A 142,743-nucleotide genomic window follows, 5' to 3' on the forward strand; every position below is an offset into this window, starting at 1 on the left:
ATGTGGCTAGGCTTGCCTGCATCTTTCAGCCCCTTCTTAGTTGTCACACAACCACTTGTTCACACATTCAGAATGAGATTTAACTTCTAAATGGTTCCTCCAGACCCACAGGCCTATGCTTCCATATATCTATCAGCTCTTCCTCTCCTCACCCCACTGTCATTTCCCCTGATCTCTCCTGGCCTGCTCTGGCTCTTGTGACAACTCTTTCCATCCCATAGGTCACTGAAGCCTCAAGATCCTTTTCCCAATCTGAGTACTTAGTATCCAGGTAGAATGGAGGAAAACCTAGGTGTGTGTGTGGGGGGGGGGTTCTGAGTTTGAACTCGGGGCTTCACACTTGCTAGGCAGGTATTCTACCACTTGAGCCACTCCACCAGCCCCAAAACTTAGAATTTATTTTTGTAACCCATCAGCTAAAAATAAAAGTTCTTAACAAGCCTCCTGATATGTCATGCTTTTATGTGAGCTGAATCAAAACCTGACCTAGAGCCAGGCACAGAATAAGCCACAGAGTGTTCTGTTCTCCAGAATTCCATGACAGTACAAAATCAGCAGCAAAATATCAGCTCACTGGAAAAATGAAGGAAAGCAGGAAGAGAACATGAGATTTTATGGAGGATACTCAGCCCCCAGAGGCAAGGAGCCAGTTTTCTGTGAGAGAGGCATCATCTCTAAAGCTAAGTCCCCTCTTCCCAAGCTTGATGGAAATTTCAGGGGGAGATTGAGGAGTATGGATACTTCCTTGCCAGCGTCTCTGTTCTGCAGGACAGAGTGTCACCAAACCCATTCCCCAACCTTCTTACGTCTTCTTACCTCTACTGCTGAGACAGGTGCAAACTCTGTCCACAGGGAACACTGACTGCATCCACCTCACCTGACCTGGAAGGCAACTGGCTGCAGGGTAGGCGCTGTCCATGGTTCTGGAGATTAGCTGGGTTGAGGTCTGGAAATTCCCAGTTCTTTGCCATGGAGCCAAATTTGCAGACACATAAAAAAGGGCATCAAGTCAGCCGGCCAGGGGGTTCTTTTGAAAGACTGGGTCTGTCTTGAAAAGGAGAAACCAGGTAGGCAAAGGCTGAGTTCATCTCTGTAACTTCTCTGGTTGCCCTAAATTCATTCTTTTGAACTGTGCCAGCCTGATTAAGGGACAGGGAAGAAGGTCTTTTTTCTGAAGTTCTGTATTATGCTGATGTTGTTGGTTCTTGGACCACCCTTTAAATAGGAAGTCTATGCCTGGATCTCCTCTCAGATAAGGGATTAGGAAAGAGATGAATATTCAGTGATGCTCTCTGAGTGCCAGACCTCGGGCTATGCCTTTCTATATACTGTTCTGTCTCATCTTGACAATCAATCTGAGATGGGTTTGCTAATAACCCTCATTTGGCAGAGTGGGAAGCCAAGACTTGACCTGGTAAGTGGCCTTCGTAAGGTGTCACATTGGTGTACATTTGGAGGCTGGGATTGCAACTCACATTTACCTGGCTACTGAATCACCCCACTAATAGATTCCAAAAGAAAACAAGGAGGGTAGAAGATACACACTGGAAAGGTTTTCCGTTTAAAATAGATGGACCAGCTGGGCATGGTGATGCAGACCTGTAATTCCATCACTCAGGAGGCTGAGGAAGGAAGATCACAAGTTCAAGGTTACACAGCAAGTTCCCAACGAGCTTGAGCTACATACTGGGACCCTGTCTCAAAATAAATATAAAAGGAATAGACTGTCAGACCACAGTCTGGGATTGGTGATGGCAGTATAGAGTGGGAGAGCCAACCAAATGCAGGGTGAGTATATAGGGTTTAAAGTCATGTCTTCAGAAATGAGCCCCAACCCCATCTTTCAGCTACTTCAGGACACTCTGTTTCATGGACAGTCAGCCTGCGTACAACTGGTAAGGAGTGAGTCCATTTAGCATTTTCTGCTGGAAGGTCCTACAGAGGGAAGTGAATTTCTTAGTGTTCTAGGGGAGTGACTGAGCTAGTCAGGCCACAACTGAAAATTAAGTTCTCTCTTCAAAGAGAGAATAGCTTTTGGAGAATGTTAGGTCAGCTATGGAGAAGCTGAGTTTAAGAGTAGTGAATATGCAGAGCTTGGTAATAATAATTAGAAGTATTGGTAAAATGGTGTTAGTACTGGCATTAGAAGTATTGGTAAAATGTCTGTAATCCCAGCATTCAAGAGACCAAATCAGGGAGTTCATGAGTTCTAGGCCAACCTGGGTTATGTAGGGAGACCCTGTTTCAAAAAAAAAAAAAAAAGTTAGCATGTTTCATGTTTCCTCCTTGCAACCAGCAATGTTGAAGTTTGTTTTATGATACAAACTATCTTTTGGGAGAAACACGGAACATTCACAAATAAATGCTGACACGTGCCTTCAATACACACTGGGGCAAGTGCTGGAGATTCCGAATGGAGCAATGCTGAGTTGGCAGTAGCTGCAGACAGAAGCTGGCATTGTGTGGGGCTTGGGTTTCCTCATCTGTAAAATGAGGTGGGGCCCTAGTGCCCTCAGGAGCCCTTGGGGCTTTTGTGAGGTGGGGAGGGACTTTGGGGACCTGGGCCATCCCATTTCTGTTGGAACTAACTTCCTTTTGTCATCCACTCCACTCTGACTCTATCTCTCCTCACTACTTCAGGATTTGGCCTTGCTGGTGTCCTGGCCCTGCATCAGACAGGTCCTTCTGACCAGTGGGTCCTTTCCCTGCATGCCACCAACCCAACAATCTCTCATTGGTTTTATACTTTGTAATTACTGACTTTGAAGTGTCCTTTAGATGCACAGATGACACGTGCAGGAATTTCAAGTACTCAGGGTTCTTGAGTCTGCTCTCAGAATGAAAGCACAGGTGGTCTCCAGCAGCAGAGCTTGGAAAGATTTTATTTGTAGAGAAGAGAAGAGAAAGACTGCATAGTGGGGAATACAAGGGGACCCAGAAACCAGTGGTCCTGTGGGTCAGGATAGGAATTGGGTTTTTATAGCCTTTTTGTATTGCCTGAGAGCTGAGATGTCTCTCAGGTGCAAACAGAAGTTTCCTGGGAAGGAGAGGTGTCTCCTTGACAACTTACCACCTTTTTAGACCTCCTGCAGTCCATCCTTCGATTCCTCCTCTCAGTGGTTGCCCTAACTGCTATTAGGAATAGGGACAATGAAGTCTGTTCAGTAACTGCTTCCTGCTGACAGAGGGTGATGAAGGGGCCTGCAGAATCAGAGCTGACCATGAGAGGGGTTGTTGAGGGGACCACAATAGTAGGCCATTTTCATCTCCATCAGAGGCATTTGTAGTTTGATGGATTCTAGGTGAGAAGAAACAAACTTGACAAGTAAGTTTAAAATGCAAGGCCCAAACACAAGCAAGAGAATAATGGCAACTATAGGTCCCAGAAAGGATAGGAACCAAGTCCTGGAGGGGAGCCGGATTTTATTTGGTCCCATACCTGTTTAGAAACCTGGGTTTCAAGAGATTGCTCCCGGAGCCACTTAGCCTGTTGGAGAATGTAATCTGCACATTTGTCTACAATGCCTGAAGTGTTTATATATGTGCAACAGGAAGTACTGGCCATGGCACATATCCCCACTTGTTTAGCCAAAAGAAAATCTAGGGCCAGGCAGTGGTCCATTACCATACAGGCAAGAGACGACAAAGACCTTTGCATGTCCTTAATGGCAAGGCCTACTTGGTCTGAGGTGTCCTCTACTACTTTGGTTAGGTTTTTTGCAGTTACATGATTGGCAATTACCTCATAGCTGATTCCAGCAAGGGCTGCAACTAATACTGTTATCCCTAAAACTATTACAGTAACCTCTCTTTTATCCCTATGGGAAGTTGTTCCTGTTGTCGTTAACATTCCCTTTTCCTTCCAGATGGCTGCATGAGCATGCAGGATCAGGAAGGCATACTTAGACTCTGTATAGATGTTGACTCTCTGTTCTTTTGACAGTCTTAGGGCTTCTGTTAGGGCCACTAATTCTGCCAAATGAGCACTTGTATTAGGAGGAAGAGGACCTGATTTGAGGATGCCAAATTCTGTCACAACTGCAAACCCTGCGTGTCTGACACCATTCTTGACAAAGGAACTGCCATCAGTGTATAATTCTAGATCTGGGCTTTTTAAGGGCTGATCAGTTAGGTCAGGTCAGGCAGCATAATTTTCCATAAGTACCTCTTCACATGAGTGCTCAGGATTTCCCTCTGCCTCTGGTAGAAGGGATGCAGGATTTAGGCTCTGACAGGTCCTTAAAGTTATTTCTGTCCCCCCAGAAGCTGGGCCTGGTATTTAAATAAATGGCTGTCAGCTAGCCAAAGTGCTCCTTTTGAGTTTAAAATTCCCCCTCGGTCCTGTGGGGTATAAACAGTTAGTGGGCAGTTTAGGATAAGTTTGTGAGCTTCAGGCACTAGAAGGCTTACTGAAGTGACTGCTTGAAGACATCCTGGCCCTCCCTGGTAACCTGATCTAATTCTTTGATTAAGTATCCTATTGGCTGGGAAGCGATGCCAGTAGGCTACTTTTCATAGACATATAATTGAAACTTGTCCTGAACCAGGAGACCCAGGGCTGGAGCTGTCATAAGGGCCTTTTTTAACTGGTGGAATGCATTTTCTGACTTGTCATCCCATTCAATAAAGGGCAGGGGATCTTTCTGTGCTTCCTTATGGATCTGATATAAAGGCCTGGCTAGGTCTGCATATCCCAGGATCCAAATTCTACAGTATCCTGTCACCCCCAAAAAGGCCCTCAATTGCTTTAGAGTTTTAGGTAGAGGAAATGTCAGGATTGGATGGATTTTTATCTTCTCCTAGAGCCCTCATTTCTTTCTCCAGGACAAGACCTAAATATGTAACCCTAGACTAACACAATTGAGTTTTTTCTTTAGAGATTTTATATCCTCTGTGTGCTAAGAAGTTTAGTAAGGACTCAGTGGCTCGTGAAATGACAGGCTCACTCGGTCCACAGAGCAGGAGGTCATCTACATATTGTAGCAGAGTAGCTTGTGGATTTTACCACTCTGCCAAGTCTCAGGTGAGAGCCAACCCAAAGAGATGAGGGCTGCCTCTGAATCCCTGGGGGAGGACAGTTCAGGTGACCTGTCCAGACTTTCTTGTGGGGTCCTCAAAGGCAAAGATAGTTGACTTTTAGGATGTAAGGAAATACAAAAGAAGGCATCCTTTAAGTCCAGGTGTCGAGTAGTAAGAGTAACCTGGAGCTAAAAGTGTGTAGGGATTTGGAACTACAGGGTGGAGAGGCACTACTGCTTTATTGATCAGGTGGAGATCCTGGACTAGCTTCCATTTGTTAGGTCCCTTCCTGACACCGAGAATAGGAGTATTATATGGGCTGGAACATTCTATTAGCAGTCCCTGTCTCTTTAAGTCTTTGATTATGGGAATTAGCCCCTCCTTAACTTCTGGCTTTAAAGGATATTGTTTTTGATGGGGAAACCAGGAGGGATCCTTGAGATGAATTAGGACTAGGACCTCTGTTCGTGCCCAGCCCACAGTATGTCCATCTGTCCACACCATGGGATCTACTTGTTCCTCTATTAGGGGCAAGCAAAAGTACTCTCCTGGGGGTAAAAGGAGCTGTATCCCCAGTTTAGATAGAAGGTTTTTCCCTAGCAGAGGAGTGGGGTTTCTGGGACAATTAAAATGGAGTGACAAAAATGGAAATCTCCTCAGGAGCAGGCTAAAGGCTGAGTGAAATAACGTTCCAGATGCTGGCCTGATATGCCCCAGACAGTAATTTTCTTTTAGGACCTGGGTTCAGGTGAGAAAGGAATAGCTGAAATGCTGACTCCAGTATTGATAAAGAGGCTGACCTTGTACTTTTCAATAATAAGTATCGCCCAGGGCTCCTCTGCTTTTATGGTGGTTACAGGAGCCTGGATGGGAGGCCCTGGAACCTGTCATTAGGTGAGAAGCTCTGGGCTTGGTTCCCCTGGGAACTGAAGACAGTGTGCCTTCCAATGTTTTCCCCTACAAATGGGGCAGGGTCCTGCAGGTAGCTTTTTCTTGGAGTACTCCCTCCTAAAATGGCCTGCCTGTCCACATTGAAAGCATGTCCTTAGATTTGGACTTCACTCCACGGAAGCCTCTCTGAGTACTGTTATCAGAGCCTCCTGTCGTTTATCCTTTCTCTTTTCCTTCTCCAGTTCCTTCTTTTCTTTTTCTAAGTCCCTATTGTAGTATACGGACATGGCTACATGGTCCAACTGATCTCTGCTCCCTTCAGCCACCAGTTTTTGAAGTTTTTTACAGGTATCTGGTGTTGACTGTGTTAGAAATTAATCTTTTAGGATGATTTCCTCTTCCTGTGGCTCTGGTATGCTTTTGTAAAGCATCCTTGAATCTCTGTAGGAAAGCTACTAGGGTTTCTAAGGGTCCTTGCTGTACAGCCATGACTTGGGAGTAATTAAAAAGTTTTACCTTGGCTCCCCTTAGACCCTCAAGAATTCAGTGGATGAAATGATTACGACTCCATTCATCCTTGTCATTTTCAGGGTCCCACTTAGGATCATACCTAGGCACTGCCTAATCTTCTGTTGGAATCAGGAGTGGAGGTTCCCTTTTAGGTATCCAGTGTCTTTGTCTTTTTTCTCCCTCCCCCTCCTCCTCCTGTGAGGGCCCAGTCTGAGACAGGCCTGTAGGGCCACATTTATCTAAGTGGTAATCGTCTCCAGCTTTGACTGCCTGATCTAGCACCCGCTGTTTCTCCAGAGCAGTAAAGGTCTGAGATAGCAGTAGCATTATATCTTTCCAGCTCCGTTCAAAGTTTTGGCTGACTGCTCTGAATGCCTGGATGTACTTATCTGGGTTTTCTGTGTAATTTCCTAAATCCTTTTTTATGTTTTTAATTTCACTTATTCTAAAAAGAATGTGAGCCCTATCCCCTCCAGGAATTAACTGGAGGGATAGAGTCCTGTGGGATGATGTTGGGTGTGTGAGGCAGCTGGGTAAGGGAAGGGGGGGAGCTGATGGAGCATCAGATGGATTTTTTTGTTGTTGTTGTTCTGGTTCCTCAAGGGAGTTTGGGAGCTTTTTGCAAAGGGCCACCATAGTCTGGGTATCTAGCCTACATTTGTTCAGCCACTCTGGGTGGTCTCTTAGGAAAAAGTTGAATATATGGGACTTCAGTCCACTTTTCCCCTTTTTTTACAGAACCTGTCTAATTGAAGAATGGTATTATAATTAATGCTCCCTCCCTCTGGCCATCTTTCCTCATCTCCCAGAGGATACAGTGGCCAGGCCTGGGTGCAGTAAAACTTGAGTTGCTTTCATTAAAAGTAATATTTTAGTAAGCAGGAAAGAGGGATCCTTCCAGGATCCTTAAGGCTTGATTTTCCATCTAAAAAGGAAAACAAGGGAAAATTGGTCACCTTAACAGAGGTTTTCTCCTCTTACCTAGATGTCCCCAGGTGAGGAGAAACTCTACTTGGGAGAGGGCATCCCTCTCTCCCTTGCTGTCCTGCCGCTGCCACCTGTGGCTAAGGTCGCTGAAGACATTTAGGTTTTCTGGTTGTAGCCACCCCCCCTCCCCTGGAAATCCCCTGACCAATTTCTTATCTATTTATTTTGACTTGCCTGTTTGCCCTGTGACCCAGGTGCCTGGTTCTCCTCTACCAGCTGAAAGCTTGCAATTTAAAAATAACTCTATCAAAGTAACCAAAAGGGCTTGCATGGCCAGAAGGAGGACCCCTGTAGAGGCATGGACAGAGACTCCTGATGAGGTAGACTTCTGTCCCTCTATGTAGCCTGTGAGGCATAAATGTTTTCTATGAAAAGAAGAGGGTGCATCTGAAGGCATTTGCTGCAGTAAGGGGCAAAAACAGTAAGGTCTCTGCCCTTTAACTGTTTTTTTTTTCTTTTTCCTGAGGGCAGGCTGTGGAACCTATTTAACCAGTTGACCTGATGCTTGACAAAGACAGTTAAGCCCAAGTTAGAGACTAGCACTTTCTAGTGCCTGCAGGGGTTTTTCCCAAACTCTCTGAAGAAGTAAGCCCACTGCTATTTAGAGCGAAGGGGGAGAGGGGGACATTTATCCTGAGCTACTTGGGAAAGGGGAAGGAGAGGCTGAGAATTGGGGGAAAAGAGAATTTCCAGGCTCAACGCATGAGGGATTATTGGTCACACTGATGCCCAGGTCGGTCAGGACTGGAGCACTGGAAGAGAGGGGTGACCTCCACTCTCAGGTCACAGGGACCGTGAAAGAAGCATAAGAGATCTGATTGTCTGTTTGCCTTGGACATGGCTGGAGGAGTCCAAGACTTAGCTGCCTTTGGGGCCTCAGGGCGGGTCAGGAAGTTGCATCTCCAGCCCTCGGTGACACCAGGGAGTGCCCCAGCCAGAACACCCTTATAGCTTGAAGAGAAACTTTCCTTTCCACCAGCTGTTTTTGGACCTCCTCCTAAGTGGGTCAGATCTTTAAGGGAGAGAGTTTAAGAAGAGGGGAAAAAAAAAAAGCCTCATTGCCTGGAAGTTCAGCTCTGCCCAGGTAGCATTGGCAGTCGGGTATAAGCCCCCAGCTGGCTCCCAAGTTCTCGGGTTGCCTGCCTTACAGCTGTAGTGTGTTCAGAGCTTTTTCTCAGGTTCCCAAGGGAGAAACCCTCCTTAATGAGAGAGAGAGAAAGAGAGAGAGAGAGAGAGAGAGTCAGCATGAGAGGTCCACCATAGCTAGGCCATGGTGGGAAGGCTTTCCTGGAGAACAGACTCCATCAAGTGCCAGATGGTCACGGTCACATTCCTAGGCAAACTTTCCCAGTTTGGCACAACCTATACCAACCTCAGGTGAAGGCTGTCCCTTCATGTGTCACCAAATATGATGCACAGATGACACGCACAGGAATTTCAGGTGCTCAAGGTTCTTGAGTCTGCTCTGAGAATGAAAACACAGGTGGACTCCAGCAGCAAGGTCAGAAAGATCTTATTTGTAGAGAAGAGAGGAGGAAAACTGCACGAGGACATGCAGGGGGACCCGGAAACTGGTGGTCCTGTGGGTCAGGTTGGAGATTGGGTTTTATAGCCTTTTTTGTATTACCTGAGGGCAGAGATGTCTCTCAGGTGCAAACAGAAGTTTCCTGAGAAAGAGAGATGTTTCCTTGACCACTTATCACCTGCAGTCCGTCCTTTACTTTGACAAACCTTTTTTTTCTTTTGGTGGTACTGGGGTTTGAACTCAGGGCCTTGAGCTTGCTAGGCAGGTGTTCTACCATGTGAGCCACACCTCCAGCATCAAACATTTTCACTTTCAATGTTGTCAAATCTATCAAGATTTTGAGTAAGAAGGATGTGTTGTTATTTGATTTCGGCTATAGTCTCTGTGAAGAAAATGATTTGTTGAAGGACAGGAAGGTAAAACAGGTTCTGTCTGGGGGTGAGTTCCAGTGGTGCTGTAGTCTGTAATAACCTCTGAAAGCACTGATCCCAAGACTCCTAAATTCTTGCATCGTGCATGGAAGAATCCAGGCAGGACATGTAATTGTAGTAAGGGAGATAATAAAGTTTACTGTAGGTGAGGATTGTGGTGGGGGTGGGAGAGGGTGAGGGGGAGGGGAGATGGAGAGGCTTTTTGTTTCAAGGTATTTTTAAATTGCCAATAACTTGCTGGTGTGGAAAGATTTGGGCAGTTCCAGTGGATGGGGCTTGGGTGATTGGCAGTTACTCTGCTTATGCACTTAAGCTAGCTCATTGGGATTTTAATCATAGGCATAGAATGTGATCAATATTCATGTTTTAAGCAAAGAGTTTGCACTGGAAAAGATCTCTGCCACTCAGAAAGCTCACATGGTGCCTGAGTCCCAGTGACTTCCTTTTTTTTTGCTTTTTAACATAGCTCAGTGAGATTAGGTAGGGTATAAGGAAAGGGGAAGGAGGGCAAATTTGGCAGTTGTATTTTGTACTTATGTATGAAAATAGAACAATGAGACAGCTTCTTAACATCTCAAAGAGGAAAGCAGTAGCAGGTAGCTCCTTTTTGTCTCCCTGTTCCTGCAATTTAGCATCTAAAAGGAGATGAGAGGGGGCTAGCTGTTTTGGCTCTCCTTTTTCCAATATCGGAGCCTAACCCTTTAAATATTTATTAAAATAATATAATTTCCTTGTCTTCTCATCTATCTTTCCTGCCTCACTGCTACCTGCTGGTAAAGGATTCTCAGAAAGCAGAATGTTTATAAAATCTATCAGGTAGGAACTCTCCAGTTTAAAGACCAACAAAGCTGATCTGGTGCTCCATGGATGGGGGCCATGTTGCCTGAACCATCTTCCTGCTGCTCTCTGGGGCCCTAGCCTTGACCCAGACCTGGGTGGCCACAAAGCATACTGGAGGATGGGGCCATGGATGGAGCAGGAGGGGCCTCAGTATTGGGAGAAGGACACGTAATGCTCCAAGGTCACTATACAGACCTCCCAAATGAACCTGTGGATCCTGCTGGGTTACCACAACTAGAGCGAGGACAGTGAGTGACCCCAGGCCAGATCGGAGATCACAACCCCTTCACTTAATCCTGATGGGCCTGAGGAGTACCGGGGTCCTAGATCCAAGATTCACCTTGGACCATGTGCAGAGACTTTGGACCTGGGAGGGACGACTGTGACTCTGACCTGATTTCACTTTTCATTCTTGGTTGAAATCCCCAGGGTCGGTGTGGGGTATGGGGTGTGGGGGCCGGTGGGACCAGGACCAGGTTCTCACACCGTACAGATGATGTATGGCTGTGAGATGGGGATCCACTGGCGCCCCTGTGAAGGTAATGATTAAAGTCTTTGATCCATTTTGAATAGATTTTTGCACAGGGTGAGAGTTAGTAATCTAATTTCTTCTACGTGTGGATATCCAATTTTCCAAAAAACATTTGTTGAAAAGGCTGTGACTGTACATACATGGTTTTATTTCTGGGCCCTTTATTCTGTCCCATTGGGTACCTGTCTGTTTTTATGCCATTTCCATACTGTTTGTGTTACTGTGTTACTACAGTATGCTGAAATCAGATATTGTTACACGTCCAGCATTGCTCTTCTGCTCAGGATTCCTATTCAGGATTTCCTATGCTTTCATATGAATTTTAGAAATTTTTTTCTAGTCCTGTGAAGAATGACATTGCTGTTTTGATGGAGATTGTATTGAATTTGTCAATCATTTAGCATGGTATGGCCATTTTAACAATATTAATTCTCCAAGAGCAAGAAGATGGGAGGCATTTCTTTACCTTTAAAAAAGAAAGTAGAACAATGAAACCTGTTGAAATTGTTCTAAGAAAAGGGAGAGGGGATGAATCTAGTTAAGACACATTGTAAGCACATATGTAAATGTCACAATGAATGCATCCCCCTATACAACAATTATATGCTAATAAAATATTTTTAAATTATTTGTTCAATTTTTTAAAAATTATTTGTTCATTTTTTTTATTTTTTATTTTTTTATTAAATTATAAATTTAACAAAGGATGTGAATGACCTCTACAAGGAGAACTACAAACATCTGAAAAAAGAGATTGAGGAAGACTACAGAAGGTAGAAAGATCTGTGCTCTTGGTATTTTTAGAATTAACATACTAAAAATGGCTATACTACCAAAAGCAATCTACATGTTTACTGCAATTCCCATCAAAATCCCAATGACATTCATCACAGAGATTGAAAAATCTACCCTAAAGTTCATTTGGAAACACAAAAGACCACGAATAACCAAGGCAATACTCAGCAAAAAGAGCAATGCTGGAGATATTGCAATACCCAACTTCAAACTATATTACAAACCAATATCAATAAAAACAGCATGGTACTGGAACAAAAACAGACATGAAGACCAGTGGAACAGAATAGAGGACCCAGATATAAATTAAAAAAAAAGAAAGAGAAAGTCTTTCTGTGTGGTCCAAGTTACAATTTTGTTTTCTCTATGGGCCACCAATTCTATGTTGCATTAGCTCTCCATTCTTGCTTTCTTTTGGTTTATGACATTTTTATAGTAAATGACTGATAGGGCATAAATGATATATTATGATTCTATTCTTTTAGTCATTACCATAAAATTACAGCATGAAAAATTCAGTTAGGAAAGTCTTTAGTAAGTGAAAAGATCTCACTCCTCCTGGATAATGTATTGATATTAGGAAATGTAAAATCTACTTTGTATGAAACTGTTACTATCATCTAGAATTCTGAAACTATCTTTTGTTTTTATTAGTGGATAATAAGTTCCCCCACATATTTGCTTCAAAAGGTCCTTGCTCCTTTCTCCTTTCATTTATTTTTACTGAATAGAGATTATAAATTACGTTAAAGATAATATTTGCTTTCTTTTGATCTCCATGGTTACTACTGATAATTCAGTTGCCAATTAAACTGCTCTTCCTTTGAAAGTAATCTGTCTTTCTCTCCTCTTGTATCTGCTGAGATTTTCTCCTTATCTTTGGTTTCCTTTGACTCAAACCTGCCCTAGTCATGTGAGAATGTCCTCCAGTGAAACCTTCTGCCTTGGGCAGGGCCAGAGTCTGTACTTTCATTTGTAGGGCCACTTGCAAGAACACAGAACCAAAACTTGCACTTGGAAATGATGTCATTTTTTCTTAGATATTGTGCTTAATTCCCTGGGTTCAGACTTCCCCCCAAATTTTGGCCATGGTAAGTTTCCATTTTCCTTCTAGGTGTTCTATACTTAATAAGTGAAAGAGTTTTTTTCTTATTTTTTTCCAAAGGGTTTTATTAATTTCAACATCAGGCTTAATCAGAATGATCTAGCTTGTGTTTATCAAAATGATAGTCACAGCTCTACTTATGGTGTTGAAAATGGAGTTTGGGTAGTAGATATTTGGAATCAGTGTCTTCCCAGTACCAAATAGAACCTGTCTACTTCTTTCCTCGTGGCCACTTTAAAGTTTAGGAAATGGCTTTGTCATTTATCTAGTTTGGGTGCTGTGGGAGAATCTTTTACTATTTTCATTTTAGCACTTGAAGAACGTTAAACTAATTCAACTTTCGAGAAGGGGATGTATTAGTTCTACTTCCAGCCCACCCTCTCAACTCAAGTCCCCCATGAACCCATGTTTTATAAACAATATCGTGTAAGCCAGATGAAACAAGGTGGTGTGGCTTCCTGGAGGAGGGATTGCAATTGCAAAGACAGTGTGGTATAAGCCAGCATGAAAGGTTTAGGGAAATGTGATCAAAGAGGAGAGGATGGGTCAGTAGGTGCATAGAGAGACTTCAGTGCACTTCAAATGCCAGAGGAAGGAGTTGATCTTTCCAGGGTACCATGAGCGGGTCTTGGCAGAGAAGTGATAGAGTCTACTCTATGACTTCATCCAGAGGGATCTCTGGGTCCCCGGATGAGATAAGGAAGGGACTGGAGATGAAGTGATATGTAGAAAAGACTGGCAAGTAAAATGGGGTGAGGAGAGGACAAAGGATGTCACATCATGAAGTGAATGCCCAACTGGGGATCTTGTCTTTCCTGGAGGGGTTGTGAATAGTTAAAGAAAGGGATTGATGCCACCATGCTGCTGTCCAGTTCTCTGCACCTGGGCACCTCCTGGCCTCAGGAGAACATGCCATTAGAAGCTTTCTATCCAAGGAAGCACTAATCACATGCCCCACGACAGGACCTCTATTGGTTTACTTCTTTATATTGGTCTCTTTAATGCTCATAACAACTTTAAGGTAGGACATGGACTGTTTGATTTACAGTGAGAGAAACCTAGGCAGAGAGCGATGACGTGAACTGCTTGTTAACAGTGCTGGAGCCTGGGTTTGAGTTCAAGTTTCTCTAATCCATCAGTTCCCTTCTTTCTGCTCCACCTGGAGACACTCTCACAGCAGTTGTCACAAGGGCTCATCGTGCTCCCATGATTAATCCACCTCCTTTCCCTCAGACAGGATGTGAAGCTTCCTACCAAGACTGAGCATGGGGTGAGTCCTCATTTGTTTATCTTGATCTCTGAGTACTCGGTGGTGCTGGTGGCCTTCATGTCCTGAAGCTCTTGAGGCTTTATCCCATGAAAACTGAGAGAGGCATAGTGGAGATCCTGTTGTTCCCCTAGAGGAAGGGCATCCCCGGTAGAGGATGCTTGGTCTCCCTGACTATCTGGCCAGGACTCCTGCCTGGAACCCTGAAGAGGAAAGAAGGAATCATAGCAGGAGTAAAGAGTCAGGCATAGCGTGAGTTCTTGTAATCTAATGTTAACTCGGTATCCGTTTTGAGTACATAAGCTGGACTTTCGCATGCAAGAAGCAGGACTCAGTCACCCATTACACGGTTTCTGGCTGTTCCTTTCAGTTCCTCAAGGCAGTCAGTCTAGATAACTGCCTGTACAGTCACCTCCTGGTGACCACTTCCCTATGGAACAGCTAAATACAACTTACTTGATGTGACCTTTCGGTCCACCACACCCCACATAGGTTTTGTCCTAACCACTTCTCAGTCACAGTGCAATTTCACAGAGCTTGTACCTGTTCCTTCTAAACACATTAGAGTTCCTGAGGGAAACCTGATTGTGTAACACCCTGGGCCCCACTAAAGGTTTCAGCCTACAGGTCTTGCACTCCCACCTCTTTCTCTTTCCTTTCCCATTGACCTGGTGAGGCATGCTGGCCTCTTTTTTTCTGGGATCTGTTAGTGTGATAGCTAATCTTTATTAGTATATATTAAATTATACAAAGTGTGGAGTTTCATTATGACACTTCCATACACACATATAAGGTAGTTTGATCATATTCACCTCCTCTATTTACTCTAGTACTCTTTCTTATCCGCACCTCACCAGTAGATCCCCTTTTACTTTTTTTTTAACCTTTAGTCCAGCTACTATGGAAATTAATATGGAGGTTTCTCAAAAAATTAAAAATAGAACTTCTGTATGATCGAGCCATACCACTTCTGGGTACAGACCCAAAAGAATCAGAGTTAGCTTATTGAAGCAATACCTGTGTATTCATGTTTATCACAGCATTCTTCACAATTATAGAACCAACCTTGGTGCTCATCAACAGATGAATGGATTGAGAAAATGTAATACATCACAATCATTAGGAATAATAAAATTATGTCACTTGCTGGGAAATAGATGAAACTGGAGATTATTGTTGTGATGGTTACTTTTGACTGTCAACTTGATTGGGTTGAGGGACACTTAGGTACACCTCTGGTTGTGCCTGTGAGGACATTTCCAGTGACAATTGTCATGAAGGACAGAAACTGAGGGGGAAGATCTGCTGTGAGGTGAGTGGCACCGTCCAATAGAACAGAAGGGGATCCAGGTGGAACAACAGCAGAAGATGAAGCCCAACAGTGCAGACGCTGTCTGCTTCCTGGCCACCATGAGGGAAGCCAGCTGTGCTCTACTACATCCTCTCTGCCATGTTCTTCTTCCTCAACACAGTCCCATAACAGGGGCTCAAGTAACCATGGATTGAAACTGCTGAAACCATGAACTCAAATAAATCCTGTGATTTATTTGATAGCACAGGATAGCACAGTAAAATTTGAAGCTGCATATTTAACTAAAAGGATAGAGAAATCTTTCATATGTTCGTGATAATCCAGAATGAAAACTGCAGTTCTGTAGAAGATGTGAATATTTTAGAAGGTAGAAGAAGAGACCAAGAGATATAAAAGTACACTAAAGTTCTTTTTGTTAGACAAAAAAAAGGCAGAGATATTCATTTTTGCATAAGAAAGAAGGAAAATGAATTTTTAAATTAAAGAAGCAGAAAAAACTGAAAGTGATAAGTAAAATAGTAGAAAGAAATCCACATAGATCAATAACTGTAATAAACACCAGTAGCCCAAACTCAACAGAGGATATCAAATTGCATTCATTTTTTGGAGGTTCCGGAGTACCTCCATTTTTTTGGAGGCAGGTGCTCTAACACTTGAGCTATGTGCCCAGCCCTCAAATTTCATCTTAAAAACCTGTTATATACTGTTTAGAAAAAACTAACTGCTAAATAATAAATACACAAAATGTTGGGGGAAGGTTTGAAAACTATCAGCCTCTAGCCAATCACAAATAGGCATATCTATATTAAGATTCAACTAAGCAAAATTTCAAACAAAAGTATCAATGTGGATAGAGAGGATCACTAAGTATGACAAATTGTTCGGTTCACTAAGAGATCTAATATTTCTAAAATATAATTTAAAAACACATCAGATATAACACATATTTGATAGAGTTACAGAGAAAAATTGACAAAACATGTTACCATAATGTAACATTTCAACACACTCAAGTGTTGTTAGGTCTGGAAAATCTATTGGGTAAAGATTTGGACTTAAACATTACTATTAACATGCTGGCCTGGTAATTTTATGTAGAATTTAAGAAATAAAAAAATGCATTATTCTTAAGCACATGGGAAACATTACAAAAATTCATTATGTGAAGACCACATAGCAAGTCTCAACAAATCTTAAAAATAGATGTCATGAAAGCCATATATTTTGACCCAAATGCATTTAGTTAGAATATTTTGCAGAAATGTTTTTAAATCCCCCTGAATTTGGATTTTTTCAATACTAAACAATTTAAGATTCCAAGAAGGAATCACAGTGGGGTTTTAAAAAATATCCAGAAGTGAATATTAAAATAACACTTATCAAAAACATGGAATGGAGGGCTGGTGGAGTAGCTCAAGTAGTAAAGCACCTGCCTATCAAGCATTGAAACCTTAAGTTCAAACCCCAGTACCACCAACCCCCCCCCCAAAAAAAACCCATGGAACGATGCAAGAGTAGTGTTTTGAGAGAAATGCATCCATAACTACTTTCATAAAGAAGAAAGAGCTATAAATTAATAAACTAAGTATCCAGCTTAAACATTAGAAAAATAACATCAGAATAAAGCAAAGACAGTAGAGGGAAGGTACTGAGAAAAGGAGAGTAAAAACAAATAAAATAGAAACCAAAGACACAGTGAGGAGATCAACAATCCCACAAGTTGGTTCTCTGAAACTGATAATAAATAGACAAATTTACAAAATTTAGCTAGAAAAAAGAGAGAAATCACTAGTAATTTATGTCAGGAATATAAAGAGAGCGTAACCTCAACTATAATAGTATAAAACAGGACAGCACTATCCATAATTGTCTGTCAAAGTATCATAAAACTTGGGTGAAATGAATAAGTCTCTAGGAAGACTGCAGAGCACATAAAATGACTGAATTACAAAAATTGCATATAGAGACACCACCAGGCCCTGTTGGTTTTACAAGTGGCATCTGTCAATCATTCAAGAAATGAGCCACTTCAATTTTATACACTGTCCTCCAGATAATAGGAAAAGAGTCGATAGGTACAATTCCTCAATGTAGCATTTTTATTAAATGTTTATTAAAACATTTTTATTAGCATGCATTAATTGTATGGGGGGGTTAATGTGTATTTGCATATGTGCTTACAATGTATCTTAATTTCAATATGCTCTTGATACCCAAAGTCAACAGGAGAAGCAAGGGAAAATGGCAAGGTCCATTCAACTCTGGATATAGATTCACAGAGCTAAGCAAAAGATTATCAAATGGTATCTAATAGAGCATTAAAAAGTATATACCATGAACAATTTGGTTTTTCCAGGAAAGTTAGAACAATTTCATATTACACTATCTTTGTCATTTGATAGTAACAGTTTAAGGACTAAAAAAAACTTATCAGTAGATGATTTTGAAAAGTTCAACAGTAATTTATGATAAAACCTTAACTATAATCCAAGCACTGGGGAGGCTGAGGCAGGAGGATTGTGAATTTGAAGTCAGCCTGGGCTACATAGAGAGAAATTGTCTCAAAAAAACTTGAAGTGATTTAGTAATAGGAACTTCCTTAGCCTGATGAACTTTAACTAAAAGCAACTCATATGGCAGGATATTGTGTGTATTTCCTTCAAAATCAGGAGTAAGAAAAGATGCCTATGACCACACTTCTACTTGACTTTGAGTCTTCGGATATAAAGACAAGAAAACAGAATGGTGTGCTTAGGCTATAAAGGGTAAGAAATAATTTTGTAGTAATTCTGCAGGTAAATGTGATTTTTTAAAACAAAAATTACTTTAAAAACTTCAATTTCAATCTATCTTCCACATATGAAAAAGCTTTCATGCAACCTTTGTCTTTCGAGCATTATCTATATACAAATATATACAGAACATGTTTCCAAAAGTGGGATGTTAGAGGAGACTCAGGGAGGAGGGAAAGAAGAGAATGATAGAATGAATAATATTGTAATATATCACGTCTGTGCAGGAACAAAACACAACAAAATGCACTGAAAACTTTTAAACAATATAGGGTAGGAGAAAAAGGGTAAGGAAGAGTAATGGAGGGGATTAGACTGATTACAGTTCAGTGTATTTACAGGTAAAATGCCAAAGCAAAACCCCACAAAACAATGAAGGACAGGAACGTGGAACGGATCATGGTAAGGGGTGAGTACTAGTGGGAGGTGGAGGGTAAATGAAGGGAGTAAAGGAGGGTGAATATGGTTGATGTCATTTCTACACGTGTATGAATATGGAACATTGAAACATGTTGAAGTCATTTAAAGGGAAGGGGAAAGAGGGAGAATAATGGAGGGGATGGACCAAACCTGAGTACGTTGTATGCATATATGGAAAGTCACAAGGAAACCCCCTGTACAACTATGGTGTGCTAATAAAAACGTTAAAAATACTTCAGTTTCTATATACAAAGTATTTCAACTAATAGGAGAGCTTAGCAAGTTGGAAGGATATAAGATCAATGAAAATGTAATTTGGGTTTCACTTTCTGCATTTATTGAGGTAATGAAGACAGTCCTCAGCACCAGGACAGCTGGTACCCTGGCAGAGGTGGGCATCACTGTGAAGAGATGTATGGCTACGGTGAAGGCCCCAAAGGAACCCAACATGGAGTTCAACCACATCAGCACTGGAAAAGAGAAGGGGAAGCAGTGTGTTGACAGATGGTGGGGAAAGGAGAAGCAACTGCCCACTGTTGACACACCCACAGCCACACACCATCCACAGTCTGAGGTGCTGCATGGACTTCCATTGCTATGTGAGATTTGGTCTGTGTGCCCTACTTTCCTATCAAAGTGAGTATCCATATATGCTTATATATATTTTCATATGTGTATATGTATGTGTGTGTGTATATATATATATATATATATATATATATATATATATATATATATATATATAGTGGTACTGGGGCTTGAATTTAGGACCTTGCACTTGCTAGGCAGGTGCTCTACCATGTAAGCCATACCCCCAGTCCTTTTTTCTTTTCGTTATTTTTGAATAGGGCCTCATGTTTATACCCAGGCATAACTCTTCTCATGTAGCTGGGAAGACAGGAATGTACCACCACACCCATCTTCTATTAGTTGAGATGGGATCTTGTGAACTATTTGCCTGGTCTGACCTAGAATCACAATCTTCCTTCCCAATCTCCACATCCCAAGTAGCTAAGATTACAGGCATGAGCCACCATACCTGGCTGTGATATTTTTTAATTGCAAAAAAACCTCACACACATTTAAAAAAAGATTTTCATTCTGCATTTTAGTAATAAGCAATAAAAATGCACTTTAAAAACAGAATTTACAATAGCAACAAAAAAACAGAACATAGGAAAGAAAATAACAAAAAAGTGCAAGACCTGCATGAAGATATCCTATAAATCTTCTAAATGAAGATTTAAATAAATAGATACCTATTTTGTGGATAGGAGGACTTAAATTCATAAACAAGCAAATTCTTCCCAAATTGAGATATAGATTCAATGTAATTCCAATGAAAATGCCAGCAGCAGTGTTTTTTGGAACCTGAAATACTGATTCAAATATTTAAATGGAAAAACAAGGGACCAGGAATAACCAAGACACTCCTGAGCAAGAGGCTGAGGAAGGCTTCTTGCTCTCTCAGATGTCAGGACGTTTTGAATTTACAAACTCTGTTGATTGTGTAGAGAGTTCTGACTAGAGACAGTGAAATTAGCCACTGAACTAGCATAGTGGCCACAGAAACAGGCCCAGCCATACAGAATGTTGACATGTGACAGAAATAGCATGGTGGATCAACAGAGGAGGAAGGGAAGGCCAATTCCAAAAAACAAAGAAGGAATCATACTGCACACCACACACGAAAACTAAGACTAACTATTTAAATGTGAACAAGGAAATATAAAATTTTAGTAGCAACTATACCTGAATATTCTAATCCTGAATGAGAAACATTTTCTTAAATAAGCCCCAAAGGTAATTAATAGAAAAAGGGTTGGGAGAATATGGTTATATTGCAGTCAAGGACTTATATCGAAATCTGGGCATGGTGGGACACAGCTATAATCCCAACTACTCTGGAGGCAACGATGAGAGTATCAAAGTTTGAGGGGAAGCCCAAGCAAATAGTTAATGAGAACCTGTCTCAGCTAACAAACTATAGATTGCAGATTGCATCTATAATCCCAGCTACGTGACAGATGTAGGTAAGAGGATCACAGACCAATGCTGGCCCTGAGCCAAAACACAAGCCCCTATCTGAAAAATAACTAAAGCAAAAAGGGCTGGCAATGAGGCTCAAGTTGTAGAGTGCCTGCCTAGCAAGCATACAGCTCTAAGTTTAAATCCCCTCCCAAAATTTATGTTCATCCAAGGTCAACTTAGAAAGAGTGAAGTCAAGCTGGGAAAAGAGTTATCTCTAGAAAAAAATAGCATAAATATATAAAGCCCTCCAATAAATTCAATACAAAAAAGATCCAACATCCAATAGGAAATTGGGGTCCAGTTATGGCTATGCATTTTACAAAGAAAGTGCACATATGCCAGTGTAAACAGAGAGGATTTTTTTATCCTCATGGTAACCAGGGAACTGCAAGTCAACACCATAGTGAAATAGTGAGATGACAAAAAATTGAGATAACTGATAAAAGCCAAGTGCTGGAAAGATTGTGGATCAATGGGATCACATAGGCATAGATGATGTAAATGGATGTGACTACTTTGGAAAAGTATTTGTCATGACCTTGTTTTTTTTGTTCTTTTGGGCAGTATTGGGCCTTGAACTCAGAGCCTGTGCCCTTGCTAGGCAGGTGCTCTACCACTTGATCCACAACCCCAGCACAGTGATGTGTTACTGCTAAAGTGGAATGTCCACAATCTCAAAACAACTTAAATGTCTATTGGTATTAGCTTAGATAATAGACAAAGTCAAAAATAAAATGTTATGCAGTGGGGAAAAGGAGTAAGTTACAATCAGTACCGTCATAAAACTTCATCATATAGCTTGAGTTAAAAAGCAAGTCCAAAGGGAATGCACGGATCAGGATACCCTTTATAGGTTCAGAAGCAAGTAAAACTAAATAGAGTATAGTTCATATATGCTACCTCTAGGAAGACAAAATTCAGAACAATGGTCACTAAGGATGGACCAAAGAATGACGCAGGTAGATGTAACATGTAAGTAATCTCAGGTTGGACGATGAGTTCACAGGCATTTTTAATCATAACATGAATGAAAGTGGTAAGTAAAGGTGAAAAAAGTATGTGTTTCAGGGCTAAAGGTCTGATTAGGAACCAAGCACCATGGATAATCCTATTCAAGTTATCATGAGCCCAACTTTATAAAAGGGGAAAAAGGACATGCTGCCAGAAACAGAGTGAAAGAGACAACAGTGGCTGAAGAAGAGCCAGGTACAGTCCACAAGAACTTTACAAATGCAATGCAGGGGGCTGGTGGAGTTGCTCAAGTGGTAGAGCACTTGCCTAGAAAGTGCAAAGCCCTGAGTTCAAATGTCAATATATCCAAAAATAGCTCAAACACAGTGAGGGGTTTGAGGTAGACAAATGCAGTGATGATATGTAGTGAGCCCTCAAGACAGGGATGCATGTGGGGCTGTGGGAACGTGGAGGAAGGAGGGATAAATGCCAATCGGGATGGGAATGACTGTTTTCCCAGGGGAGCTCATGAAATTACATCTAGAAACATTAGACAAAGGCATTCTGGTAGAAAAGGGGGGAAAGGGCATTTCATGTGGAAGGAACTGTGCATGCAAAGGCTGAAGCTACAAGAGGGTAGGTCTGTATAAAAATGGTGAGACCAGTGTGTCTGGACTACAACACAAGACCAGAGGGTGGGAAACAGGCTGGGATGGCCATTGGATGGCGGGTCAAGGACAGTTACCAGATTCCCTAAGCAGTGGGATCAAACAACATTTCTAGGTTGGCTGGAAAGTAATCATTTTGGGAAGATGGTTCTGATGATAGCCTGGGTCCAGGGTGAAAGGTGAAAGGAAGGCGGTGAAGTCAAGTCAGTGACAAGCTGAAGCAGGGCAGGAAGATGAACCAAGGGACAGTGAGCTTTACTAAGAAAGAAGGTAGAACTGGGCACAGTGATCTACTGACTCTCAGAGATGAAGGTGGAAGGAGGGGGCGTGGAGAAGGCAACTCACAGGTGTTGACCAAGTGATTAGGGAGATGCTTAGGATTTCAGTCTGTACCCACCAAATTGACATGTGTGCCGCGCCCCCCCCGCCCCCAACCGCTCCATACATGGCAAGATGCCAACATCACTCACCCAGGGGACTGAATCCATGACAGGGTCTTCATCATCCATACCCTTTGATCTCACAGCTGCTTGATGCCGATGGACCTTCACTCTAATGGAAAGGAATAGCACATGGCAGCCAGGAGGGCTCAGGCACAAGACAGCAAGCTGCCTCTGCCCCTGTTAAGGTGGTAAAGCTGATGGTTGAGGTCTCCAGGCCTTGGAACTTGACACAGAGGCCTGCTTGGCATGTGGGCAGTGACTCCATCCTCCTGAATAGCCAGGGCTTTGGCCAAGGTGGCCTAAGATTGAATTTCCATCACTAAAGACCCTTCTTAAACACCAATGCTTGTACACAGATGATCACTATAATGTTATTCACAGTATCCAAAAAGGGCACACAACACACATAGGTGAATGGAAAAATAAAATACACTTCATCCACACAATGGAATAGAAAAAAACCCAGAATAAAGCACTAATATGTGCTACCATGTGGATGAGCCTTGAAAACATGATGGAAAGTGACAGACCTCAGATGCAAAGGACCACAAATTGCGTGATTTCATTTACATGCAATGTCTAGAATAAGCAAATCTAGAAAAGACAGATAATAGATTAGGGCTGAAGGATAATAGGGAACATGGCAGCTAAAAGACATGTGGTTTTTTTTTTTCCATTTTGAGCTAATGAAAGAGTTCTGAAATTGGTTATTGTGATACATGCATGACATTCAATGACTGTTCAAGTCTTTGAGTTATGCACTTTCTGTTAATAAAAAGCTATTTGTTTCCTATAGAAAACATCAAAAGAGAAGATAGAGGTATATAGGAAGATGAGTAGATAGATAATAGATGATAGATAGATAGATAGGGATAGATATAGATGGAGATAGAGAGATTGAGATAAATAGGAAGATGAATAGATAAAGAGAGAGAGAGACCGCTGTATGGTTTGTGCAGCATTTCTCAATAAAGCTGTTAGGAAAATGAAAGAAAAAACCACTCTGGATCTATTTAGCTCTTCATTTCTGGGATTCACTACTTCTCTCCTCCCTTCTGCACACACCTCCCTGTACTTTCCACAGCGAATTCCTACCCTTTCACATGGCCTGGGCATCTATGTTGAACCTACTGGACTCTCCCATATCAGAAGCATGGCTTGCCTTCTCCCCCTCCAGACCCAGTTTCCAGTTCTTCACTTCCTCCCAGTTCCTCACTGTGTTCCATCTATATATCCACCTCATATGACTTCTTCCTGGTCACCACTTCGCAATGGAACAGCTACATATGGCCTAAGTGACCCTGCTGACCCCAGACCTTGCATGGATTGTGCAGATCATCCACACTGACCACTTCTTGAAGATTGTGCCTGTTTTAAACCCATTGACCAAAACTCCCTGCTGTAAAACTGTTTGGATAACACCATGGACTCTAATATAGGCATTGGCCCATAGAGCATTGCCCCCGCCATGTTTTCCCTGACATTGCATGTGTGGTCTCTGGGTATGCTGTGCTCTCCCTGACCTTTAAGTAACAAAATTACTTCTCTCTTGTGTTTCCCCTAATGGTGGGAAGGAGAGCTCTTCATCTGAAAGATCTGACTGTATTAACACTTCCCCTGGGACCAAGACTTACATGCAAATGAAGATGAGGCACATACATAGACAGAGCAGGGCCATGGTGCCGGCACCTCCGAGGGCTGAAAGAACCTGCAAGGATCCTGGCCTGGAAACTGATTTCCCTGCAGAGAAGAAAGGGATGATGAGAGTACTCAGTCTGAGCACTCCATCTCTTCTCTTCCTTGGGAACTTACTCTAGCCAGGAAACAGAGGACCCTGTCCTTCCAAGCCAGCTCCTCTCTGGACCTCAGCTCCTCTCTCCCCGCATTCATCCATTTGAGATCCATGTGCCTCCCCAGGCCTGCCCTGTCTTCTTCCACAACAGGCCCTCTGACCTGGCAGCAGGAGAACGGTGACACTGTGGGCCCTTCGGACATTCTGAGCCTCACAGTGGAGCTTCATGCCAGGGCTGAGCTCCCTGTGCAATCTCAAAGAGCTGTTGGCCCAGGGGCCAGCTGAATTGGAGGTGACTGTGAAGGAGGCATTGCTACTGTTCCCCTCCAGCAATACTTCCCCAAGACGCCAGTGCAGGGAGGGGGGTGGCCAGGCTCTGGAGGAGCAGTTGCAGTGCAGATCCTCAGCATCCCAGGAGCAGGAAGGGCCCAGGAGCTGGAGGTCATCTGTTGGGAGGGAGGAAAATGGTCAGTAGGTTTCTCTCTCCAAGACACTGGTTTCTGTCTCTAGGATCCCCACACTCACAGAGCACAGAGAGATTCAAAGACACAGTTTGGTTGCCCAGTGCATTCTGAGCGTGGCAGGTGATTTTTCCTTCATCTTCAATCCGTGAAGGAGACAGCTTCAGGATCCCAGAATTGGAGATGGAGGAGTTCAGGGTGGAAGAACCCCGGAACCAGCTCAGTTTTGCAGGGGGGTTGCTGTCCACAACACATTGCAGCTGCAGAGCATGGCCTTCCTGGATGGTCAGTAGTGATGTATTTTGAAGCATCTTGGGACCTTTGGGAAAGAGTGGCAAAGAGAGATTTTAGGGGGAAAGAGTAAGAGGGGGACAGTGAGAGGACCGAGGTGGAGAAGAAGGAGGAAGAGGAGGAGGAAGAAGAAGGAGAAGAAGGACAAGGAGAAAGAAGAAGGAGGAGGAAGAGGAGGACAGGAGAAGGGGAAGGGGGAGGGGAGGAAGAGCAGTAGGTGGTCCTCATTTCCCCAACTCCTCCTCCCAGGGTCTGATTGACCCACCCTGTCTACTTCTCCCTTGGCCCAACCTTTCTTGGTTCCCCTTAGTTCTCAAAGTCTGGCCATTTATACTCTCAGGACATTAACTGAAAACCTCTGGACACCATAGCTTCAGAGGAGGCTCAATATCTCACTGAGACATGGCTAGGCTGGGTGGCAGAAAGAAAACTGCCTTTGATAGCTTTGGAAAATAGGTTCAGTCAATGAAGGAGAAAATGAGACTAAGGAGGCTGCAGCAGAAAGACAGGGGGACCACAGAGCTGAGCTGTGGACAGGTGAGAAGGGCAGGAATTTGGTCTTGATGACTGTGGTAAGGACTGGTACAAGGGAAGGATGGGGGATGGGATGGTGCAAAGTTTGCTCACAGCTTTAGCAGCAACGAGTGTCTGTGTGAGCATACATTTGTGTCTGTGTGCACAGGAGTGTGTATATGGAGCCCACAGAAGGTTAGGACAAGAAAGGATAATTGTCATTCTTTATCTTGTATGTGATTAATTCACATTCTGATTTCCCACGTCTAATCACAAGTGGTTCCAACCACGGAAAGTGCAGGTGTTTTGCTTACCTGTGCCATTTCTAAGGTGACTGATGCTGAGGTTCTGTGGAGCATCTGCATAGAGAGACATGGCCCTATTCAGAGAAGAGCAGTGAGGTGGGCATTGTCTGGGGAGGTACCGAGTGTCATGGAATCCAGGAAGGAGGGCAAGCTGTCTTCTAACTCACTCCTCCACCAGATTCCAAATGCTCAGCTCCTTACATGGATTTTCTCACATTCTCATTCTTGAACTCTGTCGGGCACACACACACACACACACACACACACACACACACACGCACACACACATGCATGCACATAGACACATACATTCACACGACTCCCAGCCACCCCTCCGGCACTCACAGGAGACATTGAGCCAGATGGTTCTCTCCGTGGTCACATCATGGAGATTCACCTGACAGGTGAGGCTGGTGTTGTGGTCCTGGGGACGTGGACTGAGGGAGAGCTCTGAGGTCTGAAGAGTGCTGGGATCCATCATTTTGATGACATTCCCTCTCCAGGAGAAGGTGAGAGATGTGCTCCCTTGGCAGGACCCTGGCACGCTGCACCTCAGCTGGCTGAGGCGGCCAGATTGAAGGGGCTCCAGAAAGTGGATGACGGGTTTCTCAGTCAGGGCTGAAGAGGAAACAGGGAGATGCCTCAGACAAAGAGAGTGGGGACTCACAGTGTGACCCTGAGAGTGGGTAGTGGCTCAGACACCAGCTTTGCCCAGGTTCCACATCCCTTCTGATCACCCAACCCCAAGACCAGTGCAGGGAATGGTCTGCAGGAGTCTGCACAATCCAGCATCCTCTACTGTGCTCCCTGCCTACCTGTCACCCTCAAAGTCAGCTTCTTGTCCCGGTAAGTATATTTTACATCGGATCCTCTTTCCACTCGGAAGACGTAGTGTCCTGAGTCCCCCTTCCTGGCGTCTGTGATGTGCAGAGAACAGTTGTTGTTCCTGATGTCCTGAACGAGATGGAATCGGTCCCTGGTCTCAGTCTTCACTTCTCTGTTTTGGTTGTTTGTGGCCACAGGTTCATCATAGATTGTGTCCCCATCCAAGAACCAGTAGATGTAGGGTGGGGATGATGTGTAGTAATTTCTCCTAGGCCAGGGGTAGGAGAAGTGGCAGTGCACCAGGATGCACAGGCCTTCCTGCACCGTCACCGACTCTGCCACTTTCAGCTCATACCCTGGATTCACCTGCAGGGACCCTGTGGGGACACAGAGGCTCAGCTGCAGCCACCACCTCTGCCCACCCTTTCACCCTCAGCCCACTCACCTGCCCACAGCAGGGGCAGCAGCAGCAGGGCCAGCATCCCACACCTGCCACAGCCAGAGTCCATCTAGCAGTGAAGGAGTGCCCTGACTGTGGGTGGGGCCGAGGAGGCCTGACAGGAAGCTGGTGTGCTGTGAGAAGTGTGGGTAGCCACCAAAGGAGAAGCTGGCTGTCAGTGAACTTTGGAGGCTGAAGTAGAGTTGGGAAATCTTGTCTCCCAACTTCATCAGAGGCTGCAGGCGACAAGACTGAAACCCACAGTGAGCAATTTCTCTCCACACCATCTGTCTTATATTCTGTGTTTCATTATCTATTTCTTGTTCAAAGGGGTTTTGCCATGGTATTTCATCAGTAAATGTATTTTACTTTATTCAGTTAACCCCCTCTAGTACTCTTCCTTACCCTTTCACCTTTCCCCCATCCCCTATCATTCAATAGCCTCATTGGATCTTATGCCTTCTGTCTACACAGATACAATGTATTTCAATATTATTCAGTGTCTATCATTCTCTTCCTTCCCCCTCCTTTCCCTAGTCTCCTCAAACAGTCCCACTATTGAAAACATGTATATAAAAATATTATATATATAGTATATATACAATCATGTTTGTATTTGCGTATACACTCTTATTTTGAATCTGTCGTCCACATGTGAGAGAAAATGAGTGACCTTTGTCTTTCTGAACCTGGCTTACTTGGCTTAACAAGATGATCTCCATTTCCATCCATTTTACCTGCAAAACACACAATTTCATTCTTCTTTATGACTGAATAATATTCAATTGAATAGTAATACATACATATATCACTTGTAAGGAATCTGGGGTCTTTCCATAGCTTGGCTATTGTGAATAGTGCTGCAATAAACGGGGGTATGCAAATGTCTTTATTGCATCTTGATTTATATTCCTTCAGGTATAGATCTAGGAGTGATATTTCTGGATCATATGATAGTTCTATTTTTGAGGAGCCTCCATACTGTTTTCCATAGTAGGTGTACTAATTTACATTCCCCACAACAGTGTATGAGGGTTCCTTTCACCCTGCATCATGGCCAATCATTTGTGTTGTTTGTGTCCCTGCTGATGGCTACTCTGACTAGAGTGAGGTGGAATCTCATCACAATGCTGCTTTGATTTGCATTTTCTTTATGGTCAGGGACTTTGAGCCTTTCTTCATGTGTTGTTTGGCCATCTGCACTTCTCCCTTTAAAAAACTTCTCTTCAGTTCACTTGCACATTCCTTCATTGCTTTGTTGATTCTTTGGGGTTTAGCTTTCTCAGCTGCCTGTAAATTCTGGTTGTTAATCCCTTATCTGAAGGACAACTGGCAAAGACTTTCTCCATTCTGTAGGCTGCCTCTTCAGTCTGATGACCATCTCCTTTGCTGTGCAGCTCTTAGTTTCATGTAGTTGTGTTTATCAATCCTTTCTCTTAATTACTGAGCCATTGGAGCTCAATTTAGGAAGTTACTGTGATGCCCATATGTCCCTGTGTAGTCTTTCCTGCATTATTTCAAAATTTCAGGCCTTACATTAAGGCCATTGATTCACTTTGAACTGATGTCAGTACAGAGTGCAAGACCTGCATGTACTGCATGTATTTTACATGGAGATATTCAGTTTTCCCGGCAGCACTTGGTAAAGAGGCTGTCTTCCTCCAAAAAGGAGAACTATAGGCCAATCTCCTTAATGAACATTGATGCAGAAATCCTCAACAAAATAATGGCAAACCGAATTCAACAACACATCAAAAAGATCATTCACCACGACCAAGTAGGCTTCATCCCAGGGATGCAGGGGTGGTCAACATACGAAAATCAATAAACGTAATAAACCACATTAACAGAAGCAAAGACAAAAACCACTTGATCATCTCAATAGATGCAGAAAAAGCCTTTGATAAGATCCAACACCATTTCATGATAAAAGCTCTAAGAAAACTAGGAATAGAAGGAAAGTACCTCAACATTATAAAAGCTATATATGACAAACCTACAGCCAGCATTATACTTAATGGAGAAAAACTGAAACCATTCCCTCTAAAATCAGGAACCAGACACGGATGCCCACTATCTCCACTCCAATTCAACATAGTACTGGAATTCCTAGCCAGAGCAATTAGGCAAGAAGAAGGAATAAAAGGAATATAATAGGTAAAGAAACTGTCAAAATATCCCTATTTGCAAATGACATGATCCTATACCTTAAAGACCCAAAAAACTCTACTCAGAAGCTTCTAGACATCATCAATAGCTATAGCAAGGTAGCAGGATATAAAATCAACATAGAAGAACCATTAGCATTTCTATACACTAACAATGAACAAACTGAAAAAGAATGTATGAAAACAATTCCATTTACAATAGCATCAAAAAAAATCAAATACCTAGGTGTAAACCTAACAAAAGATGTGAAAGACCTCTACAAGGAAAACTATACACTTCTGAAGAAAGAGATTGAGGAAGACTATAGAAAGTGGAGAGATCTCCCATGCTCATGGATTGGTAGAATCAACATAGTAAAAATGTTGATACTCCCAAAATTAATCTACATGTTTAATTCAATTCCCATCAAAATTCCAATGACATTCATTAAAGAGATAGAAAAATCTACTGTGAAATTTATATGGAAACACAAGAGGCCACGAATAGCCAAGGCAATACTCAGTCAAAAGAACAGTGCAGGAGGTATCACAATACCTGACTTCAAACTATATTACAAAGCAATACCAACAAAAACAGCATGGTACTAGCACAAAAACAGACATGAAGACCAGTGAAACAGAATAGAGGACCCAGATATGAAGCCACACAACTATAACCAACTTGTCTTTGACAAAGGAGCTAAAAATATACGATGGAGAAATAGCAGCCTCTTCAACAAAAACTGCTGGGAAAACTGGTTAGCAGCCTGCAAAAAACTGAAACTAGATCCATGTATATCACCCTACACCAATATTAACTCAAAATGGATCAAGGATCTTAATATCAGACCACAAACTCTAAAGTTGATAAAGGAAAGAGTAGGAAATACTCTGGAGTTAGTAGGTATAGGTAGGAACTTTCTCAACGAAACCCCAGCAGCACAGCAACTAAGAGATAGCATAGATAAATGGGACCTCATAAAACTAAAAAGCTTCTGTTCATCAAAAGAAATGGTCTCTAAACTGAAGAGAACACCCACAGAGTGGGAGAAAATATTTGCCAGCTACACATCAGACAAAGGACTGATAACCAGAATATATAAGGAACTTAAAAAACTAAATTCTCACAAAACTAATGAACCAATAAAGAAATGGGCAAGTGAACGAAACAGAAGTTTCTCAAAAGAAGAAATTCAAATGGCCAAATACACATGAAAAAATGCTCACCATCTCTAGCAATAAAGGAAATGCAAATTAAAACCACACTAAGATTCCACCTCACCCCTGTTAGAATAGCCATCATCAGCAACACCACCAACAACAGGTGTTGGCGAGGATGCAGGGGAAAAGGAACCCTCTTACACTGTTGGTGGGAATGTAAACTAGTACAACCACTCTGGAAAAACATTTGGAGGCTACTTAAAAAGCTAAACATTGATCTACCATTTGATCCAGCAATAACACTCTTGGGGATATACCAAAAAGACCATGACACAGGTTACTCCAGAGGCACCTGCACACCCATGTTTATTGTGGCACTATTCACAATAGCCAAGTTATGGAAACAGCCAAGATGCCCCACCACTGACGAATGGATTAAGAAAATGTGGTATCTATACACAATGGAATTTTATGCAGCCGTGAAGAAGAACGAAATGTTATCATTCGCTGGTAAATGGATGGAATTGGAGAACATCATTCTGAGTGAGGTTAGCCTGGCCCAAAAGACCAAAAATCGTATGTTCTCCCTTATATGTGGACATTAGATCAAGGGCAAACACAACAATGGGATTGGACTTTGAGCACATGATAAAAGTGAGAGCACACAAGGGAGGGGTGAGGATAGGTAAGACACCTAAAAAACTAGCTGGCATTTGTTGCCCTTAACGCAGAGAAACTAAAGCAGATACCTTAAAAGCAACTGAAGCAAATAGGTAAAGGGGACCAGGAACTAGAGAAAAGGTGAGATCAAAAAGAATTAACCTAGAAGGTAACACACACGCACAGGAAATTAATGTGCGTTAACTCCCTGTATAGCTATTCTTATCTCAACTAGCAAAAACCCTTGTTCCTTTCTATTATTGCTTTTACTCTCTCTTCAACAAAATTAGAGACAAGGGCAAAATAGTTTCTGCTGGGTATCAACGGGGTGGGGGGAGAGGGAGGGGGTGGAGTGGGTGGTAAGGGGGGGCTAGGAGTAGGGGGGAGAAATGACCCAAGCCTTGTATGCACATATGAATAATAAAACAATAAAAAAAGATTATTCCACAAAATAAAAATAAAATAAAATAAAGAGGCTGTCTTTTCTCCAACCTATGTTTTGGGCACCTTTGTCAAAAACAAGTTGACTGTAGCTTTGTGGATTAGTGTTTGGTCTTCTATTCTGTTGCACTAATGTGAACTTGGGTATTGTGATACCGCCAGCTTTTTTTGAATTTGATAAAAGAATGTTACAAATTTAATAATGATCTTTAAACAATTTTAAGATTTCTGAATGAATGCTGATAGCAAAGAAAGTTTTCGAGCTATTAGTGAGCAAAAGAAATTTCAACAACCATGCCAGAAAAGAACACTGACATCACTCTCTACGTATAAAAATGATATTCCAAAAGGGATATCCTATATGAAGGTAAGCTGAGTATCATCAGAAGCAGGAGGAGAAATATGCAGGTGTGACAGAAAGGTATCCTAAACTATGAAGAAGAACATGTCATTTTCTAAAAGTCTCATATTTGTTATTTTTCAGCACTTGTGATTTTCATGTGATATGTTTGCTTGCTCAGAAAACCTTCTATGTGACAACATTTGAAGTTTTTTCATGAAGAGTGACAAAGAGTCTCTCATAGACCAAACTTTAGATAGTTTTTTCTGTACACTTTTGTCAACAAGGCCTTGGTTTGGGACCTGCTCAGTACAGTTGCAGAATAAAGCCTGAACAGTGTACTTTTGACTGATCCATTGGTCATAGAAGAAATAAGGGAGAAAAATTTAAAAGTCTTAGAATCAAATGAAAATGAAATCAAGGCATACCTGTGGGAAACAATGGAAGCACATCTAAGAAGGACGTTCGTTTGTAACTATGCTTGTCTATAATACAAAAACCAGAGAGACATCAAATAAACCACCTAAAAAGTTAAATCTCAAGTGTTAGAAAAACCAGAACACGCCAATCCCAAAATTAGAAGAAGGAAAGACATAATAAATATCATAGCTGGAATACAACTAAAAGTGGAAAAGTATGGCTGGGTATTGAACTTAGTGAGAGAAAACTATCCCAGCATGCATAAAGTCATGGGTTTCATCTGCTCAGCCACAAAAAGAAAGAAATGAAGAGGGAGAGAGAGAGAGAGAGAGAGAGAGAGAGAGAGAGAGAGAGAGAGAGAGAGAGAGAGAGAGAGAGATTGAGAATAATAAGAAAAAAGAAGAGGAGGAGAAGGAAGGGAGGAAGGAAGGAAGCAAAATAGATGATGGTGAATTGATACCAAGATAGAAAAATAGACCAATAGGCCTGTGGAGCAGAATAGACATCCTAGAAATAGGCATTAATCACAGGAAACATCAGATGTGATTGAAGAAGTGATAGAAATGGTAAAAAGAAACAGACTTTGCAGTGATGGTTGTGGGCAACCAACCTTCTAAGTGCAATCACATGACGCTGGGAAGATCACTGATGAGAGAAGGCAACTCTCGCCATCTTAAAGTCCACTTTAACTATGAACACAACACTTAGAACTCGGAAAGTCAACCTATACATGTCAAAGCTAATGTTACATTACCTTAGTGTATCCCAGGTGTATCAGTTACCTAAACTACCTGTGAGAGCATTTATATTTTACCATCTGCTGCCCTAAAATTTTAACCATTGCTGGAAACACATTTGAGTCTTCTAAAATACATTTCTTTTCTTTCCTTTTTTGTTTTGATGGTAGTGGGGTTTGGACTGAGGGCCTCACACTTGTGAGGCAAGTGCTCCATCACTTGATCCATTACCCTGTTAAAACATGTTTCTTAAATTGAATGGGAATGATGGAGTCAAATTGAAATCATAGATGTAAGTTCAAGAATGCACAAAACAAATTTAATGATCTGAAAGCACAAAGCAGTGGTTCCCACAGAGGAAAGATAGAAATCATCCAATGCAGCAGAGTTCCTAAGGATAGTTGAAACCAAGGCACTTTGGTTTTAACATATCAGAATTGAGAATTTTTAAATGACTGACGTATCAAGTGTTGGCAAGGCTGTAGAAGAACCAGAATTCTCCCATGGCACTAATGGGAATATAAATGAATATCACCACTTTAAAACTGAATGACAGTTTCTGCAAATGCTATACACCACCTAATGAAGAAACAAGAAAGCCACTCCTAGGCATTTGTCCAAAAATGTATGCCCACATCCACCAAAGTTGAGGGAGATCAATTACAAGCCCTTGATCATGAACAGAAATGCATTCAACGGAAGAAAAACAGAGCAGTATTCTACTGAGAAGATTTATTTAAGTGAAACCTAGATGGAATTAAAGTAGAAGTGTTAATAAAGCAACAGTTCACACACATGGGACACTGAGGGTGGCAGCTTAACCAAGCAGTCAAGTTACTTGAGCTTCCAGGTCTTAGGGATTGTGATGGACAGACTTTAATGATGATGCTAAGGGTATGTATATAATTGTGAGTTTTGCAAAACATAGCAGGGCATTTTGAAGATCCAGGGAATGGGGAGTGGTTTACTTAATAAGGTGACTTCAGAGCCAAGATGGCAACGTGAGGGGAGGTGCATGAATGAATCTGCAGGTGTATTGAGATGAGGTCTCTGGATAACCTAGAGGCCAGAAAGTCACTGCTGGAATTATTGCTCAATTCCATTGGCCTGGATGTCAACAAGTAGCCTCAACAGTAGCCAACCATCACCCTAGGGCTATGGTGAAGCAGGATGTTTGGCAAAATGTATATGGATCTGGTGCTGACTTGCTCTTTTCTGTTGTGTTTTACCTTTCTATGTGCCTACTCACTATCACAACAACATGTATAAAAATATTATTCAAACTTTATTCAGTGGCTCATATTGAAATCAGCTCAAAGGTTTATCTCCATGAAACAAGATCAATACATACTGGTACAATCCCACAGTTATAAGAATGAGATTTTTTTTTCTCAAATCCCCACTCTCAACTGCACCAATACCATCAGGTAGATGTGCAGGAGCCCAGGGGCTTGAGCTCTACCCTGTTGTGGACTAGAAGAGTCCATAGGAATCTTCTGATCACTCACACTGCTCCAACTGCTGTACCTGGTATGGCCATGGTAGCCTATACCAGAGCTATGCCCAGACCATTCTAAGCTGTGGACTCCTCAGGACCCAGGCCTCCTCCTCCAGCACTGTTGGCCATGCTGAAGAGGATCATTCCTCCATGTTTCTTCCATCTCCAATAGTGAAGTCCTGAAGGCACGTGCAGAGCACCTGAAGACCAGGAGAAAAGGTGACCTATGAGATAAGGAGGGAGAATATAGTCATGAGTCTCAGGTTGCTGAGAGGAGGAGGTAGCACCTTTCTGAGAAAATGTCTTAGGTGGTCATGATCATCACTTACTGAGCCCTACATACACCCTCTGGTGGATGAGAGAGTACAGTGCAAGACTCAGTCACAATGAGATGAGGACTTAAGGGATGATGTTCCCTAGGCCCATCAGCATGGGGACAGAGAGACACCCAGTGGAAGCCTTTCTCTGTTGGGGAGGGATGGTAACACTTTGCAGCATGATGTCTGGCATCCAACTTGACCTACTTCCTGTCCTGAAGGGTCTTTCTCGCCTACTCCCCAAAACACCAAAAAGGAAGGGTGTTACACCAAATACACTAGTGTCAATGCTACAGAAATACAAGAAAATAATTCTATTCTCTTTTTGGGGTAAGGGACATTAGATAGCATATGACAATCTCCCCCTTTTACTCAGGAACACTCTTTCACATTATGGTTGGTGGCAGTTTGGAGTCCTTTGTTATGGGATATCAGGTCACCTTGTATGAATATAAACATTTGAATAGAATCAGAATTGGGGTCTTTCTGTTTCATAAAATCTAAAATCCTGTATTCCCACCTTGGAAGACATCAACCCATCACAGTCATTTTAATCCCAATTGAAAAGGGAGTGCAGGGCTTGGTAACAAAATTCAGGCCGTGTTTGAGCAGATGCTAGGATTAGAGATGCAGGAAGTTTATTGGGCCATGGCAAAAGCTCCATAGGAGAGTTTAATGAAGGAAGAGAACATGGACTGATAACTATAAATTGCCTTACTCAAATTTGGGTCCCACAACAAGGTACCATATTTTATGTAATTTATATACACCAGCAATGGTGGGCATGGGATGACAGAGACAGGCAGTAGACTTTGAGTAGAGAGTTCCAGGGAGAATCTGACAGCAGTATCTTTCTGGGTTCAGTGTCCACATCTCAGTCCTGAGTAGAGGGAAAGGGCTCAGAGATGTCTCTCAGTCTTGCCTCTGGGCTCCTCCACACCTGCAGACCAACAAGGGTTTCAGGTCACAGAAGACCACTTTAACTCCAAGCACAAGCAAAAGTCAGCCCCACATGGAACCTGGGTTTCCATCACTGTCCCTCCCTGGAGAGTGTCAGGCCTGCTCACCTGGTGTAGTAGACCCAGGTGAGGCCATAGGTAATCAGGAAGCCAGCTCCCATGAGAGATCCCCTAATTAGTGTGAGGACCAGGGGCCAGGATCCCTCCTGCTTCTCAGATGCACATGGGCAGGAAGAAGGGCATCCTAGGAAAGAGATCAGGTGAACTTTCACCCCCAGGATTTGGCCACATACTAAAAAGCTGTCTAGGCTGGAAGAGGGACTTTCTAGGAAAGAGGACAGGAAGACCTTACATCCACAGACCTTAGACCCAGTTACATCCCAATCCCAGCTAGGCTGACACCCCAGCACCTGTCCTGATACTCACTCTGCACAGACAGGCTCACAGAAAGATGCTGGGAGCCCAGAGGGTTCTGAGCATGGCAGGTGAATTCCCCATCATCTTCGGTCCTTACATGAGGCAGCTCTAGGACCCCAGATGCTGACACCTGGGAAGTATCCAGGGCTTTTCTGTTCCTGGACCAGCTCAGTGAAGCATGGGGGTTGCTGTCAGCCACACAGATCAGACTCAGGGACTGGCCTTCCACGACAGGAAGTGACATGCCACTGCTCATGGTCTGTGGGGCTGGGGAAAAAACACACAGAAAGGCAGGTGAAGGAGGAAGGTCTGTCTCTCCCTAGCTCCCCTCCCCACCCCCAATGAGCACAAACAGGAAGATGAGACCTGGTGGCAAGTGCAGAGACTGGATTAATCATAGCTGGAGGGGTGATACCATGGAATCAGGCTGTATGAAAGACTGGAATGAGCTTAAATGAGATGTGCTGGAAATAAGATGTGCCTCATATTAAGCAGATATAGGAGGGCAACTGGGGAGAGAGCATAAAAGGAACATATCTGCAACCTGACCATGAGAACCAGGTGCTCAGAAACACTTTGACACTGGGAAAGTAGGTAGAGAGACACTTCTGGAGGCTTGAGTATCAGAATCCTTTGCCTATGGTCTCTGTAAATCAGTAGGTTGCTGTGAGTAGAAGAGTCACAGGAGCATCTGTGGATCTACAAAGATCCTGCTGGGGCCGTGGAGGGCATGGAGTGAGAGACTGGACAGGAGGCAAGGATGCTGTGGAGGAAGCTGAAGCATTGGTCCAGGTTTGAGGACAAGACCTGGGCTGTTTCTGGAATCAAGGAGAAGGAATGGAGGGAAAGGATCTGAGAAGTGAAAGTCTCAAACATGCAGATTCAGGGCTCAACTGGTGAGAAAGGCAGCTATATAGAGCATTGACCAGGTAAGTTGTGGTGTCAGTCAGGTGGTGGACAGAAATCAGAATTGGAGGGTAACTGTGCAGACCCAGAAAAGAGCTGGATACAGACTCATGGAAGTCATGAGGGTAGGAGCATCCTAAACAGTAGAGTGAAAAGAAAGGACAGTCCCAAGGGGGACCATTGGAAGGCCCCAGAAAAAAATCCTCAAATAAGACATGAGGGAGGGCAGGCAGGCACAGGAGTATTGGAGAGCAGACAGGAACTCAGGAGAAGGGCACAGTGAGCTAAGCAGTCTAACCATGGAGTCAGAAAGTGAAGGGCATTTGCCTGAGTGTGGCAGGGAACTGGGAAGTTGTGTTTAGTGGGTGCAAAGTTTCAGTTTTGCAGGATGATAAGAGCTCTGCAGATTGACTTCACAGCATGAATATGGACACCATACTCGTGCATTGTCCTCGTAAATATTGCTGACAGAAATCTTACATGTGTTCATTATCAAAATAAGGCATAATCTTGAAAGCAATGTTGAGAAGAGAAAAGAAAAAGGATCAGGTAAAAGCAGTAGTGGGTCTCTCAATTGCTGACCATGTTGATGGGGTGGGTGGGAGAGCCTAAGTGCAGGGACTGAGGAGAGACGGAAGGTCCCACCCACCACCATGGTCTGATCCCTGCACTTGAATGAGCTCCCATCACAGCTTAGGAGAGGATGGGAATTTCTCACCTGTGCCATTTCTGAGGTGGCTGATGCTGAGGTTCTGTGGAGCATCTGCATAGAGAGACATGGCCCTGCTTCAGAGGTGACCAGTAAGGTGGGCATTGTCTGGGGAGGTACCGAGGAGTGTCATGGAATCCAGGAAGGAGGGCAAGCTGTCTTCTAACTCACTCCTCCACCAGATTCCAAATGCTCAGCTCCTTACATGGATTTTCTCACATTCTCATTCTTGAACTCTGTCGGGCACACACACACACACACACACACACACACACACACACGCACACACACATGCATGCACATAGACACATACATTCACACGACTCCCAGCCACCCCTCCGGCACTCACAGGAGACATTGAGCCAGATGGTTCTCTCCGTGGTCACATCATGGAGATTCACCTGACAGGTGAGGCTGGTGTTGTGGTCCTGGGGACGTGGACTGAGGGAGAGCTCTGAGGTCTGAAGAGTGCTGGGATCCATCATTTTGATGACATTCCCTCTCCAGGAGAAGGTGAGAGATGTGCTCCCTTGGCAGGACCCTGGCACGCTGCACCTCAGCTGGCTGAGGCGGCCAGATTGAAGGGGCTCCAGAAAGTGGATGACGGGTTTCTCAGTCAGGGCTGAAGAGGAAACAGGGAGATGCCTCAGACAAAGAGAGTGGGGACTCACAGTGTGACCCTGAGAGTGGGTAGTGGCTCAGACACCAGCTTTGCCCAGGTTCCACATCCCTTCTGATCACCCAACCCCAAGACCAGTGCAGGGAATGGTCTGCAGGAGTCTGCACAATCCAGCATCCTCTACTGTGCTCCCTGCCTACCTGTCACCCTCAAAGTCAGCTTCTTGTCCCGGTAAGTATATTTTACATCGGATCCTCTTTCCACTCGGAAGACGTAGTGTCCTGAGTCCCCCTTCCTGGCGTCTGTGATGTGCAGAGAACAGTTGTTGTTCCTGATGTCCTGAACGAGATGGAATCGGTCCCTGGTCTCAGTCTTCACTTCTCTGTTTTGGTTGTTTGTGGCCACAGGTTCATCATAGATTGTGTCCCCATCCAAGAACCAGTAGATGTAGGGTGGGGATGATGTGTAGTAATTTCTCCTAGGCCAGGGGTAGGAGAAGTGGCAGTGCACCAGGATGCACAGGCCTTCCTGCACCGTCACCGACTCTGCCACTTTCAGCTCATACCCTGGATTCACCTGCAGGGACCCTGTGGGGACACAGAGGCTCAGCTGCAGCCACCACCTCTGCCCACCCTTTCACCCTCAGCCCACTCACCTGCCCACAGCAGGGGCAGCAGCAGCAGGGCCAGCATCCCACACCTGCCACAGCCAGAGTCCATCTAGCAGTGAAGGAGTGCCCTGACTGTGGGTGGGGCCGAGGAGGCCTGACAGGAAGCTGGTGTGCTGTGAGAAGTGTGGGTAGCCACCAAAGGGGAAGCTGGCTGTCAGTGAACTTTGGAGGCTGAAGTAGAGTTGGGAAATCTTGTCTCCCAACTTCATCAGAGGCTGCAGGCGACAAGACTGAAACCCACAGTGAGCAATTTCTCTCCACACCATCTGTCTTATATTCTGTGTTTCATTATCTATTTCTTGTTCAAAGGGGTTTTGCCATGGTATTTCATCAGTGAAAAGGACCTTTGAGATTGAATTTAGTAGAGGGAAGAAGGCAGGGATGGGCTGAAGCACTTATGCTCTGAGGGTATTTTCAGAACCTGGTATGTTCACTCCAGTTTGAGTCTTCATGGACCTGAGATTCTGGGTGACAGCCATGAGGCCCACACCCACTCTACACAGGTTTCTGAAGGGAGAAACTAACTCTAATTTCAGGGCACCCAAAAGCCTGCAGGAGCCAATTTTCCCCATGAAGGAGCAGAAGCTCTCTCTTCAGGGCCCTGCACTGCTGGCTCTCTGTTCAAATCCCTGGCAGGAGCCTAGCAACATGTGGTAATGGCCTAAACCCTTACTGCTCTTTGATGACAGAACTTAATGAAGAATTTTCCCAAATTTCACAATGATCTTTAAAATTATCTAAGTATTTCTGAAGATGAATTGTGACAGCAAAGAACATTTTTGACCGATCAATGGAATTTTAAACAAATATGCCAGAAAAGGTCTGACTTCTCTTTCTATCCTATGTATAAAAATTATATTACAAAAGTGTTTTCTTATACACAAGTGAGCAGAGTATCAGTCAGAGGCGTGAGGGGAAAGCATGCCGCTGTGCCAGATAGGTGTACACTATTAGTAAAAATAGCAAGTGATTTTTCTAAACGGTATCATTTGTTATTTTTCGGCCCTTGTGATATTGTGATTTTTATGTGATGTGTTTTCTTACTCAAAGAAAACATTTATATGTTTTATTTTTATTTATTTTTGTGGTGCTGGGCTTGAACTCAGGGACTCACTCTTGTTAGGCAGGTGTTCTACCCTCGAGCCACTCCACAAGTCCTTTTTTCGTGATTTTTTTTTTTTTTGAGACTGATTCTTGCTGTTTTCCCAGGCTGGTTTCAAACCACGATCCTCCTGATCTCTGCTCCCTGGGTAGCTAGGATTACAGGTGTAAGCCACCAGCCCCCAGCTTAATGTTCCAAATTTTATAGGTATTTGTTCTTCAAGACTCTCTATTGACCAAACTTTAGACAATCGGCTCTGTGCTCTTTCATCAACTAGTCTTTACCTTTGGACGTGCTGAGTACAGTTGTAGACAGAAGCCAGAACAATACACTTTTGACTGATCTGTGGGCAACTGAAGAAACAAGAAGGAAGTATTTTCAAGTCATAGAGCCAAATGAAGATAAAAATCACAACAAACTAGAACCTTGGGATACAATGAAAGTGGTTCAGAGTAAATTGTAACTATATGTTTCTACACTAAAAAACCAAAACCTTTGAATTAAATAACCTAATTATGCACCTCAAACTTTTAGAAAACAAGAACAAGCCAATCCTAAAAATATCAGAAAAAAAATTAGTAAAGATTAGAGGTGAAATGAATAAAATGGACACTAAAATACCAAGGTATTTTAACTTAAAGAAAATTGTGGCTGGGGTTTGACCTCAGTTGTAGAATACTTGCCTAGCATGAATAAGTTCATGGATTTCATCAACTGTGCTAGTGAAAGAATTGAAGGGAAGGAAAGGGGAGGGGGAAGGGAGAGGAGGGGAGGGAGAGAGGGAAGAAATAAAAAACTAAATGGTGGTGTACTGACACAGAGATAGACCAATAGGCAATGGAACAGAATATACAACCTAGACAGATATGATTGAAGAGGTGATAGAAATGATTAAAAGAAAAATGATAGTTGTGGGCAACTAGCCTCCTAAGTACAATCAAATAAAGTTGAGAAGTGCACTAAGGAGATAAAAAACCCTTACAACTTAAAAATCAACTCTCAGTATGAAAACAACTTAGAATTCAGAAAGTCAACCTACTTGTGTGTAAAATTATAGTTAGATTATTTTAGTGTATCCCAGATATATCAATTACCTAAAGTAGTAATGAGACCTTTAGTATTTTACCACCTGCTTGCCAAGAATTTATCTTTGCTGGAAACACACATTTAAATCTTCTAAATCAAGTTTCTTAATAAAGCAAATGGGAATGATTGATATCATAGATGTAAGTAACAAAATCCATAGAACAAATGTGAAAATGAGCTGAATGCACAAAGTGGTGGTTCCCACAGAGGAAAGATAAAAATCAAATTCTGACCACTATGCCACAGTTCCTAGGGACAGTTAAAACCAAGGAATTTTCTCACATCAGAATGATGAATGTTGGAAAGACTGACATATCAAGTACTGACCAGGATATAGGAGAACCTGAACTCTCCAACACTGCTGGTGAGAATATAAATGAATACCACCCACTTTGGAAAGCTGGAATGCTATACACCACCTACTCTATGATCCAGCAAGCCACTCCTAGGCATTTGTCCAAAGGAGCCTGTCCATGTCCAACAAGTGTCAAGGGAGATGAATGGGAAGTCATTGATTTTGCCGAGGAAAAAAATCAGGGGAGGACACACAGAGGAGTCTTCAACCAAGAAGATTTACTTAAGCAAAAGGTAGATGGTATTAAAGCAGAAGTGTTTATAAAGCAATAGTACACACACATAAGACCCTGAGGATGGCAGGGACCCATCAGTCCAGTGTCCCAAGCTCCTAGGTCTTAGCCATATTGATGTGTAGGGTTTAATGATTAAGCTGAGGATATGCACATAATTTTGGAGTTTTGCAAAACTGGAAGGGCAGGGCACATGCATGAACCAGAGAATAGGGAGAGGTTTACCTAATAAGATGCCCTTAGAACAAAGATGGTGATTTGAGAGGAGGTGTGTCCATGAATCTGAAAATATAAGAAGATGTGAATGAGCCATGGATAACCTCTGGAGTTGGGAAAGTCGTTGTTGGTGTCATTGCTAGATTCCATTGTCTGCCATAGCCAGAAGTAGCCTCAATGGTAGCTAACTGTTACTATGGGCCATGGGTGGAACAGGATGTTTAGCAAAATGTAGTCGAATATGGTGCTGGCCTGTTTTCTTGCTCCTTTGAATGGGAATTTTCCTATTCTACCTGCCTACCACCACATGTACAAACAGTTATCTCAACTTCATTAGTAATGACCCATACTGGAATCAGACCAAATGTTCCTCCTCATAAAACAAGATTGATAAATAGTAGAACACTTATACAGTTACATGGCTGAGAACAATACACAGTAGCAAGCAGGATCACATGTAAACAGAGTGGTCTACTTTTCATTACTATAATGAAATACCTGAAGCTGATTACTTAATAAGAAAAGAAGTTTATTTCTGCTCACAGTTCTGGTGGTCTAAGGTTAAAAAGCAACATCTGCTGATTGCCTTGCTGGCAGTATCCCAAAGGCAGCAAAGGTGAACACACAGGAGATGGTGGGCGTGTGTGTGTGTGTGTGTGTGTGTGTGTGTGTGTGTGTGTGTAGTGCCCATGTGAGGTTACCCTCTCATCTCTCATCTGTTTATATATAAGTCTACCAGGAATCAATCACGGAGTTCCATCCTGATGAATTTATCTAATCCTAATTAGCTCCACATCTCAATACTAGTCAATTCAGTTTCCATCCTCTTAACACCTCATAATTTGTATTGAATTTTAACACGTGATCCATGGAGGGCACACTCAGACCATATTCAATCACACACACACATACACTCAATAATGTGGGTCAATTATTTTTAAGAAAAGTTCTTGACAACAAGTTATCAGACAGGACGTTTGCTCTTATTTATAAAAATGTGACATATGTATTAATTAACTAGGAGTTGTCTTTCATCAGATAGATGCTGCCTGCTCCATGACTTATTTAATTGGTTAAATCTCTGCAATATAGAATTTTTCATCTCTGCCCATTATTTGCCTTATAGTCGTGTTTCCCTTCCTCGTGCATTTGAGACGAAATGATGCATGGATTTTCAGAGCTGAGAAGAGAGATTTGGTGCTCTGAGCCCTGGAAGGGAGGAGGAAGGCAAAGGGTACAACTAGAGGTAGCACAGGTAGAGGAGGAGAATGAAGCTGGAGAATGGAGCTTTAATATCGGGAGTGACAACTGGAGGGGCTGGGGACAGTAACTGATGTTCTACTTAGAATCAGCCCACTGAGCAGGGCAGTGCAGTCTGGACTCCACATCTTCTCTCCAATGAACTTCTTGTTTCTCTCTCCTCTAAGGTTCAAGAAATGGAGACCTGAGAGTCTGGAAGTTGCCTTATCCTGGATTGTCAGGGCCAGAACACCTGGTATAGATCAAGATAGGATGATGGAGAAGGAGGAAGCTGAGCCCATCAGGATTCCCCCCCAGTACCATGTGGACCAGAAGCTTCCTCTTCTTAGAGGCACAGGGCAAGAGGTAGGGCTTCATGAGAAGAGGAGATAAGAGAGATAGTGTTCCTGTATCTGCACTGTAGCCACATACCATGTCTCTCTGCACTTCTAGGAAGCTGGTGATTTTTTCTAGTCTCCGCCCCTCAACTGCACCAGGAACATCAGAGAGATGTGCAGGAGCCTGGAAGCTTGAACTCCACACTGTTGCAGACTAGGAGAGTTCATGGGAGTCTGTTTACCATCCATACTGAACCTAACACGGACTCTGACCATGGGCTCTGCCCCTCAAAGGTCTGGACTCTCCAGGAACTGCAATTCCTGCTCCAGAGCTCTTAGGAAGTACTGAGGAGGATGGTTTCCTCCATCTTCACTCCAGCTGTGATAATGAAACTCTGAAGGCACCCGAGGAACACCTGGTGATCAAGAGTGAAGGTGGCCTCTGAGTCAGGAAGGAGGATGTAGCCATGACTCTCAGGTTGCTGAGAGGAAGAGTTAGCACATTTCTGAGAAACATATAGGTGGTTCCTCTCTGGTTCCAAGATCTTTTCCAAGCTATGAGTAATGTTGAACCCCATCTTAAAATGTGTTATCCACCCAAGTATCTACATCTCTTAACCTACTTGGAGAATTGATGTTCCATTACTTCTCATAGTGGTACTTCAAGTAAACAAGTGTATATTTTACCTCCATACCTTAACATATATCTCTCACTGACGCCCTCATGGGATTCCCTGGTACTCTAAAAGCAGTTCTGAAAGAACCTTAAGATATGATATTGTCCTTGGGATTGTATATTGTCATTTCCTTTCATTCATAGGTATCACTAGAGCACAGTAACCATATGCCTGGCTACAGAGAGTCTCAGTATTCCAGGATCAGACAATAAGGCGACTTCTTCCCTGGGGTGAAAGAGAAAGATACCTGTAGTGCTAGTCAATCCCCACCTGGCCTTCCTTCAGCTGGTTCCACTCAAAACTAGGTGCAGACCTCAAGCTGGACATTTCCCCCCAGACCACTACATTCTGTATTTCCAGTAGGAGTGAGAAAAACATGGGGTAGGTGAGAGAAGAGGAAATTGGAAGCAGAAGCCACAAGGTATAGACAGACACACAGACAGACAGAAGAGGAAATTTCCCTATAATCTCTAACAGGAATTCTGGCCCCAATAATGGCAGGGAAGATTCCAGGCTGGCCCTCCATGGGGCACCTGCTCATCCTAATAAAAATAATAAGCAAACTATGGAACTGGAAGAAGAGATCAACCATTTTCACATTGAAGAAAAGGTATAGAGTTCAACTCACAGAAAAGGGTACTTAAAGATTTATTTTTTTCCTAAGCAAAATAATGATAGTATACTTTGTTGAGGTGATGTTCATGTGACATACAATTTCCATTGTTGATTTTGGATGTGACAAATTTTAAAGGATGAAATGAACAGGAAACTGAAGCAGGGCTGGGTAATCATGTACCAGGAGCTAAATGCTCTCCCTTCAGCAGGAATTCAAGCAGTGAAAGTCCTAGACTTGGTGACAATGAGATGAGCATGGGGACAGAGCCACCCCCATAGAAGCCTTTCTGTGTTGGGGAGGAATGGTGACATTTTGCAGCATGGTATTTGGCATCCAACTTGACCTACTTCCTGTCCTGAAGGATCATTCTCTTCCGCTGTCTCCAAATGTTGAAGGAAGGGTGTTATACCAAATACACTCATAAAATGTTAGAGAAATACAGGAAAATAATCCCATTCTCATGGTGCTGGAAGGGATACCTTCTGGATTATAACAACCACTCTTTAGGTCCAAGAAGCCTCTCCCATATAGTGGTGGGTGGCAGATTTGTGTTATTTGTTATGGGCAATCAGCTCGCTATGTGTGGATATTAAAATTTTGAAAAAGATCAAGTCTGGACACTTTTTGTATCATACAACCTGAAGTCTGCTGTTAAAATCTTGGAAGTTGTGAACCCAAAACAGTCATTTTGGAGCAAATGGAAATGGGAATGGAGGACTTATTAACAAAGCTCCAGTTCCTGTATTTGAGGAGAGGCTCGGATTCAGGGAGACCATAAGTACATGGGGGTGATGGAGAAGGCTACATACGAAAGGTTAATGAAGGAAGAGAACATAGAATGAAAATATAAATTGTCTTATTCCAATTTGGGTCCTGCAACAAAGTGCCTTATGTTGTGGTAACATAAGTACCTTAGATTATAAGTAACAACGATGGTGGGCTTGGTGTACACACCTGTAATCCCGGCACTTGAGAGGTTGAGGCTGGAGGGTCTCAAGAGAAGCCTCATGTGGCTATGAAGTCTTTTCCTTCAATTTGGCTTCCATTAATTAGGAATATACAGTTTGTATTTCTATTATATTTGACTTACATTGTTTTTAAAATGTGTTATTTATTATTAACATAAATCTACCATTTAAACTGTATTCATGTGTCTGGTTTAGTGGCATTAAATATGTCCACTTTACTGTACCATTATCCTCAGAAATATTTCATCTTCCCAAACTCAAATATGTGCCCATTGAACATCAACTCCTTGATTCCTCTTTACCTCAGCTTCTGGAAACACCATTATCCTTACTGCCTATGAATATTGCCACAAAAGTCATGTAAGTAGAACTACAGGATTGTCCTTTCATGTCTGACTTATTTCACTTACATAATATCTTCAAAGTCACCCATGTTGAAGCCTGAGTTGGAACTTCCTTCCATTTTAAGGTTTAACACTGTGCATTTTAGGTACATACTACATATTGTTTTTCTGTTTATCCAGCAATGGACGCTTGGCTTGCTTCCATGTTTTGTCTATTGTACAGACTGCTGCCATAAACATTGGTGAAGAAAAACCTTTCAGAGACCAAGAAATAGAATAGAACAATAAGCTTAATTTTTTCTATAATTTACTACATGGATATTAAATGCTGAAATCAAATTTTATGTGGGATTGCTTAATAAAATGTTTACTTACAATTAAAGGCCTTGTTAGCTCATAATAATTGTAATGAAGTAGGAGCTTTGACTGGAAAAGAAAGCCATGTTCACCACTCCATGTGTGTCCAGGTCTAAACTGAGAGAAGTTGAGGAAACCAGGAACTCAAGTGTGAGCACAGTAACTTCTTAGTAATGAGTTGTAGGATGGCTATTTCACTCCCTTCACAAAACTGGGGATGGAGAGGGAAGAGAAGGGGGAGAAGGGTTAATCAGGCACTCTGGGAATGGTGGAGGAGCAACAGGGATTGTGGGTAAGTAGATGAAGAGTGGGATGGGCAGGATGAGAGAGACAGGCAGTAGACTTTGAATAAGAGTTCCAGGAAGAAGCCAAGAGCAATGTCTCTCTGGACTCAGTACCCACACCTCAGTTCCAAGTGGAAGAGAAAGGGCTCAGTGAGCTCTTTCAGCCCTGTACTCTTGGGTACCTCCACGCCTGAAGCGCCAACAAGAGTCTCAGATCAGAGAAAACCACTATAACTTCAGGTACAGTGGAAAACTCAGCCCCATATGGAACCTGGGTTTCCATCACTGTCCCTCCCTGGAGAGTGTCAGGCCTGCTCACCTGGTATAGTAGACCCAGGTGAGGCCAGAGGCAATCAGGAAGCCAGCTCCCATGAGAGATCCCCTAATTAGTGTGAGGACCAGGGGCCAGGATCCCTCCTGCTTCTCAGATGCACATGGGCAGGAAGAAGGGCATCCTAGGAAAGAGATCAGGTGAACTTTCACCCCCAGGATTTGGCCACATACCAAAAACCTGTCCAAGCCAATGCCCCAGCTCCTGTGTTGTTACTCACTCAGCACAGACAGGCTCACAGAAAGGTGCTGGGAGCCCAAAGTGTTCTGAGCCCAGCAGGTGAATTCCCCATCATCTTGGCCCTTACATGGGGCAGCTCCAGGACCCCAGATGCTGACACCTGGAAGGACCTAGGATTTCTTCCTTCCTGGACCAGGTCAGTGAAGCAGGGGTTTGCTGTCAGCCACATAAACCAGACTCAGGGACTGGCCCTCCAGGACAGGCAGTGACCTGCTCCTGCTCAGGGTCTGTGGGGCTGGACAAGAATCACACAGTAACACAGGTGAAGCAAAAAGGTCTGTCTCTCCCTCATTCCCTTCCTCACCCCCACAAACAGGAAGACAGTGCAGAGACTGGATTAATCATAGCCGAAGTGGTGATGACCATGGGGTCAGATAAAGACTAGGATGAGCTGAGGCTGGAAAGAAGAGGCTATGCCTCATATTAAGCCAATGTAGGAGGGCAGCTGGGGAGAGATGTGTCAAGAAGGGAGTCAGCCCAACAGACAAGGTACATATCTGCAGCCTGACCATGAGAACCAGGTGTTCAGAAACACCTTGATACTGGGAGAGGAGGTAGAGACAGACCTCTGTAGCCTTGAATGCCAGGCTGCTGGCATTGACCTTTGCTTATGGTCTCTGCAAATCAGTAGTTTTTTGTAAGTAGAAGAGTCACAGGAGCATCTGTGGATCTACAAAGATCCTGCTGAGGCCACGGAGGGCATGGAGTGAGAGACTGGACAGGAGGCAAGGAGGCTGTGCAGGAAGCTGAGGCATTGGTTTGAGGACAAGACCTGGGCTGTTTCTGGAATCAAGGAGAAGGAAAGGAGGGAAAGGATCTGAGAAGTAAAGGTCTGGAACTTGAACTCAGTGGCTCAGCTGGTAAGAAAGGCAGCTATTTAGAGTGATGTCCAGATAAGTTGTGGTGTTAGAAAGAAAGAAAGGAAGGAAGGAAGGAAGGAAGGAAGGAAGGAAGGAAGGAAGGAAGGAAGGAAGGAGGGAGGGAGGGAAGGAAAGAAGGAAGGAAGGAAAGAAAGAAAGAAAGGAAGGAAGGAAGGAAGGAAGGAAGGAAGGAAGGAAGGAAGGAAGGAAGGAAGGAAGGAAGAAATGACAGTCCCAAGTGGGACCTTTGGAGAGCCCTAGAAATGATGCTTAAATCAGGCTTGAGGGAGGTCATGCACAGGAAGATGGGGGAGCAGACAGGAACCCAGGCGAAGGGCACGGTGCACTGAGCAGTCAAATCATGGAGACAGAAGGTGAAAGATTGGTTGCAGGAGTGTGGCAGGGACCTGGGAAACTGTGTTTACTGGGTACAGAGTGTTTCCATTTTTGCAGGGTAGCAAGAGCTCTGCTGATGGGCTGCACAACATGGACCCATCAGTCCTGATTGTCCTTATCATAATAGTTGACAGTAAATTTCACATTGTGGGTCATCACAGCAAGAAATAATTTTGAAAACAAAAGAAGAGAAGGAAAGGATGAACTGAAAACATTAGTGGGACTCTCAATTCCAGGACTTGTTGATGGGGCGGATGGGGCAGCCTAGGCACAGGGGGTGAGGAAGAAGGGAGATTCCCTCTCCATGTCTGAGCCCTGAGCTGAATGAGCCCCCAGCCCCGCCCAGGCGAAGGCAGACATTTTCTTACCTGCACCATTTCTGAGGATGATGATGCTGAGTTTCTGTGGAGCATCTACATAGACAGACAGGGGAGGTGGCTCCGCTTCAGAGGTGAGCAGTGGGGAGTCCCAGCAAGTACCAAAGAGAGACTATGGAAATGGGAAAGGTGAAGGATCTGTCTTATGATGCTTTCCTCACCTGGACTCCAAAGGCTCAGCTTTACACAAGTTTTCTCATGTTACCATTCTCTTTCTGAAACTCTGTCCACCACACCACACCACACCACACACACATACACACAAGCCTTCTCAGAACTCACAGGAGACATTGAGCCATATGGTTTTCTCTGTGGTCACATAAGTTTCATGGAGATTTACCTGACAGGTGAGACTGGTGTTGTGGTCCTGGGGCTGTGGGATGAGGGTGAGCACTGAGGTGTCAAAGGTCCCAGAGTGCATGGTTTTAAGAACATCTCCCCTCCAGGAGAAGGTGATGGGTCTGCCCCCTTGGCATGATCCTGGCAGGCTGCAGCTCAGGTTTGTGAGATGTCCAGACTCCAGAGGTTCGGGAAAGTGGATGACTGGTTTTTCTGCAAGGTCTGAAGAGGAGACAAAGAGATGCCTGGACCTCAGAGTATGGAGACTCACCGGGTGGTCCTGAGAGGACTGGTTCCTGAAACACTACCATAGAAGGTAGCTGTCCCCAGTTCCTATATTCCCTCTGACCACCCAACCTCAAGACCAGAGCAGGAAACGGTCTACTTTCCTGTCTCTGTTCTAACATGGGGTGCTGTACAACCTATGGTCCTTTCCTAGGGTCCCTGCCTACCTGTCACCTTCAAATTCATCTCTTCATAAGTATAGTTTCCAAACTGTTCTTTTTCCACCTGAAAGACGTAGCTTCCTGTGTCACTTTTCCTGCCATCTGTGATGTCCAGAGAGCAGTCACTGGTCCAGATGCCTCCAAGAAGGTGGAATCGGTCTCTGGTCTCTGTCTTCACTGCTCTCTCTGATTATTTGTGGCCACCGGATCTCTGTAGGTTGTGTTATCTTCATCCCGAAGCCAGGACATATAGAGTGGAAATGGAGAAAACCACAAACTCCACAAGACAACAAAGAGCAAGGCACCAGACTGCACAAGCCTTCTTGCACTGCCACCAACTCTGGCACTTGGAGGTCAAACTCTGGATTCTCCTGCAGGGAGCCTGGGGGGACACAGTGGCTCAGCAGCAGCCACCACCCATGCCCACCCTTTCTCTTTCAGCCCACTTACCCTTCCACAGCAGGGGCAGCAGCAGAGGCCAGCATCCTGCACCTGCCACAGCCAGAATCCATCCAGGTTCCTGGCAGGGAAGAAGTGCCCTGACTGAGGGTGAGGCCAAGGAGATATGACAGGAATCCAGTGTTGAAGTGAGAGCTGTGACTAGATATCAAGGGGAAGTTGGGTGTAACTTGCCTTTGGAGGGTATGACAGAGCCTGGGAAACCATCTGTCTCCCACCCTTATGAGCTACTGTAGGTGATGAGGTCCCCAGAGGGTGAGAGAGAGGAGCCTGGAAGTGGCCACCTTCCAAATGATGTTTAAGTCAACAGGACATCAGCAAGGGGAAAAAGCAGAAAGAAAAAATGAACGAAGGCCATCCTGATGGTTTGGTGAGGCTGAGACATTCCCAGACGTAGTGTTAAATAGTCATAAGTGAGGAAGTTCTCATCCCTCATGCACAATGTCTATACAGGGAATAGGGCACCACCTACCCAACTCCCAGTGAGTCAGAGCTCTGAACCTTCAGGGAGATCAAAGAACAAATTCCCTATTATATAACAGGGGCTGTGAGCCCAGGTGGGAGTCCTGGTGGGGAGGGCCTTCCACTGTCAGGGGGGAAGACAAGTTCTCAGTTTCAGATGCCTCACTTGAGTATGACCTGGTTCATGCAATCAAGAGAGATAGACTCCGCATATGGTCAGTGTCCATGGGGGTGTGTTCAATTTAGAATCCCACATCCCATGGTTTTCCTTGTCTAGCTCTGGCATTGATGTACAGACCAGACCTGAGAGCCACATTTGGAGGAGGCAGAGTGGCTAAGGAGGAACCCTGACCCCTGGCCTACCAGCTCTTCATACTTACAAATGTTACTTAACCTCTCTGTGCCTAGATTTGTTCATATCAAGCCTGTGCTGATTATAAACATGGCTGTGGGGATTAAATGCATTCATGTGTGTTATAAGCTTAAGACAGTGCCTGAATGAGTGTTTGGTCATTCAACTAGTGTTTTGTGGACACCAACTGTGAGCCAGGCCTTGTCCTAGGAGGTAGATATATAGCAGCAAAGTCAAGCTTTCATGGAAAGGTGAGTCAAAAATTGCAGTGGAAAGGGGTTAGGTATAGTGGTGCATGTTGGTGATTCCAGATATTTGGGAGGCAGAGATTGGGAGGATCACAGTTCAAGGCCATCTCAAAGTTAGTGGGAACCCCATCCTGACAAAGAGTCAGGCATGGCTGGTCTCCAAGTTACCCTGGAAGCCTAGGTAGGAGGATTGCAGTTGGAAGCCAGCTCCAGGTAAAAACATTGGAACTTATCCAAAAAAAAAAATGACTAAAGCCAAAAGGGGCTGGTGGAGTGGTTCAAGTGGTAGAGTGCTTGTCTAGCAAGCAAAGCCAAGTACTGGAGTTCAAACCCCAGTACTGCCAAAAAAAATTGTAGTGAGAAGACAGACATTTAATATGGAAATGAAATGTACAATCTTCCAGCGAATGATATATTCCAGGGATGGGGCAGGAATGCAACAGAGGAATCATTGAGGACTGCTGGGTTTTAAAAACATGTTTTAAAAACATGCCTAGAGGCGGGGAGAGGGTGGGGGAGGGGGCAAGGGGGAGAAATGACCCAAACAATGTACACACATGTGAATAAATGAACAATTAAAAAAATAATAAAAACATGGCTTAGAGTTATGCCATGTGAGTGAAGATATGAAGGAAGTGAGAAAATGAATCCTGGCATTTAGGAAAAAGCAGTCCATTCCAAGGCAAAGACACATTTAAAGGTCCCAAGGTGGGAATGCACCTGATGTGCTCGGAAAACAGTCAGGTGACAGCATGGCTGTGGACTGGGGGGGAAAGGGGTGAGAGGGTGGATGTGGGATAGCCTGGTCAGATCATGGAGAGATGTGGAGGTCATTGTAAGAACTTGACTTTTGTTTGGAGGTACTGGGGTTTGAACTCAGGAACTTGCACTTGTTAGGTAGGTCTCTGGCACTTGAGCTATGCTTCTAGCACAACCTTATTTTGATAGATGTATTGACCAGGGCTCTCCAGCACCTGATGGCAGCAGTCCCCCTTATCCACACTTTCACATGTCCTGGTTTCCATTACCTATAATCAATCATGGTTCAAAACTATGATATGGAAAATTTCAGGAATCAAGAACCTATAGGTTTTAAATCACACACGTCCTTTGGAGTAGCTTGAAGAAATCTTTCGGTGTCCCTTTCTGTCCTGCCCAGGATGTGAATTATTCCTTTGCCCAGAGTGTCCAGGTTGTACATACTACCCCACTCATTAGCACCTATCCACTTAGTAACCACCATAGTTACCAGACGGACTGTGCTTTAACATGGTGCTTGTGCTCGAGCAATCTTTATTTTAATGAATGACGATCCTTAATGACCCCAAAGCACAGAGAGTTGTAGGTAATTTGTATTTGCCAAAAGAAGTCATAAAATACTTCCTGTAAGTGAAAAAAGTGAACACCATCAACATATGTATAAGATTTTGTACTATCTGTGGTTTTAGCCATCCACTGGTGTCTTAGAACATATCCCCTGCCTTTGAAAAAGGAAAATGGTGTTTTATTGTGTCATTTTCATGTATATATATGTATTATAACCCAAATTGGTTCATCCCCTCTATCTTTCTCCTTTCTACCTTAGTCCCTTTCTTATGGTGATTTCAGTAGGTTTAAAAATTCCATATTCATTCTTGCATAGAAACTACATCAACCACATTCACCTTAACTTCCTTCTTTTACCTCCCCCTCTCATATGTGACTTCCCCTTAGCATGACCTGTTTTCCATAGTATTGCTGTGTTTGTATTAGGCCTATATTCCACATATGAGAGAAAACATACGGCCTTCTGAGCCTTAAGATGATGTTCTCTGGGTCCATCCATTTACCTGCAAACAACAAAATTCATTTTTCTTTATTGCTGAATAAACTTCTATTGTATACATTTTCTTACTCCATTCATTAGCAGTGGGATATCTTCAGTTTCCAAAACTCAGCTATTGTGAATAGTGCTATAATAAACATGAGTGTGCAGGTGTCTTTATTGTAACCTGACTTCAGATATATCCCTGCAAGTGGTATTTCTGGATCACATGGCAGATCTATTTTTAGTCTTTTGAGGAGCCTCCTTACTGTTTTCCATAGTGAATGTACTAATTTACATTCCCACAACAGTGTATAAGGGCTCCTTTTTCCCCATGGAGGACTGTTGTATAAAGAATTGGCTTCCATGATTATAGAGGCTGACAAGTCCCAAGATCTGAAGCTGGAAAGTGGAGACCCTGAAGAGAGAGCCACTGGTATAGTTCCCAGTTCACACACTGGTAGGCTGTGAGCCAGGAAGAGCCACTGTTTGAGTTAAAGTCCAAAGAAAGGAAGAAACTCATGTCCTAGATTGAAAGCAGTCAGTGATAGGAGTTCCAGGCATTCACAGGAAGGTCAGCCTTTCTGTCTAGTTGGGCTTTCAGGAAGTGATTGGTCTAGGCCCACCTACACTGTGGAGGACAACCCACAGTGAGACATTTCACTCCAAGTCTAATTTAAACGTTCATCAAAAGTCTGATTTAAAGGTTAATCTTATTCCAAACACCTTTACAGGAACACCCAGAATAATGTTTGACCAAATGTCTGGGCACCTCATGACTCAGTCAAGTTGATACCTAAAATTAACCATCACACTGAGTGACTTGTGAGCAAGGAAAGGATGGGAATTTTCTTTCCCTTATTCATTCCACTTGTTGTGCAGACCAGACTCTTCTAAGGCTGCTGTGCTGGGAACAGGAGGTGGGCCTCTGGAGACTGGATGGTGTGGTGGTGATAGTGAGGAGTAGATGAATGAACATGCTGGTTCACAGATAGAACACACAGAGAAAGAGAAAGAAAAAGTTAGGGATGATGCAATGTTTGAAGCCTGAGCACTTGGAAGTTTAAAGCTGCCACTGCCAGAGAAGGGAAAAAACAAGAGATTTTTTTTTTTTTGGTGGTAAGGGGGTTTGAACTCAGGGCCTAGCACTTACTAGGCAGGTGCTCTACCTGTTGAACCACACCCCCTCTGCCCCCCCCCCTGCCTTTTTTTTTCTTGGCTTCAGTTATTTCTCTGGATAGGGTCTTGCATTTTTGTCCCAGCTAGCCTTGAACCATGATCCTGATCTCCACCTCCCAAGTAGTTTGAATTACAGGCATGAGCTGCCACTCCCAGTCCCTTCAAGAGAATTATTTTTCAGCAAGAAAATCAAGAATTCCATTTGGCTAATAAACATGCATATTAGCCATACAAGTGGAGGGTGAACAGAAGGCGTTAGTCATGTGAATGTGGAGTTTAAGAGAAAGTTGTGAGTGGTCACGTGAACGTAGTCATCACCATACAAATGGTGTCTGAAGTCCTGAGCCTGCGTGATGTCACAAAAGACATGGCTTAAATGGAGCCATGTCAAGAACAAGAACCATACCCAGGGGAACCATGAACTGGACATCAGATACACCTCCACCCTGAACATAATGGAAAACACAGGGCTATCACGGCAATTTTAGGTGTTGATTTTGTTTTTGTGGTATTAGGGTTTGAATTCAGGGCCTCACACGTGCTAAGCAGGCACTCTGGTACTTAAGTCACATTCCCAGCCCTTTTGTTTGTATTTCATTTTTTGAGACAGGATCTCCTAACTTTGTCTGGCCTTCACTCTCAATCCTTCTGCCTTCGCCTCCCAAGTATTTAGGATTATAGACCTGTACCACCATGCTCAGCTTAAGTGTTGATTTGATGGGACTATGGGGTGACCACACATTTGGTCAAACATCATCTAGGGTGTTTCTATGAGAGTGCTTTGGATGGCATTAAATCTTTAATCTATGGAGGGACTGACAAGAAACAAAATCTAGGAGAGAGTGGAAATTCAGAGGAAGGAAAGGACCCCCAAAGTCAGATCTCCCTGGGGAAATTTTGAAGGTGGAAAACCTGAATTTGGGGCTCGATGGACCTGAGAATGAGAGTCACATTTTATTCCAGGGATAGAGTTTGTGGTTACACCCTAAGCTGTGTGTAGAGAAATGAGACCCCAGCAAAACTGTACCTGCCCTTTCCATTCTCCCCACTGCCCAGTTAATAGTAGGGAAGTTGAAGAGTCATCACCCCACTGTGAGGTTACCACACTCTAACTTGCACTCTGATTCATCTATGAGGAGCGGGAACACAGAAAAGATGATGAGTGACCAGAAAGTAAGTCACATCAGAAGCCACAGCGAGTAGACATAAGGACCCTAATTAGCAGAAGAGGAAGTTTCCCCATCATTTCTCCAAGAAAGGAAGAGCCCACGGTGGGGAAAATGCTGGACTGGTCAACTTCAGGGGCCAGCAGAGTCATGGGCTGAAGGAGGAGAGTGCAGCCCAGCCTGCTGAGTTGATATGGAAATACTAACACAGCACCAAGTTCCTGGATCAGCAGCTACCATGCTGAATACAACTCATAAATCTTTGTTTTCATTATTTAGAGAATATTTTGTTGGTTTCTATAACCAAACCCATGTGGGTAAGACCTTACATACTTAATACAGTGTGTTACCCCTGTACAAATGGGAAAAAATAAGTTTTTTCTAGACCAATATGACTATTAATTTCTGTACAATGTCAACTGAACGTAGTAAGCTAGGATACTTTTTGCCAAACAGCTAAGGTTACCAAAAATTCAATAATATAATGCACTGTACAGTAATCTGTTAAGTATTAGGGGAGCACAGTGATACAGAATGAGTAAATAATGGGGAGAGGAGGTTAATTTGATTAAAGCATGATATAAACAGACTTGAAGTACCAAGGCAAAACCCCCTTGGACTATCAGTGTATACTTAATTTTAAAAAACGAAGTGCAGGTGGGAAAACTAAGTCTTTTCTGGGGGGGTGTGTACCAGTGTGAGGGGTGGTTACAAAGAAAGGGTGAGTGAGGGTGAATATGGTGGATGTATTTTGTATCCATAAATGAAAATAAAAGAATGAAACCTGTCGAAAGTGTTCTAAGAAGGGAGGAGGGGGAAAGAGAGAATGATGGAGGGGTGACTGTAACTAAGATATATTATAAGCACTTATGTAAATGTCACAATGTACAACTATTACATGCTAATGAAATTACAAAAAATAAAGATGCTAACAATTCAAATGTGTGTGTATTTATATTTGTATAAAAAGTCCAATAATAGCAGAATGTAGACATCAAAAGCACTACCAGCTTCTCCAGGGTCTGCAACCATCTGAACAAAATTATAGAGACATCAAGCATACTCCATTAAAAAAGAAAAGAAAAGGTTTTTGTTTTTTTTTTAAATCCCAGAAAATAGTAAAGTTCTGTTACTGCTGTAACTGGCACCATTTTTTAAATTAGCTTCTCAATCGTCACTGGAAAGAAAATATTCTAGACAACACCATTAAAAACAGCTCTGGATAAAGCACAGCGACTACTACGTAGCATGAAGCAGGTGCAAGATATTTCATATTCGCAGACGTCCGCGTGGCGCGGTACTGTCCTACATCCGTAACACTAGAGGATACGACTTAACTAAAAGCCATTATGTGAGAACTAGTTCTGCTTTTCCAGCGGAGCAATCCATAAATCTTTTAACCCTCAGCGAAATTGCCTTCACCTTCCCTTTCTCCTCTACATTCTGGATTTGCCAACTTTGAGGGAGATGCATCTCTCACGGTTCTGTCCTCCCATGCTGCTGACATATTGCTTGCTTGCCTGCTTGGCTGTTTTATGACTGTCCAGAACACGGTTCTTCTTCTCATAGCTGCATTTTGACTTTCCTTGGGTGAATTACCATTCCATCATTGCCCTGCCTCTGCACTGGGCAAGTCTGTGAACCAACACTGAGCAGTTAACATACTTCATCACCAAAACTAATGCTACAATTTCATCAGCTCACAGAAAGGCCCATGTCCAGTTTTCTCCAAAGGGCCTGAGGTCTAGGACTTTTGATATGTCCTCAGGGAAAAAAAAATAGCTGCTCTCTTCCTCCTGGGATACCTGAATAGGGAAGATGTAAGCTTCGAGCTGCCACAGTCCAAATAAATGGCAGAAGCCAGTCTGAGGACAGAGCTAATGGAAGAAGGCCGAGCTGTAGGGTCAACAAAACGATCTTTTGTTTAGTTTTACTTTTCAGAATTGTCATGATATTGGATAAGAAGTGTTACCCAAAATGGCTCATGTGTTGCAGGCTTGGGTCTCAATGCAGCAGTGCTCAAAGGTAAGGGTTTGGGGGAGTGATTGGATCATGAGGGCTCTGCCCTTATCAGTGGCTTGATCCACTGGTAGACCCATAATTCAATGCCATTACTGTGTCTTGGTGGAGACATGAGGAGGTAGGGCCTTGTTGGAGAAGCAGCTCTCTAGGGGCAGGCTTTTGAAGGATGTGTCTTGTCCCTGACCCCTTCCTGCATCTTTCTGCTTCCTGCCTGCCATTAACTGAGTGACCTTGTCTTCCACACACCCCCGCTGCCGTGATATTCTGCCTCACCTCCAGCCCAAAGCAATGGTTGTAGCCAACCTTGGGCTGAAACCATGAGCCAAAAATAAATCTTTCCTCCTCTAAGTTAAATTTCTCAGGTATTTTGTCACAAATGAAAAGTGATTAACACAGGGATACTATGATTTAGGGTGCTGCTTTAAAAGATAACTGTATTTTAAATTTAATTTTATGACCATTGCTACTATATATATGAAAGTGATTTCTTTCTTCCTTTTTTTTTTTTTGGTGGGCCTGTGGTTTGAACCCAGAGCTTCACATTTGCAAAGCAGATGCTCTACTGCTTGAGCCATGCCTCCAGTCCATTTTGCTCTTGTTGTTTTGGAGATGGGTGTCTCATAAACTATTTGCCTGAGCAGGACTACAACTGTGATCCTTCCGATCTCAGCATCTCAAGTAGCTGGGATTATAGGCATGAGCCACAGGTGCCCAGCTGAAGATGCTTTCTGTATGGTGTCTTTAAATACAGCTATCTGCTGAATTCAAATGCTTTCTGGTTTTCTGTGTCTTTCAGGTTGTCTTGTCATTGTTTCTTCCTTTTCCTAACACTATGTCATTTATTCTTCTTCCTCATTCTAATAATTTTTGTTACAGTGTTGATTAGACATAGTAATAATAGGCATCTTGACCTTGGGGTGGGGGAAGTGCTCAGTATTTCACTGATTCACTATAACCAGAAGCCCATGGTATATAACTATAGGGCTACTCACCAAAAAATCCTAGTCCAAAGTTGTATTTAGCTTGCATACAGATTTTCAAAATAGTTATTGTTATTATTTGGTGGGACTAGAGTTCGAACTCAGGGTTTTGCACTTGTAAAGCAGGTGCTTTACTGCTTGAGTCACACCTCCAGTCCATTTTGTTCTGATGTTTTTGGAGATAGGGTCTCATAAACTATTTGCCTGGGCTAGCCTGAACCATGATCCTCCTGCTCTTGGCCTTCCTGGTAGCTAGGATTACAGGTGTGAGCCTCCTGTCAGGGCAAAACAGTTTTAATTCATTGGTCACAGTTTAAAATGTGGAGTTCTTTCCAGTAATCTGAATGCTTAGCTTCTCTCGAAATACTTGAATGGCTGGCATTCCCATATTTCACCGGTCAGCTGGAGCGAGCAGCTGCCCTACTTTATTTTGCTACATTTCTCTGGTAAGTAAAGTGCTACGATTTCCCCAGTTACAAGGCCAGAGCTCAGGTACCCCTTGCCAGGATAATTGTCCCAAAGTTTGTCTTACCCTAGGCTTATGATACATGCGTTCTATGCTCTCCTTTGTCCTGTGGGGACTTGACCTTGTAACTTCTGGGAAAATAGATGCACTGACCCAGCAAATAAAAATCCCCCTATCAAGAGGTTCACTACTAATTCACATTCCTAGTCAATTTAAGCCTAATAAAGGAGTAAATCGAAGTCCACGTGCGCCCCCTGCTGGGCAAGGATCAGATGTGCAGAGGTAAATCACTGAGCGACCAAGAACCCCAACTGAGATGTCGGGGATGCTCCATCTCCTTGTTCCATAAAAATAATAGAAAAGTAAATTTTTATTGATTTTTATTGATTAGAGGTATGAATGTTTTATACCATAGGCTAGCACCTTCCCACTTATAACTTTCTTATAAGATAAAAGCATGGTGTCACAGAACTTGAGTTGCAGAGGGAAGAAGATTGTGATTTCAGACCAGCCTGGGATAAACAATGAGAACTTAGTCCTCCAAAAGTTTATAACTTCAATATTTGTCACAAAATAAAAACCCAGTAGTACAAAGTCCAGATTCAGCAAAATCACACAGGATGTGGGAAAAAGGACACAGGGATGGAAATGAGGAATGGGAAGGTGATAACTCTCAAGGAACAAACTTATTTAGTGAATTCTGTGTGCCATTTCTTTCTTATAACTAGAAAATTGTAATAAATTGATGATCTCTTAGGAATATGTGAATTGTAATATTCTCAAGAAGAGATGGGCGGGGCTGGAAGAGTGGCTCAAGTGGTAGAGAGCCTTCCTAGCAAGAACAAAGCCCTGAGTTCAAACCCCAGTGTCACCAGAAGGATGAGGAGGAGGAGGACAAAGAGAAGGAGGAGGAGGACGACGACGACGACAAGGAGGACGATGAGGAGGAGGAGGATGAGGAGAAGAAAAGATAGACATACTAAACAGATTGATAACTGATATGAACTGACAGTCCTATTAAATTATTTCAAACTATCAACAACCCCACAATTCCAATTCAATGTAAGCTAAAAAGAAACATAAAAAAGCTTTGCAAGTATTTGTACACAGCCAGCATCACAAAACATAAAAATCTAAAGTGGTAGGCTGGGTGCGGTGCCTTGTGCCTGTAATCCTGACTACTTGGGAGACTGAGATCAGGAAGATGGCATTTTGAGGACAGCCCCTGCAAAAAAGAAGTTAGTGGGACTCCATCTCATTGTAAAAAAACTGAGCATGGTGTGACATGCCTGTCAACTCAGCTCCATGGGAAATGTAAAGTAGAAAGTTTGCACAAAGTAAGACCCTACCTGAAAAATTACTACAGCAAAAAGGGTGGGGGCATGACTCAAATGGTAGAGTGCCCACTTAGAAAGCATGATGCCCTGAGTTCAAATCCTAGTACTCCCAAAAAACCTAAAGTGGTAACAGAAAATTTACAGCAGAATCTCCTGATGAATATTGATGGGAAAATTCCAAATTGATAACAAGTAAAAGAAACTTCCAGTATAAATTTGAAAAATACTAGTGCCAATGGGATACTGTCTGGAAATACAGATATGATTAAGTGTTAGAAATTCTATTAAAATAAACCTTCATAAACAGACCAAAGAAGACTATGCATATTAATCTCTGAAAATTCAGAGTCTCTGAAAATTCTCAACAAAAATCTCCTTATATAAAATTATTTCCTCAATCTAGCATTGCACCTACCTACTTATCTAGTCACATAAAGCCAAATGCAAGTTAAATGACATTGTCCTACTCCAGGTCAACTTGAACCACTTCTTTTCCTCTTTTTACTCATTCCTAAAGCAATCTCATCCAGGGTTCAAATGCTGTGAAATATTGCTAACTCTCAAGTATACATCTTCATCCCAGTCCTTCCTCTGATCTCCAGATTCATACATTTAATCTCCTGCTTAAACACCTAATATGTGTCTTAAAATCATCATGCCTAAATCTTAATTTCTATTCTAAACTTGTTCCCCATCTCAGTGAATGCTAACTCTAATTTCCAGCCGCTCAAGCAAAAGATCTTGGGATCATCCTTACTTCCCCTTCTTCCCTTCTCTTTTTACCCTGTTTCCAGTCAGAAATCCTCTTAGCATGGCATTCAAAATATATCCAGAACTACTACTATTTTTCCTCTTCCCCTTCCTTTTTGTCCTCCCCTTCTCCTCCCCTTCTTTCTATCCCTTACTCCTGCTGCTCTTTCCTCTTTCCCTTTTCCTTTCCCTTCTCTTCCTTTTCTGATCAACAGAACCCTAAAGCCATCAGGTGTGTGTAGAAAGACGGTATATCAGAGAGTGCTCCCAAAGTGAGGATGGCAGAAAGGAGTATCAGAGCCCTAGCAAGGAAGACATTGGCATGCGTTTGCACACCCAGGTGTCAGAGCTTGAGCAGGATGATAAATGAGACACTTGGGATTGGGGAGGGGGGAATCCCAGCAAGGGGAAACAGAGCCAAGAAGAGTGAGGACATAACCATTCTGGGGAGCAGTGGGTGAGATAAGTTACACTCGGGGAGGTCTTGAATAAATAAGTAACTATCACAGACAATATGAAGCTGGTTTCTCATTCTCAGAGAAAGAATGTACTCATATGAAAAGACACAAAATTAGAATGACCCATGGGGTCATACTGGAACTGGAGATAAAGTAGAGAACGCATGGATTTGAATATTTGTTTCATGAGTAAATGAAAAGGAGAGACAACTTCCAACAAAGTCAGAAACAAGATAAAGGCACCCACTCCCACAAATAGCTATCTAACGTTCTAACAGCGGGATTCTTGATTCCAAAGGAAACCAATTTGTGTTAACTTAAGCCAAAAAACCCAATCTATTCATAGGATATTGGGCACCTGATAGATGGCATGAGAATATACCAAGTTCAGAAAGTGGGTCAGAACTTAAGGAAACAATTACAGGAGAACATTGCCTGGGACAGCCTTGTTCAGTGCCAAGGCCGTGGAAGTGAGCAGCCAGCTCCTCTCTGTGTCTTTATAAAGTCTCAGGCTGAGGTTAATCAGACACACTTACTGCTAGGTTCTTGGGAAAGCAAGACTCCAGCCATTAGGTCCTTAGCGGTGGGATGTAGGACTTCTGACCATGACTCATCCAATGATGGAATCCCCAAGTAGAGAAAAAGAATTCAACTGCTCACTGCAAACATTGTTCTGAAAGCACAATTATAAAAGGGAATCAAATGAAATGTGTGTAGAATGGAAAGGACATATCCTCACTACTTGCAGTTAGTATGATTGTATACATGGAAATTCCAAAATTAACTAGAAAAGTGGTTAGAAGCAACACAATAGCTCATTAAAGTGTGGACTCACATCAGAGTCTTTCAAAGTAACACTGTTGTCTTCTGGAACTGGATAATTTGTTGCAAAGGGAGCGTGAGATGTCCTGTGTATTATAACATCAGTAGCCTCTATGGAATAGCAGCCTTTCCCCCACCCAGCTATAACAAATGGAAATGGCTTCAGGCTTTGCCACATGTCCCCTGGAGGAAGACAAAATAACCCCTTGGCATGATGTATATGGGCCACTGTGGGGGGGGACATCAGCGGGAGGAGAGGAGGAAAGGAAAGGGGTGAAGAAGACAGAAGTTTGCTGCATAGATACATATGTAGACAGCGTAATAAAACCCACCAAACACTGTTTGATAAAGGAAGGAAGAGAGAAAGAGGGGACAGAAATACAATGGAGGAGGTGAATATGTTCAAAGTACACTGTATGCACATATGGAATTATTATAATAAAATCCCTTCATATTATTAATATACACTAATTCAAAAAGAAAATAAAAGCTGGTGCCAGTGGCCCATGCCTGTAATCCTAACTATTTAGGAGGCTGACAGTAGGAGAATTGTGTTTTGAGGCCAGTCTCAGCAAATAGTTTGTGAGACTCCATCTCCAAAATAAACAGACAAAAATGGACTGGAGGTGTGGTTCAAGCAGTACAGCACCTGCTTTGCAAGCACAAAGTCCTAAGTTCAAACCCCAGTTCCACCAAAAAATAGATAAAATAATTTTTAAAATCACTCCTTATTTGAATTGGGTCATACAATTAATTTACAAAAATTAATAACTTTCTTACATCAAAATATGACCAATAGATAATTATAATGCAAAAGTAATTTTTATTCACATTTAACCACCTTAAAGTCATGTTAAACCCATTGGGAATGGCTTTGTGTGTGGTATGAGACAGGGATATACTTTTGCTGTTAATTCATTACCAGATCCTAATTAGTATATAGATCTGGTATCTTGGCAAATCAAAGAACTTAATTAGGAATTCTAAGGTTTTTCTGCAATTCTCTTGGATTTTTTTAGGTAGATGATAACACCGACTAGAGAAGATGGCAACCTTGTTTTTCATTTCTCAAATTTATACTTTAGTTTCCCACCTACATGCTTTTCCTAGCACTTCCAGAGCAATGGTAATTGTGCTGATAGTGGATTCTGCCTTGTTCTTGGCATTAATGTAAGACTAGGATGTCACCATTATCACCAATGACTTTTGCATTTCTTTAGCAATTGGGATAGAAGGGTTGGACGTAATTATTTTCTAGATGGTCTAAACCTTTTGATTTTTCTCTTTGGCCTACTTTTCACATTTCTCTCTCTCTCTCTCATTTCTGCCATTTTTGCTACATAGATATATGTAGATATATAATTATTCAGATATTAGAAATGTTCTCGACAGGCCCAGATTGAGGTAATGCCTTCTGCCTCTGCCCGATCATCAAAGCCCTCAAGGAGCCACCAAGAGTCAAAAAGAAACAGAAGAACATTAAGCATAGTGGAAATATCACCTTTCATGAGACTGTCGACATCGCCTGACAAATATGGCACAGATCTTTAGCCAGAGAACTTTCTGAAGTCTTAAAGAGATCCTGGGCACTTCACAGTCTGTGGGATGCAATGTCCATGGCTGTCACCCTCATGACATCAACAGTGGTGCAGTGGAGTGCCCAGCTAGTGAAGAGGTACAACAGAAAGCATTTCAATAAAAGATCATCTGGACTCCTAAAAAAATAATAGAAATGTTCTCTGTCCAATATGACAGCCACTAGCCACATGGGGCTATTTTGTAATAGCTTTCTGAACTCCACAGGTTTTTTGTTAATGGTACTGGGGATGGAACCCAGGGCTTTGTGCACGCTATGCAAGCACTCCAGCACTGACCACATCCCCAGCCATGCATGTGAGTGGCTGAGTGTCCGAAACATGGCAGTGTGATGAGTAAATGCGTCTCTGCTCTGAGGCATTGCCCTTTTCATATACACCCCAATTTAACATGATAGTTCTGGTTCAATTGTATCACTCTATGCCTAATTAAGATATACCTATTCATCTCTTTTTTAAAATGTGCTTGTTGGGTTTTGATAGAAAATATATATTAATCTCCATATTGAGCAAGAATTTGGAAAAGTACAGTTATTTCTTGCTTGAGTTTTGGCATAATTTGCTGGGTAATCCACCTGAACCTACTGGTTCTTTTTTTTGTGAGGAAGGAATTTTTCCACTGATTCTTCATGGTAGTTATAAGATTGCTCAGGTTTTCAATTTTTTCCTGATGCTATTGTACTAAATTGCATATTCTTGATTTTTTTCATTGAATCTAAATTTCAAAGATATTTATATGAGATATTCAAGTTTTTAATGTTCTTATCTTTCAGTGTTTATAATATCTATGGTGATTATGTCCTCTATTTTATTCCTGACATTGGCTAACTGTGTCTTCCCTCTTTTCACTAGAGTTAGATTCACTAGAAGTTTATCAGTTTTACTACTCTTTTAAAGAACAGGTTAAGTGCCAAGGCAAAACCCCTGTGGGACTATGAATATACACTTAATTTTTTAAAAATGAAGGGCAGGATAGAAAAATAAATCTTTTCTGGAGGTGTGTACCAGTGAGTGGGCAGTGGGCACAAGGAAAAGGGGAATGAGGATGTATGTGGTGGGTGTGTTTTGTATCCCTATATGAAAATAGAAAAATGAAACCTTTTGAAATTGCTCTAAGAAGGGGGAAGAGCAAAGAGTGAGAACAATGAAGGGGGTAAATCTAAGATACATTGTAAGCACATGTATAAATATCACAATGTATCCCCCTGTGCAACTAGAATATGCTAGTAACTAAAAAAATAAAGAACAGATTAGAGCCTTGGTGATTCTATTTTATGGATTTAAAATTTTTTATTAGTATCTGCTATTTCTTTTTCTGCTTTCTGTTTCTTAAGAAGAAATGCAACATTTAACTTAGCTTATTTCTAAGAATATGCACTTTATGTTATTAGTGTCTCTCAAAATATTTTCTAATCTCCAACTTGACTACTTATCTGACCCATGGACTTTTAAAAAGCGATTTATTAGTTTCCAAACAATTCAATAATTTTTTTTGTTTTAGATTTCCAGTATCACCATATATTTTGCATGATGTGACTCTCTGAAACTATGTTGAGATTTTTCCTCATGGCTCAGTCGTTGGTGAAGTTTTACAAATATTCTTCATGAGCTTCAATAATACATGGGAGATTATATGCTTACAGGTTAAAAGATAATGTGTGTTTTCTGAGTTATGAGTGCAATATTGTATCTTTTGCTTAAGTCAATTTGTTAATTATGTTTAGATTTTCTATACATTCACTGATTCATTAATGAGAGATGCATTAAATTTTTTCCCACTGTGACTGTGAATTTGTGTTTCTCTTTGTAGTTCTGTTGTCTTTTATTTTATACATTTTGACTCTGTTATTTTGTGTACACTAATTGTTTTTATCATCTGGTGAGTCAAAAATTTTATCATTGTGGTATGCTCCACTTTATTTCTGTAAAGCCTTTTACCCTAAGATCTGTATAGCTGATATTAATATAGCCACCCAGCCTTATTTTGGGTTAGTATTTTCTGCATTGTGTATCTTTTTCCATCTAACATTGCTACATCCTTATGACTTAGACATAGATACAGTTGAATTTTCATTTTTAGTGTTGCCTGGCAAACTGATTTTAATGGGAGCATTGTACAATATTTAATGCAAATACTAACACACTTGGGCTTGAATCTACCATTTTTGTATGCTCTTTGTGAGTGTGTGTGTGTGTGTGTGTGTGTGTGTGTGTGTGTGTGTGCCCTGCTTTCAAGGATTCTTTTTGTCCTCTTTCTGGCCCATGTTGGACTACAGAGGCACATTTTTTTCCTTCCTATTTCATTTCTCTTCTATCAGTTTGGAAATTTTAGATTCTATTTCTATAATCTGCAAACTTAATAAGGTTTAAATTTTACTTCTTTAAGCTTCTCCAAGATAAGACATTGGAGCATATCTCCAATATATTACTGATTTCTCTTATTTTATAACTATCTTGTTTTTAAGATCACTAATTGTTTTTATTATATTATGGTTACTCAAATTATTACCAATGATGGGATAAGATAGGGGGCAGGTGGAGGGCAAAGCATTGGGAGATTAAGTGATACTTAGTCACCTTGGTGACAAAGGCCACTATGGGCTGCTTCTAACTGACTTGGAGACCAAACAAAAAGGAAAAGATAAGCCCAAACCTGCATTCTGATCTCAAGACACATGTGGGAAATATCAGAAAGTATCTATGGCTACTCTAAAAGAATATCTTATCTTTATCATCAATGCCATCTGAAAGCATAACCCTCCATGTCCCATACACTAAACTAGAAAGGATGTGAAAATATGGCTGAGTCACCCAGAAGCAGGTGACTTGGTGCACTGGTGGAACAGCCCACAACAGGGTTGGTCATGGTGCCATCTGGTGGGTGAACACTGGATGAGTGTGAATGAGGTTTTACAGATCAGTATTGTCTTAAACTATCACTCAACATATGGCATCATTTTCTCCAGAGCCAGAGAACACAACGTCAAGACCAAGAAGTAAAAGCACAGGTGGCCTCTCTTATTCCACCTGAACAAAACATGTAAGCCATTGGTTTGGACTGAGCTCTTGCTCAATGGACCAAACAAAAATGGAGTCCCTTGTATCTAACGTCTACTTCACCTAGCCAAAACTAAGTTGTTTATCTGAGTTTCTGAGAAATCATGTCAGACACACACACACACACACACACACACACAGAGAGAGAGAGAGAGAGAGAGAGAGAGCGAGCAAATCCCCTGGTTAGAAGTTTCCTCTGCTTTAACTGTACAGGAAAGTAACTTTGAAGCAGTAAATCTACTTTTTATTCTGTTCCTGCTTGCTCAGCCCTTCTCTTGCTATAAAACCAACCTACTCTGCTCTGCTCATTGGAACACTCATTCTGTTTTATAGACAAAAGTGTTGCTCAATTTTAGAACCACAAAGAAAACTAATTAAGGGCTTTAAATTTGTAATTTTGTCTTTTGACACACCTAATCACACTGATACCATTTTCACTTCCTAAACTTCCATACTTGAGGTTTGTAGGGTTTGGAGTCTTAAACCACTAAAGGACACAATCCTGGTTTCGTTAAAGTAAAAGCAGAAATCAGATATGGTGGTGATACACACCTGTAATGCCAGCACTCAGGAGTTTGAGGCAGGAAGATTGCCAGTTTGAGGTCAGCCTAGGCTACATAGAAAGACCCTGTCTCAAAAACTGAATAAATGAATGAATGAACTGGAAACAGACTGCTCTTTGGACATTGGGGAGCAGAGAAAGTAGGTAATTGATCCAATTATTAAGAGGAAATTGTGCTGCTGTTATACAAAGGAATGAAAGAGGACTAGAAGCAGAACCCAGAATATTCACCTAGGGAATTTCTTCAAATCCCATGTCCAGAATAATGGTCAATGGGCAAATGCATCAAGATCATAAGCAGGGAACACCAATGATTTTGGATCCTTTGGGTTACCTTACCAAGTTCTCCTCCCCCGAAAAGAATCCCTAGCCAAACAAAATGCCAGAATAAAGGAAGGAAGACATAAAATGATTATCAATTTAGGCTCACACACAGCCATAGAAGTGTGAGCTGTCACTATTTTCTGTCAACTAATTGTTTAGTTCCCTCCTCTGTTTCATCCTGACATCTTATGTGAGAAGCATCACTGGTAGGTGTTGTGATAATTTAGGTTTCAGTTAATAGTCTGCCTGGAGTAGCATCACTCAGCAATGACAGGAGAGATACCAGGCTTCACTGTATTGGAAATGTGAGCTTTTCATCTAAACAGAGGCAATAATAGGTACTGAGTGGCAAGAGGGAAGCCCTCCAGATTCATTATTCACTCTGCTCAGCTCTGTGCACTGGGAGGTTGACCTCTAAGAACTGTGTCACCTGCTTTTCCTTTCCCTCTGAGATTAGCCTGTAGGAGGCACTGGCAAGATATTTGAAAGGAGGAAGGAAAGGAGTTAGGGTCACTCCCCACTTTCTGGTAGTAGCCACAACCCCCCATGGCCACAATTTTTATCAGGAGGCTCACCCTGCAAGCCACATCTTTCCCTGGCTTCGGGTAATAATGGCCTCCCACCATTTTTTGTCCTTGAATGCATCAACATACCTTGTTGGAATTCTTACTCCTGCCTATACCTCTGTACCTAGTCACTTCATTAGTCTATGTACAATTAAGCCTCTATATACATTATTGGTTTTCTACTGAGATTCTGGCTGACATACTTGCACTATCTTCCTGGTTGTATCTCACTTCTTCCACCTGGGATCTTCTTCCTTCTGTGACTGAAGTGCCTTCCTCCAGAGAGGGTTCCACGTACCATAGTACCCACTTGATACCATTTATAGTTCTCTTTCTCTCATCCAAGGAGATTGTTCAAAACTACAACTCTTTTTTTATCAGCAGAGTAAGCAAATGTCCAGCAAATGCAGCTTTGCATACTCTGCTTGCTTCTCTGACTTCTCACTTTCTAAACCTCAGCTGGGAAATTCCTCATTGAATTGTCATGTCTCTCATGGACTTTAAAGAATGCTTTAGGATCCTGGTATGGTGGCACTCACCTGTGACCCCAGCACTGGTGAGGCTGACGCAGAAGGTTCATGAGTTCAAGGCCAGCTTGGGCTACATGGTGAGACCCTGTTTCAAAAAAAATCCCTTAAAACTTCTTTAAGTTTTTTTTTAAATGTAAGAGCACTGTATTTGCAAAGACTGCTTTTAACATTTTATCCAACACTTTAGTTAGAAGGACTTGATCCATATATCCAGGTCTACCATAATCAAAATGAGAAAGTCCTGCCCTCTCTCAATTTGTTGTAAGATTTTTGCATGTGCTTGGTACTTGGGGAAAATACATCCTTAAATATTGGAAGAGAAGTAGGACAATTGAGCAAGGTAGTTGACCTTGAAGAAATTAAAGTTGTGTTAGAATTTATAGTTACATAATAAGTCACTACAAAATTAAGCAGCTTAAAACAGCACACTTTCATTATTCTATGACTTCCTTGGGTCAGGAATATAAACACAGCTTACTTTTATCCTCTGCCTCAGAGTTTCTCATGAGACCGCCATGAAGGAGCTGATTCAAGGGCTATAGCCTCATCTGAAGACTGTACTGGGGAATGACCCACTTTCAGGTTCATTCATTGGTGTGTGGCAACATTTACCTCTCATTGGAATGAGTCTCTGTTCCTTACTGGCTGTTGGCCAAGGGCTTCCCTCAGTTCCTTGCTACATGGGTATTCCCAAAATGGCAGCTCACAAGATAACCACTTACTTCATTAACCATTAATATGTGACAAACCAAGAAGGCAATGGAGTTTGCTAGCAGGGCAGAAGTCAATGTTTTGTAACCTAATCTTGCAAATAACATCCGTTACCTTTTCCGTGTTCTCTGGTTTATAAGCAAGTCACTAGGTCCTGTTTATTCTGCAGAGATTAGACAAGTGCCCGAACATCACAAAATGGAGAGCATTCAACACCATCACAGAAGCAGAATGAAAGCGACATTTCTACAGTGGATATCATGGGCAAAAGGCTTCCACTCCCAAAGCATGTTGGTCTGACTGCATCTTCATTAGGTTCAGCAAACAAACCACTTTCCCTACACAGTGGCCCGCATTGTCAGTATGTCCTCTGTCACTATTGTCACCTACAGAGTACAGTATTGCTGGAATAGCTGTCTGAACACTGAAGACTTTTTTTGCATCTTGCCTTAATACCTTGAATAAATACAGTTCGAAAATCTCTTGTATGTCATGAGTTTGATTTTTTTCTGAAGAATAATGAAAGTGTAGCCTAAATATCTTTTTGCTTGTGGTAAAAGCATATTTTTTTCTGGACACACAACTAATGGGTATGGATCGATCATAATACAAATATAATTTTTTTTACAATACAAGACATTGAACTCTCTTTGTACATTGAAAGCCTTGCACTTTCTAGGCACTTGAACAATGCCCCTGTCCTTTTGTTTTTAGGTTATTTTCCAGAGAAGGCCTGGGCTGGCCTTAGACCATGATCCTCTAACTACCACCTCCTAAGTAGCAGGGATTACAGGCATGAACCACCGTGCCCAGTTTTATGCTTTAGTTTATAATTCACTCACAGTTTTGTGGGTTTTGTTCCATGGTCTAACAATTATCAAATTTCTATTCTATAAACATTCTGTAATTCCTATTCACTGTTACCATGTGTAAAACACAGAAACATTCTGTAATTCCTTTTCACTGTTACCATGTGTAAAACACAGAAACATCTCAGCAACTTTAATTATACAGAAATACAGTTAAATTAGTCATAAATCAATAAAAAGACATGATTGTTTTCATGTCCAGTTTTTCACATGTAAGATGCAGAATGCAATCATTACCTTGTGCATTATTTAATACATGAATATATACAATATTTATGTCTACAGTTTTTTTAAAAATTCTAGGAAGAACTTTTAATAATCATAGCTCGGGCAAATTTTGAAAATCCTTCATCTTCCACTTCTGAAAATGTCTAACAGTACTCTGCAGTGAACTTGACAGCTTTAAGGTTTTAGGCTCCATAGACTCAAAACTATAAAAACTGTAGCCTTAAAGCAAAAAATTTAGCTTTAAATGTTTTCTTATGGCCAGGTGTCAGTGGCTCACATTTGTTATCCTGGCTACCTGGGAGGCTGAGATTTGGAGAATCCTGGTTTGAGACCGGCCTGGGCAAATAGTGCATGAGAACCCATCTCCAACATAACCAGGGCAAAATGAACTGGAGGTGTATGTGGCTCAAGTGGTAGAGTGTCTGCTTTGCAAGTGGAAGCCTTGAGTTCAGACACCAGTCCACACACACATTCAAAAACTAATAAAATGAAAGCTAAAACACCAAACAATTTCATGAAAAAAGCTATCACAAAATATTTCTGGATTTCCAATTTATCTACTCTTTGCTCTTCTGCCTTGTGTTACTATTTTCATTTTTTGCAACCACTTGTTGATTTGGATCCGAGAGGAGAAATGTTCTTTCTAAAAGTATCTCACTAAAACACTCTTAATATTCATTGTACAACTACACAGACACGCTCAGGAATTGTTTCTGGGTGTCAAAGATATGTTCATGCAACTGCTTAGAGTGTTGAGGACTGACAGTTTGCAGCGGAGTCCTCCTTCCCAAAGAAGGGAGCTGCCTAGCCCAAGGTCATGGCCCCATTCTGAGTCAGCCCACCTCAAATAACTGATCTATTAAAGCAAAATAAGTAGGAGGCTATGAGTCTAAGACTATCTCTGTACTTTGAAGTTCTACCTACCAAAGCACAACCTAACCTATTATGTAATCAAACCAAAACCTAATGGTATTAGTCTATTGTGTGTTGGTATAAGAAAACACCACAGACTGGTGAAAGAAAGAAAAGAAAAAAAGAATGGAAGGAAGGAAGGAAAGAAGGAAGGAGGAAGAAAGAGAAAGAGAGAAAAAGAAAGAAAGAAAGAAAGGGAAGGAGGAAGGAAGAAAGGGGGGCAAGGAAGAAAGAAGGGGGAAGGAAGGACGAGAGGAATGGAGGAAAGAAAAAAAGAAATTCCTTGCTCATGGTCTGGGCAGTCCAATAGCAAGTTGCTGACATCCTGCAAGGACCTTCTTGCTTCATCATCCCCTGGCAGAAGGTAGGAATATAAAAGAGGAAAAGAGAAACCGACCTGTGGCCTCAAGCCCTTTTACAACTGGCCTTAATCCATTATGAGGGTGGAGCCCTCATGACATAAACCCCTCCCATTAAGCCCCACTTCTCAACTCTGGTGCACTGGGGATTTGGACATTAAATTTCATATAAATACATATATTTTTGGCTATATATATATATATATATATATATATATATATATATAGCAACAGATAGCCAAGTTTCAGTCAGTCATACACAGGTGAGCTTCAGCCAATCAAAGGCAGCTACCTAATCAGACCATGGTAAAACCAAAGAAATGAGTGACCACCCAGGCCAGAGTCCATGAGGCAGGCACCTCTGTCCCCAAAGACTATTTGTCTGCCTCACTTCTGTGATCTGAAAGCTCAGCTCACACTGCTGTGCAGAGCCATCCAAACCTATTTCTGTGTGCTGCCTGACTGATGAATCATCCCTTGCTCAAATAAACTTTATTAAATTTAATTTGTCCAATCTTTTGTGTGTGTGTGTGTGTGGCACTTGCATTTGAACTCAGGGCTTCCCACTTGTTAGGCAGGCACTCTACCACTTGAGCCACGCCTCTAGGCCTTTATGCTCTGGTTATTTTGGAGGTGGGATCTGGCTCTTTGCCCAGGCCAGCCTGAACCTCCATCCTCCTATTTTAAGCTTCTCATTGTTGCTGGGATGACAGGCTTGTACCACTACATTCAGCTTTTTTGTTGAGATGGGGTCTTGCTTTTTGCCCTGACTGGCTTCAATCTGTGATCCTCCAGATTTCTGTATCCAGAGTAGCCAGGCCATACATACCCTTTTTTTTTTCTTAAACAGATCAGTACATAGTAGAAAGGCCTACTGTCCTTGACCCGGTTCAGGATGGCTCTGTGGAGCCATCCAGCTCGAGCTCCCTCAGGACTGGCAATGGCCTTTATCGTAATTCAGCTTCTCCCATGGCACAGTTCTGCTCCTATCTGTCCCCTAACACCTGTGAATCCCAGGGCTGCCCACTTCATTTGCTGAACTCTGATCTTCATTTCAGAGTCATTTTCTTGAAGAGCCTGCAGCCCACAGACTGTCATGATCATTAAATCAGCTTTATTGGTATAATCATACAATTATACAAACACAGTCGGACTTCAATAGAATGGTATTTTTCTTTTTGGCCATACTAGGGCTTGAACTCAGGCATTTATGCCTGCTAGGCTGATGCTGTACCATTTGAACCATGCCCACCCCCAGCCTTTTTTGCTTTATTTTTTAGGTAGGGTCTCGCTTTTGCCTGGGATGGCCTCAGATGACGAACCTCCTACCTCTGCCTCCTGAATGGCTGGGATTACAGGCATGCACCACCACACCCAATCTTTGAATGATTACAATCCAGTCTGGCCTCAGAGTCTCTCTTAACCACCTTGCTATACACAGTATGTCTCTATTCTTGGAAAACAAAGATATGATACAAATGTGCAAGTGCTTGTGTCTCTTAGAAAACATAAAACTGAAGTGTCGAGATCAAAAAATAAAGATGTCTTGAGTTCTAATCAGTTCTAATGAGGATCACAAATGAATATTCTGCTTGGCCATATTGTGTCAACTGTCCAGATCAAGGTTTTGGGGAAGAAGGGAGGCAGGCTATTCAAGATGGCACATTCTTGCCAGAATCATATGAGAGAGTGAGTCTCTCACAGGAAAGAGAATCTGTATTACCAGAGGTAGGGAAGTGGATAAGAGCAGATTCGCTCAGAAAATCTCTCCTTAGACCTCAGTACAGACTTCCTCACCCTTTGCTTATATGTAAAGAGAAGAGCAGCTGAACACCCTTCACTTATTAGATGAAAGAGCTATCTTTCTTTGCCCAGCAAAGAAAAAGCTGGAGGTGGTGGTACATGCCTGTTATTCCAGCAACTGGGAGGGAGAGGTAGGAAGACAGAGAGTTCAAGATCAGCCTGGTCTACATACTGAGACCCTGTCTCAAACAACGAAAGTCTGGGGGAAAACCCTCCCCTAAATAATCCCATCCACTTCCCATTCCTCTTGTCTATAAAGAGTTAATAGTTAACAGTGGGAGTGAGATTTGTCATTCTCTTCCCTGGGACTCCAACACAAAAAGATGCCCACCTGGGGCAAGTCATCATTTTGGAGTATATTAACAGTGCAATGGGAACATGTGTTGCACTTGGATCATCTGTATTTTCATGTCCTCACGACTTGTAGAGTACCCCACCTGTATGGATTATGTGGTATCCTGGGGTTCATCCTGGGTTTGGGGTTGATCCCTCATATGGAAGGATTCTCTGCTACTTCGATATTCCTCATGGCCTCATGCCTCCTGCTCTATGGTATTAACATCTGAGTCCTTGACTCAGATCTAGTTCAGCAAGGGTATCTTCCTGACCCACGGTTCCTGGTTCAGAGACTTGGGAATAGCCTTGTGAAGAACAGGAAGTTTCTATTTTCCACTGGATTGCTGTTTCAAAAGATAACAAGATGGTGGCTCTTGAGTCTCAGAAGTTGATAAGAATGGTGGCTTCTGTGTCTAAGATAGCTACTAAGTGACGTGACGAGCAGGTAGCCTATACAGCATGGATACACCTGATAAAGGGATGATTCATGTTCCAGGCAGGATGGTGCAAGACATTGCACTACTCAGCACATGCAAGATGTTTAAACCTTGTGAATTCTTTATTTCTGGAATTTTCCATTTAATATTTTCAAATTGCAGTTAACTGAAATTTGGAAAATAAAATCATAAATAACAGGGTGGGAACTATGTAACATTTACCAACAGATTTTAACAGACCTGGAAGTAACAATTATCTGGGTTCAGAGGCTTAAAAGCATTGGACAAAATCACGTTACAAAAAAATCCCAAACCAGAATCTCTGACTGTGCATAAGCATTAATTTTGTTATATTAGACAAACTCCCCATCTCCCAAATGACTGTGTAAATAATGATCAAATAAAGGGAATACTATAAAGTCATTAAAACCAATGAGGTCATTCTAACAGCATCGATATGGGAGGATTGTTAGGGAATACTGTTTAAAAAATCAAGGTTCAGAGAAAAAACCCAAATTAGTAGACTCAGGAATGCAAAAGGGGAGATAACAACAAGCATCATGGAAGTCCAGGAAGTCCATCAGAGACTACTTCGAGAACATATATTCAAATAAATTTGAAAATCTTAAAGAAATGGACAGATTTCTAGATACATATGATCATCTAAAACTGAACCAAGAGGAAATTAATCACCTGAATAGACCTATAACACAAAATGAAATTGAAGAAGCAATCAAGAGTCTCCCCAAAAAGAAGAGTCCAGGACCTGATGGATTCTCTGCTGAATTCTATCAGACCTTTGAAGAAGAACTGATACCAACCCTCCTTAAACTGTTCCACGAAATAGAAAGGGAAGGAAAACTGCCTAACACATTTTATGAAGCCAGAATTACACTTATCCCCAAACCAGGCAAAAACACCTCTAAAAAGGAGAACTATAGACCAATCTCCTTAATGAACAGTGATGCAAAAATCCTCAACAAAATAATGGCAAACCGAATTCAACAACACATCAAAAAGATCATTCACCACAACCAAGTAGGCTTCATCCCAGGGATGCAGGGGTGGTTCAACATATGAAAATCAATAAATGTAATAAACCACATTAACAGAAGCAAAGACAAAAACCACTTGATCATCTCAATCGATGCAGAAAAAGCCTTTGATAAGATCCAACACCATTTCATGATAAAAGCTCTAAGAAAACTAGGAATAGAAGGAAAGTACCTCAACATCATAAAAGCTATATATGACAAACCTACAGCCAGCATTATACTTAACGGAGAAAAACTGAAACCATTCCCTCTAAAATCAGGAACCAGACAAGGATGCCCACTATCTCCACTCCTATTCAACATAGTACTGGAATTCCTAGCCAGAGCAATTAGGCAAGAAGAAGGAATAAAAGGAATACAAATAGGTAAAGAAACTGTCAAATATCTCTATTTGCAAATGACATGATCCTATACCTTAAAGACCCAAAAAACTCTACTCAGAAGCTTCTAGACATCATCAATAGCTACAGAAAAGTAGCAGGATATAAAATCAACATAGACAAATCATTAGCATTTCTATACACTAACAATGAGCAAACTGAAAAAGAATGTATGAAAACAATTCCATTTACAATAGCCTCAAAAAAAATCAAATACCTAGGTGTAAACCTAACAAAAGATGTGAAAGACCTCTACAAGGAAAACTATACACTTCTGAAGAAAGAGATTGAGGAAGACTGTAGAAAGCGGAGAGATCTCCCATGCTCATGGATTGGTAGAATCAACATAGTAAAAATGTCGATACTCCCAAAAGTAATCTACATGTTTAATGCAACTCCCATCAAAATTCCAATGATATTCATTAAAGAGATTGAAAAATCTACTGTTAAATTTATATGGAAACACAAGAGGCCACGAATAGCCAAGGCAATACTTAGTCAAAAGAACAATGCTGGAGGTTTCCGAATACCTGACTTCAAACTATATTACAAAGCAATAATGATACAAACAGAATTAACACAGCACAAAAACAGACATGAAGACCAGTGGAACAGAATAGAGGACCCAGATATGAAGCCACACAACTATAACCAACTTGTCTTTGACAAAGGTGCTAAAAATATACGATGGAGAAATGGCAGCCTCTTCAACAAAAACTGCTGGGAAAACTGGTTAGCAGTCTGTAAAAAACTGAAACTAGATCCATGTCTATCACCCTATACCAATATTAACTCAAAATGGATCAAGGATCTTAATATCAGACCACAAACTCTAAAGTTGATACAGGAAAGAGTAGGAAATACTCTGGAGTTAGTAGGTATAGGTAAGAACTTTCTCAACGAAACCCCAGCAGCACAGCAACTAAGAGATAGCATAGATAAATGGGACCTCATAAAACTAAAAAGCTTCTGTCCATCAAAAGAAATGGTCTCTAAACTGAAGAGAACACCCACAGAGTGGGAGAAAATATTTGCCAGCTACACATCAAAGGACTGATAACCAGAATATATAGGGAACTTAAACAACTAAATTCTCCCCAAACTAATGAACCAATAAAGAAATGGGCAAGTGAACTAAACAGAACTTTCTCAAAAGAAGAAATTCAAATGGCAAAAAAACACATGAAAAAATGCTCACCATCTCTAGCAATAAAGGAAATGCAAATTAAAACCACGCTAAGATTCCACCTCACCCCTGTTAGAATAGCTATCATCAGCAAAACCACCAACAACAGGTGTTGGTGAGGATGCAGGGAAAAAGGAACTCTCTTACACTGTTGGTGGGAATGTAGACTAGTACAACCACTCTGGAAAAACATTTGGAGGCTACTTAAAAAGCTAGACATTGATCTACCATTTGATCCAGCAATAACACTCTTGGGGATATACCCAAAAGACTGTGACACAGGTTACTCCAGAGGCACCTGCACACCCATGTTTATTGCGGCACTATTCACAATAGCCAAGTTATGGAAACAGCCATGACGCCCCACCACTGACGAATGGATTAAGAAAATGTGGTATCTATACACAATGGAATTTTATGCAGCCATGAAGAAGAACGAAATGTTATCATTCGCTGGTAAATGGATGGAATTGGAGAACATCATTCTGAGTGAGGTTAGCCTGGCCCAAAAGACCAAAAATCATATGTTCTACTTCATATGTGGACATTAGATCAAGGGCAAATACAACAAGGGGATTGGACTTTGAGCACATGATAAAAGCGAGAGCACACAAGGGAGGGGTGAGGATAGGTAAGGCACCTAAGAAATTAGCTAGCATTTGTTGCCCTTAACGCAAAGAAACTAAAGCAGATACCTTAAAAGCAACTGAGGCCAATAGGAAAAGGGGACCAGGAACTAGAGAAAAGGTTAGTTCAAAAAGAATTAACCTAGAAGGTAACACACACGCACAGGAAATTAATATGAGTCAACTCCCTGTATAGCTATCCTTATCTTAACCAGCAAAAACACTTGTTCCTTCCTATTATTGCTTATACTCTCTCTTCAACAAAATTAGAGATAAGGGCAAAATAGTTTCTGCTGAGTATTGAGGGGGTGGGGGGTAGAGGGAGGGGGTGGAGTGGGTGGTAAGGGAGGGGATGGGGGCAGGGGGGAGAAATGACCCAAGCTTTGTATGCACATATGAATAATAAAACAATAAAAAAATAAAATAAAATAAATAAAAAATCAAGGTTCAGGATAAAGTGATCCTATTTTAAGACGTGAAAGAGGAGGATGCTACAACATGTGGACATAAAGTATAGAGTTCCTTTGGAAATATATGAAAGAAAGTAGTCATAAACTGTCCTCTAGAAGAGAATTGGGTGGCTGGGGTGACAGGGTGAGGGGGAGCCCTAGAATCATATACCCACCACTGCCTGAATGCCCTCCTTAAATGCTCTCAGTCCAGGTTCTAAACTACCCACTCTCCTGTATCCTCTTCTTCCCCACTGGGAATAACTCCTGTCCTTTCAGGTCCTGGACTAAACTACAGCTTCCTCATCTCTTCCTTCCACTTCTCCCTCCGCCCACAGCCCAGTAGTCCCTAGTAGCTCCAACCTCCTGACATTCTCTGTCCCTTCCCTTCATCTTTCCCCTCTGGTCCTAGTCCCTAAACTGGAGAAAATGGGCTTCTTTTTCAGCCTTCACCCAACTCTCCCTTTCCAGTCCATCCACTGCCCCAGAAAGATCTGACATTCAGATCTGACCCTGTCCCTCCTCTTGCTCAAAACCCTCCATAGCTAGCTAACTGTCACCTTAGCCTTCCACACATGGAGAACGGCCCCGCCCACTCACCCCAGCCTCTGCTGTGCTCTTTGGCTTCTGGCCCCTAAGGCTGTGAGACCTGTTTTGTTGTGCTCCAGAATCACCTTGGTTTCCGATTTTTTGGACCTTTGCCTAAGCTGGGCGCTCGGCTTGCAACGCCCTTATTGCTCCTCCACCCCCTCCACAATTCAGGTCTAAGTTTTGTATCTTGGAGGTCTGCACCACAACCACGCCTTCTCTGGAGGTCCTCTCATGGCTCTGGCTGCGCTCACAGACTCTGGTATCGCCCCTGTCACACCCCATAACTCAGGATTGGGAACGTCTGTGGCTCGGTCTGTCTCCTCCATCAGACCATCTGCAAGAGCAGATATGGGTCTGATTCACCTTTGAGTCCCCAGTGGAAGGGAGGGGTGACCAAATAGCAGGGAAGGGAGGGAGGCTGGTTGAGTAGAAATGGGGAGTGGGAAAGCAGACCCTGCCTGGGGAGGCTATAGGGAGAGGAGGGGGGGGGGAGGGAGAGAGAGAGAGAGAGAGAGAGAGAGAGAGAGAGAGAGAGAGAGAGAGAGAGAGAGAGAGAATCGAGACCCAGAGACAAGCAGAGAAGAGAAGAGGGAGGGAGAAAACCAGAAAGAAAAAGGAACCGAAGACCTAAGGGCCAGCGAAAAGGATGATGTGGAGACAGGGAAAGACAGAAAGAAGGAAGGACAGATATTCGGAGACAAGAGCAAGGACAGAAAGAATGACTAAGGCAAACAGAAAGAGGGAGGGAAGAGGGAGGGGAGGGAGAGAGAGAGAGAGAGAGAGAGAGAGAGAGAGAGAGAGAGAGAGAGAGAGAGAGAGAGAGAGAGAAGGGGGGGGTGAAGACAAGAAGAGGGAGGAGGCCGTGAGCAGGGAAGGAAGGAGAGGTGGAGGGGACTGAGGCTAAGCTGCGGAGAAGCAGGGACTGGCCAGGAAGGAGGGAGGGAGCAGTGGAGCGCCGGCCGCCACCGCCACCGCTCCCGGCCTCTCTTTTGTCCCTTCCCTCCTCCCTGCGTCATGCTCCCCTGGCCCGGCCTCCCCTCCCCGCTCCCTCCTCCGCCCCGCTCCTCCTCCCCGGGGCTGGATGGAATTTTTTCCCCTGGACCGGGGCCAGCTCCGGGGCAGGGGGGAAGCCAGGCCGGACTGGGCTGGGCGGTGGGGTGGGGAGGGGAGGGGAGGGGCGGGGCGGGGGCCCCCCGGGGAGGGGGCTGGTCCGTGGCCGCGCCGCCGGCGGGGTCCTGGGCGGGGGAGACCCGGCCCTGCAGAGCCCGGAGCAGGCGCCGGCCGGAGGGAGCCGGGGAGCTGGGGAGGAGGATGGCGGGGCGGCGGGAGGAAGGGGAGAGGCCGCGGGCGGCGGCGGCGGGAGAGGATGGAGAGGACTGCCGGCCGCTGCGTCCTCCCGCCGGGCCCGGGGCGGGCGGAGACCCCTTCCTCCGACGCGGGAGCCGCGGAGCCGTGAGTCTGCGGAACCGGAGGGGGATGGGGCCTGGGTCGGACTCCAGGGTCCCCGAGGGAGTAAGCAGCAGGGCCTGCATTTCTGGGTTCTGGGGTGGGAGGGAGGAAGGGTAGAGAGGGTGCTGGGAGCTCAGACTTCTGATTCCTTTAAAGGAGGGTGCTGCGAATCTAGATTCGGGGGTCCAGAGGCTTGAAGACGGTGGGAACATCTCTGGGATTCAGGAGGGAGGGCACAGATGATGCTAGAGTATGTAGGATCAGAGGGTGGAGGGGACTGGGGACACGATGACCCAGACCTCAGGGGAGGTGGAGGAAGACAGTCTGGCTTTGGAGGTGCCCTGCGGTTTCGGAAGGGTTAACGTCTGGCCGGAGGGGAGGGGGAGGGGCAGGAATGGGGCTGCGGGGCTTTGAGGGGTCAAGGGTGAGCCGTGCAAGTGGGAGGGGGGTTGAGGAGGAGGAGGTTGTCTGGGCTGCCAGACAGGCCCAGGTCAGCGCCGGGGGCAGGGGATGTCTGGCAGAGAGGCCCAGCTTCCAGGCTCCCTTGAGGACCCGGGATTCAGACCGCAGCCCCCTCCTCTCGCAGATCTGGGAGTCCAGCACCCAGCCCCTTCCCCGAATTCCAGAATCAGAACACATAACCACTGTTTCCCCTGGACCTGGGTGTCTGGACGCCCAGCCTCTTCTCTCAGAACGGAGAGTTCACACTCCAGCTCCCACCCCCTTCAAAACCCCAGAGCTTAGAACCCCAGCTCCTCCTCCCCAGGAGCGCAGACCCCCCCCAATCCCACCCACTAGAACCCAAGAGTCCAGGCCCCCAGCATCTTTCTACTTGACCGCCTGGTCTGGGGAGGGGGCGGGCCCCTCCTTCCGGGAACCCAGGGGTCCCCACCTCCTCCTTAGCCCCAGCTGGAGTCCAGCCCTCCGGGGGTTAAGGGGGCGGGGCCAGATGGTTGCTATGGTGCCAGACTGTTTGGGTCTGCTCTCTGACCCTTGGGGGCTCCCCAGGGTCTGCAAAGAGGGGGAGGGGGACCCAAGTCTGGGGGAAGTCCAGCACCTACCCCTGCCCTAAAGCCGGTCTGTGAACCCAGGGAGTTGCACCAAGGCCTTGTGCAGTGACCTTGAACCAGTCCTGACCCTTTTCTCCGGGCCTCAGTTTCCCTTAGAAGAAACTGATTGGGGTTTGAGGGAGATGCTCAGGTCCCGGGAATCTTTAAGATTCTCACTTCCCCGCTCCCCTCACCCCCCTCCTCAGGCCCCAGGCAGCCCCGGGGCATGCTGGGAACCCAGGCCTGGGCTCTGGGCCAGGTTGGTTGGGGGGGGCGCGGGGGCAGCCTCCTCCCTTCCCCTTCCTCCCCACCTTGGCCCAACTCTCGCCCCCGCCGGAGGGTCTGGGAGGTTGGGAAGGAGAGAAGGGGGAACAGAGCTGGGACTGCAGACCCGACTCCAGCCCCCTCCCCCTTTCCTTCTCCGCCCCCTTCCCGCGTCTCCTCCCCCCCCCCCAGCAGGTCGCTACCCCAGCCCTGGGCCCCTTCTCAAACCACCCCCACCCCACCCCCAGCTCCAGACCTGGCTCCGAGCTGCTAGGGGGAGGGAGAGAGAGAGGGAAGGAGAAAGAGAGAGAAGATGGGGGGAGGGGAGGGAGGAGAGAAACCTAAGAGGGAGGGAAGGAGAAAGAGGGAGAGAAAGGGAGAGAGACTGAGACCTAGGGAGAGGAGACTGGGAGATGGGAGGAGGGAGAGGGAGGGAAGCCAGATAGAAAAGCGGAGAGGGGGTAGGGAGGAAAAGGGTGAGAATGAGAAGGAAACATGGAGAGAGAGACTGAGAGAGGGTCAGAGAGAATGAGACAAAGCCAGGGGAGGGAGGAGACAGAAGGATGAAAGACAGAAGAAGGTAGAAAAAAAGAATGAGAGATGGGGAGAAAGTATCTCTGAGCGAGGGAAGATACAAGGAGGGGGGAAAAGCGGATGGAGACAGACAGCAAAGGGACAGAGTAAGCTCAGCAGTGAGAAATAGACATGCACATGCCAGAGGAGACAGTCAGGTAAGACACAAACTAAGAAAGAAAGAGGGAGAGGAAAAGACAGGGTAAGAAAGAAAGGAGGTGGAAAGACACAGGAAGATGGACAGGGAGCCCCAGAACTGGAAGAGGAGAGACACCTAGGGGGCCCTGCTCTGAGCTCAGTGGCCTGGCAAGAAGATAGGTGCAGGCTCCCAGGGCTCCTCCCACCTGCAGCAGGCTGACTTTGGCCAGGTCTCTTCCACTCTGAGGCTTAGCCTTTTTAACCTGCTCACCTGCAAAATGGGATGCAGATAGCACCTCCACCCCTGGGCTGGGAGGTGTCAGAGAAGACGGGCTCACGCAGCCTTGTGGTGTTATTGCTCAGGGATCATTGCTGCTATCATTATAAATATCAAGAGGCAAAAGAGAGAGGCAGAAACAGCAAGAAATGACCAGGGAGCTTTGAAGGGTTCAAACTCCCTAAACCCCCTCAGCCTTGGCCTGGAGTCTCTGCTACCTGACCAGGAAGGGGAGAGAAGGAGCAGAGGTGCCCAACAGGCCAAATTCCTAGACAGGTCAGGAGCCCTTCCAACTGCACCCTAGAAGACAGCTTACCTTTCAGGCTCTACCTCTCTCAGGGAGGGAAGTACCTGACTGGACTTCTGGGTCTGAAGGAGGAGGGCTGAGGTCTGGACCCCTGGGTCTGAAGGAGGAGAGCTGGGGTCTGAACCTCTGGGTCTGAGGGAGGAGGGCTGGGGTCTGGACCCCTGGGTCTGAGGGAGGAGGGCTGGGGTCTGGACCCCTGGGTCTGAGGGAGGAGGGCTGGGGTCTGGACCCCTGGGTCTGAGGGAGGAGGTTGGGGTCTGGACCACTGGGTCTGATTGAGTAGGACTAGGGCCTGGACCCCTGGGTCTGAGGGAGGAGAGCTGACTTCTGAACTTCTGGGTCTGAGGAAGCAAGGCTGGTGCCTAAATATCAGGGCCTGGGAGAAGAGGGGCTGGGGTTTTGAACTTCTAGATTCCTTGAGGAGGAGGGGCTGGGCCTGGACTCCTGGGTTCCTTGGGGAGGAGAGGGCCGGGGGCCCGGACTCCTGGGTCCTGGCACCCACCCGTAGAACCGACCTTGCGGGGCCTTCGCCGCACACAAGCTCGTGTCTGTGGGTCTGTGTCGGGGGCTCACCATCGCGGCTGGGACCTCCCCGGCCCTCCCCACCCTCCCTGGCCCTCCTGGCCCCCCCCTCCCCCGTCTGTCCATCTGTCCGATCTGTCCACCTGCCGCGCCCCCCGGGCTGAGGTAGGAGGTTGTATAGTTGAGGAGGACACCCAAGGAGATCACTATACGGCCTCCTAGCTTTCCCCAGGCTGCGCCCTGCACGGGACGGGGCAGCGGGGACCCCCAGGGCCACATTGCTGCCCAGTGACCCTGGGAGGAGCTGGGCTGTCTTCTCTGTCCACATCCCTATATCCTAGCCCTTCCCTCAGAAAGTTTCTCTGTCATCAGCATATCTCTTTTGCTTTCTCTGTCTCTGTGCCTCTTGCCTCAGGCTCCTCGAAGTTGTCTCTGTGGTTTTCTGGTTCTCTGACTCTCCTGATGTCTCTCTGTGTCTCTGTTTCTGTCTCTTTGCCTACTTCCTGTCTTCTGGCACTCAGTGTGTCTGTGTCTGCCTCCATCTGTCTCCTCTCCCCCGCCGTACCCTAGGACCTGTCAGGGCCACCATACATTGCACTGCCGGCTTCTGGGTCCCTGAGACCCTTTAACCTGTGAGGACATCCAGGGTCACAGGTGAGGTTCTTGGGAGCCTGGCATCTGGCCCAACCACTAAACCTAGGCATTGCTGGTGACCCCTGATACCATTCCATACAGCCTGACATTTGACCACCAACTGAAACCCAACCTCTGACCTCAGGTCCTGGCCCCTCCCCCATCCTGCAGCAGTGACCTCACAAAGGCCACCAGCTTCTCCTCAAGCCTTGAGACTCTCTGAGATGGCCCTGGTGAGCGCTGCTGTTGTATCTGCCCTCCTGTCCCTGCTGGTCTTCAGGGCATCCTCGCCCTGGGCCTGTCTCCTCTGCTTCACCACCTACAGTGAACGTGTCCGAATCTGCCAGATGTTTGCGGGGATGGAGGGCCCCGAGTTCAACCAGTGTGAGGAGGCCTTCACGGCTGCCTTTGAGGGTCTCTCAGACATGGAAATCAGTGAGGAGACCGTCTTATGAAGAAGGGCACTGGGGAGGGGTTGGCCAGACCTAGAGAGACTCAGGGAGAGGGAAAGACTGACATACAGGCAAGGACAGAGAGACACGCACAGAAGAAAGGCAAGGGCCATCCATGATGGAGACATAGGGCAGAGACCTAGAGAGAGGGGGCACCAACTGGGACAGATTCGTCATAGAGGGGGACATAAATTGGAGAAGACCCAGAGAGAGGGGGCAGAGAGTAGCAGGCCAAGGTCAGAGACATAGAAAGTCTACACTGGGACCTGGTTTGGGCTGAGCTGCTGGCCCAGCCCTGCCCCTCGCCCACCTTCAGACTATGAGGAGAGAAACAACCTGCACGACACCTTCACACAGATGATGCACTCCCTCCAGGAGGTGGCTGCTGCCCAGGGTGAGTGTCTTGTGGAGTTTGGATTTGAAGGGGTTGATAATGAGAACGAGTGAGTTAGGGTATCCATTGGAAAAAGCACCAGAGCTAATGGAGTCATAGATGATGTAGAAGAACTGAAGGGAAGTGTAGAAATAACCCAGAATCTAAAGCCAGGTGGGGTCAGGTACATGCACTCTGGCTGTGGCTCACATTTTATTGGCTATGAAGTCTAGATGTATTACTGCTCCTTTCTTGGCCTCAACATCTGTAAAGTGGCACAGTGTTAGAAGGTCCCCTGTGAGACAGACCTCAGAAACAACATCTTCCTCTGGGCCAAGACACACATAAATATGTTACTTAGAACTAACAAAGGCATTCCACAGTTGTGATGTGCATGGCTGATGAGGGGACAGAAAGACAGGAACAGTGGAGTGGATCATTCAGGTGACAGCTAGGGCCAGACTTCTACCAAGTCACCAGCCTAGACAGCGGGTGAGACGTGTGTGTGTGTGTGTGTGCATGTGTGGAGGCTGGGGTGGGATCCAAGCCAGAGAGGTGGAGGGCTGAACCCAGGTTGGAGCTGAGGCCATGAAGATGGAGAAGAGGGGAGGAGAGGAGCCAGGGAAGAGGGAGTCAAGGGATAAGAGGAACAGAGTAGTTAGGGAAGGAAAGAGTCAAGGTTAGAAGACTGTCTTTGGGATCTAGTTCCATGCCTGGGTTGGCAGTGGATCATCCCTGAGATGAGGAACGTGCAAGCAAGAACTGAAGTGGGAACAGAGGATGATGGACAATGAGCTGGGTTAGGACATAATTGCTGTAAGGGGTGCAGGGGACCTCCTGGAGGCAGCTAGATACACAGATGCTGGGTTCAGAGGAAAAGGGAGACTTAACGCTCTGCCCTGAAGGAACTGGGAAGCCACTGAAGGCTACAGGCAGGGGAAGTGCAGAGTCTGCTCTGTGTATAGAAAGACCCCCTGGGGCCCATTGGAGGGAAAGAGGGAAAGCCAGGAGAAACTGGTGCAATACATTCAACAAATGCTTATTGAATGTGCCAGGAACTCCAGTGCGGACACAGCTGGACCAAACTGAAAACAACCTGCCTTCAAGTTGCTCTTATTGGGATGATGGGGGTGGGGAGTCGGGGGAGCACAGGCACTAAAATTAGTCAATAAAATCGTAAAGTATGTAAGTTGGTGATTTGTGCTGTGGAGAAAAACAGAGAAGAGAATGGGCTGATAATGAGGTTGCTCAGAGTTGTAAATGAGAAAGCTTAGTTGAGTAAAGACCTGAGTTAGGTGATGGAGAGAGCCAGATAATTGGGGAAAGAGTCTTAGTTGGAGAGAAGACTCAGTGCACAGGCCCTGGGGCGAGTGGGACTGGAGTGGAGATGAAATCAGAGAGGTGGCATGGGTCACATGGCTGTCTGTCCATGCAAACCCGTGGTTCTCAAGCCCTCTGGTACATCAGAATCTCTTGGGAGTTTGTTAAAATGTTTATAGCTAGACCTGTTCTCTTTTTTTGACCAGTAGTCTGACACAGGCTTGAAAATGGACATTTCTATCAAGTTCCTAGCTGATGTTGATGGTGCTGGTCTTGAGAATTGCTCTTGTAAGCCATTGGAATGACTTCCCCTTTTACTCTTGAGATGGGGGGCACTCTTGGACGGTTTTACACAAAGATGGGATGTTACTTATGATTTAACAAGAGATCTCTGGTAGTGAATGGGCCAGGGTAGACATGGAGCCATCAAAAAGGCATGGAGTGTGGAGACCAGTCGCAGTGGTCTGGTGAGCCAAGATGAGGTCTGAGCTGAGGATGGAGAAGGAAGACCAGGAGTTTTGACTGTATGCCATACCTACCCTGTGCTTTGGGAGGGGCTGTGTCTGCCAGGCAGTTATTTGTGCTAATTATCCTGCTAAATAATATCCTCACACCAGCCCAGTGAGATGGAATTTTATATTCCTACTTTCCAGATGGGGGACTATTGGAAAGGAAGGGCAGACAGGAGATGTTTGGAGAGGGACTGAGCCAGACCATGTGAGTGAGAGGGAGAGGAAAAAGTGAGGATGACTTCAGGTCAGAGACATGGATGACTTTCGGCTGGGAGAAATGGAGAACTTCCAGGTGAGAGAGGAACAACTTCTGGTTGACTAGAGGCCAACCTAGCAATGCCTCTTGGTGGTTTCAGGTGATATACTTGGTATATATAAGCCCTGGAGTGGATAGTGGAGTACTGGTTGAACATCCATAGCCTTGAAATCTGAAATACTCCAAAATCTGAAGCTTTTTGAATGTGACACCACATGACACCACATGACATCATGTGACAGGTCCCAGTCAAAATTCAGGTGAACTCCAAATATTACATTAAATTATCTTCAGGCTCTGTGTATAAGGTGTATATGAAACATAAATCAATTTTATGTTTAGACTTGAGTCCCATCCCAAAGATAGCTGATTATGCATATGCAAATACTACAAAAATTATTAAATATCCCCAAATCTTAAACACTTTAGTCTGAAGCAAACTGGGTAATAGACACGGAAACTGTATAGAAGAGAGGGTCACATGCCATATGAACAGTTAGGTTTGGAGGCTCTGGAGCTAGACCACCTCTGTTCAGACGTGGTTGTGTGACCTTAGACCACTTCCTTAACTTCATGCCTCAGTTTCTCCATCTCATGTTTGGAGATGGTAATAATAGCTGCCCTCCTTTCTGTAATACCAATGGCATCCAAAGTGAGTCAGTGAAAGGTTTTATAGACTATCTTATCCAGGACATCAATGTAGGATGAGGATGCTTTTGTGTTGTCTGACATTTAATCCTCCCATACCCTTACCCTTAAATGTTCCCATTTTATGTATGAGGAAGCAATCAGGAACTTAAGTCACCAGGCAAGGTCACATAAGAAGGGCTTGGGATGGATTCCTCAGGTATGAGATAGGTGTGCTCACAGATGCAAGAGCCAAGACTCAAACCCAGACAATCTGAACCACAGTAAGAGCTCCTAATGATATGCCACTCTCTTTTCTACACCTTCTTATGGTTCACTTGATAAAACTCACACCCCTTGCCCCGTTTGAAATATTTTCCTCCATCTTTACTCCTCCAGTTTACTGGAAATATAAACCCACTCCACCCTCCAATGGGTCACTTGGTATATCCCACACTCACCTTCCCTGTGAATCATTGATTTGGCCCATTTAAGTTTATGGGTGAATCCTCCACTATCCTGGCCTCTCATTGAACATCCCACTCTGACCACATCCTCCTGACCATCTTGCCATCTCTAGACCATACTCCTGCTCTGTGGCCAAGGAGAGACCTCTAAGTCCTCAGATTGCTCATTCTGAACCCACTTCTTGGCTTCAGTGCCCCTCGCTCCAAGTGTACACCGTATGGTCACCACTCCAGCCACTCTCTGGCCAGCACCCTCAATTGCTTCCCTTCTGTATGGCACGATGTCACAGAGGATCCTTCATCCCTCCCTGCAATGGCTTAACCAAACTAGAAGTTCATTTCTCCCATATAAAATAATGTTTGAGTTAGGCACTTAGGGAGAGCTCCAATTTCTTGGGGACCTAAGCTCCTTCCAGCTTTCTGTTCTGCCATCTTTGGGTATAGCCTTTGCCCTCATGGTCTTATATGACTGCCAGAGCTTTGGCCATCAAAGCTCAGATCTTAATTTTCTCGCTCAGCTCCTAATTTTCTCTTGTGAGGACATAATTCATACTGAACTAGGACCCACCCTAATGACCTCATTTTAACTTAATCACTTATTTAAAAAGTCTCTCTCTAGATATAGGCACACTCATTGTAGACACCGAACCTAAGAACTTCAACATATGAATTTTGGGGGAAAAGGAGACACAATTCAGTTCCTAACACCCTGTCGCATTTCTGAGTTCCACACCACCTCCACCATGAGATCAGTCCAACCATTCATGTTCTTGGCAAAACGCCACTGGAAAATGCCAGAATACTTTGTAGCCAGATATACTAGAAACAGAAGCCAGCATGTGCAAAGGCCCTGAGGTATTTGGTCTGAAGCAAAACACCAAGGATAGAGAACCTAAAAGAGTGAAGATGGGGTAAAAATGAATAGTATAGCAGCTGGTGCTGTGGAGAGGGGTTGGTGTGCCTTGTTAAAAAGGGAGTGGCTGACACAAAGAGATGACAAACATTTTATGTGACTTTCCCAAATTTTTTATGTTGGCAACCAGTGCATGAGAAAAAAAAAAAAAGGCTGGACACTGGTGGCTCACTTGTGTAATCCTAGCTAATCAGGAGGATCTCGGTTTGAAGCCAGCCTGGGCAAATAGTTCATGAGAACCTATCTTGAAAAGCCCTTCACAAAAATAGGGCTGGTGGAGTGACTCAAGGTGTAGGCCCTGAGTTTAAGCTCCAGTAAGGCAAGAAAAAAAAATTCAAGCCAAATATAACATCCAAGGAATGGATTTAGTCATAGGCCACTGCTTGTGGTCTCCACTTCCAGTTGGAGTAGAATTCATTCTACACATTTATTGAGCGTTGTCTGTCACAGCACTATAAAAGGACATATTTACTTAAGAGATGGACTTAAATGATTGGTGTAAGTATAAATGCGTACACACAGGCAATGGCAATCAGGAGCTATGCACAAAATGGGGCACTCTGAGAGATAAAAACAGAACTTGATTAGACTACAGATTTGTGGAGATGGTAAACCTTTAAGGCCATCACACTTGAGGTATAAGACAAGGAGTTGAGTAGGAGTTGGGAGGAAAATGTACTAGAAACAGAAGCCAGCATGTGCAAAGGCCCTGAGGTGATGGGGAATGGTAGTTCTTTTCATATGAAGGGAAATGAAAGTGGGCAGGAAGGATGGAACTGAAAGGAAGAAGGAATTAGGTCAGCCAGTGAGGAATTTGATCCTCCTCCCCCTTCCTGGAGCTACAGAATATGCTCTGTCCATCTGAGAGAGACAGAGGAGGCAGGAGGAAGGAGACTCAGGGACTTGTCAGCTGTCACTGTAGATGGCTGGGAGGAGGAGAGAATAGAGGATGTGGTGATAGGGACATAGGTAGGGAAGGGCTACAGACACCATGACAGGAAGTTCTGCCAACTAGGCCAGCCATAGGTAAGGAAAGTTTCTACAAAGGCCCTGCTCCACCCTACAGGGTCCTTTAAGGTTGCATTCCCTAATGCCGCGGAAAAAATGAAGAAGGTCATTCTGCAGCTTAAAGAAGGTAAAATAAATTTCAGCCCCACCCCCGCCCAGACACACACACACACACACACACACACACACACAATTAGGCAACCCCACTCCAGAGACCCTCTTATCTGCTCCGCTCAGTCCACCCTTCCTGGTTGGACTTCTATGCCAAGCCCTTAGTGGTGACTCCTGAGGCAGAGTGGACCACTCTGCATCTAGCTCTGCCCCTTCGACCAAAGGTTTCTTGTCCAGCTAGGACCGGTCTTGGCATGGTCTTGACCCAGACTTGCACAGGCCTCTTCTCGAAACTGCACACCCAGAAAGGTGCCCTCTTCTCTTGGGCCTGCTTAGTGGACTACTCCTACCCTGACCACAGCTCTAATTGGGCCTCCTAATTAGGCTCTGGCCCCTCCTAGAATTCCTTAGGATCTACTCCTGACCCTCTGTGGGACTGACCGCTCACTCCTCAGGGCACACATTTGCCCTTACTTTACCAACCCTCATAGATGGCTACCAGTAGGCCTGAGCCTGACCAGTGAATGGAACCCAATGGGCCTGGCCTCACCCTCTGGGACTGGAGTGCTGTGACTTGGCCCCGCCCCCAGGTGTCACTTGCAGGCCTGGCCCCAGCCCCTTCGGAGAAAGGTTTCCAGTCCCATTACATCCCCTTGGAGACTTTTAGTCATCCTTGACTTCCTTGGTAGTAACCCCTCTTCTCTCTCTGCAGTTCAGACCTGCATCCCTCCTTGCGGTAAGGACTTAATCCAAACCTTAGAATGCTGGGTAAGGGATGCGGTGGTCGGGGTCCAAACCTGGGACTTTAGGTGGGAGAGCATGGGTGGGCCTCAGACCTTAAGGAGCCAATAAGTCTTGGAGAAAAATGAATAAACCAAGCATTGCTCAAAAAAATCTCATAGAAGATGGGTCTAAATATAAGTAAACCTATAGGAGTTCTAGAAAGCAGACATGAGTGAAAGTCATTTAAATGAAACAGACCATTAGCACCCCAAACCTAATACTGGCCCAATGCACATGGGATGGGGACCCACCGCAGAACTAGCCCAGGCCCTGTGTTCTCGCCCCACAGGAGTCCAGGAGATCGCCAGACGTTTCCTTTGCCGTAGGTGCTACTCCACCCTCTGCGACCTCCCTCTGGATTGTCCTGGTGAGGAGTGGGGCTGGAGGTGCCCGGGACCACCACCAAATGGGGAAACTGGACCCAAGCAGGGGAAGGAGTGTGACATGGGCAGGGCCTGACGAGGGTGAGCTCCTGGGAGCGACCCCATTCATCTTCAGTTCAGGACATCATGGTGAATCGGGGGGACCAGGCCATGTTTTCTTGCGTCGTGAACTTCCAGCTGCCAAAGGAGGAGATCACCTATTCCTGGAAGTTCGCTGGAGGAGGTGTGAGTCGGGGTGGGGCCAGCCCAAGGGTTTAGTAATGCAGCGGGGAAAGATTTGGGGAGCTCGGTCTACACACAAGCTTCTTGCAAAAGGAGGTCCCGAGATTTAGGGAGAGATCGAGGCAAATGATGGTGGGCCAGGGTCAGGGCTCAGGGTATGGGCTGAGTCAGGGTTTAGGAAGAAACACGAGGGTCCACTCAGGGATGCGGAGGGAGTTACAGGCTCAGGGGCGGAGCCAAGGCTGGGGGTGTGGCCTAGCGCGTGGGCGGGGCTTGCAGACTGTTCCACCAGTGGGCGCCTAGCGGGTAGCTAGGCTTAGGCACTCTCGGGTCCCGGAGCCGCTTCAGCCCACAATGATCCCGCAGGTCCGGACTCAGGATGTGTCCTTCTTCCGAGATTTGCCGCAGGCCCGAGGGTATGTGGCGCGGATCCGCCCGGTGCAGCCCAAGCACCGGGGGACCTTCTCCTGCGTGATCAAGCACGACCAGCGCCCCCTGGCGCGGCTCTACTTCTTTCTTAATGGTGTGAGCGGGGCGGGGCCCCGAGGCGAGGGGGCGTGATCGAGGGGCGGGGCTCCGCCCACTGACGTATGCGCCTCGCAGTGACGGGCCCGCCCCCGCGCCGTGAGACGGAGCTGCAGATCACCTTCCGGGAAGTGGTGCGCTGGTCGCCGCGCGACACGGAAATGATGGAGCCCTGGAGGCCCAGCCTGGGGGAGCTGATCGCCAGCCCCGGGGCTCTGACGCCCGGCAACCTGTGTCTGCTTGCAGCCATCGCTGCCTTCGCATCAGTGGGTGCCACTGTACTGGTGTGGTGAGTCCCGGCGACCAGATGCCCGTCCTCAGACCCGGGTGTCCAGGCCCCAACCCTTCTTCCTCCAACCCAGGGGTCCAGGACCCAGCCCTTCTCCCTCAGACCCAAGGTCTAGAATCCACCTCTCCACGTCAGACCCAGGGATCCAGGCCCCAGACTTCCTCCCTCAGACTCAGGGGTCCAGACCCCAGCCCTCCTCCCTCAGACCCAGGGGTCCAGGCCCCAGCCCTCCTCCCTCAGACCCAAGGGTCCAGGCCCAGCCTCCTCTCTCAGACCCAGGGGTCCAGATCCCATCCTCCTCCCTCAGACCCAAGGGTCCAGGCCCCAGCCTCCTCTCTCAGACCCAGGGGTCCAAACCCAGGCCTCTTCCCTTAGACCCAAGGTTTAGACTCCACTCTCCTCCCTTAGATCCATGGATCTAGGCCCAACCCTCCACCCTCAGACCTTTGCGTCCAGGCCCCAGTCACCCCATCAGACCCAGGGGTCCAGATACCTGGCCCTCCTCCCTCAGATCAGGGGTCCAGACTCAGACCTCCTCCCTCAGATCAGGGGTCCAGACCCAGACCTCCTCCTTCAGACCCAGGGGTCCAGGCCCCAGCCCTCCTCCCTCAGATCAGGGGTCCAGACCCAGACCTCCTCCCTCAGACCCAGGGGTCCAGGCCCCAGCCTCCTCCCTCAGACCCAGGGGTCCAGGCTCCAGCCCTCCTCCCTCAGACCCAGGGGTCCAGGCCCCAGTCCTCCTCCCTCAGATCAGGGGTCCAGACCCAGACCTCCTCCCTCAGACCCAGGAGTCCAGGCCCCAGCCTCCTCCCTCAGACCCAGGGGTCCACATCCAGCCCTCCTCTCTCAGACCCAGGGGTTCAAGCCCTATCCACCTTTGAGACCCAGATCTCCCCTGGTCCAGAACCCATGATTCTGTAACCACCCTTTCTCCAGCACACACCTCTTTTCCCCAGGCTTTTCTTTCGATGGTACCTCAGCGGCAACTAACCAAGGTATCTGTTATCCTATTTTCATCCCTAAAATAAAGAATATGTTTCAGCTCTGTATTTTGTTTGGAGTCTATTGCTTGAGCCTCACATCCAGTCCATTTTGCTCTGGTTGTTTTGGATATAGGGGTCTCTCGAACTATTCGCCCACTTGGGATACTCCTGATCTCAGCCTCCTGGGTAGCTAGGATTACAGGTGTGAGCCACGTGGGCCCAGCTCTGCCTAGAACCTTGTTACATGTTGTTACCAGCATAGCATGTGCTAGAAAGTATTTCTATCTCCCTGCCCCCCTACTCTCTCCCCCTCCCTTTATTACATTTTTCCCCATTCATCATTAACCCAGTTAATCCCCAAAATAGTGTGAAGTTAGCTAGGTAGCACTGTCTTTATTTTACTGTCTCCACCTTTCCCTTGTCCCCATTATTACTTTTCAGCCCCAGTGGGTTCCATTTTTTTTGGTCCCCTGAACTTTCAAAAGCTCAACCCATGCTCCTCTTGGCTCTTGAAATGAATTTCCTCTGAACTTCACGAGCTCACCTCTCTCCTACTGTGAAGGTTCCAGCTCACACATCATTTTATTCCCCGACCCCTCATGACTGCTTGGCACTGCTCTACTTTAGCTTGTGCATAGAACTCCTCTGGATATAGTGTTAACTCATTTTGTCATTTCTTCCTTGCCTAAAATGGAAGCCACTGAGCAGGCACTCATCCTTGTTCTTTGATGTATTCCCCTTCATTAACTCATACACTTAGTGTATATTTGTTGCACGCTTACTCTGTGCCAGGTATTTTTAAGGTGGTGTTTAATCAGTAAAGAAATCATAAGAGAAAAAAAATCTGCTCTCATTAACTTAAATTCAATTCAGTGAACAATAAAGGTGAACTTTCTGTACTCATGACACTTCTGGCACCATATAATGTGGGACTTTTTTTTCCCCTTACCAACCACTTCCCCAACTCTCCAGCCACCAATGGAATTACCCTATGATATAAGTGAGTTCTGAAAGCAACTACCCTAAATTAGTGTCAAACTCCAGGACTCTGAGGGGATCATGCCCACAAGATTGCCCACACATTAGATATTAGTCATAAATAGTACCCAGTCAGGGCACCTACACTTCTGTCCACTTGGTCACAAAGCTGGGTGTTCCCAAAATCTGTACCTCATCCCTAATTCAAAAATAGTCAAGAGTAGCTTGCAAGGAGAATGGTGGAGGGGCGTGAATTTATGATATGTTTGATACATTGTAAGACCTTTTGTAAATGCTATAATGTACCCCCATCCAGCACCACAAAGAAAAACAGACTAGCTTGCATAGCTTCAGGGAAACATTTACTTATATTTATCAGTTCATTGTAAAGGATATTATAAAAGGAACATTAATAGCCAGATGAAGAAGTACATAGGGTGAAGGAGTTTCCATACCCATGGCATTGTGGACGGAGTTGTACCACCCTCCCAGCATGTGATGTGTTCACATCATCTTTATCAAGTTCTCATTGACACATATTGTCATTTAAGCATTTTTTTTCCTGGACACTTTGTGATGTAAGCACGGTTGATTATTGTCTTAATATCCACCCTGCTTCCTTCCCCAAGGATGGCAGGTGGCTGAATATCCCAGGGATAGCTGACTTGCCCCATCTGGGAGCCCAGCAAGACTATCAGCAGAACTAAAGATGCTCCTATCCAGAAGGAAATTCCAAGGTACTTGGGAGCTCTGTGTAGGATGCTCCTACCACTCACATCACTCAGGAAATTATAAGGATTTTGGAGATGTATGTCAGTAACTGAGGGCAGACACCAAATATGTATTTTCCACTATATGACAGACAATAATATTAAGTAAAGTACATGTCAAGTCATATAGCTATGAAAGAGAAGGTAGCGTAGAGAGATGGGATAATGTGGGGGAAGAGGTAGCAATAATGTCTTTGGAGAAGGTCTGGCTGAAGAGGTGACATTTGAGTAAGGACTAGAAGAGAATGAGGGTGTAAGCCATATAGACATTTGTGTTAAAGAGTGGGGCAGCCACATGTGGTAGTTCTTGCCTGTAATCGCAGCACTCCAGAGGCTAAGGCAGGAGGACCTCCAGTTCCAGGCCAGCTGGAGTTACCCTGTCTAAAAGAAAAAATGTTTTTAGGGCACAAAACGAAAAGGGCATAAGCTGAGACGGGAGTGCCAGGCATGTAGGAGGAAGTGCTAGGAGGCCAGGTAGCTGAAGCAGGCCCTCAGGAATTGAGCACATAGTGAGGTCAGAGAGCCTGTGGGGCAGGGGCCAGGTCCTGGGAGGCACTGGCCTGCTGTAAAGTCTGAATTCCCCTAAGATGAAAGTCATCAGCAGTTCCTCAGTCAAGGATGCTCATGAGTTGATGTACATGGCTACTGTGCAGACAGCAGACTGCAGTGGGCCAGGGTGGAGGCAGGAGCCACTGTTCCTACAGCAGTCATCCAAGCAAAAGATGAAGGGGAGAGGGGCAATGGCAGGGAAGGTGAGGAGGTGTAATTCCACATCTTTCCAGCAGGTGGACCTTGTGGGTTTTACTATGCTGGGTGTGAGAGAGGGAGGTACAGAGTCCTGGGTGAGAATGTGAGGCCCAGGTCAGCAGCTCCAGCCCCTTGTGTCCAGGAAGCACGTGAAAGATGCCCCATGCAACAGAGGAAGAGATAATATCCTTAGGTAGCTTTGCTCTATGGCAACGCACAGGCATTGTCAGATTCTTTTCACAGTACTGGGTATTGAACCCAGGGCTTCCCACTTACCAGACAAGTGCTCCACCACTTGAACCACACCCCAGTCCCACCTTTTTATTTTGTTTTTGAGATAGAGTCTCATTGTAACTTTGTCTGGGGCTGACCTTGAACTCACAATCCTCTTGCCTCTGCCTCCTGAGGAGCTGGGATTACAGGTATGCATCACCACCCAGCTGGTTGTCTGGGTTGGTTGATCTACACTTAAACCATACTTTGTCTACTTGGCTAGTAATTCTGTGAAAGCAGGAGCTCTTCCTTGTTTTTGTACTTGCAAATCTAGCAGTGTGTAGGGCTGGTGGAATGGCCCAAGCAGTAGACTGGCCTGCCCAGCAAGCGTGAGGCTCCAAGTTCAAATCCCAGTGCCACCACAAAAAAGGGGGGGAGTAGTGGAATGGCTAAAGTCATAGGACACCTGACTAGCAAGCGCGAGGCCCTGAGTTCAAACACCAGTACTGCCAAAAAAAGAAAGTATGGCTTAAGGCCAGGCGCCAGTGGCTCACGCCTGTAATCCTAGTTACTCAGAAGGCCGAGATCAGGAGGGTCGCAGGTCAAAGATAGCCTGGGCAAATCATGAGATTGTATCCATCACAAAAAAGGGCTGGGAGAGTGGCTCAAGATGTAGGCCCTGAGTTCAAACCCTGGTACCACAAAAAGAAACAAACAAAAAGACAAAAAACAACCTAGCAGTGTGTGGAACTCAGCAAGTACTTGCGAAGTGTGTCTGTAACTGAATTCATGAATGAGTGAAAAATATTTTAAGTTAAAAAATGTTTTATTGGCCCATATAGTAGTCATCACTATTGTGAGCAGTAAGTTTCTATCATTTGAAAGATAAAGGGAGACTACTGGCAGAACAGGTTTCCTGGGGATTTGGGGGAAGGAGAGGCAAGATTAAGGTCAAGGATGAGTGTTTCTTAGCATTCCGTGGAAATGTCTTTGACGCTCTTGGATATGCAAATTTGGAATCTGTGGTTGAGATGTGGTCTGCAAATAAAAGTTGAGGATTTCCATCTGCAGGCATGAGGCATGAATGAAGCATTCAGAGCTGCCGGTAACACTGGGTGTGGGGGTGTGGGGGTGGGAAGCCAGTGGAGATGGATAAGAGGGTGAGATGAGGTTTCTCCAATGTGAAGGGGCCACATGAAGACAAGCCAAGACTGGCACCTGTAATCCTAGCCACTTGAGAGGTTGAGGTTGGGAGGATCGCTATTTGAGGTGAGCCCAGGAAAAAAAATCACAAGACTCTATCTGCAAAATAACTAAAAGCAAAAAGGGCTGGGGCATAACTCAAATGGTAGAACACACCTGGCGCCAGTGGTGCATGCCTGTAATCCTAGCTACTTAGGAGGCAGTGATCTGGAGGATCAAGGTTCAAAGCCAGCCCAGGCAAATAGTTCATGAGACCCTATCTTGAAAAAACCCATCACAAAGAAAAAGGGCTGGTGTACAGACCCTGAGTTCAAATCCCAGTACTGCCAAAAAAAAAGTGGTAGAACAATTGCCTTGCAAACATGAGATCCTGAGTTCAAAACCCTAGTATGGCCATACCCAAAAAAACAACACAAAAAACAAAAAAAACCACCATGAGGGTTCCACTTCACATCCACTAGGATGACTAGTAATGAAATTGTTAGGTAATAACAAATATGGCAAGGGTATGGAGAAATCGGATCCCCTGTAACATTGCTGGTGGGAGTGTAAAATGGTATGGCCCTGTGGAAAACAGTGTGGCCATTCCTCAAAAAATCAAACAGAATTAACATAGGCTCTAGCAATTCCATTTCCAGGTATATGTCCATCAGAATTTAAAACCTATGTCTACACAAAAACTTGTACATTAATGTTCATAATATCTCCAAAGTGGAAGCACCCAAAATGTACACCAGCCAATAGATGGATAGACAAAATGTGACATACGCATACTATGGAATATTACTTGGCAACAAAAAGGGATGTATCAGTTACAAACAGCAACATGAATAAATCTTGAAAATATCATGCTAAGTAAGGGTCATAAAAGAGTACATAGTGCATGATTCCCTTCACAAGAAATGTCTAGAATAGGTAAATCTATAGAAGACAGCCGATATGTAGTGCCTCGATCTTGAGGGGATAGCAAGATGAGGAACAAGGAGTGACTGCTTTTGGGGAGTGATGAGAATGTTATAAAATTAGATTATAGTAATGGCTGCACAATTCTATATTGGAAGGGCTGATGTTTATGGGAGAGAAATTAGAGACAAATCCAGACAGCTCTCTCAAGAAGTTTTGTAATTAATAGAGAAATAGGACATAGCTCAAGAGAGAATATTAAAAACGGGAGAATAAACTGGAGTGTGGTGGCACATGCCTGTGATTCCAGCACTTGGTAGGCTGAGGAAGGAGGATCACAAGTTTGAGGCTAGCCTGGGCAACATAGAGACCTATCTCCAAAAAGAGGTGGTGGTGGTGGTGGTGGTGGTGGTGGTGGTGGTGGTGGTGGTGGTGGTGTGTATGTGTGAAAGAGAGAGAGAGAGAATGATAGATGTTTGTATGGTGATTGTGAAGACCTCAAAAGAAGGGAAGAATTGATAATTGCAGATCAGGTGGGAAAAAACTTCCACAGTGACATCTTTGAGTCCACAAGAAGGCTTGGGGGTCTGGTGTTCCAAAGAGGGGCTGGCATTGGCTGGGAACAGGGTTCAGCCTCTGCATGTGAGAGTGAAGACGCAAGTAAGGGGTAAGATGTGGCCTCTGAGAGTTTTTTTTTCTGGTGACCTCTATTTTCTCAGTGAGCTAGGAAGCCTGTGACAGAGGCTCTGAAGGCAGGAAGAAAAGGATAATTTAACTTTCTTAGATATTAGAGAAAGCCGAATGTGGTGGCACACTCCTATAATCCCAGGAGGCATAGATAAGAAGACTGCAGTCCCAGACCAGCCAGGCAAAAATCGTAACACTCTATCTGAAAAGCAAACAGAAAAGGTTGGGGTCATCTGTCAAGTGATAGAGTACCTGCCTAGCAAGGGCAAGGCCCTGAGTTCAAACCCTAGTACCACCAAAAAAATAAAATGCGCTCAGTGTAGGAGTGGATAGAGGAGGAAAAGCATCAACAGATAGGGTAGCCAGTAAGTATCTGAATGATGTGAGTAATTTAATCCTCACAGCAACTGTGACTCATGGATTAATATCCATATATTCCAGAAAAGGGGCCTAGATTCCCCAGAAGGAGGGTATCCTGTCCAGGTTCAAACAACCAACACCCCAAATGGAGTCCAGAGTCCCCAGTTCCCCCATCATGTCCTCAGTGCCTCCCCCCAATTATGTTCTCCAAAAAAAAGCAAGAAGGCATTCAGAAGAAAATAAATAATATTCTTTATTATGTCCTAATCACAGTACGAACAGATTCAATAAGAACAAGGAGAAATCGGGGCCCTTTTACCATCCCACATCCTACACCCTGACCAATAAATACCCCTCCCCAGAAATCCAGAAGTTCCAGCCCCAATATTGTGCAAACTGAAGTCTAGGTCAACCCTCTCACTTCACAGAGCGGGTAAATTGAGGCCCAGAGAGGGAGTGTATACCCCCTTCCAGGGAGTCTGTGGCACTTGGAGAGCCCCAGGTCTCCTCTTGCCTCTCCTGAAGACTCTGGACAGTGCAGCCACGTAGTGGGGGTCACACTTGGACGCGGTAGCCCCCTGTCCTCCTCCTGCAGAGCCTCCGCACACTCACCCAGTATACGGTCAGCATGACCACCCAGTACCCCAGGTAGGCGCAGGCCCCCACGGCCAGGTGATAAGCCTCAGCTGCCCGGGAAGGGCCACTCCAGTCGGCTCTGGCCTCCTGGGCCACACTGCGGACCAGTCCACCCAGCAGCAGCAAAGCCCAGAGGGCCAGTGGCAGCAGAGGGACATAGTTGGCAGCCAGCTTGCGCCTGCCCGAGGTGCCCCAGCCACTCTGATTCATGGTGACCAGGGCCAGGAACTTGGCGGGCAGGAGGCCACACATGTAGAGGGGCGCGTAGAGGGACAGCAGCACCATGCGCAGGCAGCCCCGCAGCCAGGCTGCAAAGGTGGCCTTGGCCAGCGCCACACCCTGCACGCACAGCAGCACCCAAAGCAGCGCCCACGGGCGCCCAGCGTAGAAGAGCCTCAGCACTGTGACCGCCACGAAGAAGGGGAAGAGGCCCGAGACCACCGCCTCGTAGGTCATCCACGCGTGGTGCCGGTGCCACCAGAGCGCGTTGTACAGCCACTCTCGGAAATAGGACTTGGACCAGCGCGTCTGCTGGCTCAGCCAGCGCAGGAAGGAGGAGGGCGTCTCAGAGTAGCAGCGGGACCGGGAGGTGTACCTGGACAGGTGCGAAAAGGAAAGGGGGACTTCAGAGTAGCTCCCTGGGTTGGGGGGGGATGGGGGTGGCTGGAGGCCTCTGGAGCCAAAAATGACAACTGTGGATAGCCACTGAGACAAGCTTTTCTTATTTTTTCTTTGGTGGTACCGAGGTTTGAATTCAGGGCCTACAGCTTGCTAGGTAGGTGCTCTTATCACTTGAGTCATGCCCCCCATCCCAAATTCTTTTTGCTTTAGTTATTTTTCAGATAGGGGCTCACGAGTTTTGCCCTAGCTGGCTTGGGTGGTCCTCCTCCTGTGTAGATGGGATTTCAGCTGTACACCACCACATCTGGCTTCTTTGTTTGAGATGGGTTCTCATTAACTTTTTTTGCTTGAGCTGGCCTTAAACTTGCTCCTCCAAAACTCTGACTCCCCAAGTAGCTGGGATGACATTTTGAGACACAGTCTGGCAACTTTTTGTTGTGGTTGTTGGCACTGGAATTTGAACTCCAGGCCTTATGCTTGCTAGGTAGGTGCTCTACCACTTAAGCTACGCCCCTATGCCTGGGGCAAGTCTTTTTAACCTTTCTGGAGGTCAGTTTTCTCATATGTAAAACGGTTCAATAAAGCTTCTGAGAATATTGTTGGGACTGCATGAGGATTAAAGTTCACGTACCAAAGACTGGTCTATATGTGGTACTTGCTCAATAAGTGTTCACTACTACTATTTTTACTGTGACTAATACCATTCCTATTGGCATTACTAATGTCACTACAGTCACTGACACTATTACTAATATATTACGAACACCATTGTGCCTGCTACTGTGAAGAACAAGACAGGCGTGGTTGCTACCTAGGGGAGTCCACGTGTTAGACGTTCTCAAGGGAACAGTTGGGCCATGACAGCCATCATGAATCAGTCTCCACAAGGTTTCCCACCAGACCCACCCAGGCCCAACGGAATCTGGTCACCAGTGAGTGGTCAGTTCATAGGGGATGTCAATTTATTCTCTCCCCAAGGGAATACTTGACAGTGTTCAGTCTCCCTCCCTTGTGTCACTTGTCATCCTCAGTGGCCCACCTGCTTCTGTTCTTGTAATCTGTACTCAGTCCTTTGGTCAAAACCCTCCATTGGTTCCCTCATCCTAGTCCAAGTCCTGCAAGCCTTTCATGAGTGGACTCTGTTAGCTCTCTGCCCTCCCTCTGGACACCTTCTCCTTAACATTCAGTCCTCACCCTGGCTCACTGCTCCAGCCATACATTTGTCAGCCTCCATCCTGTCCTATGCCAGGCACTCCATCTAACAGCTCACCCCCCTCCCCAGACATTCCCCCTTGTCCACAGTAGGTATCATTAACTCACTGCATGATCTACTGATTTATTTATTGTCTGTGTCCTCAGTCAGTGTAAGCATGTATTTGTGCCCCTTTTGTCTACTGCTGTCTCCCTAGAGCTCAAAACATTTTATGTACTTAATTTTTTTTTTTTTAGCAGTACTAGGCATTGAACTCAGCCTCTAGAGTGCTGGGCAAGTGCTCTATACCACTTGAGCTATGCCCAGTCCTTTTGCTTTTAGTTTGTCTTTCAGATGGGGTCTGGAGATTTTGCCCCAGTCTGGCCTGGGACCAAGATTCTCCTATCTTCACCTCCTGAGTAGATGGGACTACAGGCATGAACCACCATGCCTGACTTTATTTGTTGAGTGAATGAATTAATCTGACAATTTGCCAGTGGTCCCCTGCTGTACCCCACATCTTCTCTGGGTCTTTCACTAGGTGTAGCTTCAAGGTAATCATGCTCTTCCAAACTTCTCTTGACCTAGTTCATCCCTACCCCACACCCCCAACTCACTGACCAAATTCTCTTCTCCTGAAGCATTGACTGGAGTTTAGGCCCTCCTCTCCTCCCTCACTAGCCTCTTTTCTTGCTGCCTCTCTCAGTAGTTATATCCCACCCCTTCCAACCTCACCTCAGTCCCCTAGAGTGACAGGTGCTACCTTGGTTTCCATGGTAGAACCTACTCTCTCCTTCCCAAGTGGAATCCCCCATCCTTGCCTTGCCTCTCTTGGTACAGTCCACTGGGTTGAGTAGTTCAACGCAAGCCTCCCCCACTTCTTATGGTATCTTCCACTCTCCACTAGTATCTCATATGGTTTAATGCAAATGTCACCCCTGCTCCTTATAGTATTTTCCATTCTCTACCAATAGCTCTCATCTTAAAAGCCACTGATTCAATGCAAATGCACCCTCTGTCCCTTATGGTTCTTCTTCTCCCTGCCTCTTTATTGGAAAAGTTACTTTGGGTTTAGAGAATCTCAGCATGCACGCGTGTGCACACACACAAACACACACACAACCACCTGGTCACTTAAGCTTACTTGGTAGCATAGCCCATGCTGAGCATGCGGTTGGTGAGGTGTCGGTCATCCCCAAAAGTGCAGTGAGTGCCCAGGAACTTCTGGTTGTACCAGGCCTCCAGGAACTGTTGCAGGAGATTGTTCCTGTACAGGCCTGCATAGGGTAGAGGATGCCTGAGCATCAGCCTCTGCTGTCACCAAGGCCATCTCCAGCCTGTCTCCAGTTCCAAACCCATCCTTCCTCACCTGCATTCCAAGGACAGCCCCGTCTCCCCCCATCCCATGCTCCACCCCATGCCCCTTCCAACTTGCTAGTCACTGGACCATACCCACTTGAGTGTAAACCCACCCACCACAATCCCTAAAAACACATCTGCAACCTGAAGCCAGGCCCCAACCTTATCCTTGACTCCAGCCTTATCCCATCCCCTTCCCCAAACCCTTCTCCAGCCCAACCCCAATCTCCATTCATATCCCTTTATCAACCTTGCTCTCCACACCAAACTCAGACCCAGCCAAACACCATTGCTAACACCAACCCCAACCTTATCTCATCCACATTTGCTACCCCAGCACTCTCTTTGTGTCCAGCCTCAACCACATTCTCAGTCTCTGTGGTTCCCCTTCTCCCTCTCCACCCATCCACAGCCCCCACCCCCGAGCCCTACTCACCGAGGGGACCACTGATGCAGGACACACAGTGGAAGTAGCTCTGACAAGCTCGCTCCACATTGAAGGCCACCCAGTACCGCAGGCTGCTTAGGAAGCTGACCCAGGAGTCCAGAGGGTTGAGGATCCGTACATCCCCTCCAACAGCGCCAACCCGTGGGTCTTCATCCAGGACCCGCACCAGCTCCAGCAGGGCCATGGGGTCCAGCCTTGTGTCTGAGTCACAGACCTAAGATGAGGATGGGGCCAGAATGAGAACAGACCTCTACTCAGGACTGGTGCTTGGAGGGAGAGCACCAAAGAATGAGGGAAGAGCAACTAGGACACTCTGCAAACAATCTAATTTGAATTGTTCAGTTATCTTTAGTGTCTAAGCACATCTGAAAATGAACTCAAAGACTCATGTCCTTGTACAATGCCTTCTTCTGGTGTGTGGGTGAGACATGTAAACTTGCTTCTAACCAAAAGAATATGGTAAAAAGTGATGGGATATAGTGCATATGATTATTATATGGAAATGGTAAGTGGGTTTTACAATGTAATTAAGGTCCCTAATTTGTTGACTGTGAGTCAAAGGAATACTATCCTGAGTGGGTCTGACTTAACCAGGTGAAGACTTTAAAAGAGGATCTAGAAGTCCCATTTTGAGACAGTCTTGCTACTTAGCCCAGGCTGGGCTTGTACTCATTATGTAGACCAGGCTGGCCTTGAACTTGCAATCCTCCTGCCTCAGCTTCCAGAGTACTAGGAGTACAAGTGTTCACCACCATGCCTGGCTGTAAATACTGTCTTGCTGGCTTTTGAGCTACCAGGAGTTCTATGGCTGCAAGAAAATGAATTCAGCCACAAACAAATGAACTTGGAAGAGGCTTGAGCCTTGGATGAGCCCCATCTCCAGCTGATCCCTCAATTGCAGCATGGTGGGCAATACCCACTTAATTTGCCAAGATCCTGATTCAGAGAAACTATGAGATAATAAGTTACAATAACAACTAAGTGTGAAGTGTTTTGTTTTAGCTGCCAAATTTATAATTTGTTATGCAGCAATAGAAATCTAATGTAATATATTAGTGAATAAGTCTCTACACTGAATGGATGAATGCATGACTAAATAAACAGATTAAAATCTATATTGAGCAGACAGACAGCTGAATGAGCAACAAGATCTCAACACTGAGAGAGAGAGGGAGGGAGGTGACAGAGCTCTATATTTGATGAATAAATAAATGAGCCAATGGTTTCCATATTGGATGGATAGATGGGTGCATGCATTCATGAATGAATGAGTGAAGGAAAGAATTTCTTCACTGGATGAATAAGAAAGATTAATTTTATATTGGATGGATGGCTAAGTACATGAATGTCTCTATCAAATAAATAATTAGATGAATGAGTGAATGGATGAATGAATAAAATAAAGAAATTTGCCTGGAATGGATGCATGAAGGAAGAAGGAAATGAAGGAATGTTTTGTTTTTGGTGCTAACAGGAGGTTGAACCCAGTACCCTATGTTTACTAGGAAGGCCCTCTACCACTTGAGCCATGCTACCAGTCCTTTTTTGCTTTAGTTATTTTTCAAGTAGGGTCTGGTGGTGGCCTGGACCATGATCCTCTTAGTTATGCCTTCCTTGTAGCTGGGATCACAGATGTGCACCGGCATGTCCAGTAATCATGCATATAATCATAGTGTTTTGTTGAGATAGGGTCTTGCTAACTTTTCGCTGGGGCTGGCCTACAGCCCAATCTGTCTCCTGAGTAGCTATGGAATTGTAGGCATGAACCATACCCCTCCTTGCTCAAAGAAATGACTTCTTACATTGAGCAAGTAAATAAAGGCATGCTGCACGTATGAATGAATGAGTGACGGTTGAATGAATGAATGAACCGCTCCTTTGAATGAATGAGTGAATAAATGAGCAAACGATGAATGGGTGAATGAGTGAGTGAGTGGATGAGTGAATGAATGCCTCCCTTGACTGGATGAATGAGGGAATGAATGAATCGCTCCTTTGAGTGGTTGAATGAATAAAGGAAGGAAGTGATTCATTGGATACTCTACATTGAACAAAAGACCCCATGGGAGGGGGGGGGGTGTTAGGTCACAGGTGGGGCGACGGCATCTTCCACTCACCTGTACATAGTCCACCGAGTCGCCCAGGGCCTTGAAGGCGGTGTACATGACCTCGCGCTTGCCGCCCCAGCGCTGCGCCACGCACACGCACCTGCGCGTCCTCACCAGCGCCTCCACCGCTAGCCTCCCGGGATCTTCGGCCTCCACCTCCCGGTAGGCGCCGGTGCCCACGCCCCCCGCAGCCGCAGGCTCCCAGGGCTGGTGGTAGTTGCCATCCCACACGTAGGTGGCGGGGTCCTCGTCAGCAAAGACCTCTCGGAACATGTCCACCATGTACAGATCCTCGGCACGGCTGCCGTCCACCACCATGAGGATGCGCAGCCGCGCGCGCGGGTACAGCAGGGCGCGCGCGGATGTCAGGCACTGGCGCAGGTACGCGGGGTCCTCCTGGTACGCAGAGATGGTCAGTGCCACGCTGCGGGCAGTGGCCTCCTCCAGGGGTCCCCGAGCCGCGGCCCGCCGCGCCCCAGCTGCCACCCGCCGGTGCTCCAGGTACGCGAAGAGGCTCTGCGCCACCAGGTGTGCGGAGAGGAAGGCGCCATAGAGGCCAAAGGCCAAGAGGCCATAGCGATCGGAGGCCAGCGGCACGCCGGCAGCATAGGCCCAGGTCATGAGTCCCAAGATAAGCAGGGCGAAGGCGATGGTCAACACCCGCCGGGCCAGGTCCGAGCAGCGGCGTGCTGCTGGAGTGGGCTTGGACACCTCCTGCAGGGAGCCAAGAGGGGAAAAGGAAATGTGTGAGGCAGGGCCTTCTCTGAGAAGACCTCCACGTTTTTTCCCTCCTCCCAAACTGGATGATGACATTCTCTTTTTGTAAAGATCCTCTGAGCATTACAAAATTATTTTCACTAATGAAAATAATTGTAATTGTGGCAAGGAATTATAACTCGGGTCTACTGCTTGATTTTATCTGATTTCCCGCCCCAACCCACACACAGTGCCTTTTTTTAGGCTTGCTCAAACTCGCTATGTAGCACAAACTGGCCTCAAATTGGTGATAACCCCTGTCTCAGTCTCCCAATTTTATCCTTTCTAATAAAAGTTATTTTTCAGATTTTTAGCATTTTGTCACTCCATGAGGATTATACACAATGGAGTGTGGCAGAGCTCCCCTCTCTTTCTTACTGGCACATAAAATCAAGTTCATCTCACAGCCAAACCAGTCTTTGTCTCAAGGCAGTAATTAACATGTACTGAAAGAATAATACAAAGTGGTTTGTACCAGGTACTGCTCTAGCTTTTTATAGGAACTCACTTACTTTCCAATCCTCACAACAGCCCTGTGAAGTCAGAAATATTGTCATCCCCAATTTACAGATAGGGCAACTGAGTCACACATATATGTAGCATTCTGCCCAAGGTCACACCTGGAGTTCTGGGATTTGAATACAGAGAATAGCGTCACCAAACTACAACTGGCTTTATCTCTCAGGAGAGCCTTGGACACAGACAGCATTTGCAGCTATTATATAGATGACAAAAGTCCTCCAACCAGAAGGAGTGCCTTGTAGGAGGTGACCGGCTCACAGACAGAGGAATCCTCTCTCTAGCTCCCCAGAAGCCTGACCTGCTTCCCTTTTCTACTGCCCAGCTCCCCTGCAGGGCTGGGTGCCAGTGGGTGATGGAGGAGGGGAGGGTGCCTCTGCTTTCTCTTCTGCGGAATGGGTGTGTAGCATCTTTCACATGCCTGATACAGCTGTATGACAATCCTATGGGGTAAAAACTGTTGCTCTCTTCTGTTACAGGTGAGGAAACTGAGGCCCAGGGAGGCCAGTTCTCTTGGTCAAGGTCACTGAGGTAAGTGAGTAGAAGACTTAGGGCTCAAACTCAGCTAGTCTGGCTCTAACCCCCTCTCTATGTTAAACCAGCTCTTAGGCCACCAGCTCCTGCCTCCCAGGATGAAGTTGAGTTAGATGAGTCATTTAGAGTTGGATCTTCAAGGTCCAATACAGACTGAGATGCAGTCAGTGCACCTGAGGCTCTGAATTGCTAGGTTTTTATTTATTTGTTTTCTTTCTGTATTTTTTTGTCAGTACTGGAGATTGAACTGAGAGCCTTGTGCTTGCCAGGCAGGCACTTTACCACTTGAGCCATACCCTCAGACCTTAATTTTTATTATCTTAAAATTTAAAACTAATACACCATCCAGCCATTGGAAAGCTTTTAAATGCATTTGGAACAAGTTGGATCTACAAAGCTTTTTTTATGTTTTGTTTCGTGGTGGTACTGGGGTTGAACTCAGGGCCTCACTTTTGCTAGGCCAGTGCTGTACCACTCCACCAGCCCAAAGCTTCTCTATTCAATTGATAATTTTTACAAAAATCTCTATCCAGATCAAGCACTTCTTATGAAAAAGTAGCAGCTGAATTAAATGTACTAGGAATACACACTGAATTTTGAAGCCTGTTTCCAAGGGAAAGAAAGATTATCTCACTAGTATTTTTGTGTTGATTACACATAGAAAAGATCATTTTTTAAATATATAGCACAGATTGACATGATAAGGCCTGCTACTGCCTGCAAGCTAACAGCTTTTTACATTTTCAAGTGGTTGAGAAAAAAAAAAGCCAGTTGACCCACCACAGTGGGATTACATCTGTAATCCCAGCTCCTTAGAAGGTGGGGGTAGGTTGCCAGCCCAGTCAAAAAAAAAAAAAAAAAGTTAGCAATTCCCTTTCTCAAATAACAAGCTGGGTGTGGTGGTTCGAGTTTGTAATCCCAGCTAGTAAGGAGGCACAGGTAGGAAAATCAAGGCCTGAGGCCAGCCCTGGACAGAAGTGCAAGACCCTATGTGGAAAATAAATAAAGTTAAACAGGCTCATGGTAGATATAAAATAAATAAAGCCAAAGTCAAAAGGGCTCAGGTGGTGGGGACCTACATAAGAAACACAAAGCCCTGAGTTCAAACCCCAGTACTGCTTAAAAAGAAAAAAAAAAGACAATATTTTGTGGTGCAGAAAGCTATATGGAGTTAAATTACGGTGCACTTAAACCAAGTTTTATTGTCACATAGCCGAGCTCCTCTCTTTACATGTTATCCATGGCCATTTCAGCATTAAGGTTGAATAGTTCTGACAGGCTGTATGGCCCACAAATCCTCAGGTACTACCGGCATTTAGCAGAAAAGTTGGCAAACCCCTGACACATTGGGTTAAATAAAATACATTATTACAATTAATTTCACCTGTTCCCTTTTACTTTTAGAGGAAGTTTTTCCATTGTAAGTTGTGGCTCACATTATAGGACGGAGGTAAGGAAGAGATTTTATGGGTTTTATTTTTTATTTTTTATTTTTTTTGGTAACAGACAGAACCTCACTATGTTTCCTAGGCTGGCCTTGAACTCCTGCACTCAAGCAATCCTCCTGCTGAGCTCAGCCTTCCAAGTAGCTGGGACTACAGGTGTGTGTGCCTGGCTTGAGGTCAACATTTTAATTGCTCAAAACCAATTATCTTTCTTGTAGAATTCTCTTTCTTTGTTCTTTTGTCTAAAATCTGGCCCTGCTGTAGCTCCTAGGGGCAGGGATCTGGAAGTTTAAGATTCTAGCAATACTGACAAACACACGTATGGACTAACACACTCATGTATGCACACGTGACAAAGGACACACAGTTCTGCAAGACTCCGTGGGCACCCTGTCTCAGGCAGAACACAACGATCAATTCCGGGACCGCCCGCTGACAGCCACACAGGTGACCTGCATACACACACACACACACACACACGCACACACATGCACACACACACACACACACACACACATGCACGGGAATGCACGCCCTTCAGCAGAAAGGAGCAACATCAAGAAGAGATGTTCACACAGCAATGAAAGCACAGACACCCCTCCAGGGTCTGGGGTAAAGGATCAGACACAGAGGTTTTCAGAAAAAATCATGAACTGTTAAGATAAGCTTGCATCATATAGAATTGCCGTTTTCCTAAGTCAAGAGTAGCTGAATAGCAGTGATTTCATTTGGTTTGGCAAAACTTTTGTTGAACACATAATACTGAAATCAAGATTCATGTGTTACAGGCAAACATAGCTCACTCTTTCTCACTCACTCTCCTTTCCTTGCTCACTCTTGTTCTTTCTCTTCCCTCTGAGGGAACACAGACATATATGGATTTATAGCAAAGTAAAGTACAGAAACATAGACATCTTGCATCTGACATATGTGTGGATGGTCCACACATGGACCACACATGTCACTGAGCACACAGAAATGGAAACACACACTCAGCCTGACATGCTTGCTGTCCCACACACATATGGTCACTGTCACCCACGAGTACGCAGATAAAGTCACATGACATACACATAGGTATAATCACATTCACGAAGTTCCCCAACATATACACGTTCTCTCTCTCTCTCTCTCTCTCTTTCTCTCTCACACACACACACCTGTCTCATGGCTGTGGATCAGGCTGTACTTTGTCCTCTTCGGCTTGAGCTCCGGTCTCTCTGTGGCTGGAGAACTAGCTAGAGGGGGGTCATTTGAAGACCAGCATAGGCGGGGGCGGAGGAGGGGTGATGTCAGACTAAACCAGTCCAGGGGCTCTGAGGTCAGACAGTCAGGCAGCTCCACCCGCTTCCCGCCATTGCCCCATCCCCCTCACCAGACAGGCTTCCCTAACCAGTCTCTTCAACCCAGTCCCACACTTCTGCCCTCTTCACCCCCTTCCCCCTAGCTGCTCCTTTCTGCTTATTTTTCTCTTTTTTCGCTCTAGCATTTGGGGAGTTCCCCCTTATCTCTGTATTGCTTTCCACCTTCTCTTCCCTAATTTTGTTATTTCTCTTCCTCTCTCTCTCCTGTCTGTCTCGCTTTTTCTGTATTTCTCCTTATCTCCTTCTGTCTCCATCTCTCCACTTCTCTCTCTCTCTCTTTCTCATCTCTTCCCTTGTCCCCTCTCCTTACTCTCTCTCTCTCCTCTCTCATCTGTTACCCACTCACCCCTGCCCTGTTGTCTTCCCACAGCCCACCCCTCCTATCCTCAGAACCCGTGTCTGCAGTTGGTTCCCTGGGGACATGTATCAGCAACTGGCAGATGGAATATAACGCACACACGTGCGTGTTTGTGGGTGTGACTGTATGTGCGCTGGCTTGTGAGGTTTGGCTGCTGCGTGGAACTGGAGCCGGAAATCTGTCTGTTGTGTCCCTGACTGACATGGTGTCTATGCGTGTGCATATGTGTGTGTTTCTGTCTGCACGTGCATGTGCTAGGGTCTGGGGTGGAGGGTTGGAGCACCAAAACTTGTCTCTCCAGGGACTCATGGGTGAATTCAGACTTGTTGGTCACTTGCCTCCAGGGAACAGCCTAGGCTTTCAGTGCCTTGACACATCAGGGAAAACTGAGTCAGAGAAGGGTAGAAAGATTGTAACCTGGAGTGTCTGGGTCCCCAGCCACTCAGGCCAAAGGCCAGTGATAAATGTCACTGTTTCCACATCTTTCTTTCCATTATTTTAAGAAGTGTTTACCTAAAACTACCTTTCTCAATGTTCCTCTTACCAGGTATGAACTGGTGTGATAACTTCTAACCTGCTGCAGTAGCTGTCTCCCTCTGCCTCTCCCTGTGTCTGCGACTCTGTCACAGTGCCTTCCCATCTCCCTCTCTCCCTCTCTCTGCCTCTTTTTCTGAAACTTTGGCATTTTGTCCCTCACTCTCTGCCCTTATTTGTCCTTCTGTCTATCTGTCTGCCTGTCTGTGTATTTCTATCTGTTTCTCCCCTTGCCACCCACCTCATTTCTATCTGCTTCTTTCTGGGTTTGTGTTGTCTGTCTCTAAATTTCTGACTCTCCGTTTCCTGACTTCTTCTATAGCTCTCTTTCTGAGTCTCTCCCTGACTTTCTTATCTTGTATTTGTACGTCTCTGTCTGTTTACTTAGCTGTCTGTCTGTCTATCATCTATCTCATCTTCATCTTCATCATCAATCTATCTCTCTCTCACTCAATCTACATTTCCACCTCTCTCTCTGTATGCATCTCTCTCTCTCTCATTCGCCGATTCTCCCTTTTTCTGTCTCTCAATCTTCCTTTCTCCCCGTTGTTCCATGTCTTCCTGTCAGCCCTAGAGCTCTCTCCTAACACAGCCAAGTCCTCACACCCTGGGTTTCCCCAGCCAGGGAAGGAGCTAGGGGCCAGCACTGGGTTGAGCTGTTGCCTAAGCCTGGCGGTCCAGGAGAAAGCCCATGGGAACAGGAGCCTAGGCATCGCCCACCCGTTAGGGTGGACCAGGCTGTGTCTAATGCTGTTGACTGGATCCTGGCCCTCCTGGTGTCTGGCTGTATCAGGATGATAGATCCTCAGATGGAGGCAAGCCCAGAGAAGGCAGGAGGGGCTTCCCTACTGGTGGGAGGGGACAGCCCAGGCTCTACCCAAGAAATGGGCATTTGGCTGCCTGGCCCTGCCCTGCCGGGTGGAGCAGCTGTATAAAACCAGATGTTTCTAAAACCAGAGAGCGCATGAGAAAGAGGGACCAGATTTTATTTTATTTTATTATTTTTATTTTCTGGAAGCAGGACCTTAAACCCCAATGTTTTCCTTCCTCAGACCCAGGGGCCCAGGCCCCAGCCTTCCTCCCTCAGACCCAGGGGTCCAGGCCTCAACCCTCCTCCCTCAGACCCTGGAGTTTAGGCTTAGCCCTCCTCCCTCACACACAGGGGTCCAGGCCCCAGCCCTCCTCCCTCACACGCAAGTGTCCAGACCCCAGTAATCCTCTCTCAGACCTCATCCCCTCCTCCTTCAGATCCAGGAGTCCAGGCCCCAGAATTCCTTGCAGGGATAGATGATCAGGGCTGGAAGCAGTGAAGATAAGAGCAGGTGATAAGGAACAGATGAAACTGGGCACTCCCACAGGAGGCAGGGCCCTCCAGCATCATCTCTTCTAGTCATCTCTCCCAGAACCCTCACCTCCAATGCTTGCTAGTTTCTGGTCCCTGCCCTGGGTCCACAGTGTCTTTCTCAAGGTGTTGGTCATCATGAAAAAATTACAGGATGTGTTTACAGAATTCCAGGACAGAAGGAGCAAAGGGTGTGGGAGAAAGGGCAAAAACGGAGAAGATGCAGAGGAAAAATATTTATCATCACGGGGACCTCTCTTGAGCTGTTGGTGGGTGGGTCTCTGTGCTGGGCAATGCCGGGCACTCAGAGATGACTCAGCAGAGAGATCTGCCCTGGAAGAGATGCCAATCTGGTGGAGGAGATAGCTGTGTAAACAGAGGACCACACACCAGGGCAGGAATGGTCTGACCCAGCCAGAGAGTCAGGGGGGCTTCCCGGAGTAGGTGATCTTGACTGATGAAGTGTTAGTCATAGTAATGGTGAGGATGGAAGGTGGAGAATGGAGAAAACAGCCAAGGCAAGAAAAGGTGTGGCCAGTCCAGAAAGATTGATATTGTGAAAGCATAAATGGCAACACAAGGAGGTAGGAGGTAGGGTGAGTGACAGACTCAGAGGCTGGGGGTACTAGGGAGCCAACTGAAGGCTGGGAGCCTAGGAGAGTTAAGATCAGCTCTGGGCTTGTGTGAGGGACAAATTGGGCAGAGAGAGAAGGAGCTGGGCTTCTTGGCCAGGGTGACTTGGTGGGTGGCGAGTTTATGTCACAGATCTGAGGACCTTCTCTGGGTTGCAGAGAAGTTCTGAGTCTGAGCTGGGTTGGAGTTGAGGCTTTGGGCCTGATGAGGGCCTTTGGGAAATGTGAGCAAGAATGGGCAGAGGTTCAGGAGGGAACCACAAGGAGCAAGGCGCACAAGACTGGGAGGTGGACCAGGGATGTGACCAACAACACTCTTGAGTCCTTCACCTGAGCTATCTCAGATTACACTTGCTCCTTCCCTCATCCTATTTCAGGAGATACGGATCTTGATGGTTATCATAGGTCTCCCGTTATCCAAGGTTTCTCTTTCTGGGGTAACCGAAACTATTGAATGCTCCAAAAAATATTAAATGGAAAATCCTTAAACAATTTCTAAGTTTTAAATTGTGTTTTTCTTAGTAGAATGATGGGCTCTAACACTGTGCTACTTGGTTCTCCCTGGAATGTGAATCATCTTTTGTCTAGTGCATCCACACTGTATATCCTACCCACTCGTTAGACACTTACTGGCCATCTAGATGATCACTACTAATGATATTGTTACAGTGATAATCACTGCTAGTATCACTACTACTGCCAGATTGTTATACTTAGTTTCAAGTAACCCTTATTTTGCTTAAAAATTGCTCTGATCACTTCTTGGCCTTTTGATTCAGATCAGGTGTAAAGATGATTTCAAGGCAGAAAAGAAGTAATAATGGCACCTCAGGTATTACAAAGAGAAGCTGTAAAGTGTTTCCATTAGGGAAAAAAGTGAAAGTTCTTGGCTTGGGTATGGACTGGTACTCCTTGTGGTTTTAGGAGTCCAATGAGGGTCTTGCAATGTATCCTCCATGAGTAAGAGGGCTGGGGACTACTGTACTTGCTTCCTGAGGAACTAGGGAGAGTAAGGGTTCCCTGGAAAGTAACTTGAAGAAGTCTGTGTTTTGTCAAATACTTAAAACCAGGTAGATTTCTAGATGTGCTGAGTTGGAAAAGAACTGCTTTGAAAGAGTGTAAATACTGAGAGATAGAAGAGAGAGGAAGAGGGAAACTGATTTATCTGACTCCCCCTGTTCAAAGCAGCCCCAACCCTGGAATCCTGACCCCTTTAACCCACCTCTGCTCTTTCCTTTTCCTATTAGCATTGACCACCTCCCTACATTATGTATAAACTTGTTCATTTAGCATCTGTTTCTTGCATAATGTCTGTTTTCCTTGTTAGAATGCAGACTCTACACAGGCAGTGTCGATGATGACTGTCTGTCCTGGAAGCCTAAACTAGTGCTTGGTACCTTGTAGAAACTCAATAAACAAGTGTCAAGTGAATGAGTGAGCTCAGGATAAGAAGTCAGAATGGGAGACAGAGAGGAAGAAGTAAGAGGAAGGGAAAGGAAGATTGCTGTCTGTCTGTCTCTCTAAACTTCTGACTCTTATCTTGGTCTCTGATTTTTTTATTCTGTGACTGAGTGTTACTCTCTGACCTCATCTTCTCTCTCTCTCTCTCTCTCTCTCTCTCTCTGTATCCATCTCTCTATCCTTCCTCTCTGTTTGTATCTCTGAAGCTCTCTGTCTCTCTGTCTCTCTCTCTGATTCTGTTTTTCAATCTCCTTCTTTCCCACCCCATCACTTCCAACCTGCCCTGGACTCTCCCCTGGCACACTCAAATCCTCACATCCTGGATTTTCCCAGGGAGGCAGAAGGGAAAGTGAAAGGAGAGAGGAGGAGGAGGGAAGCAAGGAGGGAGAAAGAGGTGTAGGAGGAGGAGGATAGACAAGGGAGAGAACCCAGCAGCTGGGAATCCCCACTTCACCCCCACCCCTTCACTCTGCATGGCCCATTTGGAGAGGGTGGGATAAGATGCTCCCAGGGAGGTGGGACCTTAGGCAAGGAGTCCCCAGGATAGGCAAAAGTACCAGACCTGGAAGAAGACTGCTTCTGGACTTCCAGGAACTCATACAGCTTGGGTCATGTGCTCCCTGTGGAGTTCCAGCAGTGCTCCAGTTAAACTGGGCCTTTCCTCCCACACACCATATTCTGGGAAACACCTAGGCCTCCAAGATTCCCAGGAAACCAAGCCAGAGAGGGAGGCCAGCAAAGATGACTGTAGTCCATTTTCTGTCTCCAGAGGGCGCTGCTGGAAGGAAGCTGCAGAATCTCCAGGGAGCAATGTCTGGAGGGCCCAGGCCCAGCATCCATCTGAACACACCCTCCATGCTGCTTCCATCACTTCCATCACTTCTGCCCTTGTCATTGGAGGGAAACAGACTGAAAGAACCAGGTAGAGAAAGAGGAAAGGGCATTTCCTGTTACAGCTTCCTCCCAGAGAAGCAAGAGAGGAAAAAGTCTTGTTTTCTAGGAAAGGAAACAGGCCTGAGAAGGCTGGTTTCCTAACAAGAATGCGGAGGCAGCAGAGCCAGGTAACAGAAACCAGGTGGTATGTCTTCTTCATTGTGGGAGGAGGGCTGGGACCTGAGCCCCTGGGTCTGAGGGAGGAGGGCTGGGGCCTGGACTCCTGTGTGCTGAAGAAGAAGACTGATCCCCTGAAGTCTACCACTTTCTGAGCTCTCACAGAAAAATTTCGCAGACCTAGGCTACTCTTGCATATTTGGGTTCGGCTCTGGTCTCCCCCCTCAACTCATCCCCCAGTGTTCTGTTACCCACCCTGTATTCTGTTTCTGTCTCCATTACAGACAGGACAGAAGAACTTCTATAAGAAGGACATACAATTGGTTCCAGAAAATAGATGGGGGTAAGAACTGGGAACCTGAACTTCAGGATCCCCATGAAGAAGCAAGTTTAAAAGGAAGTCCTATAGTCCCAGCTACTAGGAGACTGGGACTGCTTAAGGAATATTTGAGGCACAAGTATTCCTTGATCCCAGGAGTTAAAGACCAGTCTGGACAGCATAGCGAGATGCCAGCTCAAAAAAGGAAAGGAAGGAAACCTTGCTTCTATACTCACAGCCTTTCTGCCACCAGCTGTGCAATTGTGAAGGGTTTTATTCCCACCAGCAATCAGTTCTCCAACTCTGTGGACAAAGACTGTCTTAACAATTTATTCTGACACTAATGACTTGGAGTTACTGCAGAGCCCACAGGTTGAGGGTTTGCCTCTTAAGATGGCCTCCACCTCAGATGCCAATGCAAGTAGGGGGTCCCCAAGCTACCCACACTTCTTTCTGACCTGGCTATAAACCAGAGGCCCCCTCTTCATGTTCAGTAATTTGCTATGACAGCTTGTGGGACACAGGGAAACACTTTACTTGGAGTTAGCGGTTTATTATAAAAGACACAAACCACCAGTCAGATTAAGAGGTCTACATGGCCAGTTTGGAAAGGTCCCAAATGTAGACATCTGTCCCTGTGGAGTTAGGCTGTGTCCCTCTCCTGGACCATGGATGCATTGACAGGCTCTCAGAACCTTGTTGCTGAGTTTTTCTGGAGATTTTTTTATATGAGTATGACTAGTGATGTCATTGGCCATTGGGGATTAGTTCAACCTCAGTCCCTTCTCTCCGGGGATCAGAGGATGAGGCTGAAAGTTCCAATCCTCCAATCACCTGGTAGGTTCCTCTTGCAGCCATCCTATTTTCTCCAAGAGTGATCTCATTAGCATAAACTCAGATAGGCTGAAAGAAGACTTCTTGCAAAGAACAAGACACTCTTTTCACTCCATCACCCAGGAAAGCACAAGACTTTTAGGAGTTTGGTGCCAGAAATCAGGGCCAGTAACCAAATATCTATCTGTCTATATGTCACAGTCCATTTTGGCTGCTGTAACAAAATGGCATAGACTGGGAAGCTTAAAACCAAAAGAATGTATTGCTTACAGTTCTGGAGCCTGGAAATCCAAGATTAACACATAAGCAGGTTTGGTGTCTGGCAAGGGACTGCTATCTGGTTCATAGATGGCCATCTTTTTGCTGTGTCCTCACATGATGAGGGTGAGGGGCTCTGCTATGGTTTGAGTATGACTTGTTTCCTCTGAAACTCACATCAACATTTGAGTGTCTATAGAACAGCGTTGAGAGATGGAGGAACCTTTAAGACGCTATTGGGTTGTCATAGGAGATCCTTGTTTTTCTTGAGTGAATTCTCTCTCCCTCAGGACTGGATTAGTTACCTCAGAGTGGATTGTTAGAAAGTGCATTAACTTCTTGTATTTTGTCTCTTTCTCATGCACCCACCTATTCTTTCACTTTCCACCATGAGTTGAAGTTGGACCATATGCTGAGTAGGTGTGGATACCATGTTCCAGGGCTCCCCAGTATCCATAACCAAATAAACTTCTGTTCCTTATAAATTACCTGGTCTCAGCTATTCTATTATAGGAATAAAAAACAGATTACCACAGGGTCTCTTTTGGGCCTTTTTTTTTTTTTTTGGTGTTACTGACTTTGAACTTAGGACTTCCATTTGAGCCATGCCTCCAGCCCTTTTTGCTTTAGTTACTTTTTTTTCACATAAGGTCTAGAATTTTTACTCCAGGCCTGCCTCAAACCTGGATTCTCCTGCCAAAGTCTCCTGTGTAGCTGGGATTTTAGGCATGCTGAACCATGCCCAGCTTAGTTTTCAGTGACATGGGGTTTTGCTAACTTTTTGCCTGGGCTGTCCTCAAAGCTTGAGGTTCCTGATCTCCACCTCCTGGGATTATGGGTATGCACTACCATGCCTGGCTAGGGTCTTTTTTATTAGAGCAATTATCACAGTCATGAAGGCGTCTCCCTCCTAATGCTATCACCTTGTTGGTTGGAATTTCAACAATGAAATAGGTGTTTTACTTATTATGTGACAGCTATTTGCATGTCCTTGGAAAGGAGCCATTCATTCTCCTGAGCCTCTCTTCTGTAAAATGGGTACACAGCAAGTCATCTATCACAGGGTAGCCCTTAAGATCGAGAGAGAGTTGGCCTGGATCAGTGGGTGTGAGGAGAGTTAGTGATTTCTAAATCAGTAGCAGCTGAAGGGCTCCATGATGGATTAGGGTGGCACTAGAAAGACCCTTTGCTTTCCCTGGCTACCCCAGCCCTTGTCTGTGGAGTCAGCCAGGTCAGAGTGGAGCTTGTGCTCTGGAGTCAGATGGGGTTCCAAGGCTGGTGGCTTTGGGCAGCCACCTCCCCCACCCCGAGCCTTCTCAGGTGTCATCGTGACATTTCCATATATTCATGTATTGTACCCTGGTTTGGTTTATTCCCTCCATTGTTCTTCTCCTCTCACTTCTCTTCTTGAAATGAAGGTTCAGTGTTTCATATTTGTGTATGTACAGAAAGTATCTCAGCCATATTCACCCTCCTTTGCCCTCCCTTTCCTGCTAGTGTCCTCCCCTTAACATGAACTGTTTTACATTCCTGTCCTTCATTGCCACCTCTGCCACCTTCAGACCTAGGGAGCCCCACACCACAGTGATGTGCAGTTAGGACTCTGTTGGGCATTGACCTAATTCCTCTGCTTGGTTTTCTCATCACTTTAGTGTAAGGCAAGGAGATTTTCCTACCGAGGGCTACTGCAGGAGCTCATACACTGTGAATCTTGGGACAGTTTTGTGAACCATTACACATTACACAGCATAGACAACTGGGCCATCTAAAGGGCAGGCTGGTGGTTATAGATGCAGGACGTCAGGAGTGGAGGCCTGGAGGCCCCTTCTGTTGCCCATAGGATAATGTCCCAAACCACAGTGATGTCATTCCCAATGAAAGGGAGACAAGGAAGTAGTGTTGCTATGGTTTTCTGTCGATTGTTGGGGCTTTAAAAATATCCCACTTTGGGCTACAAACTTACAGCACCTACCTGGTGAGAAGCAAACACCCAGAAGGGCTTTCTCTGAAGTTTTCTCATCTACCTAAAGACAGGATCTGCCAGAAGGGAACACAGTTGCCCTCTCTGCTATTTCATTAACCAAGGAAGATTAAACTACTACCACAGAAGAGACTGAGGGTCAAACAACATGCTTAGAACTCAGATGAGCTTTGTCCCTGGCTACTGTGTGTCCTCCAGGCTCACTTATCTCCCCAAAAGTAATTTAATCATCCTCTAAGTTGGCCACAGCCCTCATGTCTCTTACCCCATGAAGAGGGATATATAAGATTCTAAGTCTCGTTGTTACTAGGTTCTCACTTTTCATTCCTGTGGTGTGCCCTTGTGTGTGCATGTGAAAAGCTTGCATACCTTTTGTTCTTTTTAAAAAATTTTTATTAGTACATGATTAGTATATGTATATGATACAGCAGGTGCCTTTGTTACATTTCCATATATACATGTATTGTATTCTGTTTGTTTCATTCCCTTCATTATTATCCCTCTTCTCCCACTTGCCTTCTTGAAGTGACTTTAGCAGTTGTCAATGTTTCATATGCATACCTGTATAGAGAGTACCTCAGCCATATTCACCTTCTTTTACCCTCCCCCTCCTGCTAGTGTCCTCCCCTTAACATGACCTATGTCACATTCCTGTCCTTCATTGTTTAAGTGTCTGTTCATTGTTCAGTGGGGTTTGCTTTGGAATTTTATTTGTAAATATATTGGACTTTAGTCATCAAGCCCCTTCTATTGCTTTCCCTCTACCCTATATTGTTCAACAGTTTTCAGGCCTTGTTCTTATAGATGTGGTATATTTCATTATTATTCAATCCTATCATTTTTCACTTTTTCTTCTTCTAAATTACTCACTGCCTATTTTTATGTCTCTTTCTCAAATATAAAGATATCCAGAGGCTAAAGAAAACTCTTTTACCCTTATATTATCTATTACAATAAACTGGTTATAGGGTTTTTAAAAAGACATTTTTATTAGCATATATTAGTTATACAAAGGAGAGTCATCGTGACATTTCCATACATGAATACAATGTATTGTGATCAAATTCACCCCCTCTATTACCCTTTCTTATCCTTGTCTTAAGATAATTTTAACTGGTTTCATTATTCCTTATTCGTACATGTGTATAAAGTACCTTGGTCATACTCACCCCTCCCTTTTATCTTCTCCTTTCACCCTCCTCACTCCTGATGGCACCCACCCCCAAGGAGAACCTGTTTTACATGCCTGTCATTCATTTTTAAGTTCTAGATTCAATATATGAGAAGGATCACATAATATTTGCCTTTCTCAGTCTGGTTCACTTTGCTTAACATGATAATCTCTAGTTCTATCCATTTTTCTGCAAACAACATAATTTCTTTCTTTATGGCTGTTTAATCCTCTGTTATATGTGTATGTATGTATATCTATGTATAATCTATGCATCTATATCTATCTATCTACCTATCAATTCATCTTCCTATCTATGTATCTATCCATCCATCTTTCTAGTCATCTTCCTATCTATCTATCTATCTATCTATCTATCTATCTATCTATCTATCTATCTATCTATTCATCTTCCTATCTATGTATATATGTATGTATGTATGTATCTATCTATCTATCTATCTATCTATCTATCTATCTATCTGTCTGTCTGTCTGTCTATCTCATTTCTTTTATTCATATGTGCATACAATGTTTGGGTCATTTCTCCTCCCTTCCCCCAACCTGTCCTTTACACCCCGCCCCCACCCTCTCCCTGCCTACCACCTTGCTACCAGACAGAAACTATTTTGCCCTTATCTCTAATTTTGTTGAAGAGAGAGTATAAGCAATAATAGGAAGGACCAAGGGTTTTTGCTAGTTGAAATAAGGATAGCTATACAGAGAGTTGACTTACATTGCTTTCCTGTACATGTATGTTGCCTTCTAAATTAATTCCTCTCGAACTAACCTTTTCTCTAGTTCCTGGTCCCCTTCTCCTATTGGCCTCTGTCACTTTAAAGTATCTGCATTAGTTTCTCTGCATTGAGGGTAACAAATGCTATCTAGTTTTTTGGGTGTCTTACCTATCCTTATACATTCCTTGTGTGCTCTCACTTGATCATGTGATCAAAGTCCAATCCCCTAGTTGTGTTTGCCCTTGATCTAATGTCCGCATATAAGGGAGAACATATGAATTTTGGTCTTTTGGGCCAGGCTAACCTCACTCAGAATTATGTTCTCCAGTTCCATCCATTTACCAGCGAATGATAACATTTCGTTCTTCTTCACGGCTGCATAAAATTCCATTGTGTATAGATACCACATTTTCTTAATCCATTCATCAGTGGTGGGGCATCTTGGCTGTTTCCATAACTTGGCTATTGTGAATAGTGCTGCAATAAACATGGGTGTGCAAGTGCCTCTGGAGTAACTTGTGTCACATTCTTTTGGGTATATCACCAAGAGTGGTATTGCTGGATCATATGGTAGATCTGTGTTTAGATTTTTAAGAAGCCTCCAGATATTTTTCCAGAGTGGTTGTACTAGTTTGCATTCCCACCAGCAGTGTAAAAGGGTTCCTTTTTCCCTGCATCCTCGCCAACACCTGTTGTTAGAGGTGTTGCTAATGATGGCTATTCTAACAGGGGTGAGGTGGAATCTAAGTGTGGTTTTAATTTGCATTTCCTTTATTGCTAGAGATGGTGAGCATTTTTTCATGTGTTTTTTTGCCATTTGAATTTCTTCTTTTGAGAAACTTGTTTCGTTCACTTGCCCATTTCTTTATTGGTTCATTAGTTTTGTGAGAATTTAGTTTTTTAAGTTCCTTATATATTCTGGTTATCAGTCCTTTGTCTGATGTGTAGCTGGCAAATATTTTCTCCCACTCTGTGGGTGTTCTCTTCAGTTTAGAGACCATTTCTTTTGATGAACAGAAGCTTTTTAGTTTTATGAGGTTCCATTTATCTATGCTATCTCTTAGTTGCTGTGTTGCTGGGGTTTCATTGAGAAAGTTCCTACCTATACCTACTAACTCCAGAGTATTTCCTACTCTTTCCTTTATCAACTTTAGAGTTTGTGGTCTGATATTAAGATCCTTGATCCATTTTGAGTTAATATTGGTGTAGGGTGATATACATCGATCTAGTTTCAGTTTTTTGCAGGCTGCTAACCAGTTTTCCCAGCAGTTTTTGTTGAAGAGGCTGCTATTTCTCCATCGTATATTTTTAGCTCCTTTGTCAAAGACAAGTTGGTTATAGTTGTGTGGCTTCAGATCTGGGTCCTCTATTCTGTTTCACTGGTCTTCATGTCTGTTTTTGTGGCAGTACCATGCTGTTTTTATTGCTATTGCTTTGTAATATAGTTTGAAGTCAGGTATTGTGATACCTCCAGCATTGTTCTTTTTGCTGAGTATTGCCTTGGCTATTCGTGGCTTCTTGTGTTTCCAAATAAATTTAACAGTAGATTTTTCAATCTCTTTGATGAATGTCATTGGGATTTTCATGGGAATTGCATTAAACATGTAGATTACTTTTGGGAGTACAGACAATTTTACTATGTTGATTCTACCAATCCATGAGCATGGGAGATCTCTCCACTTTCTATGGTCTTCTTCAATCTCTTTCTTCAGAAGTTTATAGTTTTCCTTGTAGAGGTCGTTCACATCCTTTGTTAAGTTTACACCTAGGCATTTGATTTTTTTTGTGGCTTTTGTAAATGGAATTATTTTCATATATTCTTTCTTAGTTTGTTCATTATTAGTGTATAGAAATGCTAATGATTTTTCTTTGTTGATTTTATATCCTGCTACCTTGCTATAGCTGTTGATGGTGTCTAGGAGCTTTTTAGTAGAGTTTTTTGGGTCTTTAAGGTATAGGATCATGTCGTCTGCAAATAAGGATATTTTGACAGTTTCTTTACCTATTTGTATTCCTTTTGTTCCTTCTTGCCTAATTGCTCTGGCTAGGAATTCCAGTACTATGTTGAATAGTACTGGAGATATTGGGCATCCTTTTCTCATTCCTGATTTTAGAGGGAATGGTTTCAGTTTTTCACCATTAAGTATAATGCTGGCTGTTATATATAGCTTTTATGATGTTGAGGTACTTTCCTTCTATTCCTAGTTTTCTTAGAGCTTTTATCATGAAATGGTGTTGAATCTTATCAAAGGCTTTTTCTGCATCTATTGAGATGATCAAGTGGTTTTTGTCTTTGCTTTCTGTTAATGTGGTTTATTACATTTATTGATTTTCATATGTTGAACCACCCCTGCATTCCTGGGATGAAGCCTACATGGTCGAGGTGAATGATCTTTTTGATGTGTTGTTGAATTCGGTTTGCCGTTGGTTTATTGGGGATTTTTGCATCAATGTTCATTAAGGAGATTGGCCTATAGTTCTCCTTTTTGGAGGTGTCTTTGCCTGGTTTGGGGATAATTGTAATACTGGCTTCATAAAATGTGTTAGGCAGTTTTCCTTCCCTTCTATTTCATGGAACAGTTTAAGGAGGATTGGTTCAGTTCTACTTTAAAGGTCTGATAGAATTCAGGAGAAATCCATCAGGTCCTAGACTTTTCTTTTTTGGGAGACTCTTGATTGCTGCTTCAATTTCATTTTGTGTTATAGATCTATTCAGGTGATTAATATCCTCTTATTTGACTTTTGGATGATCATAAGTATCTAGAAGCAATTTCTTCAAGATTTTCAAATTTATTTGAATATAGGTTCTCAAAGTAATCTCTGATGATTTCCTGGACTTCCATTATGTTTGTTGTTATCTCCCTTTTGCATTCTTGAGTTTACTGATTTGTGTTTTTTCTCTCCTCATTTTAATCAGGTTTGCCAAGGGTCTATCAATCTTGTTTATTTCTTCAAAGAACCAAGTTTTTGTTTCATTAATTCTTTGTATGGTTTTTTTGTTTCTATTTCATTGATTTCAGCTCTTACTTTTATTATATCTCTCCTTCTATGTGTTTTGGGATTTGCTTTTTCTTGTTTTTCTAGGAGTTTGAGATGTATCATTAGGTCATTGATTTGAGATCTTTCAGTCTTTTTAATATATGAACTCATGGCCATAAACTTTCCTCTCAGGACTGCCTTTGCTGTGTCCGATAGGTTCTGGTAGGTTGTGTTTTCATTTTCATTGACTTCCAGGAACCTTTTAATTTCCTCTTTTATTTCATCAATGACCCATTGTTCATTAAGCAATGAGTCATTTAGTTTCCAGCTATATGCATGTTTTTGTCTTTATTTTTGTTGTTGAGTTCTAGTTTTATTGCATTGTGATCAGATAGAATGCATGATATAATTTCTATTGTCTTATATTTGCTGAGGCTTGGTTTGTGCCCTAGGGTATGATCTATTTTGGAGAAGTTTCTGTGGGCTGCTGAGAAGAATGTATATTGTGTGGAGGTTGGATGACATGTTCTGTAAACATCAACTAGGTCCATTTGACCTGTGGTATGTTTTAGATCTAGGATTTCTTTATTGATTTTTTGTTTGGATGACCTATCTATTGATGATAATGTGGTGTTAAAGTCTCCCACAACCACTGTGTTGGAGTTAATATATGCTTTTAGGTCCTTCAGAGTATGTTTGATGCATTGACATTGGGTGCATATTAGTTGATAATTGTTATTTCCTTTTGGTCTATTTCCCCTTTTATTAGTATCGATGTTCTTCTTTATATTGTTTGATCAATGTAGGTTGAAGTCTACTTTGTGCCTGTTTTTGGGGACCATTGGCTTGGTAAATCTTCTTCCAGCCTTTCATCCTAAGCCTATGCTTATTTCTGTCGGTGAGATGGGTGTCCTGTAAGCAACAAATTCTTGGATCTTCCTTTAATCCAGTTTGTCAGACGGTGCCTTTTGATGGAGAAATTAAGCCCGTTAACATTAAGTGTTAGTGTTGATAGGTATGTGGTCATTCCTTTCATTTAGTTGTCTTAGTTGTTTGAAGGTTTGATTGTGTGTAGCTAAATTGAGGTTACTCTCTTCTTTCTTGCTTTTTCTTTTCCTGTAGTTTGGTACTGCCTGCCCTTTCATGGTTATGTTGGGTTTCACTTTCTGTGTGGAGAATCCCTTGAAGAATCTTTGTAGTGGTAGGTTTGTGGTCATATATTGTTTTAGTTTCTGCTTATCATGAAAGCCTTTTATTGCGCCATCTATTTTGAATGATAGTTTTGCTTGGTAGAGTATCCTAGGGTTGAAGTTATTTTCATTCAGTGCCCAGACGACCTCACCCCAAGGTCTTCTTGCTTTTAATGTTTCTGTTGAGAAGTCTGCTGTGATTTTGATGGGTTTACCTGTGCATGTTTATTTGTTTTATATCTCTTACAGTCTTCAATATTCTTTCTCTAGTCTCTTTACTTGTTGTTTTAATGATAATATGTCATGGAGTAGTTCTATTTTGGTCAGGTCTGTTTGGTGTTCTCGAGGTTTGGTGATATCTGAATGGGTATAGTTTTCTCTAGATTTGGGAAATTTTCTGTTATTATTTTGTTGAATATATTATGAATTCCTTTTGCTTGCACCTCTTCTCCTTCTTCAATGCCCATGATTCTCAGGTTTGGTCTTTTGATGGAGTCAGTAAGTTCTTGCATTTTCTTTTCACAGGTATTGAGTTGTTTAACTAATAGTTCTTCAGTTTTTCCTTTAATTACCACTTCATCTTCGAGTTCTGAGATTCTGTCTTTTGCTTGTTCTATTCTGCTGGATTGGCCTTCCATTTTGTTTTGCATTTCTGTTTCATTCTTTTTTCTGAGGTTTTCCATATCCTGAGTCACTTCCTATTTAATGTTGTCTGTTTTCCACCTGAGTTCATTTATCTCTTTATGTATTGTGCTCTTTGTTTCACCTTGGTGTTTATACAGTGCTTCTATAGTTTCTTTTATTTGTTCTTGTGCTTTCTGAAATTCTCCATTTTTGTTGTCTTGGAATTTCTTGAGTGTCTCCTGCACATTTTGGTTGACCATATCCAGTATCATCTTTATAAAATTCTCATTGATTACTTGCAGGTTTTCTTCCTTCAGGATGTTCTTTTGGGCTTCATTGGGTTCTTTGGCATAGTTTATCTTCGTTTTGTTGGAGTCTGGACCTGAGTATCTGTTTTCTTCTTTTCCCTCTGGTTCCTGTACTAATTTGTTATTGGGGGGAAAATGGTTTCCCTCTTTTTTCCATCTTCCCATCATTGCCCTTGCTATTGTTACTGTCCCTGTACTGTGTGTAATTCAGTATAGTCTAGCTTGTAATAATAACAATGGTGATACCTAGAGTGGAAGGATGAGAGGAGGGGGAAAGCAAAAACCAAAGAAGGTAAAGAAAAAGGGAAACAAAACAAAACAAACTCTCTCTCTCTCTCTCTCTCTAACACACACACACACACACACACACACAAACAGAGCCAAAGAAATAAACAGGGAGAAATAGTGTACTAATCAATGGTGAGCTAAAGAGGCATTAGAGAGACAGAGAGAGGGTAAAAAGAAATCCCCAAGTTCAAATGCAATAAAGTTTCAGTCTTAATAATTTTGGTGTTAGTTCTTCAGCCTCCAGTTCTGGTGTTGGTGTCTGAGAAGTAGTTCTGTCATTGTCTCATCAAAGGGGAAAAAACAAAACAAAACAAAAACAAAAACAAACAAAAATATCCCAAGTTCAAATGCAGTACAGTTTCAGTTAGTCCTTCAGCATCCAGTCCTAGTTCTGTTGTTGTCTCATCAAAGGAAGAGAAAAAAAAGTCTGGAGACAGCTTTGTGAATGTCTATCTGAGGCTGGCTCACCTGCCACCTACTCTCAGCCATCTGCTGCTGCAGGCTTTATTTATGCAGATCTCAGGAATGAGCTTTACACTCACCTAGCCCCACAGGCTTTGTTTATTTAGAGTTCTGGACACATGCCCCTTTTGTTTTCTCCAGTATACAGCCCTACCCGCCTGTTGCAATTGCAGTCTTTTTTTATTATTTAGAGTTCAGTGGGGAGGTGCTCCTCCCCACTTTCCTGTGGAGCATACCACACTTTAGCTGCTGTTACAAACTTTCCCCTCTCCAAGTTGCTGGGAGGGTGCCACCCCTCCTGTCTTCTCCGGCCGGCTTGTTTATTTACAGTTCAAATGGGGCATGTTCCTCCCCCACTGTACGGAGTTCAGGGTGTCCCGCCCTCTTTGCTACATGTCTGGGTTTTTTTTAGCTGCTTGTGTATTATTCAGTTTGTTTTTTTCTCTTTTTTCCCTGGATGGGGGTCACTCTGTCCAGGGGGCTATGCTGATTTGTTCAAGGGTTGTCTGTGGGAGTACCACATGCCACTTAGCTCACCTGGTGTTCTGCTTCTCCCAAGCAGGATAGGAGCTGGCGTCTGGCAGCATGGGAGCCCTCCTGGTTTCTCTGTTTAGCGTGGAGTGGGGATGGTATCAGTGGGCTGGGGATGTGGAGTTGCTGGAGTTTTGCCTCTTCTTGGTGGTTTTTCCTGCAAGGCATATCTCCAGAGTTTCTCCAAGATTTTACTTTAGGAAGCATGCTTTCTGCTTCCTCCCTCTAGTCACCATCTTGGAATCTCTATCTCATTTTCTTTATCCATAGCTTGGCTATTGTGAATAGTGCTGCTATAACCATGGGTGTGTACGTGCCTCCATTGTATGCAGACTTACATTCCTCCAAGTCTACGCCCAGGAGTTGTATAGCAAGATCATATGAATGTTCTATTTTTAGTTTTTTAGGGAATCTTCATACTGTTTCCATAGTGGCTGCTGGTTGCAGGATTTCAACCAAGCTCCCACCCTGGCCAGTGCCCCCTCAGATCTCTGTGATTACTTTCATTTTCCAAATGTTGAGGGATGCATAAGATAAGGAAGTTTCCCAATAGCACAGGATGAAAAACTGACTCCATCATCTGCTCTCCTCATAGTTGGCCTTTGAACTACAAAACAGTCAATGCATGTGCATTTGCTAAAAATGCAGAACACAGAAATTCTATTTATTATGATTCTATAGTTGAGAGCCCTGGAAATTACTTCAATAAATGCCCAGATGGGGACTGGGAGCTTGGCTTAAGTGATAGAGAAATTGTCTAGCAAGCACTAGACAGTGGTTGGGGATTGAATTCAATTCCCAGTACTGCCTAAAAACAACAACAAAATGCCCAGCTAGCTCTCAGGTACTGTAAAGTTTATAAACCAAAGAACTAGGAAAAAAATGGCTTCCAATGTGAACGATTGCCTCCTGGACTCCTATTTGGTGCATAGCTTCAATTTGTGTGCTTTCTCTCATTTAATATTCTTGCAAGACATTTGAGGAAAGTATTAGAATCCCCATTTTACAGACAAGGAAACTAAGTCTCTGATATATTCAATCTCTCACAGAGAGCCGGAGGCACCAGAGATGGATCACTCATTTTAATTGAGCTCCCAAACTCTTTCATGGACAATTATATATTCTTAGGAAACTTTCACAGCAGAAAACATGCCTACCTGTTGCTGAGTTGCTTCATTTGTTCGTTTACCAGTCATTGTTACTGCAGCTTCCTCTGAGACATAGCATGTCACAGCAAGTTGGATGGATTTATATCCTAATCCCACCCCCAGCACTGACTCTGGGAGAGTGACATATTCTCTCAGGGGCTCAGTTCCCCTCTTCTGTCTCCTGGAGCAAGGATTACATGAGGAGATGCATATGAATCTTGATGTGTAGTTGGCCAACTGGTGGACCTCAAAAGATACTCCTAGATTAGAGTACTGGAGATATTGCTAGCAAGCACAAAATCCTGAATTCAAATCCTAGTACTGCCAAAAGCAACAAAAAGAAGATATCGCTAGGTCCTAACCCCTAGAACCTGTGAATAATAGCTTTGTTTGGAAATGTCCCAAAGTTAAGGACTCTGCCCTAAATGCAATGACAGGTGTCCATCAGATGCAGAAGAGAAAGTGGTATGAAGACAAAGGCACAGACTGGAGTGGAATCTACAAGCCAAGTGGCTTAGTTTTCTTTGTCTTCTGTAGTAACAAAGTACCCCCCAAGTGGGTTGCTACATACTAGAAATTTATCATTTCACAGATTTAGAAGCTTGAAGTGTAAGATCAAGGTGTTTTGGCAGGGCTGGTCTTGCCAAGCCTGTGAGGGAGAATCTGTTCCAGGCCTCTTGCCTAGTTTCTGGTCATTTGGTGTTCCTGGGCTTGTAGGAGTGTCCCTTCCATGTCTTCTTATTTCATCACATGGTGTTTTCTCTATGTCCAAATTTCCTCTTTTCCTAAGGACATCAGTCATATTGGATTATGGTTCCACCCTTCTGCAGTATGACCTCATCTTAAATAATTACATCTATGATGGTCCAATATCCAAGTGAGGACACATGCTAAGGCACTAGGAGTTAGAACTTCAACATAGAAATGCACAATTCAACCAAGGATCACCAAGGGTTGCCCGCAGCCACAGGGTGTGTGGATAGGATTCTCCCTCCAACACTTGAAGAGGAACCAACCCTTCTGATGTCTGTTTGTGGTGATGAGTTACATTGGTCTTAGCCAACTGATACACCAGCCCAGTGCTGGGCACACACAAGCACATGGTTAAACAAGTTGCTGGCTTTTGCCATGGAGACATTCACAGGGAACTTCTTCAAAGGTGATTAGGACCTGAATGGGTCAGTGGGAATGTTCCCTCTCTCCCAGCCCCAGGCTCAAGGATTTCAGAAAAAACTCTGCTGAATAGTTCTCCATTCTATGGATTGTCAAAGGGAGATGCAACAAGGAAGGAAGGCTGTGAGGATGGGAAATAACAAGTCAGACAGGAATCAGAATATCTCCGTGGTTGAATCTCAGAAGACAGAGAGAGTAAAGGGAGAACAGGCCTATCTGCAGCAGGTGGAAGTAGCCATAATGTTGGCAGTTGTGATTCATGCCAAAGTCCTGGATGCCCACTTAATATGCACGATCTGTACCCAAAAGCTCTCCCTCAGCTAGCCATTATAGTGCCTATGTTAAAGAGAAAAACATAAGTTCAAAGATGGAAGTGACTTGTTTGAGGTCACATAAGAAATAATGGCACCAAAATTTAAACATGACTCTTACAGAATCCAAAAACAAGTGTGCTGTCCACACTGTGGTGTGCTGATGAGTAACAACTGGCACTCTAGGGGAAAATGTGTAAAAGTGTGTTTTTATTTTTCTGAGACAAGGTCTTGCTATGTAGTATGTAGCCCAGGCTATCCTCAAGCCCATGAATGTCCAGCCCCAGCCTCCTAAGTGCTGGGATTACAGTTGTGTACTACCATACCCAGTCCACTCCCCTTACTTGTGGAATTATTACATATGGTTTTGAAGAAGCATGGTCAAAATATAAATAGAAATTTCAAAAACAAAAATTCAAATTCCCACGTGTGCATTACACCTCACTTGATGCCAGCCACCTCTCAGTCAGTCCCATGCTATCGTCAGTTGTGTTTAAATCATTGTGTGATCTGCTGAATGTTTCCCTGCCCTTAATTTTGTGAAAATCTACCTCCCAAAAAGCAAATGGCTCCCCAAAAGCAAAGTAAAAGTTAATGTGCTTAATTTAAGTGGTAGAGTGAAAATTTGAGATTTGTTGGAAGGCACCATGTCTTTAGTGGAAGTTGGGTGGCATTGTGGGAAAATGAACCAAGTATCCCCAATACAGCTCTGCTGTAAATAAATATGTATATTTACAATAAATTTTACTGATTTTTAAAGGGAGCACACAATTTATGAATAACAGTACAACATATGACTCTCTTCATTGTAAATTTCACACAATTTTTTTAACTTCAGGGAAACATTTCTTGCAGAGAGAGAGAAAGAAAAAGATTATTTCTTGAAAAATAGTTTTTCAAATTCTAGTTGACAGCAATTATGTCACAATTCAGACAACGAATAAGTGCTTGGTACAGTCCAATTCAGCTAAGAAATGGTTCATGCCATTGAGGAGCAAGTATAGCTATGGCATGAATGCTGGTTGGTGTCTTTGTTTATCTCAGCAAGCAAGACAAAAGTTGACACAATGAAGAAGATGTGTGTTGGAATTCAATTTCCATCCAAATGCCGTAAAATAATTATGAAGTGATGAATTTTAAGAATTCATTACTTTTGTTTTGATATCACTTATTTCATTGCAAGTTTGTATGACTTAACTTCTGAAAATGGCTCATAAAATTCCTGAAATTTTAATAATTTTCTCTTTGCATATAAACTATCTTTGTTTTAAACCATGTCAGTACATCACTAAAGTTGCACCCTTATCTATTTTTAAGGGAGATGTGGATGTCCACATGACAGAATCACAGAAATCAAGGCTCCAGTTTGTTACGAGGTATGAGAAATGAGATTGTCACCAGCCCACGGAAATGCTACTGGTAACAGGGAACTTGTCAATGTTGCCTAGGCACTGTACCCATGCCTCAGCTCCCTGGCACAGCTGTGCTTAGAGCTGGCTATTTCTCTCTTCAGTGCTAGTGTCTCCTTACCTCCCCCTCTGTGTCTCTAAATGTACAGCTGAGGGTAGGAGTGAAAGGGACAGAAATAGCATTCACTTTCTCTACTGAGCTCTGTGCCAGCTTTCCTCACTTCACCTGCCCAGCTACAGAATGTTATAGAACTCACACTTTAGGGCCTATATGTTAAGAAAGTACTCACTCCATCATCCTTACTCTCTTCCTTTCTTCTCCCTCCCTCCATCCTCTCCCTCTCTCTTTGTTCTATACCCCTCCCTTCATCCTCTCTTCCACTCCTTCTTGCCTCCTTTCATTCTCTTTTCCCTCTCCTTTTTGTCTCCCTCTCTCCTCTTTCCATCTCTCCTTTGTGTTTCCTTCCCTCTCTCCTGCCTCCCTGTCTCCTTTCTGTCTCATTCCACCTATTCTCTCTCCCTGTCTTTTCTTTCTGTCTCCCTCCTTCCTCTCTCTCTTTCTCCTTTTTGCTTTCCTCCCTACTTCTCTCAGTAAAAAATTTAAAGTATAATATAATATGAAACATTGCACATATAAATATACTGCTCAATAAATGTTTGTGATTCACATGACTGTGTTTAACATACCCATGTAACTAGCACATCAGGAAGCAGAACATCCTTTTAGCCCCCTTCTCTGCCACCCCAAGGGTAAGCATTGTCCTACCTCTAATCAGCATGTATGAGCTGCACTAATTTTAAGCCTCATGTAGATGGTACTATGCAGTGTGTCTTCTTGTGAGTATAGTGTCTTTCTCTCAACATTATGACCACGAGATCCATCTGTACTTGTGCACGTAGTTATGATTTGCTTGTACAGTAATAAACTCTTTCTCTGCATTGTGCAATCTTGCCCTGGAAGGATATATTTTTTCTATGAAGGAGAAGATAGATGTTCAAAGAGATGAAGTCCCCAGGAGCCTGGGACTTCCCAAGACATCGGAACTTCCCAATTCTCTACCCCTGGATCTACTTTCTGATCAAACCACTTCCTATCAGGGTTTTCACCCTGTGGTTTCTTTAGGTTCCAGTCATATATGGAGTGTGTCTCAAGCTTCAGGGATTTCTAAACAGAATTGGGGAACAAGCAGGGGAAGTAGACTTGAGGCTGCTTGAGTAACAGGAACTAAGGTTCCTCCTGATTTCTAAACATCTAGGATGTGGTGTCACTGGGTTAGCACAATTTGGGGGTAAGCTGATGCCTCCTGGGTATCCAGGTATCCATTCTTCCTCTTGCCCCCAAGCTTCCTGTTTCATGGCTTTCTGCACTTTGGATGTTGATTTGTCTCACCTGGGCTGGGAGCTAAAGGAAAAAATCCATTCCTCCATTTGTGGCACTTCTGATACCAAATGTGTGTGTGTTGGAGGGGGTTCTCCTACACTAGACCATTCTCCAATTCTTTGAAGACGACAACTAGGAGTCCTATAATTGAACTCAATTCTGACACACTTGCTCCCCCACACGTTAAAAGCTGAGTCCCAGCAGTGTCCTCCAATTTACATGACAACTGCAAGTAGTAGGTCTGACTTGGCTACAAATCAGCAGTTCCCATGATTCCCTGCTTGGGTTCTTCAGTTTGCTGTAACAATTCACAGAACTCAGGGGAGAATTTTACCTTCTTTTTAAAAAATTAATTTATTCACATGTGCATGCATTGTTTGGGTTATTTCTCCTCCCTGACCCCGCACCCAGCCTCTCCCCGCTCCTCGCTTCCAGGCAGAACCTGCTCTGCCCTTATCTCTAATTTTGTTGAAGAGAAGACATAAGCAAAATAAGAAAGACAAAGTGTTTTTGCTAGTTGAGTTAAGAGTAGCTATACAGAGAGATTCCTAGCATTGCTTCAATGTACAAGTGTGTTACAACCAAAGTTGATTTATCTCTAACTGATCTTTACACTGGTCCCTGATCCCCTTCTCATGTTGACCTCTGTTGCTTTAAGGTTTCTGTATAGTTCCTCTGGAGTGGGGACATCAAACGCTTTCATGTTTTGGGTTTTCTGTTTATCCCCATACCACCCATATGTGCTCTCCCCTTGTCATGTGACCCAAGTCCAACAACATTGCTGTATTTGCCCTAGATCTAAAGTCCACATATGAGGGAGAACATACGACTTTTGGTCTTCTGAGCCTGACTAACCTCGCTCAGGATGATGTTCTCCAATTCCATCCATTTACTTGCGAATGATAAGATTTCATTTTTCTTCATGGCTGAGTAAAATTCCATTGTGTATAAATACCACATTTTCTTAATCCATTCATCAGTAATAGGGCATCTTGCTTGTTTCCATAACTTGGCTATTATGAATAGCACTGCAATAAATATGGGTGTGCAGGTGCCTCTGGAGTAACCTGTGTCTCATTCCTTTGGGTATATCCCCAGGAGTGGGATTGCTGGATCATATGGGAGATCTATGTTTAGATTTTTAAGAAGCCTCCAAATTTTTTTCCAGAGTGGTTGCACCAGCTTGCATTCCCACCAGCAGTGGACTAGGGTTCCTTTTTCCCCACATCCTTGCCAACACATGTTGTTGGTGGTGTTTTTGATGATGACTATTCTAACAGGGGTGAGGTGGAATTTTAGTGAGGTTTCTATTTGCATTTCCTTTATGGCTAGAGATGGTGAGCATTTTTTCATGTGTTTTTTGGCCATTTGAATTTCTTCTTTTGAGAAAGTTCTGTTTAGTTCAGTTGCCCATTTCTTAATTGGTTCATTGATTTGGGGAGAGTTTAGTTTCTTAAGTTCCCTGAATGTTCTGGTAATCAGTCCTTTGATGTGTAGCTGGCAAATATTTTCTCCCACTCTGTGGATGGTCTCTTTAGTTTAGAGACCATTTCTCTTATTGTGCAGACGCTTTTTAATTTTATGACGTCCCCTTTGTCCATTCTTTCTCTAGGTTCTGGGATGCTGGGGTTCTATTGAGGAAGTCCTTGCCTATACCTATTACTTCCAGAATGTTTCCTGCTCCTTCCTGTACTAACTTCAGAGTTTCAGGTCTGATATTAAGGTCTTCAATCCATTTTGAGTTGATACTAATACAGGATGATAAACATGGATCTAGTTTCAGTTTCTTGCAGATGGATAACCACTTTTCCCAGCAACATTTGTTGAAGAGGCTGTGTTTTCTCCATCGTATATTTTTGGCATCTTTGTCAAAAATGAGGTGAGTATAGTTGTGTGGATTCATATCGGATCCTCTGTTCTGTTTCACTGGTCTTCATGTCTGTTTTTGTGCCATTATCATGCTGTTTTTTTTGCTATTGCTTTGTAATATAGTTTGAAGTCCGGTATTGTGATACCTCCAGCATTGCTCTTTTTGCTGCTTATTGCCTTGGCTACTTGTGGTCTCTTGTGTTTCCAAATGAACTTCAAGGTAGATTTTTCAATCTCTGTGATGAAAGTCATTGGGATTTTGATGAGAATTGAATTAAACATGTAGATTGCTTTTGGTAGTATAGCCATTTTTACTATGTTGATTCTACCAAAAACATGAGCACAGGAGCTCTTTCCATCTTCTGTAGTCTTCCTAGATCTCTTTCTTCAGGGGGTTGTAGTTCTCCTTGTAGAGGTCATTCACATCTTTTGCTAAATTTAATCCCAGGTATTTGATTTTTTTTGAGGCTCTTGTAAATGGAATTGTTTCCATATGTTCCTTCTCAGTTTGTTCGTTGTTAGTGTGTAGAAAAGCTAATGATTTTTGTAAGTTGATTTTGTATCCTGCCACCTTGCTATAGCTGTTGATGGTGTCTAGGAGCTTTTGAGTAGAGTTTTTGGGGTCTTTAAGGTATAAGATCATACCATCTGCAAATAGGGATATTTTGACAGTTTCTTTACCTATTTGAATTCCTTTTATTTCTTCTTCTTGCCTAATTGCTCTGGCTAGGAATTCCAGTACTATGTTGAATAGGAGTGGGGATAGCGGGCACCTAAAATCGTTCCTGATTTTAGGGGAAATGGTTTTAGTTTTTCACCAGTAAGTATGATGTTGGCTGTAGGTTTGTCACATATAGCTTTTACAATGTTGAGGTACATTCCTTCTATTCTTAGTTTTCTTAGAGCTTTTATCATGAGTGGTGTTGGATCTTATCAAAGGCTTTTTCTGCATCTTTTGAGATGATCAAGTGGTTTTTGTCTTTGCTTCTATGGATGTGCTGTATTACATTTATAGATTTGCGTATGTTGAATCACACCTGCATCCCTGGGATGAAGTCGACTTGTTATGGTGAATGATCTTTCTGATATGTTGTTGGATTCAGTTTGCCATTATTTTATTGAGGATTTTTGCATTGATGTTCATTAAAGAGATTGGCCTATAGTTCTCCTTTTTGGAGGTATCTTTGGTTTTAGGATGAGAGTAATATTGGCTTCATAAAATGAGTTAGGCAGTGTTCCTTCCCTTTCTATTTCATGGAACGGTTTAAGGAGCTTTGGTATTCTCTTTAAAGGTCTGACAGAATTCAGGAGAGAATCCATCAGGTCCTGGACTTTCCTTTTTAAGGAGACTCTTTATTGGTGCTTCAATTTCTTTTTGTGTTATAGATCTATTCAGGTGATTAATATCCTCTTGGTTCAGTTTTGGATGGTCATAAGTATCTAGAAATCTGTCAATTTCTTCAAGATTTTCAAATTTTTTAGAGTATAGGCTCTCAAAGTAGCTTCTGATGATTTCCTGGATTTCTGTGGTGTTTGTTGTTATCTCCCCTTTTGCATTTCTGATTTTACTGGTTTGGGTGTTTTCTCTCCTCATTTCAGTCAGGTTTGCCAGGGGTTTGTCAATCTTATTTATTTTTTCAAAGAACCAACTTTTTGTTTCACTGATTCTTTGTATGTTTTTTTTGTTGTTGTTGTTCTATTTCATTGATTTCAGCCCTTATTTTTATTATTTCTCTCTGCTTGTTTTGGGATTTGCTTGTTCTTGCTTTTCAAGGAATTTGAGATGTAGCATTAGGTCATTGATTTGAGATCTTTGTGACCTTTTAATATATGCACTCATGGCTATAAACTTTCCTCTTAGGACTGCCTTTGCTGTGTCCCATAGATTCTGGCAGGTTGTGTTTTTATTTTCATTAACTTCCAGGAACTTTTCATTTCCTCTTTTGTTTCATCAATGACCCACCTATCATTGAACAATGTGTTGTTCATTGTTTGCATGTTTTTTACTGTTGTTTTTGTTGTTGAGTTCTAGTTTTGATGCATTGTGATCAGATAGAATGCATAGGATTATTTCTATTTTCTTATATTTGCTGAGGTTTGCTTTGTGCCCTAAGATATAATCAGTTTTGGAAAAGGTTCCATGAGCTGCTGAGAAGAATGTATATTGTGCATGAATAACCTATTTATTAGTGATAGGGGTGTATTAAAGTCTTCCACTACCACTGTGTTGGAGTCTATATATCTTTTTAGGTCCTTCAAAGTATGTTTGATGAAATTGAGTGCGTTGACATTTGGTGCATTTAAGTTGATAATTTTTATTTCCTTTTGGTGTATTTCCCCCTTTATTAGTATGGAGTGTCCTCCTTTATCTCATTTGATCAATGTAGGTTTGAAGTCTACTTTGTCTGAGATAAGTATTGCTACCCCTGCCTGTTTTCAGGTGCTTGGTAGATCTTCTTCCAGCCTTTCACCCTTAGCCAGTGCTTGTTTCTGTCGATGAGATGAGTCTCCTGTAAGCAGCAGATTGTTGGATCTTCCTTTTTAATCCAGTTTTCCAAATGGTGTCTTTTTCTGGGGGAATTAAGTCCATTAGCATTCAGTGTTATTATTGATAGGTATGTGGTGATCCCTGTCATGTAGTTGTCTTTCTTGATTCAGGATTTGATTGTGTGCAGCTGAATCAATGTTACTCCCTACTTTCTTGCCTTTTCTTCTCCTGTGGTTTGGTGCTGCCTGTCCTTTCATGGTTTTGTTTGCTTTCACTTTCTGTGTGCAGAATTCCTTGAAGAATCTTTTGTAGTGGTGGCTTGTTGGTCATATATTATTTTAGTTTCTGCTTATCATGGAAGACTTTCATTGCTTCATCTATTTTGAATGATGGTTTTTCTGGGTAGAGTATCCTAGGGTTGAAGTTATTTTCATTTAGTGCCCAGAAGACCTCACTCCATGCCCTTCTTGCTTTTAAGGTTTCTGTTGAGAATTCTGATGTGATTTTGGTGGGTTTACTTTGTTACTTGTTTTTTTCTCTGTTACAACCTTCAATATTCTTTCTCTATTCTCTGTGCTTGTTGTTTTAATGATAACATGTTTTACCTTCTTTTAATGGTTCATTATAAAGGATACAGATGAAGAGTTGCATGAAGAGGTATATAGGATGAGTTCCAGAAGGGTACTAAGTACAAAACCTTCTGTCCCTGGAGTTGGGGTATACCAACTTCTCAGCATATGGATGAGCTCACCAATGGGGAATCTCTCTGAGCCCTGTTACTTAGGGGTTTTGTACAGATTGCATTACCAAGAGGTGATTGATTAAGTCACTGCCATTAACTATTAAGTCAATCTCCAGTCCTTTTCCTCTATCTGGAGATTTGGGAATGGAATGAGTGGCTCAATTCTCCAATCCTACCTTGATCTTACATATTAAAGGAGAGACTACTTCTACCAGGACTAGTTAAATTCCTAAAGGTAATAACAACTTGACAAAAATACACCTTTCCTATATGAACCTGCCAATCTTGAGGCCACATCTCCTAGCTGCCTTTTTTACTGAACTCTTACACACCAAGTAAGTACTTTCCCCTGCCCTAAAGCTCCTGAGAACAGGTACCAGATGACTAGAGGCTGTCTCTATAACCTAGACCCTGCTGAAACTACACAAACTAGCCAATCCTAAACTGATTACTCTGTCTTGCATTACCTTCTCATGGAAACTCCAATAAATGTTCTATCCTAGGCTTTCCCTTCACCCCTGCTTTAGTTTTAAAAGGTTTTATTAGTACATAATAGTTGTATAGGGGTTTTCATTATGACATTTTCAAATATTTGTACAGTGTGCCCCAATTTGGTCCATCCCCTCCATTATCCACCCTCTTCTTCCTCCCCCTTCTTAAAATAACCTCAACAGATTTCAATGTTCCATATTCATACTTGTGTGGAACATTTAACAATCATATTCACCCTCCTTTATCCTCTTCATTTACCCTCCCCCTCTTACTAGTACCCTCCCCTTAACATGACCTGTTTTACATTCCCGTTCTTTATTGTTTAAGTGTCTGTTCATTGTTCAGTGGGATTTTGCCTTGGTATTTTACTTGCTAATTTACTGTATCTGCATCTGTCTCTTCACCAAATTTGGTGTTTCTCCTTTTTTCCTGCACAGCAAAGTGCGTCCCCCTCCTCTGAGTAATAAATTAACTTCTCCACATCATCACACAGCCACTTGTGTGAGGTAAAATCTCACAGGTAAGATGTTTGAGATAATGAAGAAGTCATGGTTTGGGGTGCCGTGGGCTAAGGAGTGATGAACTCTGTGTTACCATGGGAGCGAGGTACTTGGTGGGATCTGAAGTGGGCATAGTGTCCATGAAGCAATAAGGTAATAAATCTAGGACTGAATTATTGAACAAAAAAACAAAATATGGAGTATCCATCACTGGGATACTATTCAGCAACAGAAAGGGACAAAATACTTATACCAGCTGCAACAAGTATATGTCTCAAAAAGATGCTTAGTTAAAGGAGCCAGATACAAAAGACCACATATCATAAGATCTTATTTACAGGGAATGCCCATAGTAGACAAATCTACAGAGGCCAGAAGTTATTGGTGATTCCATGGAGTCAGCAGGTAAAAATGGTTTCTATGTTCATCACTTTTTGTCACTGTACCAAAATACAATTTTAACAAACAATTTAAGAAAATTGTTGAATTTTAGGAATATTTATTTAGCCTTATAGTTTCAGAGGTTTTAATCTGTGGTCACTTGGCTCCATTGTTTCTGAGCTTTTCGAGAGGCAGAACGTCATGGTGAAGAGCATGTGGAAGAGCAGTGATGCTTGCCTTATGGTAGCCAGGAAGAGAGAGAGAGAGAGAAAGAGAGAGTAAGGGGTCAGGGACAAGATATACCCTTTAAAGACATGCCCCCACAGTGGTCTACTTCCTCCTCCCAGACCCCATCTCTGATAGCCCATTCAGCTATTACTTCATCAATGGATTAGTTCATTGATCATGTTAGCATCCTCATGATCCAATCACCTCTCAATATCACCACCTGCTGGGACCAAGCCTTCAACACTTGAGCCTTTGGGGCCATTTTATATCCAAACCATCACAAATGGGCATTGAGGAGTGGCCATGAGGGGTTTCTTTGAGGTGGTGGAAATGTTCCAAAAGTGGATTATTGTAATGGTTTCACACTGTTTATGTAAATCATTGAATTGTACACTTAAAATGGGCACATTTGTGATATGTAAATTATATCTCAATAGTCCCTAACAAAGATCTGGGTCCCAAAAGAAAGAGAATTCTGGTGTAGGGGGAGAGAGGGAGAGACTTGCAGAGTTAATGGTTGAAGTTTTGGGTATAGATGTAGTTACCCTGGGAGAAGGCATAGACTCAAAAGAGACTGCTATTATCTACTTAATTAAAACTAGCTGATATTTATTGAGTTTATATTATGTCCCAACACCATGTTAAATGCTTAACTGGTATTTTCTCACATCCTTGCCTTTGAATTAGGTATAAATACCTCTAGGGACTGAATTGGTGGGATTCTTTATGTCTTGGCTTCCAGTTAGGTTTTGGTCAACTGTACACAGAAAGAGAAAAGATTGAGGTGTGACATATGTTACCACCTCCACCACAAGGCCCTCAAGTGGGCCAACTTTTGTTATTGGGTGTCTCCTTTCCTCACTGCCAACCTCTCTTTCTGGTTTCTGGAAACCATTTCTCTTTCTGTCTTCTTAGGTTTTCTGTTAGGCACCCCTGGAACCTGTGTATGTGTTGGCTTACATGCCAAAAAGAATTTTGTATATGTCAGAAAACTTAGGATCTTAGATAGAGAGATTATTTTGGATAGTCCCAGTGGAACCAATGCAATCTTATCAGTGAAAGAAATAGGCAAGGGAGTCTGAATATGAAAGAGATTCAGAGGTGCTATGCCACTGGAGAAAGGGGCCATAAGTCAAGGAAAATGGGCAGCCTCTGGAAGCTGGAAAAGAAAAGAAAATAGATCCTCTCCTACAGGCCCTCTTAATACTTGAGTTAGTGCTATAAAACCAATTTCAGACTTCTGATCTCCAGAACTTGAAGACAATAAATTCTTTTAAAAACATTTATTTATCAAATAATTAAATTTAATTAAACAATTAAATAAAGTGACTTAATTAAAGTCACTTTAATGATTTTTAAAACATTTTTAGTAACATATATTAGTTGTACAGGGGATTTTATTGTGACATTTCCATATATCCATATAACGTACCCGGGTTGGTTCATCTCCTCCATTATTCTCCCTCTTCCTCCTCCCCCTCCTTAAATTGCCTTCAAAAGGTCTCAATGTTCCATGTTCATACATGTGCAGAAAATCTATCAACCATTTTCACCCTCCTTTAACTTCATTTCTCTCCCTCTTCCACTATTGCCCTCCCTTCAACATGACCTGTTTTGCATTCCTGTTCTTCATTGTTTAAGTGTCTGTTCATTGTTTAATGAGGTTCTGCCTTGGAATTTTGCCTGTAAATATATTGTATTTTAAACAGTCTAACCTCCTCTATTACTATCCCTTATCCTTTGCCCCCTACCCTATATTGTTCAACAGTTTTCCATGCATTTTGTTGTGCCTTGTTCCTACACCAGTGAGATATATTTCAATACAAGATAATGAAATTCTTATGGTGTTAAGTCATCAAGTTTGTTTATTTGTTACAGCAGTGACAGGTACAAACATTGGTAGTCACTGGGTATATCACCATCCCTCATCAACTCCCTTAAGCTTACTTGTACTTTCACTTAATTCTTCAATTAAATAATTTTAATGTGCCATCTCGATTGCCTCAAATCATAGTTCATAAGAAGTAAAATCAGGAGTCAGGATTCTAACCTAGGCAGTGTGATGGAAGAGCCTATATTCTGTTTGTTGTTGTTTTGTTTTATTATACTTTATTTTGTGACAGGGTCATCCTATGTAGTCCAGGCTGGCCTTGAAGTCGGTATTGTCCTGCCTCCACTTCTCAAGTTCCAGGATTACAGGTATGTCCCACCATGGCCAGCAATACAAAGAAGCCAACCTTAAATCTATGCAGGGAGTACATTCAACCCTTAGAAGATCTGAATATTATCAAGTGGCTTTTCTCTGCTCCTGGAAATCTGGGACTCCATCAGTGTCTTTCACTTCTTCATTAGGATTGTTTGCTTCATTCTCTCTGAGTCTTTCTAGTTAGTTATCAAACCTGAGGGTATTTGAGGAAATCTTCCAAACTTGCAGTTGGTGTCTAAAGTGAGGACAGTCTTGTGTGAGGACTGTGTCCTCTAACTTTGTTGTGAATACCAGCATATTGGATGATGTTCCTGGTCTTGATTTCCCCACATGTCAAAATAGGAAGAAAAAGTTGGCTGACTTCAGGGGGTTGGTGATCTCAAGAGTTCCTGGATATGCCAATCTCTAGGTAATTATAAAAGAGGTACAGAATCAAGAAGTTTAATTAAACCACCATTTATTGAAGACTTTTGTGTGCAGAGGGAAGATAAGGAACACATGATGCCCTCTAGAAACTCAGGGGTGAGTGATGGATTAGATAAATGCACTGGATGATGTAATGCAAAGCTTGGAGAGTTTATTGGGGTTGTACGAAAAGGTTCACCATGGGAGTCCAGATAAGTCATCATGGGAAGTTGAGAGAGTCAAAACCTAGGACTCTCCCCTTGAACTAGAATGAAGCCAGCCACTACCATCCAGGCCCTCACCAAGTGCATGTCTTGGTATCTGTTGACTCTAGGCTCTCCTAGGCTTCTCCACCACCCCTCTTCCCTTGACCATTGTTCTTCCTCCTTTTTCTATTCTCTTTCTTGTAATAGCAAGATGCTGACTGTGGTGATTGATGTTTAAATGATTCCTTTAAGTGGTGGTGCCAGTTATCATCTTGAGGACGATGCTGTCATTGATAATTATCTTGGGTAGAAAAGGAGACTGAGGGACAGGAAGTCAAAGAGTCAAGGGGATGAGGGGCAAAGGTGTTCAAACTGTAAAAACTGCAGAAATATGGAGGTGAGGAGATAGAAGGGAGACAGATTTCCAAGAACAAAG

The 142,743-nt window shown here is 43.9% G+C and overlaps 5 protein-coding genes, 1 long non-coding RNA gene and 1 pseudogene across 15 annotated transcripts in view; 2 read left to right on the top strand and 5 right to left on the bottom strand.

Annotated features, from left to right (window-relative positions):
• Window positions 1-12,240: 12,240 nt before the first annotated feature.
• On the bottom strand, window positions 12,241-28,015 carry LOC109689955 (sialic acid-binding Ig-like lectin 5). 3 transcript variants are annotated; one of them, XM_074058113.1, is made up of 9 exons: window positions 27,152-28,015; window positions 26,697-26,974; window positions 26,227-26,499; window positions 25,891-25,935; window positions 24,837-25,091; window positions 24,473-24,757; window positions 24,154-24,259; window positions 22,547-22,628; window positions 12,241-14,105 (listed from the first exon to the last, which is right to left on the bottom strand). In XM_074058113.1, exons 1-9 carry the CDS (start codon window positions 27,430-27,432, stop codon window positions 13,914-13,916), a joined length of 1,797 nt encoding a protein of 598 aa, XP_073914214.1. In that variant the 5' UTR covers window positions 27,433-28,015; the 3' UTR covers window positions 12,241-13,913. The 3 variants fall into 3 exon arrangements, with proteins under 3 accessions (XP_073914214.1, XP_020024627.1, XP_073914215.1); XM_020169038.2 differs by having other exon boundaries at window positions 12,628-14,105; window positions 26,697-27,083; window positions 27,152-27,288; XM_074058114.1 differs by lacking the exon at window positions 12,241-14,105 and adding an exon at window positions 18,726-18,896 and having other exon boundaries at window positions 27,152-28,013.
• A 6,316-nt stretch (window positions 28,016-34,331) lies between these two features.
• On the bottom strand, window positions 34,332-39,238 carry LOC109689958 (sialic acid-binding Ig-like lectin 14). Of its 4 annotated transcripts, XR_012442719.1 has the most exons (8): window positions 39,132-39,238; window positions 38,677-39,063; window positions 38,207-38,479; window positions 37,867-37,911; window positions 36,252-36,509; window positions 35,934-36,069; window positions 35,637-35,806; window positions 34,332-34,773 (listed from the first exon to the last, which is right to left on the bottom strand). XR_012442719.1 is itself a non-coding variant. In XM_074058122.1 (7 exons), exons 1-7 carry the CDS (start codon window positions 39,193-39,195, stop codon window positions 35,779-35,781), a joined length of 1,191 nt encoding a protein of 396 aa, XP_073914223.1. In that variant the 5' UTR covers window positions 39,196-39,238; the 3' UTR covers window positions 35,483-35,778. The 4 variants fall into 4 exon arrangements, 3 of the variants coding, with proteins under 3 accessions (XP_073914223.1, XP_073914224.1, XP_020024636.1); XM_074058122.1 differs by lacking the exon at window positions 34,332-34,773 and having other exon boundaries at window positions 35,483-35,806; XM_074058123.1 differs by lacking the exons at window positions 34,332-34,773; window positions 37,867-37,911 and having other exon boundaries at window positions 35,483-35,806.
• Window positions 39,239-39,262: 24 nt separating this feature from the next.
• LOC109689963 (uncharacterized) lies at window positions 39,263-45,614 on the top strand. The gene is made up of 2 exons (XR_012442720.1): window positions 39,263-39,388; window positions 43,565-45,614. It is a non-coding gene; the product is annotated as an uncharacterized lncRNA (long non-coding RNA).
• Window positions 45,615-46,865: 1,251 nt separating this feature from the next.
• LOC109689966 (sialic acid-binding Ig-like lectin 14) lies at window positions 46,866-83,663 on the bottom strand (annotated as a pseudogene).
• Window positions 83,664-83,756: 93 nt separating this feature from the next.
• Window positions 83,757-93,530, top strand: Spaca6 (sperm acrosome associated 6). The gene is made up of 9 exons (XM_020155237.2): window positions 83,757-84,677; window positions 85,011-85,088; window positions 90,229-90,297; window positions 90,994-91,017; window positions 91,354-91,431; window positions 91,563-91,672; window positions 92,036-92,192; window positions 92,273-92,483; window positions 93,440-93,530. The coding sequence occupies exons 1-9, from the start codon at window positions 84,467-84,469 to the stop codon at window positions 93,471-93,473; spliced, it is 972 nt and encodes a 323-aa protein (XP_020010826.2). The 5' UTR covers window positions 83,757-84,466; the 3' UTR covers window positions 93,474-93,530.
• A 6,054-nt stretch (window positions 93,531-99,584) lies between these two features.
• On the bottom strand, window positions 99,585-110,281 carry Has1 (hyaluronan synthase 1). The gene is made up of 5 exons (XM_020155235.2): window positions 110,106-110,281; window positions 105,701-106,405; window positions 103,572-103,797; window positions 102,921-103,053; window positions 99,585-100,558 (listed from the first exon to the last, which is right to left on the bottom strand). The coding sequence occupies exons 1-5, from the start codon at window positions 110,112-110,114 to the stop codon at window positions 99,883-99,885; spliced, it is 1,749 nt and encodes a 582-aa protein (XP_020010824.1). The 5' UTR covers window positions 110,115-110,281; the 3' UTR covers window positions 99,585-99,882.
• A 31,056-nt stretch (window positions 110,282-141,337) lies between these two features.
• Fpr1 (formyl peptide receptor 1) overlaps window positions 141,338-142,743 on the bottom strand; it is a 5,573-nt gene continuing 4,167 nt past the window's right edge. For 3 of the 5 annotated variants that reach the window (XR_012442724.1, XR_012442723.1, XR_012442721.1), the window contains one exon: window positions 141,338-142,101. The gene's annotated coding sequence lies outside the window, so the exon portion shown is untranslated. The other 2 variants (XR_012442722.1, XM_020185262.2) reach the window with 1 other exon arrangement.

The sequence above is a fragment of the Castor canadensis genome, chromosome 16, assembly GCF_047511655.1.
Source record: "Castor canadensis chromosome 16, mCasCan1.hap1v2, whole genome shotgun sequence".
NCBI classification, from domain to species: domain Eukaryota; kingdom Metazoa; phylum Chordata; class Mammalia; order Rodentia; family Castoridae; genus Castor; species Castor canadensis.

Excerpts from the sequence above, each read along its gene's own strand:
- LOC109689955 (XM_074058113.1), bottom strand. The coding sequence starts at position 27,432 with ATGGTGTGGAGAGAAATTGCTCACTGTGGGTTTCAGTCTTGTCGCCTG. Across the intron at positions 26,500-26,696 it reads GCTGACTTTGAGGGTGACAG|CCCTGACTGAGAAACCCGTC; the intron begins GTAGGCAGGGAG and ends TTTCCTCTTCAG. Across the intron at positions 25,092-25,890 it reads TCACCTTAGAAATGGCACAG|GTCCCAAGATGCTTCAAAAT; the intron begins GTAAGCAAAACA and ends TCTTTCCCAAAG.
- LOC109689958 (XM_074058122.1), bottom strand. The coding sequence starts at position 39,195 with ATGGACTCTGGCTGTGGCAGGTGTGGGATGCTGGCCCTGCTGCTGCTG. Across the intron at positions 37,912-38,206 it reads CATCTGGCTCAATGTCTCCT|ATGCTCCACAGAACCTCAGC; the intron begins GTGAGTGCCGGA and ends CTCTCTATGCAG. Across the intron at positions 35,807-35,933 it reads ACCTGGGTCTACTACACCAG|GTGTGGAGGAGCCCAGAGGC; the intron begins GTGAGCAGGCCT and ends GTTGGTCTGCAG.
- Spaca6 (XM_020155237.2), top strand. The coding sequence starts at position 84,467 with ATGGCCCTGGTGAGCGCTGCTGTTGTATCTGCCCTCCTGTCCCTGCTG. Across the intron at positions 84,678-85,010 it reads TCTCTCAGACATGGAAATCA|ACTATGAGGAGAGAAACAAC; the intron begins GTGAGGAGACCG and ends GCCCACCTTCAG. Across the intron at positions 92,484-93,439 it reads GGTGCCACTGTACTGGTGTG|GCTTTTCTTTCGATGGTACC; the intron begins GTGAGTCCCGGC and ends TCTTTTCCCCAG.
- Has1 (XM_020155235.2), bottom strand. Across the intron at positions 103,798-105,700 it reads ACTCGGTGGACTATGTACAG|GTCTGTGACTCAGACACAAG; the intron begins GTGAGTGGAAGA and ends TCCTCATCTTAG. Across the intron at positions 103,054-103,571 it reads CTGCATCAGTGGTCCCCTCG|GCCTGTACAGGAACAATCTC; the intron begins GTGAGTAGGGCT and ends TACCCTATGCAG.